This window comes from Dermacentor andersoni, chromosome 10 (assembly GCF_023375885.2).
Source record: "Dermacentor andersoni chromosome 10, qqDerAnde1_hic_scaffold, whole genome shotgun sequence".
NCBI classification, from domain to species: Eukaryota; Metazoa; Arthropoda; class Arachnida; order Ixodida; family Ixodidae; genus Dermacentor; species Dermacentor andersoni.
The window spans coordinates 45,284,238-45,398,503 of record NC_092823.1 but is presented as its reverse complement, the minus strand read 5'-3'; the positions used below and the strand labels follow the sequence as shown (position 1 = coordinate 45,398,503).

Below are 114,266 nucleotides of genomic sequence, written 5' to 3'. Positions count from 1 at the left end.
TTTGCGTTAAAAAAGATAGAACGCTGCTGCCTATGCCGAAACTCGTTGACCTTTGTTGCGAAAAATTGGGCGAAAAGGGGCCAATAAAGATAACCAAGAATTAGCGTTTTATAACTTCGCAAATTTGAAGCGACACAAGGCTTCGATCGCGAGCCGAAACGAGCCTATAGCCGATCGCGAAGCCAGTTCTGGCTGTGTTGCGGCCTTGCGCGGCTTCACGCCCCCATCCTTTTTCATCGTCGTTTGTGTGAGAAGTGCGGAATGCGCCATTTACTCGTGCTTTCGGTGTTTTGTGAGAGGAAACGCGAAACAAATGCGGCCGCGTTGCGGAAGTTGCTGGGTACAGGGAACATCTCGAGGTAAGTTAAGCCGTTGCTAGTTTCAAGCTTGAGTTTCACTTCTTGCAGGTTACAGTGCATCGTTTGTTTCCTTCATTACCTACGCCGTCACTGCATTTCAAATTAAATGTATCAAGCTCTAACAAGCGATTCTGATACGCTAATGGCTCTGGGAGTGTTCATTTAATGACGGAAATTACGTATGCGTTTACAGTGTAAGCACGAGTAAAAAGTCATCCCATCACGGCGATCGCAAGGCAAGATCTCAAGCGATCACACCGCAACACAGCAATCGATACACAAATAAACAGTGGTGTCAGAACCCGCGCAGATGCTGGGTCAGTTAGATATTGCCGTCCCGGAATTCATTTGTGGCTGCTGCGACATGCTGATTGTATTTCCGGCGCTTGTTGCATGTCATTACCGACATACGGGATAATGTCCACCTTTCGTAGAGTTATATGCGCTCAAAATCTTGCATGGAATAAAACAACGCGTATTCCTCTATTTTGTATATTCAGTCTCTTGTGAATAAGTCAATAAATAAACGTTCGTATCAAATGAAAGCATGACAGCATGTTGTTCGTGTGATTGCACAGAGCGCGTAAACAAATGTTTGAGTACATAAGCTGTGTGGCACATTGGGCGTGTGCATTGAGACTGTCTACTTAACACATTACTTTATACCACATTTCTCCTATGAAGAAATATAAGATTGAAGGGCTCCAGATTACTTCCCACGCATTTGAAACTTGCTAAGCTCGGCGAACGAAGTTACAATAACACAAATGACAGCTACAAATAATTGCTTACCAATCAAAACTTTAGCGTACCTTGAATAGTTTTACGGTAGCGCGATTAAAAAAAACTGGACAAAAGACGACGCACAGCGCTAACTTTCAGCATTGCTTATTATCGAGAACCAGGTCATACCTATACACTCAGCCATCATGAGTCACAGCTACGTGAACAGTAATACATTCAAAGCGAAAAAAAAAAATTAATAGACCTGCCGTGGTTGCTCAGTGGCTATGGTGTTGGGCTGCTGAGCACGAGGTCGCGGTATCGAATTCCGGCCACGGCGGCCGCATTTCGATGGGGGCGAAGTGCGAAAACATCCGTGTACTTAGATTTAGGTGCACGTTAAAGAACCACAGGTGGTCGAAATTTCCGGAGTCCTCCACCACGGCATGCCTCATAATCAGAAAGTGGTTTTGGCACGTTAAACCCCATAATTTAATTTACCCGCCGTGGTTGCTCAGTGGCTATGGTGTTAGGCTGCTGAGCACGAGGTCGCGGGATTGAATCCCGGCCAAGGCGGCCGCGTTTCGATGGGGGCGAAATGCGAAAACACCCGTGTACTTAGATTTAGGTGCACGTTAAAGAACCCCAGGTGGTCGAAATTTCCGGAGTCCTCCACTACGGCGTGCCTCATAATCAGAAAGTGGTTTTGGCACGTAAAACCCCATAATTTAATTTTTTAATAATTAAATTTTTTTAAAATTTATAAGTGCTATCTCAAGACGTGAACAAAAATTTCAAATCTTTATCAGAGAGAGCCAATGACGGCTTACTGATACAGGATTCACCCAGGGTAGCAATCTGCTTAGCAAGCTGAGCAGGTGCACGTGGTCACGAGCAAGTTCTTGTAGATTACTTCTGACATAATCACCGATGGTGACATTCTAGTTCTTCCATCAGCCTGTTGCATGCGGAAAGGAATTGCACTAACGTCAAACCTTGTTCGCTTTACCAACGGAACGACTGTTTTGGCTGTACTAAACGCTTCCAATGAGCCAATTTTGCTTTCTAAAGGCGCTGTTATCACGGCCATGGACACTCAGCCTGTCTCTGTGATTACCTTGAGTACTGATGTTCCACAACCACCTACAGCTGTAAATTCTATCTCTTCTTCTACTCTCACTGGTACAATTGGCAACTAACTCCCCTACAGAGGAGCGTTCGCCTCTTACGATACAGACTTCTGCGATGGCCCATCACACGCAAACAGAACAAACAGAGGGAACTTCCATTGTGCGCCGTCGATCATATCACGTCTATTCTGCGGAATGCCAGATCATAGATACGCACGTTGCTGACCTGCGTAAACGAAACATATAATCCAGCCCTCTGCAAGCCTTTGGTCGTCACCTGTCGTTTTGGTGCGTAGGAAAGACGGATCAGTGGAATTTTGCGTTGACTACCATGCACCGAAAAAGAAATTATGGCAGAACCTATCTCAGTATGACTCTCGACAGTAATGCGATTACCATTCAAGCGGTGTAGCGACACACCGTACTGCTGAAGTCACATTTATTTGAAATCTTTAGCGGTCGTCATTCTGAGACTTCCATTGGTTGGGCTGTATGTGACGTACACTGTCCGCGGTATCGGCTAACTTTGCTGTGGTACTCGCTTGCTATGATCACCAATGAGCATGACGACGACGCAGTGATGACGACGGAATCAAGGAATCCTTCCTTGATTCCTTCCATTCCGTGACTTCATTCACGAGCTCAATTGGTCGTGAACTGAAGCAGAGATTCCCAAGAATATAACTCGTAACCACATAAATGCAACTTCATCCTATTCACGTCTGCTAAACGGTTGCTTTCTCTTTCACCCGCCATGGTGGCTTACCGGCTATGGTGTTGCGATGCTAAACACGAGATCGAGAGATCAAATCCCGACCGCGGCGGCCGAATTTCATTGAGGGTGAAATGCAAAAAAAAAAAAAAACGGCCATGTCTTGTGCATAGGGGCCACGTTAAAGATCCCCAGGTGGTCAAAATTTCCGGAGTCCCCCACTGCGGCATGCCTTATAATCTAATAGTGGTTTTCGCACGTAAAACCTCAGAAATATCGCTTCCTCTTTCGTAACTTTTAATTTTGTATTTGGTTTCTCTTTTCATACATAAATATTTCATACTTATATATTTTCCTCTATGTACTGCTTCATTGTATTTAGGTTTGTTTAGACCTTACATTTCTGGCGATGTCCTGCATTCGAACTTCGGCTAGCTGGTCCCCGCCAGCCCTGTGCTGTACTTCGGCCTCGTTTAGAGTGCAGCTGTTAGGCTTCCGTTCATACGGCTAGCGTCGGCGTCGGCATAACCGAGAGAATGAGCACAGCGGTGGATCAAAGACGCGAGGAGGAAGCGGAGGAGGGGGTATGGCCACCTGCAGGAGCGTCTACATCAGCAGACGTTTCGTGTGTTGCGACACCACGTACCCGAGCACATGAGGGTTGGACCGTCCCACGCCTAACCATGTGTGGCTTTGTCGCGTCCGGGCAAGAAGAATCCTGGAGGTTGATGCCGGGTGTTCGGAGCTTTAAAGCGCCCCGCCGGAGGCGAAACACCTCTTTGGCCTCTGCTTCACATGGACGGCTCCCACGGACTGACCCACCCAGGGGAAATCGTTCGTTGCGCTTTCCAGTTCTCTCCAATCTTCGTGTTTCTCTCTTACTTTCAATGTTTCATGTCTTCTACTCACTTCTATTTACTTCCGATCTTCAAGAAAGCAGGAGTTAACCTTCTGCGTCATAACGACCTTTGGATATACGTATGTCGTTATGGCGGGAACGTACAGCTGGCGTTTATAGAGCTTGGTTGTGCAGGTCCTACAGCGCCACCTAGGCGTTGGGCTCCATGGTTGGTGGCTGGCGTTCCTGCCGAAAGATTAATTTTCATGGCTTGTTCTTTCCTCGCACTTTAACGGCGATAAGGGGGCGCACCGAAGGCGTATTCAAATTTTTTTGGCCAGCAAACTGAAAAATTTCCCCGATTCCACGTAATTCATTGTGAGAAACACAAAAAGGCGATGAGGATTATCTCACCTTTTCTAGTCTAATTATGTCTTACGGAAGCATTTGGCGCAGGGTAAAAAGCATCAAAGATAGCTAGCGGCGATCTCCTGTTGGAACTCTGTCACAAGAACCAACATGGCAACCTGCATAATGTAGTATCATTTGGGGGCATCCAAGTGAAATTTAGCCCGCACCGCACGATGGACACCACCCGTGTTGTTTCCCATGATGAGCTGATGGAAATCTCAGAAAATGAGGTATTAGAAAGCTGGAGCGAGCAAAACGTAATGTTAAAAGAATTATGCTACGGCGCGACGAAAAAGCAATCAGAACAAAGCATCTAATAATTACCTTTGGTTGAAGTGTGCCTACTGAAACTATTAAGGCAGTGTACTTGAAGTTCCAGGTCAGATCATATATCCCGAACCCTCTACGATGCTAGAAATGCCAGTGTTTTGGCCACAGTTCTCAGAACTGCCAAGGCCACCAAACGTGCGCGAAATGGTGTGCAAACATATTATTTCGCTGAATCATGTGAAAACCGCCTGCATGGTGTGAACTGGGATTAGGAGCGCGCCGCCTACTCGCGGTTGTGCCTATCATAAAAAAAAATAAAAATAAATAGTGTCAATCAATAAAAAAGAAAATAATTAAGATGAAGCTTTAGCTCGGGCCCGACTGCGACACGGCCCATTCAAGTACATGTAAAACGCAAAAACGCTTTTATGTGATAACCCCTGGACCGCTTTTAACGAAATTTGTTGCATTTAAGACAAAAAGTTAAATTCTAGTGACTGCTAGAAGCCAAATTTCGATTTAGGACCTGAATTTTCTTTAAAAAATTTTCGAAATATCGAAGGTTTGAAAATAATAGAAGTACGAAGTTTACGAATTAACAGCTCTGCATCAAGAACAGATATCGCGGTTTTGTAGACGGGGTCCGTTAGATCGTTGAAAGCGCACGAATTCAATTTGTCAATTTGTATATTACGTGAATTTGTTACGTTGTTTACAAGCGTTCTGCAAAAGCCGTATTTCTATATTACAAATCTTTTTTAGATTCCTCTGTAACATATCAATTTTGTCCGCTTTAGATGTACTATTGTATGCAATTCACAGAATTCTGGCATCGTTTTTTTGTTGCTTAGTTAGACAATTGTAAACTTGATAGTTTCGTTTTCTGAAAATTGTCAATTTTGCCAATTTTTAATAAAAATTGACTGCCTAAATAAAAAATTCCGAACCAACAGTCACTAGATATTACGTTTTTCTTTTAAATGTAACAAACCTCGTCAAATTTGTCGCAGTGGTTGTCGAGAAAAACGAATTCTCCTTTTACATGTATTTAGATAGGAGCACCTGAGCTAAAGCTTCCCCTTAAGTCAAAGAGGCTCGCAGGCGGGTGGCATACCTGCCAGAACAGCTTTGTCGCTGCCAGGGGGCAGCGACACAACGCTTTCCGACGACTGTGCGGCACACATGCAGTAAGCCACCCATGACGTCACCCGCCCCCGTGGCGGCTGCAGCTAGCGCTGCTCCGCCGCCCCAGCTGAAGGGGCCATCGACCTCGGGGCTTGTCGCCTGAAAGGTCTCGTCCAACGTATCGAGGCCTTCCCTTCAAAGAGAGCGCTCGGAAGAGCGCGTGTCCAGCGCCTCGCCAAAGGCGGTGGACACAACGACCAGCCAGATGGCGCCGCCAGCACCTAAGGAGCGGCGAGATTCTCGCGATCGCTCCAAGAAAAGACAAACCTCGCGTCATGGCGCCTGGAAAGGGCCCGTGAGCTAACCTTCGTCCCTTAAGCACACAGCACACGACACTTTTCTAATAATGGAGACACAAATACTACAATGGAATGTCAGAACACTTCTTCAAAGTCTCGACGATATTACAGAATTCCTAAACAAACATAATCCAAAGCTGCTCTGTGCTCAAGACATGCATCAGAAACCTACAAACGCTAACTTCGTAATTACACGATCTTCCGAAAAAACCGTGATGAGGGTAACGCCTCCGGCGGTGTAGCAATAGTTAAAGATTAAATTATGGGGTATTACGTGCCAAAAACACTTTATGAGGCACGCCGTAGTGAAGGACTCCGGAAATTTCGACCACATGCGGTTCGTTAACGTGCGCCTAAATCTAAGTACACGGGTGTTTTCGCATTTTGCCCCCCACCGAAATGCGGCCGCCGTGGCAGGGATTCAATCCCGCGACCTCGTGCTCAGCAGCCCAACACTATAGCCACTGAGCAACCACGGCGGGTGTAGCAATGGTTGCCGACAAGTCTGTAGCTTGTAGACGCGTCACCCTTCAGATGACCCTTGAGGCAGTGCCAGTTCGGGCCATTCTTTTTACTAAATTGATCACTGTAAATTTCATTTATGTACCCCCAACAATGATCTCGAAAAAAACTGACATTTGTAACCTCACTGACCAGCTTCCTGAGCCTTACATTCTCGTGGGAGATTTTAACGCCCACAACACCATGTGGGGAGACTCCTGTTGTGACACGAGAGGATTACTCATAGAAAATTTTCTTTTGACATCTGGTGCATGCCTTTTTAATAAGAAGGAGCCCACCTATTACAATTTCCAACATAACTCATACTCATAGATAAATCTAGTGATTGGCTGTGCCTTCGTTTCGCCTAACCTGGAATGGAATGTCATTAGCAATCGTTTTGTAAGTGACCACTTCCCTGTAACTTTAAACTTGATAAGACAGCGTGACCCTCCCCGTATTCCTCGATGGAAATAAGCATCTGCTGACTGGGAGAATCTTAAAGAAGCAAATTATTTATGAGAAAATTTTATTAATGATTTTGCATAGGCGGCTTTTATACTCAAAGCAGCAGAATGCATCCCACAGACAAATGGTAACTCATGCAAAACACGGGTCCCTTGGTGGAATGATGACTGTAGACAGGCCCGTAAGAAGCAAAATAAAGCATGGGACATTCTCCGTTGATATCCTGATGCGGAGAAGCTAATTGCATTCAAGCACGTAAAATCGCAGGGAAATTGGACGCGAATGAAAGCAAGAAGGGCGTGCTTTGAGAGGTTTCCCTCCGGAATTAATCCATACACACAGGAAGGTAAATTTTGGGACGGTCTGAGAAGGCTGAATGGGCAGCAAATCCATCCGTTGCCCTAGGTCAATGAACAAGGGAACAGTGGAAAGGTCCAGGCCGACGCTGTTGGTGAGGACTTTGAGTGGGTTTCCAGCTCGGTGCAATATTCGTTGTCTTTTCTGAATGCAAACAAACAGAGGAACGGAAGCCACTCAGCCTTAAATGTAGCGCAAGCAGGCGTTTCAACTGGCTTTCTGCACTGGTGAGCTGAAAGCTTCCCTAAATGCATGCGAAAACTCTCCTCCAGGTACTGGCGTGTTTATGTACGCAATGATTAAACGCCTTCACAGAGACACACACATTACGCTACTCGCACTCTTTAATACTGTTTGGACCAGCTGGGCATCTTCCGTCTTCATAGAAAAAAAGCTATTGTCATCCCTTTGTTGAAACACGGTAAAGATCCCGCCTCAGTAGCAACCTATCGTCCGATAGCACTAACAATTTGCCTTTGGAAGTTGTTGAAAAAGGGATAAATAGTCGCTTTCTACGTTACCCGGAATCAAGCAAAATGCTTGATCCGTACCAATGCGGATTTAGAAAAGGTCGGTCGACAACGGATCATCTCGTGCGTGTTGAGGCCAATATTTGTGATGCTTTTGTCGAGAAACTGTTCTTACCCACTTTTCTTGGCATGTAAATGGCTTACGACACCACGTGGCGCTATGGAATTTTCTTAGATCGGCCACGAATTAGTATCAGGGGGAACATGCTGAATGTTATTGAGAGTTACCTCTCTAAACTTTCTTTCCATGTAAAAATAGGCAACACACTCTCTCGTTCATTTGCGCAGGAAACGGGTACGCCAGGGTGGCGTCCTCAGCTGTAAGCTTCTTACTTTGAAGATGAACACGCTCCGCTGTTCACTACGTCGAGCCATTTTCTGTTCTGTTTACGCAGATGACGCACAGATAGGTTTTATAGCCGCTAGTCTTGCAGTCTGTGGGAGGCAAATCCAGGTTAAGCTAAAGAAAGTATCCAAATGGGCAGACGAAAATGGGTTTAAGATCAACCCACACGAAAGCTCGTGTCATGTTTTCCAGAAAAAGAAGGCTGCACCCTCATCCCGCTATCGAACTGCAAGGACAGCGCATTCCTGCGAACAAACAACATAAATTTTTAGGTGTCATACTCGATTCAAAATTAGGTTTCATCCCCACATCAGATACTTCAAGGCCAAGTGCCTGAAAACAATTATTAATTGAAAATTCTCTCCCGCACCAGCTGGGCTAGTCACAGAAAATGCTTATTGAATCTCTACAAGAGTATTGTACGATCGCGTCTATACTATGGGGCTGTGGTGTATCGATCTGCTACACCACGTGCCCTAAAAATGCTTGGCGCTGTTCATAATTTAGGCATACGCCTGGGCACAGGAGATTTCAGAACTAGACCGGTACAAAGTCTCTATGTGGAATCCTATGTGTGGTTAATCTGTCTGCAAAGGTTGTTGACCAGCTTCAGGTATTTCCTGAAATAACACTCTAGCCGTGAACATCCTTGTAATAAAACCGTAAAGATTATGACTTGTGCCACACTTTTCCGCAATTGTCAAAAGGTGAGAGAATCTTCCTCACTGCGCGTCAAGAACCTCAGCGAAGCAATGGCTATGCCACTTCTTGAAAACCCTCTAATGAATCCAGCCAAGCCAGTACCACCATTGCTATAGCAGCTGATAGATTGTGACAAGTCTTTTGTAGAAGTTACGAAGAACACCCCGGAAATACACATAAAGTCGCACTTCGTATAACTTCCGTCAAAATACTCGTGCCCAGAATTCTACACTGATACTTGAAAGTCGCATGCTGGCGTCTCTTATGCTGCAGTCCGTCCATCCTTCTCGGAATGTGGCTGTTTGCGCTCCGAAACAAGTATTTTTACGACGGAGACCTACACACTCTCGTCGGTTGCTCATCACATGAAAGAAATATACCTACACAAAGGAAGGATATTTCCTTTACTTTGCTTCTTAAACAAACGAAGTACTTACGCACTTCGACTGTTTATAATGCCCGTATACAGCCACATTTATTTATTTATTTGCCCTTAGAGCCGAAGCATTACAGAGGGGAGTGGCTATACAATGAAGTATAGTATACAATAATATAACAAAGCATAGTAAGGCATGGTAACTCCTAATTATAGAATGTTAGCTAAAGCAGATTTAAATCGGGCGTTATAACTGGAAACAATGTCGGAAGGAAGGCGATTCCAATCTTGTGAAGTGTGAGGTAAAAAAGAGTAAAGAAAGGTTTTAGTATGGACGTGGCTCGATACCAACCATAAAACGACGGTTAACACGGTCCGACATATGAAGCGGCTGAAGAAGGAATTCGTCACAGAGAGTTGGGTGATAGTAGAGCCTATGAAAAAATTTCAAACAAAAATTTTTTCCGCGGGATGCTAATGACGGAAGAGAGATAAGCGATTTCATGGAAGATATACTGACAGTGCGGTTATGACAGGCACACATGAAGCGAGTAGAACGATTCTGTACCATTTGTAGTGAAGTCACCAAATAGTTAGCGCTTGGATCCTAGACTGGAGTGGCGACTTCTTATTTAGATCCAATTAGTGTTTTAAATAACAAGCGCCTTAAAGACGAAAAAGCTGGTGAAAAGTTATGGCGTAAGTAACCTAGTACGCAATTAGCGTTGTTATCTTCTCAACATGCAAAGACCAACATAGAATAGATGTGATATGAACACCTATTCATATGAGGAAACCGCCGCTAAGGGAGAGTTGTTCAGGTGTCTTGTCTCATGTCTTATCTTGTCTACCGAGTACCTAATCGCTACATTGCCAGTTCAGTAACACTAGCTTGACGCTATTTGGTCATACTTGGCGCTTGTGCCATAAAACAACAAATTAATTTTCATCATCAGAGCCTGAAAGTAGCGCGAAAGGAAAAGCGTAGCACGGCGACGATGGTTATGAGATGGCGCCAGAGTAGCGCGCATTTGTCTACGGCGTCACCCGTTTGTCACCCACGCGCTACCTCTCGCGATCTCCAGATTGGCGAGGCAGTCACACTACACTTCGCTCTTTTTGCAACGTGCCGCACGAGATAGATTGTCCGTGGCAGCCAATATATCGCGAAACGAGAACACGTGTATAGTTGCGCTCAAATTTCGCATTATGGTGCATCGTAATCATCGGTGAACTATTTCGTGCAAATGTCTCTGCAACTGTTAGGCTCGGTGGCTGAGCGGGCGCCAGGTCCCATAGGTTTCAGGTTATTGTATAACTGTAAATGTCTGATCACTGGCAATGTTTATTTTCCACTTGTTACTGGTGGTCAAGCTTAAGTCAGATGCGAATAACACCTTCGGTCTGGCCATCCGCTAACCTTGTGAACGAACTGCAAGAATGAGGAAGTTATTGAGACTCGATCCATTATTCCAGTGGACAATGCCGTCATAGAAGACATCATTTACGATACTGTCATTGGCATACCGAACGCAGAACTTCTAGTACTCGTGAAACCAGCAATTGATACTAGAGTAACTGTTCACGACAGGCGGCTTGGTAACATAAGCTGTGTGCGAATATTGTTCAAAGACGCACTATCCTAGGTAAAAGATTGCCACTTCCGCCACCACGTTTCCCAGTTTATTCCAAAACCCTGCAATGTTATACCTATTAGAAGATCAGTCATGTTAAGGGCGTTTGCACGAAGTCTGCAGTGTGTCCCCAGTGCACCGAGTACAAACCAGAAGACAGCTGTCGTGCAACATTTTGCAGCGCCTCAACTGTCAAGAATCCCCAAGCGCCTCTTCCAAAGAGTGCCCTCAGATTAGGAAAGTTTTCTGTTCAAAACAAAGGCCTGGGACAATTCAACTAACCTATAGGCCATTGAAACTGTCCTACGAAGACAACGTCGCCATCGACGGTCATTACGATTGACTACGACAGTATAAAATATTATTTTCTTTTTCAACATCGCCACTTGCAGATTGAAGCGCAGCGGGTGCCGATGGTAGATGGAAGGAAGATCTGTTAATTACTGTGTGCAAAATGGCTCTCAGCATCAGCGCTCGCATTCTATAAAAGAGCCGCAGTGTGAGCTGCCATTGTACAGCAAGCTGCTCTTTCATAAGAGCTGCCAAATGCAGATCGGCAGAATATATGAGTACTGGCACTCCATAATGAATGCCATTGGCATATTCTTGAACAACATACATAAAATGACAGCCTGAAGGGCGCTAAAGCACTGTACACGTCAGGTCCAGTGTTAGCAACCATCAAGTAGGACCATGGCTCAACAGCAACTCTTCTTCCGGGAGGTTCTAGTGCTTATTCGCTGTGACCTCACTCGGATTCTTGGACCTATGCAGCCTCATGGTGATAATCGACAGATACGCCTAAAAGCATGCAAGAGGATGTTACTATTGCGGGCACCCAGTTATCTCCATCAAATTTAATCGATAGCGACAGAATACGAAGCATCATGTCGTCATCTCCTGATCCATGGGTCGGTATCTAGGACATTGACGTATATCACACTCTAGAAGATCGGAGATGAACACAAAAGGCCGAAGTTTAGTGTCATTGGCCTGTTAAAAAAAAAATCGGTTTTGAAAGGACAGCGGTCGACGTTTTTACTTGGTTCAATATACGGCAACTGCTGTGGCTTGATTTTTGAATCACAAGATTTACCTAGACGTGCTGGATTGCTCACGGAAGGGACCATATCCACACTTATGTCTATAGATCAAAACAGTTAAGTATGAAAGTTCATGTGGTACTATTAGGCGAGCTGAATGCCGAAACATTCTAGCCGGTCTTGGAAGACTTGAGTAAAGAAAAATTTAGTAACTTAGGAGAAACAATTCAGACCACGTGCTTCATTCTGCGTGAGGTTACTAACTCAGTGCGAGTCTTTAAACCTCTGGCCTTACGCTTACTGCGAAACTTTTGACGCCACCTCCCTGGCGCCTCATTCAGTTCCAATATCGACATAAATATGTACGTGAGGCTAATAATAAAGCGCAATTATCATCGCCGGCTCTCAAATAGATTGCCCTGCTTCTCTTATATGAAAAAAATAAACCAGCCAGTACAGGCACATACTTACCGATAGCTCAGTTTGCCATCATCAATCGCACACTTTCGATTACATATTCATTGCCTTGTTCAGCTTCATTCACTGCGTTTCTCTTATTTCTGAGAGGCATAGAAATAGCAGAATTTAGCGCGACAGTGTTAAAGGCCCCATGTCGCAGAAAATCTGGCGTCGGCGTCGGCGTCTAGCGTCAGACGTTGCATCGACAAAAAGGGTATCAAACCAAAGTCTGAACTACACATACCACTCTTCTGCCACTAAAGTTGCTTGTACCTTGTCTTTCATTCTTTAAAAAGTTATTCCTCGGAATTTAAAAAGAATGGCAGCCCACAAACAAATGCCATAAAAAAAACACCGACAGCGCATGTCTTTTATGTTAGCTCTTTGCACACTGAAATGTCTTCATGTGCGAAACAATAACAGAAGATTGACCCACGCAAGAGGCCGCGTTTCTACCAGAAAGCTTGCCATCGTGCATAGCGTTCGCCGCTAGCGTTTTCCGTTAGATGTTGCCGTTACATCAGCTGCAGTTGCCAGGAAGCATGAAAATCAGTCAGGGGTCTTTGAATGCTGTCGCGTGCCACTCTTAAAGGCGAAGCGTAAGCGTTATTAAAATTTTTGTAGCCTGAGCTACAGTGGCCGAAGTTGAGCAGTTTCGCGTGGCTCCTGGAGAGCCGTGCTGCGCATGCGCGAGGAGCAGTGACGTCACACGGCACACAGCTGGCGCGCAGGAGCCGCCGCTGCCGCGCGCGCCTCGCCGGTCTGCGCATTCCAGTGGAGTGACGTCATAGACGCGGCAGACGCACTGGCGCCAGCGCGTGCCCAGTTGTGCGCCTCCGTTGCGCAGTAGCCAAGTCACGCTGCGCCGGAGCCGCTTGGTGCCAGTCGTGTTGACGCTACCAGAAGCTCGGGAGTCTGTATCTATGTCAGGAATGGTATTGCTGCCAGTGAACTGCCAAACGCAGCGGTGCCAAAGGGTAAAGCATGTGCCGCTCAGCTCGACGAAAGTGGTGTGGTCATCGAAGCCTACGTGTCGCCGAACAATTCAGTTGAAGACACTATAGACGTAGTGGCTACGTCTATACCTAGTTGTGCGGCAAGTGAGCTGTGTGTGGTGGCTGGTGACTTCAATCGTGCTCCAGACTCTCTTGGTGCCTTTGAAGGACACGTTTAACCTGGACTTAGCCAGTGTTCCAACTGTACAGACGACCGAATGGGGAACCACCATTGATCTTGTGTATCAGAGACACACAATCAATTCCAAATACTACGTAGGGGCCATAGAGACGGCAGCGTGTTACTACACTGACTACCGAGCCGTCTTTGTGGCAATAGAGACGCAACCAAACGTTGAGAAAAAATATACATGTGTCACAAAATGCGTATACCGTGTGTGTGTCATTGAAGCAGCAGTAAGTATAATAATCAAGCTAATCCTAGACAACCAGGAAAGCTACGAATAACCAGCTGAACCTTAGCTCACGCTACGTATAGCCTGGCCTAGCCGAGCGAAGCCACTGCTAATTTATTCTTCGACTCAAAGCCGGCCCTGTAGTGCTAATGTTGAACTTTCCGTCACGACGTACTCGAATAATTGTCTTTTGACAGTGAAATGACTGTTCACAAACCGGAGGACAAGAGTCGCTTTTTAGGTAGCTACCAATTTAGTGCGGCGTATTCGGCAATAAACGTGCTAACGAAGCTCTTCGATTAGCGCTCAGAGAAAACCATTGGTTATAAATCCTGGTCTCATGGGCAGGCGTTGCAAGAAAACTTCTTGTATATGCGCTCCCGTGCATGCTATCTGATCTTAATGGGCATAACGTCAGGCATATCCTATAAAGTTCTCTGGATGTTTAGCTTAGGCGCTCGGTTAAACATACTGCCCCGAAGAAACGCGATCCCAAGCAGACCAGAGAGAAGAAATCATCCAGAGACAGAAGTAGATAGTGAATTTCATTCTAATTCTTGTTGTTCTCTGTGCTGATACTCAGGACTTAATGAAAATGTATTTTAATTTGTCAATAAAAAATATGAAGTGATCATGCGATGAAATTAGGTTGATATGTCGTATCTCATGCAAATATGTAATATGTACATATATATTTAAGGGAGAAAGTACAGGAGATGGAATGAAGGTCAACGTGATAACGACGGCGGGTATATTGCAGTTCCAAACACTTGAGATCCTATAGACACTATGCCTGATGAGTAGAGAGCAAATTATTGGCGACTGTCTAATTGTTTCCGCTCGTCAAAGCCCCATTCTTGGCGTATGCGCTTGCATGATGGGTTAAGAAGTGGTTTAGAACTCACTTTCTTGTGCTTGTAAATACTCTTTCCGCTGTCGTGTATATGGCTGTTGGGCACCAGGGGCCTCGAAATTCTTGTTAGGGGTTCTATTTTGTTTGGCAAGCACATTCGTTTACTTATTTCCGGGAGATCCGGCAGCATTAGAAGATGCTGTTGATAATGGCAACGCAGCTAGCGATTAGACTCAGGAAATAAGTGCTGGCCTGTTCAACGTTGGTTGAGCTTTTGAGAGCCTCTTACCCTCTCCCTAATCATGGTTAACAGCGCCATAGAAAAACATCACGAGAAGTATCCTTCGGCAGTGGATACGCAACTTCGTGTTACACTGTAGATGGAGATCAAATTATGGGGTTTTCCGTGCCAAAACCACGCTTTGACTATGAGGCACGCCGTAGTGGGGGTATACGGAATAATTTGGACCACCTGGAGTTCTTGAACTTGCACCTAAATCTAAGTACACGGGTGAGGATTCAAGAGAGAAAGGCGCAGAGTTTTGAAAATAGGTAGGCCAGACTTCAGCTCGCAGAGACTGCTGACTGCACAGTACGCTGCGGGTGTGTTAGGAATTGTGAACTGTGGATACGCGGTCCCGTTTTCCGACGCCTCCTCCTTTTGGTTGCACAGACATACCAGCTCCATGGCGGGCCATCTAAACGGTGCAATAGATGAGCCAATAAACTCTGTCCCTTCACCCCCTTTTGATTCAAATAAATGTATGTAAGGGTATACACACTCCTGTGCTCCAACGTGTGATAAAAGAAGAAACACTCTGCGAAGAATAAAGTGACAGCGATAGAATCATTTTTACAACTTTTTACCTAAGTAACTCTAAACTAGATAATAACAAAGCATTTTAGAGGGCATATCTTAAGCGCCCGTTCCTGCTGCGAGCTTCGGCGTAGGCGTCCCTCGTAACCGAGCGAACGAGCACAGCGAAGGATGAGAGTGAACGCGGAGCACAGCGGGGGATGAAAGACGGCGATAGGGAATAGCGCGAGAGGAGGAAAGTGGAGGAGGAGGGCGCAGCGGAACCATGACGCGGAAATGGAGGAGGAGGGTACGGCGAAAGCGCGAGAAGAAAAGTAGTGTCGCGCAAGACGGGCTCTGGGGTGACGATGGCTACGAGATGGCGCCAGAGTAGCGTGTGTCGTCTGTTCACCGGTGACGCCCTCGATATCATATATGGAAACAAAGCACTGCATGAACGGAGATCTGTCTGCGGCGGCTGCTGTGAATCACGCCCACATGTCGCCCACGCACTGCCTCTCGCGATTAGTGAGGCAGTCGCGCCACACTTCGCTCCCGTTGCAACGTGCCGCAAGAGACAGATTGTCAGTGCCAGCCCATATATTGCGAAATGAAAACAAGTGTAGAGTGGCGCTCAAAGTTTGCATTATCGAGTACCGTAATCGTTAGTGAATTGTTACAAGATAACTCATAACCTTTCGTTCCTCATTCATACACGTCAATATTTGCACCCCTAATGACAGGGACAATGTAAATTTTTCTTCATGAACTTTCCGACGACTCGAATGGTGACATGTTCACGTGCAGAGTGACTGCGGGTCTTCAAGTCTACTATTGGTCTGTAACCATTGTTCGGTGCACCTTGTTCTTTGCAGAACCCAAAGAAAGAAGTCTGTTGGTGTGAGGACCAAATCGGGCTACTAGTCGAATCCCACTTATCCAAAAACTTTTCCTACAGAAATTGACGGACATTTAGGGACCAGTGAGGTGGTGCCCCATGCTGCTGGGACAGGGCGTCAAGTTGCATGTGTTCCAATTGTGGCACAAGATACTCTTGTAACATGTCTAGGTGAACATCGCTGTTGACGGTAGACTCGCTGAAAAAAAACGGACCATTGATGAAATTGTGTATACGTCCCCACCACACGTTGACCTTGGGACTATCTCTTTCCATTTCACGTGTAACGTGAGGACGCTCTGATTTCCATACACGGAGGTTCTGATGATTCAGTTTGCCGGATACAATAAAGGTTGACTCATCGCAAAAAACAAGTCTTTTCCAAAAAGTCATTGCTCGTGTCATTCTTGACTAGCATATATACTGCAAACTGTTCGCACTGTCCGTAGGACTTTGTGCATGAAGCAGCTTCGCCTTGAGGGCATAAGGACGTAACCTTTTATGCGATTCTTTGTGCACTATTAATCGTGTCATTTCCAACTCTCTGGCCACCGTTCACACTGATGTTGTTGGACTCCTTGCAAACGCCTGCCGTGCATTGTCTACATCGGCGTCTGAAACAGATTGATCACCCGCCGCCTCTTTATGGAGAGCACTACCTGTTTCAATTAAAGACGTATGCCAAGCCCGAATAGCTGGTCAGGGCGGTGCTTACCTTCCACACTGTGTCCAAAAGTTTTGTTGCAGTTGGCAATCGGACATAAGTCTTTGATCCCGGCTACAGATTGAGGTTTCTCCTTTGGCGTCCACATTTTTCGTCACACCCGCGCAGCTTGGAAAATAAAAATAAAGTTTATCAGTTATCTTGCGGAATGTAGAAAACTGTTTCTGAATGTTGAAAAGATAATTTATGCACGCACTATGCTAAAAACGCTTATTAAGTAAGAATTAACATGTACCGCACACGAGTCGCAACACAGCTACCACGGTATAACACAAAGCTTAGTCTATCCCTTAAGTGTGGTAGCAGTTGTCTGAAAAGTTCGTGTAAAGGTTCAGTTTGTCTCAGAAAAGAAACATGCACTTTCTTTCGCTCGTACAAATTTGGGAGGTTTCTAAACACGTAATAATCTCATAGGGACCGAAGCCGTAGTATATAGCGAAGTACAAACACACTCTATTATTCTATGTTGATGTTGAGCATTTGTTTCCACTCTACAGGCTTATTCTCAATGACAAGAGACACTGTTTGAACCCGAAGACCTAGAGACGGTAGTCATGTGGTACTGCAATAACTTTTACAACAATTCCTAAACGCACGCTATTCATCACTGATTTACTTACCATAACATTTCTTGGCTTCAGTTCATTAGGTACGAATTTCAGCTTCTTTATTGTCTGTTTAGCATATTTTTTTTCGCTGTTGGTCCACTTGATGTGCCATTGTAAGGAGGAAAGCTTAAATAATAAACATACGATTCCTGCCCATTGTGTGAGAACAAATCTATTCAGCGTGTTGGCTGCAGGATGTAAAATGATAAAAAGGGTCTATCGTGCGCATAGCAAAACGATGTAAAGCAATGGCTTGTACGATATGGTCAACAAAACATGAGCGAACACTTTATCAGTTTTCCTGCTATAAGAATGGGTTACGCACGTAGTACACATAAAATAGGTTGTGGTTTGTGAAAATTTATAGCTCCTATTTCAGCCTCTGCCATTACCTGAAATGACGCTTGAGTTATGGTTTTAGGCGAATAAAATCACATTTTAGTTTCTAAAAACCTGTACTCAAGTCCACGTGTTAAGAGGCTTGGAAGAATGCCAGCATAATATGCACAGGAAACAAGACGTTAGCGAACTGAATATTATAGACATTTCAGGAAAATGGCATGGATGCATTTCTTATTGAATTATGTGGCGACACCCGAATAAGCGGCTCTTGGTTGAGAAAGGCCGGTCAATCGCGACCTATCGACCCCAAATGTAGCAGCGTATCGGGACTCGCCGGTGAAGAGATACATACTGTGTCGACGACAGGTACTTTGCCAACCGTTTGTTATTTCAAAGTTGACTGTAAGTTACGCTAATTGATACGCTACGAAATCGTAAGTTTATGCATCCGAGTTTCCTGCCAGACAGCTTGAGTGAAAGGGCTACACCTGCTGCTACTGCCGCCTATGTCTGTTCTTCATCAGACGTAAAGGTCTGAAACTTTTTGTGTTATGCGCTCTATGTTGATTATTCAAATTGTTGAGGCCTCTCATATTTTGAATTCCGGTGACAAGTGCATTAGCACACCTTCTTTGAACTCGAATGAAATCACCGTTCTGGAAGAATAGGAACAGTGTCAGTGGTTTTGGACGCTGTGCTTTGCTTTTTAATCATTGTTTTACGGTGACGTCGTTAGCCTCTCGGTGGTCGGCATTTTTCGTTTCCGTCCGTGAACAAAAATTATCATCATCAGTAATGGTTCGTACCCCCGTACGCAATGTTTTTAGCCCCGTAAGGCAAAAGCAAGCACTCAGCAAAACGAAGCGAACAGTGCACACATTCATTAAAATCACCGATACAACACACAGAACATCATACATTTCAATAAAGATGAAGCTCAAAACAAGCACCCGAACCATGAATAAAGCATTGCATATTCCCCTCAGCAGTTTCCGTGGCAGTCTTGCACCATCTTAGCTAGACATCCACTTTCGCAGGACCGGGGTAGCGTTAAGGGCCCCATGTCACAGAAAATCCTGTGTCGGCGTCCAGCGTCGGACATCGTTTCGGCAAAAGGTTTAGGATCCACCCATACCCAGGCTCTCCATGTGGCACAAGGAAGTTTCTTAATTGTATCTCTCAAGCTAAAATAAGTAGAAAAATTGTAAGGCATGACTTGCACACAACCTACAGGCATGGTAGCTCTCGGAATGCAATCTGAATATACGAGAAAACTTAATTCTGTTACGCGAGAAATCAAACAAACCCCTTTTCCAGCGTTTATACAATTCATATACCGGCGACGGCGTCCGCCATTTGCGTGCGCCGGCGAGCGAATATCTCGGAGTCCACGGAGCAGCGCGCCCACTTCTTTGAAACATATCGAGATGGCGCTCGCCTCCGCCGCATCGCGGCCAGCGCAAGAGGCCGTGTTTCTGCCAGAAAGCCCGCTTTCGTGCATAGCGTTCGCCGTGAGTGTTTGCCGGTAAACATTACGGTTACATACGCTGCAGTTGCCGGGAAGCGTGCGAAACAGTCAGGGATCTTTGAATGCTGGTGCGTTCCACTCTTAAAGGCGATGCTTAAGCGTCCTCCAATCTTTTTTCGCAGCACGCCTTGCTTCCTGTTGATCATGTGACAAGGATTGTTTTTGTTGTTTGATTTCGCTTTGCTTCGTATTCACCCCGAGTTTTAATTTTGATGCAGCGTAAGCTTTTGAATTAACGTTGCTCAAAGTCTTTTTTAGTTGATGCGTCAGCGCGCGAACATCTTTTACCTTACGTTTGCGCAAATTTCTGGAGGCTAGTTTCGCCCAGCGCATTATCGGTTGTCTTTTATTGCATACGTAATGCTAGTCCGAACCGTTCTGCCATGGCGCATGGCTATGATGAGTTTGTTTCGGGTTCCTTTTGGTCCACCGGCTTGATCAACTGGCTGTTTTATCAGGAACGTTACACGCGATGTATGTCGTGTGCTTGTATTTAAATGTCGCCTTTCTCCAATAAACCTTACTTGGAAGTTAGCACCTGTACTGTGTCCTCCTGTTGACCTCGTTTTCTTGTGCAACTTTTTGTGATCCTCTTCGCTTCGAGCCAACTCGTTCAAAAGAATACAAAAGAATGTTTTACTTAGCGCAAACAGAAGTCTAAGGTATTCCTGATTCTATTTGCGATTACCTTAGTAAATACTTTGTAGGCAACGGACAGTAAGCTGATCGGTCTATAATTTTTCAAGTCTTTGGCGTCCCCTTTCTTATGGATTAGGATTATGTTAGCGTTCTTCCAAGATTCCGGTACGTTCGAGGTCATGAGGCATTGTGTATATAGGGCGGCCAACCTTTCTAGGACAGTGTTCCCACCATCCTTCAACAAATCTGCTGTTACCTGATCCTCCCCAGCTGCCTTCCCCCTTTGCATAGCTCCCAAGGCGTTCTTTACCTCTTCCGGTGTTGCTTGTGGGATTTCAAGTTCCTCTAGACTATTCTCTCTCACCTTATCGTCGTGCGTGTTACTCGTACTCTTTAAATCTCTATAAAACTCTTCAGCCACTTGAACTATCTCATCCATATTAGTAACGATATTGCTGGCTTTGTCTCTTAACGCATACATCTGATTCTTTCCTATTCCTAGTATCTTCACTGCTTTTAGGCTTCCTTCGTTCCTGAGAGCATGTTCAATTCTATCCATATTGTACTGCCTTATGTCAGCTGTCTTACGCTTGTTGATTAAATTGGAAAGTTCTGCCAGTTCTATTCTAGCTGTAGGGTTAGAGGCTTTCATACATTGGCGTTTCTTGATCAGATCTTTCGTCTCCTGCGATAGCTTACTGGTATCCTGTCTAACGGAGTTGCCACCGACTTCTATTGCAGGCTCCTTAATGATGCCCATAAGATTGTCGTTCATTGCTTCAACACTAAGGTCCTCTTCCTGTGTTAAAGCCGAATACCTGTTCTGTGGCTTGATCCGGAATTCCTCTATTTTACCTCTTACCGCTAACTCATTGATCGGCTTCTTATGTACCAGTTTCTTCCGCTCCCTCCTCAAGTCTAGGCTAATTCGAGTTCTTACCATCATATGGTCACTGCAGCGCACCTTGCCGAGCACGTCCACAACTCGTATGATACCAGGGTTAGCGCATTGCATAAAGTCTATTTCATTTGTAGTCTCTCATTCGGGCTCCTCCACGTCCACTTTCCCCTATCCCGCTTGCGGTCGAAGGTATTCATTTTCCGCATCTTATTCTGTTCTGCAAAGTCTGCTAATAACTCTCCCCTGCTATTCCTAGTGCCTATGCCATATTCCCCCACTGCCCTGTCTCCAGCCTGCTTCTTTCATACCTTGGCATTGAAGTCGCCCATCAGTACAGTGCCTTTTGTTTTGACCTTACCCATCGCCGATTCCGCGTGTTCATAGAAGCTCTCGACATTCTCGTCATCATGACTAGATGTAGGGGCGTACAGCTGCACGACCTTCAATTTGTACCTCCTATTAAAGTTCACAACAAGACGTGCCACTCTCTCGTTAATGCTATAGAATTCCTGTACGTTACCAGCTATATTCTTATTAATCAGGAATCCGACTCCTAGTTCTCGCCTGTCCGCTAAGCTCTGGTAGCACAGGACGTGCCCGCTTTTTAGCACTTATATGCTTCATTTGTCCTACTAACTTCACTGAGCCCTATTATATCGTATTTGCTGCCCTCTAATTCCTCCAATAGCACTGCTAGACTCGCCTCACTAGATGACGTTCTAGCGTTAAACGTTGCCAGGTTCAGATTCCGATGGCGGCCTGTCCTCATCCAGGGATTCTTAGCACCCTCTGCTGCGTTGCAGGTCTGACCGCCACCGTGGTCAGTTGCTTCGCAGCTGTTGGGGACTGAGGACCTGGTTTGATTGTTGTGTTCATATGGGAGGTTGTGGCCAAGTACTGCACCAGGGTGGCCAATCCTGCTCTGGTGAGGGAGCGCGTTACCGGTTTTGGTCACCGGTCACCTCAAGTCTAGGCTAATTCGAGTTCTTCCCAATCCAGGTCTCTGGAAACAGGCCTGGAGTTTGCGAACTCCAGGCCTGTTTGTGCACTTTCATCAACACGCGGATGTTATTTTTTTAATCCGGTGGAAAATTGCGCGGCACCGGGATTCGAACCCCAGTCCTCTTGCACGCGAGGCGGATGCTGTGCCTCTACGCCACCACTGCAGCTACAGTTGCACTATCGACAGTTGACAGTCACACTATCGGAGTGAAAATGAAGAAAATGATAAAAATAAAATGCACGCTCTGGCCCTATTCTTTTCCGTTCACGTCTTCCTCCACACTCAGGTGCTCTCGATTCCGAATTTAAAAATTTTTGCCTCTCGTTCTGCTTGTGTGTCCGACCCCAGTTGCATATAATCATTCTGGCGGATTGTCCAGGAATGATTACACATTTAGTGGTACACACCCAGTGGAACATGCACTATGACTGAAAGGGTATATTCGGGTGCACACACCCGGTGGATCAAGATATCAAGATGAAGTTTGCCAATCGCAATAATTAAACGAGTGACACTGTGTTAGATGGCGTCAAGAGAAGAAATAAACACCGAAGGAGGCGCCAGATTGGCGATACCTAGTCTAGTTTTGATAACTCTAATGCTTTGCAAAGAGCTAGTTTTCACGAGGCTGTGCTAAATAAAGATTTGAGGGCAAATAGCCAAGCAAGCAGTTTGCACTGCAACCACGTGATTAACAGGCTCACGCCATGGTTAGTCATCAGAAATGTGCGCACCTGAATATTTGTATATATGTATGCTGAGCGAAGACAGCGGCTGACCATTACAAGAGTGTTAAAATGGGTTGTTATGAAAGCAGTTGCGACAAATCCTGGGTATTTAACGTCCAAATACATTCAGCGGTCGCTGTACGAGTAATACTGCCAATTAATTTGCACTGATTGAAATGACAGTGGCTGTCGATCAGTTATTACATAATGATGTATTAACATTAGCTGGGCAAAACGCCTTAATTAAGTTTGTAAAGATGCTCGGTTTCGCTTCCGTGTTCTACACAACATGACAGCTGCTCGTTAAATACTTTAGGGTATACTTTAGAGTACTTTAGAGTATGTGATAATAAAGTAGGCAGATCGTTCAATTCTTCCTGAAAGCGTTTGCGATAGTCCGAAGCGGGTTTTGCAGGAACTTAACTGCAGTGGAAAGCATATTCAGAAGGGCATCAAGGTGCCCCTATGTTGCATATATCTTACCTTGACAGGGTTAGATCTGAACAGTGCAGATTTGCGATAATGCAGGTTATCCAGTGCTCAGAAGGCAATCAAAGAACATATACTGACTGAAACACGCTTAAAATGCCAGAAATTTGGCCGTTTTACTTTTACTTTCATTATTTGTTCACATCAAAGAGAAACATAAGAACGAGAAGTTTGTTGCAATATGTGAGTTTTGTAAATCCTGTTCACGCACTTCAAAAAAGTGATTCTGTGCGAAATTGCGAGATTGCAGCCAGGCGCTTTGACATCTGTTTTTTTGTCGTAATACATGTCATGACGGCTGCTTAAGGGCTTAAATGGACACTTCATTGTCGGGTAGGCTGTGGCCAGAACACTGGTACAAACCTGTATGTTATCTTTGCAGAAAGTTGATTTTATAAAGATCGCTTTTAAGCTGCAAAGGGATTATTTCTCCACGCTTGTACTGCCTTTCCGTGTTAATATTTCCTATTGGATTCTTTACGTTAGCCATTTACGTTAGCCATTCCGTTAGCCGTAGAACAATTGTACAAATGTTATGGTTTATCTGGAGGGGCTAGGCTGCTGAGTGTGAGTACAACTCTTTTTCTGCCTGTGTATTATTGTATGAAGCAACCAATTCAGTAAAAACATGCTCCGGGAATCTACTCAAAAGCTACAAGATCTAGCTACACACATTCGTACGGCTTTTTAATGGTGGAGGTGTCAGACCAGTGAGTAAAGATGTGCCGGCGGGCCAGAAAGGAAGGAGGAGTTATTTTCATGATCCATGAGCCCCTGTCCGTTCCGTATCCGGTGCACCCTTCTATTCCTTTAGCATTAGGAGTGACAAAGTGGAAAAAGCGTATGTGTGTGAAGTGTGGAAAGCCCGTAACGTGGTAGCGAAGAAGTGGCACTGTGTATGGTGTCATAGTGTGTGGGTGATTCTTATTTTGTGCATTATGCCCGAAGAAAGCCTGAGGCGCAACGTAATAAAACGCATGGAGACTACTGGGAAAGCGACAAGACAGCACGACGACCTTCGAGCGCTTAGACAAGAACAGCGAAGGGCGGCTTGTGAAAATTCAAAGTAGGCAGTAACGGTGGCACATTGATTTTGAATTCAAACGGATTTGCGCAGCAGGGTGCGATGACCGTGATTTAGGTGAACTACGTCGTTAGTCATATTTACCTCGATAGTGTGTGACATCTTACCTGGCATTTCGAAAGATCGTTCTAGTGGTTAAGATGAATGTGAGAGACATCTACTGCGGTATGTAGAAATTGACGTTGAGCGCTATCTTAAAGGCCACCGTGGGAGGCACTAGCTTTGTATCAGACAAGTATTTCCCATGCTGACATGGAATAGGCAGAGGTCCTGTGAGTTGAGAAAATGCAGGAGGTCACTGTAAGCAGTGTTAGTTTGATTTCTACAATGAGCGCACTCGTAGTTGCTGCCCGCTTTAACGGCAACAGGGACCGCAAAAGGTCTGGCATGCAGTTGTCACAGGAAAACCTGCGAAGACAGCTATGGAATTGGACGTGAAGATTATCAATACTATTTGATATGAAAACACGTATACAGAATCGATGCAGGGGAAGTAGGAAGTAGGCTGGCCACTGCCACCGAGAGGGGCACAACGCCTGGCTACTGAGGGGAGCCGACTGAGGGGAGCCGGATGGTGCATCGAGTTGCGTTCATAGATTTTTTTTTTTGCAGCCAAACACACTGTGCGTTTCTCGAGGCCTAACCCTGCACACGTGGGCCGGGCACGGGTTGTGATACCAGAACAGCACGAGGGTGCGAACGTCTCTCGAGTGCCCGCTTTACTCGTTTGGCGAGGAAACGAGAAGTGCGCCGTGTGGCATTTGTAAATACAAGCGGACCACGTCAGAGAATGGTTGTATGCGAAACTCGAACCGGGAGGTCCCAATCTTATGACGTCTGTTCTTTTTTGCATAGAATGTCATGACGGATGACTATGGGCTAAAAAACAGTACAGTACCGAAAGGGCGGCAGGTGTAATGTCATTAGAAGTCTTCACTTTCTTCGCAGAAAGTACATATAAAAATACAGTTTTTCACGCTTCGAATTGATCATCTCATCTCGTTCCCTGCCGCTGCTGCTGTGTTAGCATTTTCGAATGGAATATTTTAGGTTAGCGAGTATTATACATCTGTTGTTGGTTATTCGAAGCTTCCAGACCGCTGAATGTGAGTGCTGCTTTTCTATAGTTATTCAGGCTGTCTACAGTACTGAATTTACCGGAAAATTGCTGCAGTTTGTGTAGCTCGGAGAAAATTAACCAAAGGACAATTTTCTCTCAATTCTCACTGAGCGTTTTACCGGAAATTGTACTCAAGATTACAATATTTCGCCCGGTTTCTTAGTCCTTTGAAGAACCGCGATCGTGCGATGTACAAACCAAGCTAAGCTAGTCAATTGCTTCGCTTTTGTATGCATGCATACTCATATGTTGAACCGGGAACGAGTTTGGCTGGTTGAGGAGAGAAAGGCAGATTTTAAGAACTGCTACATAATATGTTTAATTTGGACATTTTCCTGGAACATGGCTGTTCCTTCTAGAAAACGACTGCGTGATGCCATTGCGGTAACGTTGCAGCAATACGTTGTAGGCACTGCAGCCTGCCTTGTAGGTACTCCGTGTTCAAGATTTGCAAGCACCAACTTTTATTTAGGGTTAATATGTCCACACTCCACTTACTGTAATGAGTAAAAAAATATCGGTACATAATGGTAAGCAATGCCGGCAGCCGCTGTAAGTGCACATGCATCTGCCTACTTTCTTGAATTTGGAAGAAAGTAAACACCTCGAGACAGGCTGTATTCTCCCGTTTATTTATCAAATATTTTTTTGGTGTATAGCTGTATGAAAGGTCAACAAATTACCGTGGAGCGTTTTCTTGCAGGCAGGCTCTTTTTCTCTTTCTCGATGAATCCTTATGGCAATTTAAGGTGCTCAGACCCACGGAATAGTGTCACGTGGTAGTGACGGCGAAGAAAGCAGGAGAACTGGGAATGACGTTACTAGCATTTTATTGGGCGAGCTCGTGCCCTCAAAAAGTGGCTACGCTCAAAGAAAGGTGACAGCGGCGAACACAGTCGGGGATCGTCGAATATCTGATCAGCGGGTGAAGCGCGTCGGCTTCTATACAACAGTCATCGAAGGTTCCACAGTAATCGCTGATGCCCGCGCGTCTTTCAGAATGTTCTACACCATTCACGTCGCGCATACATGAAATCAGATTACACAAGGTTCGGTCACAAGAGACAGCGGATAGAACCATCGATAACATTCCAGAAACTTCCGATACATGCAGGTGCGTCCTGCGCTGTGTGATAACATGTGTTAGGCGTAGTCACTCGATAAAGATATACACGTGTCAACATACTCTTAAATTTGTCGTACATAATGTGCACTGGAGAAGTAGGTTAGATTTAAAATATTAAGCAATAGCTTAGCTCAGGAATCCCGAAACCTATTGGCCAGAGGGCCGAACGAGCGACCAGTGTGGGTGTTGTGGGCCAGGCACTAAATATTAAAAAAAAATATTGTAAATACATAAATTGCTGTACCGAGCGTAGACTAAAACATTTCAATTACTGAACGAAAGAAGTGTTTCTGAAACTAATTTTTATTTTAATTTCATGCGTTGACATTCGGTGATAACGTCCAGAAAAGGAGCGAAATAAACATGTCCGAGATAAAATTTCGCTTTTATGGCGAAATATGTGATTGTGTCGATTTCAGAGAGAGAGAGAGAGAGCAAGGAGAGGAAAGGCAGGGAGGTGAACCAGACGAGCACCCGGTTTGCTACCCTACACTGGGGGTGCGGAAAAGGGCAATGTAAATAGGGAAAAAAGGAGAGTAAGTAAGCACTGAGGGAGCGTTGGAGGATGCACAGGGACGCTATAAACGGTCTCTTAAGCCGATGCACTTCAAGTATTGTACTAGTGCACAAATCGCTTTTCGTGCCAGTATCTGGTATGACCACGGTCCGAGAATCTTTAACTTGGAGAATGGTCTTGAGTCCAGTCGGTTGAAAGTTGCCCGCAGAGAGAGGCGTTGTACATAGTAGCGAGGACAGGTACACAATAGGTGCTCGATGGTTCCCCCGCACTCACAGGAGTCACATACCGGGCTTTCGCCCATTACCATACGATAGAAGTAGGCGTTCGTGAACGCCACTACCAACCACAAGCAGCACAGCAAGGTTGTTTTGCCGCGGGAAAGGCTAGATGGCAGTTGTAGCCGAAGCGTGGGGTCCAGTTTATGTAATCGGTAATTGAAGGCACTTGAACTCCAGAGATCTTGTGACTTTTTGCGTGCAAGTAGGCGAAGTTCCCTGGCAGTGTCCGACCTCGCCAAAGGTGTTGGACGCGTTTGTGTGTCTTCGTGGGCAGACCGGGCAGCCTTGTCAGCAAGGTTGTTGCCGACGATGCCACAGTGAGCTGGAATCCATTGAAAGATAATGTTGTGACCTCTTTTCAAAGCATGATGGTGCACTTCCCTGATGTCAGATATCATTTACTCGCAAGTTCTGTGATGTAATGCAGACTTGATACTGTGAAGAGCTGCCGTAGAGTCACAAAATATGACCCATTTCTCTGTCGGCTCTTCGGTGACGTACGTCATAGCGGTACAGAGCAGCAAGCTCTGCCGACGTAGATGTAGTCATGTGTGAGAATTTGAATCTAACTGTAACCTGCTTAGCTAGAACGACGAATGCAGCGGTTGCGCTGGTAGGTGAGGTCGGACCAACGGCACATTTACAGGCTGTTTCAGCGAACATTTTCAAAAAATTTTAAAGGTTGCCCGTGGCAGATAGCTAAGTTCTAGTTTATGAGCCGCTCTACTTGAAGCGGTCGAAACTATTGCACAAAAAATTGAAATGCAAAATCAACTAATTAACAATAATTCGCTAATTCATTTTTAAGCTAATTATCTTATGACCCATACTGCAATTTACAAATTATAGCAGTTGACTTCGTAAGGCGAATCCACTCGGAACGAATTCTCAGGACGACACCAGTTTCGAGATTTAAATTCCCAAACTTTGCGGAGAAATGCATTGGCTTTCCAGTTGTCTGCTTCAGTGCATGAAATGACGTTTTGTTAACAAATTAACTGGAACACCAATGCATTCCTCCACAAAGTTGGGGAATTTATAGGTAAAAACTGGTATCATATCGAAAATTTGTTCCAAGTGGATCCGCCTTGCGAACTCCACGGCTACAATTTGTAAATTGCAATATGCGCCATATTATAATTTGTTAAAATCTTAATAATTGAATCTTTATAAATTAGTCGATTTTCCATCCCAATTTATTGTGCAAGTATTGTTCGCCGCTTCAAGTAGACCAGCTCATGAACTGGAATTGTTATACCGGCCACAGGCAACTTTTAAAGGTCTTTGAAGGTGTCCGCTGAAACACCCTGTATGTATGCGGTCAGGATACGTCTGGTGCAGTAATAGGACCGTCAGTTGCTTCAGAGCTGGCGATGGATGATTAGCCTTCTTTGTAATTCCAGGAATAGCAAAATTCACTTGAGGCTGTCGCAGGCACCACTGGGGAGATAAAGGCTTCTCCGCCGGTGTATAAGATGATGGTATGCACTCTTGATGAGCGCTAATCACTCTTGAAAAGGTCGCATGAGGTCGCTCGGCTGGTAGGGAGGCTAAATGATGGTCGGAGATCCTTGACAGAGGGCGAATGTACACTCTGAGAGAGTCGACAGCTACGTGTGTCTAGATCATATGGTCTCCCACGATTGCAATTGTTGCTGTTGTTGAGTTGCACTGAGGCAGCCCTAAACACGTGCGTAGGGCCTGACTTTGTATGCTCTCCAAAGCGCGAATGTTTGTCTTGCACGTATTGGAAAAAACTGGCAGACTGTGACGTAGGAGTCTGAGAAACAGTACACTGTACAGCTGCATCATAGAATGGACTTAGGTCCCCCAGTTTTTCCCGCATAGAACATTGAAGATCTGAGTAATGGCATCTAACTTCTTCTTCAGATAGACGCAGTGAGGACTCCACGAGAGGTTGTGGTCAATGATGACACCCCGAAAGCGATGCGTCTTAACATAAGACGCAGCTTGACCATTGATTGAAACAGGATACGATGGCATTTGTTTGCGCGTAAAGCCAACCAATGCGCACTTTTTAGTTGACACAATGAGGCCTTGTTGTCGGAGATAAGACGCTGTCATGGTTACCACCCACTGAAGCCTGGCTCGTACTTGAGGGCGCTTCACCTCAGAGGGCCAGATGCAAATGTCGTCGGCGTATATCGAGACATGAAGTGTCCGCGGTAAGTACTCCGCTAGTCCTACCAGGACGAGGTTGAACAATATGGGGCTCAACACTCCAAACTGTGGCACACCATGACAGATGTAATGTTCTGAAGTTGGGCCGTCTTCGATGTGCAAGAAAAAGTACCTCTCAGTCAAATAGTCTCGAGTCCATTAGTACATACGGCCACCAACTCCCACAGCCTCAAGTGAGTTCAGTATGGCCTCATGGGCGACGTTGTCGTATGCTCCTTTGATATCTAGAAAAAGTGCCACTGATAGGCGCTTCAGGCTCTTTTTGATTTTGGATGCAGGTTACGATGTCAATGACGTTGTCGAAGGACGAGCGACCTCGACGAAAGGCCGTCATGGCGTCCAGATAGACGTTGAATCGCTCTAGGCACCATTCGAAACTAGTAAGAATCATTTTTTCGATCACTTTGCCAACGCAGCTCGAAAGCGTAATCGGAAGATGTGATGATAGATCAAGCGGACACTTTCCAGATTTCAGAATGGGGATCAAGCGGCTCGAATTTCCATTGTTTAGGAACGGCGCCGTTGTACCATGACTCATGTAGTAGTTGAGCAGCTCACCACGTGCGTCATGTCTAATGTGGCATAGGGCAGCGTACGTGATGCCATCTGGTCCTGTTGGTGAAGAACGCCTGCAGGTCGCCATCGCAGCGTCGAGCTCTTCAAGTGAAAATAGCACGTTCATTTAAGGTACACTTGCCTCAGGGATGTCATTCACTGCTGCGTCAGTATTGAAGACCACGGACCCAGCAACCCGTGCACAGATATCGTCAGCCACTCCGAGTTCCGAGCGGAGTTGGTAGAGGGCCAGAGCAGCAAAGGGCTTCTTTTGATGCGGAGATGAGTGAAGACCCCTAACCGTTCTCCATATGTGCGAGAGCGATTTCGGGGGATCAAGCGTCTGACAGAAAGTTTTCCATCGCTTGTCTTCCAATTTGACCAGAAGACGCTGGACTGTCTTTGGTATGCGTTGTGAAGCCTCCAGATCCAAGATGGACTTCGTGCGCCGATAGCTTCTCTCCGGCTGTCGGCAGGCACACAGCCTCTCCAGGTAAATTTCCAAGTCTGTTCGCCTTACTGACCTTTTAAGCTAGCAGATGGATGTTTTCAATGGCTCTGCGATTGCATATTCGATAGTGTGTGAAAGCCCTTCCCGACATGCGTCATCTATACCCTTCTTAAACCTTGACCAATCAACTGTACGCAAGACAGTAGAGGAGCGTTGCTCAACTCCTCTAATCTTTACGTATTTCAGAATATGGTCGCTTTCATATTTTCTATGTCCGTAAACCATTGGACGCTCGAGGCAAAGCTCCGTGACACCAAAGCTAAGTCCAAGCAGCTACTATAGGGTGTGCCTCGCAGAAATGTAGGGTTGCCATCATTCACACAGCACATATCATGGTCCGCAGTGAAGGAGGCAAGACTCCTGCCTCTGGAGTCAATTTCAGTGCTTCCCCGTAGCTGGTGGTGCGCGTTAAAGTCACCTGTGATAACCCAGGGGCCATCGATCATTAGTGAGCCTATGGAGGGCCGTCGAGTTACAGCCTTTGGCATGAATGAGCAGACCTAGAATCTTGACCGAGTCCACCCTTGGTATGGGATGCCCATTTTCTGCTTGAATTTTTATCGGCAGAGTTTCCAGAGACGCAAGGTTTCTGACCCCTTATCTGGACTAGCGGTATAACAGTAGCTCTGATTTAGCGGGGGAGAGTTCAAGGCGGGTATTTGAAAGAAAGTCTTCGGTTGCCTCCAACGCGTTTTGTAATGAGTGTTCGAGCATGGCTAGCGATCCACCCGGCGCCCAGATCGTGTTATCGTCCGCATAAATGGCGCGATCCACGTTTGGGATTGCAGCGAGGCGAGTGGAGACTTTGTGCATGGCTATATTGAATAAGGGTTGGGACAGGACCGAGCCCTGCGGGGTGCCGCAGGTACCTAGTTCGCAGGGCCCTCCCATGACCGTGCCTAGTCGGAGGTGTGCCTTGCGATCCGCGAGGAAAGATATGGTGTAACCACAAAACCGCTTTAGGAGGGAAAATATCCGTCAGGACGTGTTTGTGCGCGACCCTGTCGAAGGCCTTGGAGAGCTCCAGTGCGAGGATCCCTCTCACGTCGCGAGTAGTGTTATCAAAGATTGCTCTCTTAAACAAAAGCATAGCGCCCTGTGTGGACAACGCCTGTCTAAATACGATTAGATTGTGTCTAAACAGCTCCTTGTTGTCAATATGTTCAGTGATCCTGTTACGTATCGCGTACTGCGCAACCTTGGCGATGCATGATGTGAGGGAAATAGGCCGCAGATTATTTATATGTGGGGTTTTTCCTGGTTTCGGTCTGAGTACCACTTTTGGGGTACGCCAGTCTATCGGGACCTGTCCAGTTTGCCATGCCTCCTTGATTTCGGCCATGACTACCTCCATTGCCCTATCGTCTAGGTTCCTGAGGAGTTTGTTCGTGGTTCCATCAGGTCCCGGGGCTGATCTGCCATTTAGATTGTAGAGAATGTGTCTGATCTCGGACACGGTGAAAGGTTCGTCTAGATCAGGTGCCGAGAGTCCCATGCAGTTTACACGCTCTACAGGGTGATCCGCGTCTTTGGCGAGGGGGAGATAAGTATGTGCTAAGTTGCTGGCTGATTCCCTGTCGGTGATACCGATTGCGGTTTGCTTCTTTATGAGCCTATCCGTTGCAAGGCTAAGGGTGTCCTTAGACTGTTTATTGTTGAGGAGACTTTTCAATAAGCTCCATTTGCTACTGTTCGCATACGCCCGTTTGTTTCGGTACACGTCGCATCCCATTGCGGCTGGGCGAGCTAGATCGAATAGGTTTCAACCTCCTTGTTAAGAAGCGCGATTTCCGATCTGAGTCTACGTTTAAGCTTTTGGTTCTTCCACCTGGCTGAGAGGGCGTGTTTGGCCTCCAGAAAGTGAGCGAGTCTCGAGTCCATTTAAGGGATTTCAAGATCCGTAATGATTTCTTTGGTTGGTCCTTTAACTGCCATATTCAGATTCTCTAGCAGATCTGCATACGTCTCGTCTGGCGGGACTGTTTCATTTCTGATTTTTCGAAAAATGTCCCAGTCCACGTATTCATATCTCGCGTGTGGTCTGGGTTTGACATGCAACATAATTTAAAGTATGTAATGGTCACTGCCTCGCCCCTCCTGGAGGTTGTCCCACGTGCCTTCGATACCTTGGAGGAAGGTGAGATCGGGGGTCGTATCTCGACTGACCAAATTACCGGATCTGGTGGGGAGCCTTCGGTCTGTGACGAGTATTAAGCCGAGCTCTGCAGCGTCGAAGGTCAAGTTCGTCCCTTTTGCACTTTCGTAACCGTACCCACATACCGTATCGGGTGCGTTAAAGTCACCCGCAACAACGAATGGAGCACTTCTCGCCGCCCTAGACTCGGTGCCTAGTAATGTTTTGAAGTCTCTTTTCCTGTCCGATCGTGCGCTGTATGCGTTGAGAATGAAAATTTTGAATTGATTGTTCTGTTGGGTACGATCTCCATTAACTGGGCCTCGAGGCCCGCTCTGTACGCGCGGACCTCGTGCGCAACGAACGAGATTTTCTTTCTGATTAGGGTAGCGATACCCCTGGCCTTTTCTCTCCTGTATGCTACTGTGTGGTACCCCGAAAGGGAGATTTCTGCTGTACATAGCGTTTCCTGTAGCAATATAAGTTGCCGCTTGTCCGCAATAGACCTGAGAAGCTGTCCCAATGGGGCCTTGCACCTCTGGAAGCTTGCGCAGTTCCACTGCCAGATTTTCAGATTGTTGCTATTCGCGTTCGCCATTTTGCCTACTTAGAATCATCAATTAACCCTTTAGCCCCACCTTCGGGATTCGGGTTTGCCTGGTTCTGCACTGTCGACACCGTAAGCCTGCCTTTGGCTTGGGCCTTGGGTCTCTCTAGTTGAGTTAATCTCGTCTCAATCCCGGAGAGCATTTACATCATGCGCCCTAGGGTCTTTTTTATGGCAGCTAGCTCACCTCTGCTTTTTTTGGGGGAGGAGGATAGGCGGCGGTGACTGTGGCTTCGCTTGGCTCAGCCATCTCGTTCTCCTCTTCTGTCTCGCTTACCGGTTCTGGGTTGGGAGCTTTACGCTTGGATTTGCCAGCAAACGGGCCTAGAGCTTTAATTTTATCTAAAGCTCTGCAAGTTCGCGCCTGAGCTGTTGATTTTCCGCCTCAAGTGATTGGATTCGGGAATCATTCACTTGCCCTGACTGTGCCTCACCACGTGCTCTATTGGCCCTTGTAGTCTTCTTTCCCATCGACAGCGGAGACCTTAACATTCTCGGCCCACGTGGCCCGCTTCGCGGGCTGGGAGCGACACCGGGATCTCGATCTGGAGGCTTTTCCCTGAGCTGGTTCGCCTCCTGGAGCGAGAGCTCCCTCTCGATTGCGAGCGGGCTTGCAGGGTGAAGCCACCATATGCTGCAGGAAGTGTCACCGAGCTTTGTGCGTAGGAGATACTCATGTCACCGCCCCTGGCCGTCTGTGCTTTTCGCACCATTTGTCCTCGCCTTCGACGCCGACGCCTTACGATATATGGGATCTGGTAGCGTTGTTTGCATGTCCTATCCCCAGTGATACGGGGGCCGCCGAATGCTTCATATTTGGATGTGCATTGGTGTTCTTCCTCTTGCGACTGTGAAGACTTAATTTTCCCTACAGCCGCGGCACCTATTCTTTTCCTCTTCGCTACTGGGGCACACGTCGGCTCGGTGACCCACGTGGCCACAAGCGTAGCATACATCCACCTGCCGTTTGTACAGAAAGCATGGAACGAGGGCGGTTCCACAGATGACCGTGCTGCGCACTCGCATGCCGTCGAAGAGTATAACGACTTGTGTGTTTTTGATTCTTCTGACTTCTAATGCCGTAGGGTTTCTTGGGTTCAGAATCATCCTCTTAAGGACCCGTCCGTCAAATGAAGGGTCGATGTTTCTTATTACACCCCAAAGGCGCCGAGTTTAGTATGTATCTTGCTGATTCTTGCATATGCCCTCGCGTTTTGACCGTGAGGGGCAGAGATAATCAAAATGTTCTGCATCTTGCTTGGGCACATAGTGTCCTCGCTAGTCCGCTGTTCCGTCAAGGCAGCCGCCATGGCCAGGGCTTGGGCGAGGAGTATGATATTCGTTTTGGAAACGTTGAGGCCTCTTTTAGGGTGCACTATGATCATGATTTGGTCCTTGGCTAATTTCGGTAGCCTCGAGGCTGCCGTTACCTGCTTCATGAAACTTTTGGCCGGCGAGTTGGCCTTGCGACTGCCAGCCGGCATATTCATGGCGACACGTTGCCCACCATATGACGGCGCACTCGCTGGTTGTTTTCGTTTGCGGCCGAGGTATCCTTGCTGCATCTATTGCTGCACCCCGCTTCATCGAGCTCCTCCGGGGTGATTTCCATGTTATCGACGACTATGGTGCCGGCCATGGTTTCTGTTGGCCAGTATTTCGCTTAGAATGCCGGTCGTCCGCGCCGGCGAGGGGGTTAGGCACCATATGCTTCTTCTCGCGCTGTCGCGCCGTAAGTAGGCGTAGCTCGTTAGGGTTGGCGCTCTCGCGGCATGGTCGGAGATTCAAGGTGTCACAAAATAAATAACCTTGAAGGGAAACAGTGCCATTTTGGTTCAGGTAGTTGATCCCTTCCGTGAATTTGTTCACGAGCTCAATTGGCCATGAACATGAAGCAGAGATTACGAAGATTATCACTCCTAACCACATAAATACCAGTTCAGTCTATTCACGTCTGCTAAACGGTTGCTTTCTCTTTCACCTGCAGTGGTGGCTTAGCGGCTATCATGTTGCGCTGCTAAGCACAAGCTCGAGGGATCGAATCCAGATCGCGGGGGCCGAATTTCGTTGGGGGTGAAATTCAAGAACGCCTGTGTCTTGTGCATCAGGAGTACGTTAAAGATCCCCAGGTGGTTAAAATTTCTGGCGTCCCCCACTGCGGCGTGCGTCATCACATAATCGTGGTTTTGGAGCGTAAAGCCCCAGAATTATTCATTTCTCTTTCGCAACATTTAATTGTGTATTTTCGTTTTTCTTTTCATTCATAAGTATTACATACTTATATTTTTTTCCTCCACGTACTGCTCCACTGTATTTATGTTGGTTCACACCTTACAATTGCGGGGAAGTCCTGGATTCGAATCTCAGCTACCTCATCCCCACCAGCCCTGTGCTGTACTTCGGCCTCATTTAGAGCGCAGCAGTTAAGCTCCCGTTCCTGCGGGGAGCGTCGGCGTCGGCATGACCGAGAGAATGAGCACAGTGGTACATCAAAGACGCGAGGAGGAAATCGGAGAAGGTGGGTATGGCTACGTGAGCGGACGTTTGGTATGTTAGGTGTGCTGGGACACCACGTACCCGAGAACATATTTGAAAAGATGTTTTTACACCTTGGCAATTTCTTTATTATTGTCGTGAGAGCGTCCACCACACGCCATACCAGCGCTCTCGTAGCGGGTAAGGGCGGCGGGATCGGCGACTCTATTATGTCAGCGCGCTAGGTGATTTCCGATTCGAATGTCATCTGCTGCGCTGTTCGCATCAGTATACACGCTGCTACAAGGCCGTTAACACGCCATGGGGTCGACAGCCAGCCCGATATTACTTAAAAAAAGATGAAAAGGTTTTGCATCTAACTAGATGTGATTGAAAGCTGATTCAGTCAAAAAAAAAAATTAGAAACGTGAACTCAGGCGCCTTTGTAGTCTGTTGCTATCAAGTTCCTAGTATGTAGTGACATTTCATTACAGGCTAAAATGGGAAGTGCGGTGCAGAACACGTTTATAAAGACTCTGCATTCAAGTTGTAAAGCTAGATTCGTGCAGCACTTGCTTTGCCGCTTCTTGGTTGAAATCCTTCAATGGAATTTTTTGCTTTAACGATTGTTTCGTGCTCTCAGCTGTTGATCCAAATATGCCAGGCTGTTGTGTGTGAGTACGGCTTTTTCTTAGTTCGTGGGCGCTGCTAAAATATTGTAAAAAGTTTACGAGTGGCGTTACATGCTAACCCTAAAAAACCTAACAGAAATGACACATTTAATTGTCTGAAATTCTAATAGGCTTGAACGTAATTCAACGCAGTTTCTTCCCCTACTACAACTGTCCTAATTCCTTATCCCCGAGAACAAACATGAACGTGAGTTGGGTCGAGCGATGTTAAGCATATGCATAATAGTGCTTTGTCTTGTACTTGCGAAGTATTAGGTTTTAAATCGATAAATACACTGTGGGTAAATTGAAGCGCAGCTATTCTGAAATGTAACATGAAATATCTTAATTTCTAAAGTGGCTCCCTCGCTGAGAGCTTCATGTTCCACCAATAGAGAAGGTGCGATTGCATGTGAAGTTATAGTATATGGGGAGGCCGGCTGCATGGCTGAGACGCTGTGCCGACATCACGGACACCTAGGCCTGGCTCATGCGCTGGTGCCATGCGCTGCTAGCCTGGAGCCGGAGCCCAGGAGCGGCGGCCAGAAAGCAGCCAAGTTGGTCTGGGGCTTCGCGCTAGTAAAGGTTGTCGCTTGAATGACTCTTGCAGCCTGCGGTCCTCTCTGTGAGCCTCAGCTGGCCATCGGCTCTGAAGACACGGCGTTGGGCCCACAAGTATTAACTGTGATGTGCCTAAAACATCTGAACACTCTTGTATTACAATACTTCTTTCTTGGTGGCTTGCATAGAGCGGGTTTTACTTAGTAAGTTTCGAGTTTCCCCATCAGTGCCACGAAACAAGCTTGCATATATAATGCTGAATAATGTGTACCCGCTAGTGTGAGTGAAAATTGTATGATTTTGGCATTTTATTTATTTATTTATACAATACCGCAGGCCCAAATGAGGGCCCAAAGCAGGAGGGGCAGAATACATAAATATTTACATATGTACCTACACATACACACGCACACATGAAAAAGAGATACAAAAGCAATGCAACATTTGTAAATATCAGAAGAAAATATCAGAATAAAACTAAAATGAAAGCGATCGACTAATAAAATTAAGAGAAGGTACACTGAAGGAAGACAACCCGACAAACATTAGAACAGTAGCACACGCATTTATTAGCACTTGCAACCACTATCGAGAGAGGAAAAAAAATACCAGAAATTGAACGAGCGACCATTGCAAAATACTGAAAACAACAGAACAAGAAGGTCAACAAAGTATCAAGCAAAATTTACGCGTAAAAAAAAAGAAAAAGGAAACAGTAAGAAGGCTTGCCGACATGGCAATACCCCTAGTATTAAAGACACATGCGTTCAATAGAATCGGTGTTTATCAATTGTGATAATGGCAGGCTGTTCCAATCTGTTACAGTGCGCGGGAAGAAGGAAAACTTAGAGGTTAGTTCGGGTATTATAAGGTGTTAAGGAATCAGCGTGAAGATGCCGTGTTCGGCGCGCTGTAAGTGGTTTAACATAAGCCTGTGGGTCGAGAGACAAACAGTTGTTTTTAAGCAAGAAAAGAAACTTCAGTCGTTGTATTTTCCTGCGTAGTTGTAGCGTTTGAATATTATGTTGATTCATTAGGCTAGTAGGAGAGTCACTCAGTCGATATTTAGAAAAAATAAACCTGACAGCTTTGCTTTCAACCATCTCTAAAGCGTTAAGGTTAATTTTCTTATAGGGATCCCACACAATGCATGGATATTCTAGTTTCGGTCGGATGAGTGAGGTGTAAGCCAGTAATCTAGTACCAGAGGGAGCGTGCTTTAGTTTGTGCCTGAGGAGACAAAGCTTCCTGAAAGACGAGTTACATACGTTAGAATTGTGGCTATTCCAGCTGAGGTCACTGGTTATTGTGATTCCAAGGTATTTATACTGACTGACTTTGGTCAGTGGTTCAGAATTGAGGTTATAGACAAACGACATTTTTTTTTGTTATGGACATGTAAACAGTCTTTTCTCTGTTCAATTCCATGCCACACCGACTGCACCAGGAAAGAATGCTTTGAAGGTCAGAGTTAAGCATTAATTGATCTTCGTGGCAAGTAACCTCGTTAAACAACACACAATCGTCAGCGAATATAACTTGAACAGGATGAGAAATTTCGTTAGTGATGTCGTTTATATATATTAGAAATAGTAAGGGTCCTAGCACGCTACCTTGAGGTACTCCAGACGCTACTGAAAGTTCGTTAGAAGAGTAATTATCAATTGAAACAAACTGCTTGAGATTAGAAAGATAGGCCGCCACCAAGTTAATAATATAGGCCGGGAGGTCTATCGACTGTAGTTTTTCTATACGTTTATTGTGAGGAACAAGGTCAAACGCTTTCTTAAAGTCTGAAAACATTACGTCAATTTGGCTTGACTTGTCAAGAGCACTTGCAAAGTTGTGAATAATTGTGGTTAATTGTGTTACAGTAGAGAAACCCTTCCGTAAACCATGCTGATGAGGGGACAGTACGTTGTTGTCACTTGGGAATTTGGTTATTTCATTAACTATAATATGTTCGATTAACTTGCAACATGATGAAGTTAATGATATCGGACGATAACTAGTTACTAGGGTTTTGTCACCTTTTTTCGGTATGGGAAAGACACGTGCAGTTAGCCGGTCTGTAGGAAGATTAGTCGAAGGTAACGAGGAACGGAAGATAACAACAAGAAAAGGGGCTATAACTTCATTATACCTGCGCCGAAAAGCGCTCGGTATGTTGTCTGGTCTTGGAAATGATTTAGCTTGCGAAACAATATCAGAGGTCGAGTTACATGACATGCGGTTAGGGTTTATAACATCATCGAAATTTGAAAAAAAAACACTCTGAAAATAATTATTGAAGTGCTCCGCAATACGTTGTTTTTCGACAATGGTATGGCCCTCGTGAACAATTTGGTCAATTGGTTTGGTTTTTGCGCTTACAAAAGCCCAAAATTTTTGGGGTGCCGTTTGAATAAAATTTGGCAATGTATGGCGAAAACACCAGCGCTTAGCTTGCCGTACTTCTTGGTTGAGATTATTTTGGATTTCTTGAATTGAAACACGTGAGGCACATCGTCGTCTCAAGCGCTTAACTTTTCTTCTATGGTGCAAGATGTTTCTCGTTATCCAGGGAGTAGCCTTGGAAGTTTTTTTAGTTTTATTAGGAATAAAGTTGCTAAGGCAGTGAGTGATAATTTCTTTAATTTTATCCCAAAGCACAGTAGCATTGTTACTGTGAAAGTAATCAAGGCATTGTTCAAGATAATCCAAGATACTTTCGTCTCTGGCACGAGAAAAATCTTTAACAGTGGTTGTTTTAATTTTTTTGGTTTTAAGCACTTCCAAAGAACAAGAAAAATATACCAGACTATGATCAGAAATTCCAGGCTCAACCGAAACAAAAAAGTTTTCTAATGAACGACTTACAAAAACGAGGTAAAGTGTGGTTGCTGACGTACCATAGGTGCGCGTTGGCTGTCTCACAACCTGTTGTAGATTGTGAGACAGAATGATGTCATGCAAGTAACCTAAGTGTGAATTTATCCCGGTGCAGAGAAACCCGTTCTCCCAATCAATATCTGGTAGGTTAAAGTCGCCTATAAGTAGTGTTTTATCGCTTGTAAATGAAACCATGTGCTCAAAAAGATCACGAAAGAATTCTGGGGGTAAATGAAGATATCAACGTCAATAGTGTTTGAGAGCCCATTTAAAGAATTGCTGTAATATAATATGTGTAAGAGACTCGGACATATAATCCTGAAGTGGTCGGGTAGTAGGCAATTTCTTTTCCTTTTTGTCTATGAATAATAATTTACTGGCTTCTGCGGCTCTCAGAGTGCCGCATATTCTGCCACAGGAACATATAAGCGAATATACTATTAGCGAACATTATAATAACGTAATATAATTGGCGACGGTACAGCATGTTAGACAACACATTACTAAAGATTACAGCAATATTATTACTAGGCTTTAGAAGTAACAATATTTTGACGGATTTCACCTTTTATCGTGCAAAAATCTTGAGTGTGGGACTTGCGAATATATGGTGAATGCTTTACCATATATTCCATATACCATATATAGTCGTAAAAGTTGAATGAACATTTATTTTGGAATGATGTAATGATGACACACGCAGCCATACGGAATTACATGGCTCCAGTGCCTACTGATGCTTTGGGCGCTGTATTAAATTGGTTTTCACCTCTTTCAGTACCAAAATACCGAGATGTTGTCTATCCCGAATTGTTCGATGGGCGAGATGAATACACAAAAGTTCTAAAAATCAACGACGAAATAACTTTAAACCTGGAGCCAAGCTCGATCCTCCATGACAATTTCTTCGTTCGGACATATCGTGATGGGTTTTCGGAGCACCGATACGTAAGAAACATTTTTTTCACCTATGGAAAGCACCAAATTCGTAGCAATGGCTCCGGTCACAAATTAAGGCTATTTTGCGAGAAGAGCAGCAACGTGTATGATGCCCACGATCCCTTGCACCACGGCAAACTGTGTTGTTCCAACGGATGCTTGCTAAATCCTTTGTGTATTTGAAAAACGTGCTATAATACTGAACTTCAAACACAGGAAATTTCAGTTTTACCATATGAATAAAGACGAATATCACATAGCTGTTTTCAAATGCACTTTCATTTCTCTTAATTTATCATTTATGTAATTCAATTATTAGGTGCAAGCAATTTTTCCTATGTCTTCCTTGATGTCATTGTTTGTGGGCTTTTTTTTCCTTCGAAAAAGAGACGTTTAGAGCTACTAAAACAGTACTCAGTAGATCCAGGCGCATCGCGAAGACGGGAGTCAATATACGCGAACATCATTCTCCTTAGCCGGGTCTCAACTGTCAAAGTTTTAGTTTACTTGTAAATGTAAATTTTTGTGGGAAAGAAACGCCCATTTTGGGAAGCCTTGCAAATAGTACATGATGGCCTGGTTGTCTGGCGTACATTGTAGGGCGCCGCCTCGTGGACGCCTCGCGCACTATAGGTTCGCTATCCTTATCAATGTCGGAGCATGCGTGCCACTGCATGTGCCTCCGTGGTGGTGGTTGTTGTGTAGCCGGCTGGCGGCAGCTCATGGTATACGAGTAAAACGTGTTATTTTATTATGTCTGACATGTCCTGTTTCACGCTACAGACCGGAAACAGCAAGGTGTCCCCGCATTACCTAACGGTAAACCTTCGGTGGGAACAATAGCAGTGACAAATATGTCTATGACTACATTCGCGACACCAGGTGTGATTACTATGTAAAAAAATCTTGCGGCGAGAAAAGTTGGTAGTTTCGCCGATCGAGCGGAACGTGACGGGATGTCAACCTGGCTTCGTTGGTTTCGCAGCCAAGCGCAACTGCTCCCCCCTGGACCTCTGGCAATAATCCACGAGCAGGTTACGCATATGCCATCGACGGACGGACAACTCGACGACACCAAGGATGGCGGCAAGAATGCACCTCGGGATTCCGTATACTTGTTATCACAGTAGAACAGCTTATAATACTATCTATGCCGATAAATGCAAAGCAAGTAATAGCCGCTCGTGGCTGATAGTCTATCTCAATGCACAAATTTCTATGAATAGACCAAGCCACCTTCCCTTAAAATAATATCCGGTAGTGTCCGCTGGTATTTGCACCGGACGCTGATGTGCGTGGTACACGCTTCTGAGCCTGCATTTGTGCGGTCATGTGCTCGTGGCGCACCGTCAGGACCATATTAACAGTGCTGAGCGCCCTGTTACCAAAAACAAGGGGGCCCGTCGCCCCCGCATTAGCCTCTCGTCATCGTTGGAACTTGACCCTTTCTAGAATTTGCTACAAGGAACACATGCCGTGCTTATACAAAGAATCTCCGGAGTGTTTATGAACACCGCCTGGGCGCCTAATTTCTCGCAGAGCACGCGGAAGGATTGTCAACCGAATTTATCTATACCAAGAGACGAAGAGACATAGACAGCATTAAGATTTGTCGGGCTAATTGGTTCATACTGAAAGAAGGACGAATGCTTTTCATAACATTCTCGAATAAACAGTCATACATATTTTCCTTTATACACAGGTCGTTCACTTTTAAACAGGTAATACATTTATATTTTTACAGGCGATATCCGCTTTTATAAGAGAAGGAAACAAATTCATATTGCACACGCCTTTTCTGCTATTAAATTGCGGAATAGATTCGCATTCTTACAAAAAGTTTCCACTTCAACACAGTGTAGTAAATTGATGTATTTCGCAGAAATTCAACCTTGAAAAGGGGCTTGTATAGGTATTTACATGTTTTCTTTTTTATTCATCCTTTAAAGAAAGGTATGTACGTTTCTACAAGCGTTTTCGTCCCTTTTGCTGGCACATTTTGTTGATGAGATCTTCAACATTGACCCTACTAAGAATCTCCATCTCCACGCTCAACAGCGACAAATCGCGGACGCGGCTGTCAGTAATCGTTGATCGAAGCCTATTCTTGATCAATTACAGCTTGCTGAATGATCGTTCACCAGTGAAATTTGTGACCATCAAGCACAAAAAAAATTCTAACAGCAACATGAACATCTGAGAATGAACTTTCAAGCTTTTCACGAATTAAAAGTTTTAGCATGTCTGCCACAGGAGAACAGCCTTCGTTGCTCGCAAATGAAGTAAACTGTTGAAGCACATCGGGAAATGTGCAAGCCAGATTGCAAGGATAAACGAAGCCCATTGCCTGCAGGTGCCTATGCGCTGGGGAAAAGCAGTTCAAATCTGTAATAACCGCACACTGCGAGCAGACATCGGTGTAAACGCTCAAGCGAGCTTTGAGAGCGTGCAGGAGTTTGTCAATCAAGACAATGGGGGTTTCACAGCGGAACTTAGCTGAAGGACCTAGTTGCTATGGCGTGCTCGTGCCTTCAGTGCTGTCGTATCGTGTCGATTGTAGTCGTTTTCTCTGAGTGCTTGCTTTGCATAAAGCATTGTCCGACGCTTCGTTCGCTAGCTTTTCGATTACATCAAACCTCTCTCTTAAGCCTAATTCATAATCACACAACCATTTGATCAGGTTTCCGGCAGCATTAAATGAACATGTTGGGCTCCGAGTGCCTTGCTGGTGGCATACTCTATCCCAAAACTCGACCATCAGCGAGGTTTGCAACCGCGTCATTGCTTTCAGCAAAGTATTTGCCTCGTGCTTCGTTTATGCTCGTTCATCATGATCTTCGGATAGTTCCACCAAGGCGGCTTTGATTTCTTTAGAACCTGCCACAAGACCCCTCGCTGCATATGCTCGCGCTGGCCACTGCATGTCTGGGACTTGCTTTGGGATTACAGCTGTCAGGCGTTTTCTTTAAGCGAGCCTCGAGTACAGCCCAGCGATGAATAGACGCAGCAAAGAAAACGTATATACGCTGTACAAGCCCGAAAAAACTAACGGCTTGCCCACAAGAATCTACAACATGCGCCCCCACCAGGGTACAAGAGCGAGCAGCGCAGGGAAGAAATTTTGCTTGCGGATCAATTTTTTTTTTTCAAATAAGCCTGCATGCTGGAGTATTTGCCAGCCAAATTGCTCGCGCTGTTGTATGACTGGATACGGCAGTCTTGGAACTTAACTCCAAGATGTTTTAAGAAGTCGAGCCTTGACTTTGCGATGTCTTCCCCTGTGTGACAGGTTATGAGTAAAAACCCGGGAAAATGTTCTTCAGGCTCATCGTTAGTGACGTAGCGAATGACCACGGTAAGTTGATCCTTGTGACGAGAATCAGGTGGGGAATCAACCGAAAGAGGGACGTGCTTGGCAGTTGCAATCTCGCAATTGATTTTTTTTTCACACTTCAGTTCCGAGAGCTTCTACAACCTCGTACACAATGGTTGAGGAGAGGTAGGATGTGTTGCTACATCCAGCGTTCCCAAAGTTCTTTATATGGGCAGCAAGCAAATGATCAAACTTGGCGATCCATTCAAGACACACAAGGAAGTTGCCATTTTGGGGAGATCCAATTAAATCATTAGATCCCCTGAGTGAAAGCCCCTGTTCTGCCAGAAACATTACAACAGCAACTACGCGCTGAAGAACATTTCTCCAGTAAGTTGCCCGTCCCGAGTAGTGCTCTTCAAGGGATAGAGTGATTCAAATTCTGAGAGAACGTCGCTTGCACAGGTCAAGCACGTATTGTCTCTGACGCTCACTTTCCTCGAGTGTCTTTAACTTCGCATATGCCTTGTTCCATCAACTGAACCCATCTGGCTCCGAAAATTGCTCCTTTCCTACCGACATTAGAGTACAAAGAAAGCAATACACGGATCCTTTGGAGGGACTGCATAGCAGTCATTCGCGCAAGACAACTTCGCCGTTGGTGCTGTGAGCATAGAACATTTCTTGCTTGATGTGGCAGTTGTAGCCCTTCGGTGTCGCGTCTGTTGGCTGAAAATACCTCTTCGAATGAGAGTAATCACTTTGCATGTTTCTAGCAATTTCACACACGTCCTAGGTTTGTGCCACCCAAAAGTTGACAGTGGCGGCGCGCAGGGGAAACCAGTCAGCGGGATCCACAGGCGTGCACGGACACTCACCAAGCAACGGCTGGTCTGTCTCGGTCGGGCTGCTCGTCCCTGGAGAAACAGGATTCATCGTAGTGTGCGATGAAGTCGGTTCTTAGAACGTCCTCGTTGAGGCTGTTGACTTTAAAGTCATTGACGAGAGTGCCTCGCTTGCGTCTGCTTCATCAGTCTCGCTGAGCGCACGGTCCGCTTGGTCACCTTCACTGGCCTCACTGGTCGACGGATTACTCACCGGGCTCTTGTCGCTGGCAGAATAGCTGGAAAGCTTAGGCATTTTTTCTGAAGTGTCGCTATAGTACTTTTTTTTTCGCTGTTGCCAAATGGCGGTTTTGAGCGCCAGAGAGGTCCTTTCTTCTTTGCATGGTGCAGTCACAGAGCCTGAAAGCCGAGTTTGCGAAGCTATAAATAAGTTATGCCAAGTAGGTCTTTATAGAATGGCTTTTTATTAAGCGTAGCAATGAAGAATAATCTCAAAAGAAATGTATGAGTTACACTACGGTAATTTAACAAGAGAATGAAAAACTGCCAAGGAATGCTGATATTGGCGTTAAAATCGCCAATGCGAGTTCATCGCATGGTCCTGGTTTCTGCGGCTTCCTGTCTACCAACTACTCGCTCGACATGGTCCGGATCTGTGTACAATATGAAGGAAGTGCCCAGAATAAGACGATACAAAGAGAATTCAGATTCTAATAAGGTCTCTAGGTCTCATGCTGCTCTCATTAAGATGCGCCCTCACGCGTCCTCACTCAAGTTAATTACAGCGACGCTTGCTCAGTCCAATGAAACAAGACCGACAGTCTAAAGGCGGCAAAAATAGAGCAGAATATGTCGAAGCTTAAGCGAAACCTGCCGCTGTGAATAAGGTAGCTAGAAAAGCTCGTACTTATTAATTACATCTGATGTTTATGCATAAAACTAATGATGACGGACGCAACACAATAGCAAACGCGCGCACTCATTCATTGAGTAAATATATATTCGTAATAAATGTATTCAAATGCTAATCCACCACTGAATATTATTTTAATGTTCCCAAGGGTTTTGCAGGGAAGGGGGTTGTACCTCCATCTTCACGAAATAACAAAAATAGAAGCTCTGCAACTGTCACAGCAAATGTGCACACTACTTTTAAGCTACCTTAAGAGGAAGCTTTAGCTCGGGTGCTCCTATCTAAATACATGTAAACGGAAAGTTCGTTTTTCTCGGCAACCACGGTGCTAAACCTGACGAAGGTTGTTGCATTTAAAAGAGAAACCTAAAATCTAGTGACTGTTGGATTAGAATTTTTGATTTATGTTGTCAGTTTGTTTAATAAATGACAAAAATCGCAAATTTTCAAAAAAAAAAGAAAAACGAGACTATCGAGTTTATAGCTTCGTATATTAGCAATGAAAAATTATATCACAATTCTGCGAATTGCATCTCATAGTGCATCAAAAGTGGACAAAATATATATGCTACAGATGAATTAAAAGAATTTTAGTAATGTGTAAATAGAGCTTTTGCAAAACACTTGTACACCAATGTAACAAATTCATGTAATATATAAATTGACACATATGATTTGCCCGATTTGAATGATATAATGGATGCCGTTTACAGAACTGAAAAATTTTAAAACAAAATTAAGTCCTTAATCGAAATTACGCTTCCAACAATAACTAGAATTTAACTTTGTTTTTCAATTGCAACACATTTCATTAAAATCGGCCAGGGGTTATTTCAGGCAATCGTATTTGCGTTTTACATGTATTTGAATAGACCGCGTCGGAGTTGGGCCCGAGCTAAAGCTTCCTCTTAAAGCGCCCGTGTCAATTACTGGACATAAAATATAATGCATGCGCTTAGAGTTGTTTCCAATACCCATAACAGATGTAATTTTTGAACCGCTTACCTTTACGGCCAGCAGAGGATCCGATTGTCCTGTAGTAACTAGAGAACGATGAGTACAAAGAACAGGGAAAAGTTAAGAACATGAAGGTTTTACTTCTCGCGCAGACACACGAGATTTAGTCGCTAGAAGCTGAGCCTTCTGTAACGTTTGGCGTGTTGCTATTTTATTCTCCTGTGTTGCTACTAGAGGTGTGCGCCGAGACGTCGGCTCAGGGCTGACGACTGTTTTCGCTGCGCCGCCACCACCGATGTTTCTTGTCGGCGAGATCGGCGCGCCATTTAAACAAATATAAACATTTCTTTTTTAAGTCAATCCAGCTTCGTTCGACATGTTGTGTTGCCTTGTTTAATTCTTTTGCCTGTCTCAAGCACAGAATCATGTCGAGCAGGGGAGAAATGAAGCAGCACAATACAAACAAAAGTAACCCTGCTCTCGACGCGTCTGCGGATGCGTGTCGTTACGAGTCAGCGCAACGTGGTATTCTGAAACTTCTCCTTGATAAACCGTATTATGGCGCAGCGAGAAGAAACAGCGACCTCGGCACGTCGGAATCACGGCTTGAGGGTCGTGGGCACTGTAGTTGCGGGTAGAATCGGCGATGTGTCTGATAGCGGCGTCAGCGCGAGAGCAGAAACTTGTAGCAAGATAGAAATTTCTGGCCCCGACGTGTTTAAAATTCCTGTTGAACCCGCCATGGTTGCTCAGTGACTATGGTGTTGGGCTGCTGAGCACGAGGTCGCGGGATCGAATCCCGGCCATGGCGGCCGCATTTCGATGGGGGCGAAATGCGAAAACACCCTTGTACTTAGATTTAGGTGCACGTTAAAGAGCCCCAGGTGGTCGAAATTTCCGGAGTCCTCTATTACTGCGTGCCTCATAATCAGAAAGTGGTTTTGGCACGTAGAACCCCATAATTTTTTTTAAGATTCCGGTTAGACGTTTTCGCATTATTCTGGCCGTTGCATTCGAAGGAGTTTTTGTAGAGTTTTGCATGTAAAAAAATATTTTTGCATGTGTACTGGAGGGTGCTGTCTCTTTGTAGCATTCATATAAAAAAATTGAATGCAACTGACACCGATAGCTGCAATGAACTATAGAACAGTTTCGACGTGCAGGTTACCAAAGACCTGTATTTTTTCCCCGGAAATCATTGTGCTTCAAAGCAATGCCTGCATTTCTACTAATCCGCACTTCGTTCATTCAACATGGCGATGACGAGTTAACAAATAGAGCAAATTTGTTTTCATGTGCATCATAACATGACTCAGCTGAAAAAGAAAGTTTTCCCCTGCTGCAGAAAAAAAGTATTTTGATTCTTTTTTCTTCAGGGAAAAGGGCGTTATAAGGGAAGTTACATAACCAAAGGGTGATTAATATTCAGAACAAGTGATTTCACTTATTGTCCAGTCGGGAAGGTGCATTATAACATCTGTTGATTGGTTGACAGCTTAAGAGCTGAACCCAGCAAACGTTGGTCATAGAAGAGATCTGTTTGTTTTGTTTTTACGTAAAGCATATTGTAGCAATCTTGTTCAGAACAAGTGTAAGCAACGTTAACATATCTACAGAGTGTCACGGGCGTCGGTGCTGGCTTAGCAGTTCTGGACGAATTCACTGACTCTTTGTTCAATGGAAAAATTTCTTACATAAACTGAAGCATTGCAAAAAAGAAAACGATTACTACTACGATGCAACAGCAAGGCTTTGGATATTCGTGAAGAAAGGAAAATGTAAACACACTCTACATAGATGCTTTTAGATATGTGCCCTTTGTTTAAACATATCGCCTGAACACTGACAAAATATTTTGTATTTATCTCACTTTGAACGCCTCTATATTTGGTCCTCTCAGCCCGTAGTATGAAACGGCCTGAATTTCAACCAGTTTTGCAAAGAAGGGTGCAGCGAAATGGCTTTTTATATTTGTGGTTTCGGTTGTCACGCCGCCAGCGTGAACCGCCGCCAGCGTGAACCGCCGCCAGCGAAAAATGGCCGTTCGCCACCGTCGCCGACTAGAAACGACCACCACGCCGCCGCCAATCGAAACTGACATCGCGTACAACTCTAGTGGCTACGGACAGTGCAAGAGCTGGACCCATTGCGCTGCTGTTTCTTTTGCCGCCGTATTCAAGAACGAGCCTTAAACTTAAACCTGACGAAAATTTCACTTGTGATAGTATACTAAAAGTATAAGTTCGGGATGAGTTTCAGAAACTGCAATTAATGCGCACTTACGAAAGTGCCACTTCTCTGGTTAAGCGACGCGCATGGGGACGAGGCTAACAAAGTTTTCCTTCTTCTTTTTTTAGATAAAGCACTTATTAAAAGATCGTAACATTAACCTAAAGCTCTGCGTAAATGCTTACGGAATTTACAGGGTAACGTTGCGCAATAAGCTAAATAAATATTGGAAACGATTGTCGGCTTATCGTTTTTCGTCTGGCCACAACTAGCGCCCGTCAAACTGCTCTGTGGAAATTTCGCCATCTACACTTGTTTGTTGGTTGTGCCCTTCGTGTGTGGCTGGGGCTCAAGAAAACGCGTGTACTTTTTATTTGCAATGATTAGTGAGCGCTTTCTTGTTAATTACGCCTGGTTATGAATGACTTCGTTGTGTTAGTTATATTGATGTGTGCGCGTTCGGGTGCCTCGCATGCCGTCAAATCAGGACGTCGGAAAATTCTGGTCACCCTCAATTACGTATGAAACCCTGTGCTACAGTTTTCTTAATCGGTACAAGTTCTAAAAATAAGTTGTTATTTTCAGTACGACGTCGAAAGGTTGCACAAAAATTTCTATCATGACGAAAGGCGCCTTGCTGCAGTGATTATTTCCGACGAAGACGGGACAATCAATGTGGTAAGAACATAAGTTGCCTTTCTAGCGCGAATTGAAACGGTTATAAAAGAGCCGTATTATGACCACACATAGCACAAGACCGAGATGTGTGCAAAATCACAATAATTGTATGGTGCAATTGATTATTATGGAAAGAAAATAAATTGTCACACCCGTTGCTAGTTTAGAGTATTACGAAATGCCGATAAGTTCAGCATGCCTGACTCAATGTTGATTCGGATAGACATAGCACCACGGCTGTAATTATTGACACGCGTACTCGCTTATCCTTTTTTTTTTTTCGGTCAGCGCTCTTTCACGTGCTAGCAACTGCTAAAGTTATCGCTCGGCGCAAGGTGCGCTTGCATGTATCAGAAAGTTCTTGATTGGTGTCGCCGATTCTATCAACTGATAATGTTGTTGCCGAGCCCTGTGCAACCGTATTGCATGCTCGACGCGAATAATGTCAGGAGTTCTGAGCAATCGACCACGCTGTATTATTCGACGAGTCGTATAAATAGCTCTAAACCTGGAAATGACGACCTACGAGCGTACTCGCCACTATCGTTCGTGCCGAGGGCCGAATGTGTTGCGGGGGACACAGGTGAGCCCGATCGACCATTTTGTTAGTTTTGCGACTTGCTTTGGGCCATTGTGGTTATTTTACGCCACTGCAACGCGCGGTTATTGTCCCATCGCGACAAAACCGCACATTCAGAGTGTAAACTGAGCGGTAACCGGCAGTGTTCGAAACAGCGAACGTTCCTCTTGCATTTTTCCGGTCCTCTGATCCGGACTGAACCGCGGACGCCTGCCATATGAAGGATGCTCTAAATCTACCGCCATGGTCGTGTGCGGTGGTGGCCTACACCCCCACTGCTAGTATTCGTTGATGTGGAACATGCTCAAAAATGAAATGCGCAAGACAGTGTGTGGAAGGTCAGCCGGTGCCGCAGCTCAATGAAGAGCGCATCGCAGGATTAGTGCGACTGTTTTACATTCGGTTCCCGCTGGCTGCGAGTTGCTTTCCCCGCGTTTGTGTCTGTTCTCTATTAGGAATGTGAAGCTTATGGCCTTAAACACCATTCATAATACTCCATACATTTCCATTAAAGATTGCGAACTTGCCCTTTTCTTAAATTCTCCGCCCGCGGGCTTCATGGGGATTCGTGTAAAAAACCAAGCCGCTCAGTTGCCCTGATTATTATACCTCATGAGCGGGTAACGCTCGCAGCTACGCTCAATTAGGGGAAGCTTTAGCTCGGAACAAACTGCTATGTCGCCATCAAAATTCGTGTAAAACGCACAAATGCTCTTGAGACAACTGCTGAATCGATTTCAATAAAGTTTGCTCAATGGGAGAGAAATGAGCTATGTTACAGTGACTCTAGCAAGCAGCCTTGTTATGTAGTGTCTGCCATTAAAAGAAATTCCCGAAATTGGCAAGTGCAAGAAAATTGAGATACGAAGTTCACAAATCCGTAGATCTGTGCCTACGAAAAATAGATATCGCGGTTCTGTTAACTGCACCGGTTGAAGCATCTAAATTGCTAAATTTGATATTAGGTTTGCAGCTTCCGTAAAATGGTTAACATGTTTAAGAGAGATTTACAAAGGTCCTACTCACAAATTAGTTGTATATTTAAAAGCTATGTAGAACACATCGAATTTGTCCGGTTTAGATTTATTATGAGGCGAAGCTTATAGAAGTGTAATTCCATTTATTGCTGAAATAAAGAGGTTTAAATATGATAGCTTTGTTTACTGAAATCCCTCATTTTTGAAGACTTTGTTCCAAGCAAGCAAATGGCTTCAATAATAAAAAAAAAACGTGCTTCTTGCAGCCACTGTTCTTACTTTTCAATTAGCATTTAACTGCTCCTTTAGATACAAGACACTTCTTCACTATCGGTGCAGTTGCTGCGGAGATAAACGACTTCTGTGTTACCATGTATTTAGATAGTGCAGAACCCGAGCTAAATCTTCCTCTTAAGAATAGCGGCGTGCGACGCAGATTGTACGGGAGCCCCTTGGGAAAGGGATGACTCTAAGGAAGCAGGCAGAGCACAATATTCCACCTACACGGTGATGCGAATGCGACACCTGTAACGCAACTAGTCTTTAGGCGAGCATGCTTGCTGACATAGAGGATAGACACCGTCCAAGACCAATAGGTACCGCAGTCTGGCGCATCTTATTAGACGGAAAGCTCGAAAACGTAGGTTTTCCTTCCTAGAGCGACAGTGTTCCGAACACGTAGGCAGTAATATCAAACTATGAATACAAACAACTTTATAAAGAATAATTTTTTGCGTGAAACTGAGCTAGAACGTTATAATTCTACCAGCACAAGGCGAAGATAAGGCAAAATGGCGACAATAACGATAAATCACGAGATAATTTTATGTTAGGTACAAAAGAAAGAAAACGGGGAAGAAAATGGCATGGCTAAATTGAGACTGTTACGTTTAATTTCTTTAAGTAATTGCCTTTCCAGTTTTGGTTGAATTTTTCGATTTGATTAATTTTACTCAGCGAAACATTTTCTTGTTTGATTCCGTACAACCTTTACTCACTTCAGTTTAAGTTATTCTAGATATACTTCCTTATTTCCTATACCTGTGCTTCCCAATTTTTGATACTACTGCTACTACTTCTACTACTACTACTATGCTGCTACTAAAACGCAGTAATAGTATAGTGTCGATGGCACGTCGCTGTTCTGCATTTTTATAAATGTTACCTTGAGTATTGTGTTGCATATGAACCGGAGATATAGGCCAGAAATTCTGCGTTAGTATACTTATCAGAGTATTGTTGAACAAGATATTGCGGCTTATTTCAGGAATTCCCAACATATATTTTTTTTGCCACTGAGGAAGTATGATGCTCCTAGCAATGAAAAGCCAGCGTTGCAACGTTTTGCAAATACTAACTCACTGAACAGCCATCGACTACAAAGAAAGCCCAACGGCCGCGGATGTCAGTATTCAGTGCGTCGGTTATTGAATGACAGCGATTCAAAGTATACGTGTCAGATAGGTGCCATTTAAATATGAAAGATTCTTGGGATACCATTTCGCACTTTTACTCCCATTCACTACCATATCCAAGCCCGTGAACCAGCCAACGGGAGTAAAAAATTTCCGATGTGAAATAAAATTAGTTGCAGCATCGCTTTTTTAAGAAAACACGCAGCACGCGTGAATTTTAGGGAGAATGGGTGTTATGAAGTCATTAGCAGTGATTAATACTGCTCTTCAATTCAATACGGAATGCTGTATATGGGGAGCTAAGTGTCGCTTTTTGCTGGCGGCAACAAATGTTTCTAATGCTTCATGAATAATGCTTTGAAATTGAATTTTTTCACGCAGGAAGGAGTTATTGGGCCTAACCTGAAAATAAAACCCACTGAAAGCTTTGAGCGCTCTGAACATGGACGTCGGGCACATATCATTGAAGCTATTGAAGACGGCGATCCTGTTCGTGTTTATGGTATGCCTAACTGACCGCAAAAATTTCTTTAGTTTCTGAAAATGTGGGCACTACTACAACCACTGAGTTAAGCACTGCTTGGTGGGAAAGACGGGGGGACAGATGCATTGCCGCAGCATAAGCAAATGCTCGATTTATTTGAGTTTTCTAACATATGCTACTCATATATTTTCTTTCAAGTAAGATCCACGATAAGGCCACAAGTGCTTGAAATGACGTCTTTTATTAAGAACGAGGCATATCTTCTTCTACTGAACTGTGAAAGAACATAGGGCATCCAAGAATTATTTACGCCTGCCCCTAACAGCTAAATGAACTACAATGTGCGCTGCCTTACAGACTGAGTCGGGCTGGAACTGCACAGTTCATACAGAGGATAACTGACAATAATTCTAGTTACCTGTAGCCTTCGATATGTGGCTATACTTCTTTCGCTTCCCCGCAGGCGCGTCTGCGTCAGCAGGCGTTTGGTGGGTTGCGACACCACGGACCCGAGCACACGAGGGTTGGCCCCTCCCGCGTGTAGCCGTGCGCGGCTTAGCCGTGTCTGGGGAAAGGGGGATCCTGGGGGTTGAGCCGATGCTGGGTGTCTGGACCTTTAAGGCCCCCCGGCGGAGGCAACACACCTCCTTGGCCTCTGCTTCACATAGACGGCACCCCCGGACTGACCCATCCGGGGGAAATCGGTAGTTGCCTTTTTCCTGTCTCTCTCTCCCTCCAGCCTTCGTCTTTCTCTCACTTTTCATCTTTCCTGTCTTCTCCTTCCTTCCGTTTACTTCCAAATTTTCCAGGCAGCAAGGGTTAACCTTGTGTGATTAGCCAACCTAGGTTATTTCATATTTGGTTATAGTGATGACGTACAGCTGGCGTTTACAGGACCTGTTCTTACAGTCCCTGTAGCGTCCTCTTGTAGGACTCCATGGTGGGTGGCTGGCGTTATTACCGAAAATTCAATTCCTTTATGGCAACATCCTTCCCTCCGCTTCGTGATCGCCCTCAGGAAAGAGGGCGCACCGATGGAGTTTTCCAGTTCCTTGGACGTCAAAGACCAAACTTCCCACGTTACCATGTCATCCACTCAGAAAAATCCGATAAACAAGTACGAAACATTTCCCCTTTTCTAGTTTCCAGGTCCTTAACTGATGTCCTTGGCCCAGGCTACAAGGTATCAAGGCTGGCAAGTGGTGATCTCCTGTTAGAGCTCCATGATCAGAAACAGTACGAAAAGTTGCCTAGTCTAGTATCATTTGCAGACGTTCCACTGACAGTAACCCCACACCGCACTCTCAACACCACCCGCGGCGTTGTCTCGGATGACGATTTGCTCCAGCTGACAGAGGCTGAGCTCCTGGAGGGCTTCAGTGATCAGAATGTTGTCAATGTGAGAAGAATTAGGATGAGAAGAGATGGAAAAGAAATTCAAACAAAACACCTAATACTCACATTTGGTTCAAGTATTCTGCCCGAGTCTGTAGAGGCGGTGTACATCAAGCTCCGTGTCAGACCATATGTGCCGAATCCCCTAAGATGTTTCAAATGCCAGCGTTTCGGCCACAGTTCGCAGAGCTGCCGGGGCCGCCAAACATGTGCGAAATGTAATGCCCTTGAACACGCCACTGAAGCTTGTAATAACTCTTTTCACTGTGTAAACTGTGACGGGGATCACGCCGCGTACTCGCGGCCGTGCCCCTCCTGGAAGAAGGAAAAAGAAATTCTAACGATAAAAGTAAAAGAGAATATACCGTTTAAAGAGGCACGAAGGCGGGTAGCATACCTGCCAAAGAAAAGCTATGCCGACGTGGCGCGTCAGGGGGCAGCGCCACAACGGCCTCCGGCAACTGTCCGACCCACAAATAGTGAGTCGGCAGTCACGCCATCTGCCCCCACGGTGGTCGCAGCTAGCGCTGCTCCACCAACCGAGCAGAAGGGACTACCAACCCCGAAGGTGGGCGCAGCCGAGACTGCCCCAACCTCCCCGGCCCCTTCCAGCGCTGGCAACAGCCGGCGCACCAGATCCCTCAGGGAGCCCCATCGACCTCCGGGCTGGTGGGCGCAGGGGTCCTGCCCTCCAAGGCGGGGCTCTCTCGGGAAACATCTCGCTCGCAAGAGCACGTGTCCAGCGCCTCACAAGAGGCGATGGACACTACACCTATTCTCAAGGCGCACCAAGCGCCTAAGGAGTGGCGAGGCTCCCTCGAACGCTCCAGAAAGGGTAGAACCCCCGTTACAGGGCCTCGAAAGAGCTCTGTAACCTAAGGCATCACCCCCGTTTTCCGTAAACACAGCACCAATTTTTTCTTTAATATGGGTACACAAATCATTCAATGGAATGTCAGAGGTCTTCTTAGGAATCTCGATGATCTACAAGAACTCATCCACCAACACAATCCAAAAGTGCTGTGTTTACAAGAAACACACTTAAAACCAAAACACACAAGTTTTCTTCGACAACACATTACTTTTCGCAAAGACCGCGATGATGCTGTCGCATCATCGGGTGGTGTTGCCATTGTAATTCAAAAAAGCATAGCGTGTCAACGTTTGCAGCTACGAACGGCCCTCGAAGCAGTGGCGGTTCGAGTTGTCCTGCTCAACAAACTCATCACTATTTGTTCACTTTACATACCCCCACATTACAAACTAAACAAACCTGAATTTCAGTCCTTCATAGATGAATTGCCAGAACCTTATGTTGTTCTTGGCGATTTCAATGCACACAACACCTTGTGGGGAGATTCTCGTATCGATGCGCTAGGTCGTCTCGTTGAACAGTTCCTTTTTTCTTCTGGAGCGTGCCTTCTAAATAAGAAAGAACCCACATATTACTCTCTTGCAAACAGAACCCTTTCATCAATAGATCTTAGTATAGTTTCCGCGTGTATACTGCCCGAACTCGAATGGGAAGTTACGAGCAATCCTTACGGGAGCGATCACTTCCCCGTACTGCTAAGAACATCCAAAGAAAATGAATTTTCTCCACAAGCCCCTAGGTGGAAAAAAAATACAGCCGACTGGGAGAAATTTGGAACACTATCTAGCATCTCATGGGCTGATATGTCTTCTCTAGAAATTGATGCCGCTGTGGAGTATTTTACAGCGTTCATAATAGATGCCGCATCCAAATGCATATCTGAAGGAAGCGGCTTGGCATGCAGACGGCGTGTCCCGTGGTGGAACGACGAATGTAGGATTGCTCGTAAGAAACAGAACAAAGCGTGGGGGCTGCCACGCGCTTCCCCCACTGCAGAGAATCTTATCAACTTTAAGAAAGTAAAATCTCAAGGCAGGAGAACCCGCAGGCAGGCCAGAAGAGAAAGTTGGCAGAACTTTTTATCGAGTATTAACTCGTTTACAGATGAGGCCAAAGTCTGGAACAGGGTAAATAGAATTGGAGGTCGACCAACGTACTCACTCCCTCTGGTAAATACACAGGGCAATACACTGCAAGATCAGGCAGACTCACTTGGGGAGCACTTTGAGAGCGTGTCAAGTCCAACAAATTATTCAGAATCCTTTCCCAAACACAAACAAATAGAAGAATCTAAGCCACTCATAAAGAAATGGCGAAAGAATGAACCATACAACTGTCCATTTAGTATTGCGGAGTTCAGAGCTGCCTTGCGATCATGCAAGAGCTCAGCACCGGGTTCTGACAGAATCATGTATGAAATGATCAAAAACCTACACAATGACACCCAAGTTACACTACTCACAATTTTCAACACTATTTGGGCTGCGGGATACTTTCCAACTGCATGGAAAGAAGCAATTGTGGTCCCTGTTTTGAAGCAGGGGAAAGACCCATCCATGGCGGCAAGCTATCGCCCAATAGCTCTTACAAGCTGCCTGTGTAAGGTTTTTGAAAAAATGATAAATCGGCGACTCATGCATTTCCTTGAACAAAACAAAATGCTTGATCCCTATCAGTGTGGCTTCCGAGAAGGGCGCCGCACAACCGACCATCTTGTACGTATTGAAGGACATATTCGTGACGCGTTTGTACACAAACAGTTTTTCTTATCGATATTCCTCGATATGGAGAAGGCGTACGATACGACCTGGCGCTACGGAATCTTGAGAGATTTGTCAGAAATGGGCATTCATGGTAATATGCTAAACGTAATAAAAAGCTACTTGTCCAATCGTACCTTCCGGGTGAAAGTAGGCAATGTGCTGTCACGCTCTTTTATACAAGAAACCGGTGTACCCCAGGGTGGCGTGCACAGTTGCACACTCTTTATTGTTAGGATGACAACACTTCGTGCTTCCTTACCACCGGCCATTTTATATTCCGTCTATGTGGACGACATTCAAATAGGTTTCAAATACTGTAACCTCGCAGTGTGCAAGAGACAGGTACAGCATGGTTTGAACAAGGTGTCAGGGTGGGCAGAGAAAAATGGATTCAAAATTAATCCTCATAAGAGTTCTTGTGTTTTGTTTACAAGGAAGAGAGGCCTGGTTCCGGATCCCTGCTTAGAAATGTGTGGACAACAGATACCTGTAAACAAAGAGCACAAATTTCTAGGTGTTATACTCGGCAATAGGCTCACTTTCGTCCCACACATTAAACATCTTAAAGAAAAGTGTCTAAAAACAATGAACATAATGAAACTTCTATCCCAGACTACGTGGGGTAGTGACCGGAAGTGCCTAATGAATCTCTATAAGAGCCTCATCCGGTCACGATTAGATTATGGTGCCGTAGTATACAACTCTGCCGCCCCGAGCGCGCTAAAGATGCTAGACCCTGTTCACCATCTGGGTATCCGTTTAGCCACAGGAGCTTTCAGAACGAGTCCCGTACAAAGTTTATATGCAGAATCAAATGAGTGGTCACTTCATATCCAGCAAACATACATCAGCCAAACATATTTTTTTGAAAGTCCACTCTAATCCTGAACATCCCTGTTTTAACACCATTAATGATATGGCATGTGCTACACTGTTTCGTAATCGTCCTTCCGTAAGACAGCCTTTCTCGCTGCGTGTGAGGGAGCTTAGTCACGAAATGCGTGTTCCACTCCTCGAACTTCGCCTAATGCATCCAGCCAAGCTGCTACCTCCTTGGGAGTGGCAGCTCATACAATGCGATATATCTTTCATGCAAGTTACGAAACGCGCTTCAGACATTGAAATCCAAATGCATTTCCTGGAACTCCAGCACAAACACTCCTGCACGGAGTTCTACACAGACGCATCGAAGTCACACGACGGTGTGTCCTACGCAGCCGTCGGGCCATCCTTCTCGAAAACCGATGTACTGCATGCGGAAACTAGTATCTTTACGGCTGAGGCCTACGCACTATTGTCGGCTGTGAAGCGTATCAGGAAATCAAAACTCCAGAAAGCAGTCATATATACGGATTCCCTTAGTGTTGTGAAGGCCTTGATGGCATTCTCTAACCACAAAAATCCGGTAATTAACGAACTCTATTCTGCTCTGTGTAAAGCGTATATAGGTAATCAGCATGTCATCATATGGTGGGTGCCAGGTCATAGGGGCCTCGAAGGTAACGTTGTGGCGGACCAGATGGCCACGTCAGTTGCATCACATTCTGCTAATCACACCGCTGCAGTTCCTGTCACAGACCTGAAGCCCTTCTTACGGAGGAAACTACGGAACCAGTGGCAACGCCTATGGGACGCGGAAACAAATAATAAGCTCCACGTGATAAAGCCACAGTTAGGATTCTGGCCTTCCGTAACAAAATCACGCCGGACAGATGTCCTATGCTGTCGTCTAAGAATAGGACACACATTTGGCACACATAACTTTTTACTCACCGGAAACGAGCCTCCAACCTGCGGTAGATGCGGGGAGAGGCTCACCGTCCTCCACGTCCTTCTGGAGTGTCGGAAAGCCGAATATGAAAGAAAGAAACATTTTCCCATAGCATACCGGTAGCAGATCCCCCTTCATCCAGTAATGTTACTCGGCCCAGAACCGCTATTTGGCACCAACGCAGTCCTAAGTTATCTGAAAGATGTTGTGTTTCATGTTTTTAGCCCCACATGTTCGTAGCGTCTCCTCTCTTCAGAGGATGGCGCTGTGATAATTATTTTGAATAGCACATGCCTCTAGGCCCTTGTGGTTCAAGGGCTCTGGCGAGGCAGTAGTGCTCCAAGTAATTTTACCATCTTATATATTTTATATTTTGCGTCATCCTTCTACGATGGATTTTAATGTTCATAGTACTCGTCATTAATCATCGCCATAATTTTATAGCACATAGATTTTACGCACTTTACAGCGACTATTTTTAGGCCACTTTACAGCCAAGACACATCTTCGTCACAGAACTCATGATTCCACCGCGAAATCACTAACACTGTCTTGGCGCTCTTTGGCCATATCTGGCCCTTGCGCCACTAAACCACATACATTCATTCATTCATTCTTTCGCTTCGCCAGTGCATTGTTGTAGAGTCCAGCGTTATTTCTTCGGCTTTTTGTTGTATGTTCAAGAAAGACACAAGTGTTGAAGCTTCGGCAGCTGCAGTCTCCATTGATCTGGCGTAGATACACAGTGTCAGAAATGTTTCAGAAACGAATCGGCAGCAGACAGTGAGTAAGCAGCCTTTCACTCAAATGCTGCTTGTTATTTTCCTTAGCCATTTATACTGTGTGCATAGCGTCGCAGGACAAGGTGCTTGCGTAATTTAGAAAGCAGAATTATCTGCTGCAGCGTAACTGGGAGTATCTATTTATATCCGCAATGACTGACATAGCCTTTCTTTTCAATACCAGGCAAACTTCGGGAACAGGAAGTTACAGTCCATGAACGTGCCTCCAGTGGAAAAACTGGTTTTGATCCATGTAAGTGAGGCAACAGCAAACTCTGAGTTGTCGTGTACATAGTCTGCATATAACTTTCCAGCAAAGTACGCCGTGGAAATTATTTTTCCCGAAATATTTTTTGTATGTGACTCATGGTTTCGAAGCGGATTTCGTACCAATGAGAGCATGATAGGGTATTTGATGGTCACCCTTAAAGTCGTGAGTAAGCTTTCATATAAATTTATGCCTTGCAATTTTGCTCCATGACAGAACGAGAACCTTTTTTTGTCATCAGGTGAATTTACGGTACCGCCCGCTTCGCTCCCCTAGAATTCAGCTTGTGTTACGAGGAATTGAGTTGAGCCACGTAAGTATATAATAATTGATCTTTGCAAAAAGCATGCAACCTGCATCGAAATCTCATATTCCTGCTGCATGTGAAAATGCGCCGTTGTCAAGTGATTTTCAATTGTTTTCATTTGTCTGTGTCAATTGGTTTTCATCGCTTGACTAACTGCGCAGGTTCGCGGGGCTGTCTGAACTTGATAGCTAGGCACATACCAAGTGTGAAAAAATGGGGAAAAAACATGCCGATATCCAGCGAATATCCTGAAATCTATGAGAAGCGAATCCTTTGTGAAGTCGCTAATGAAATGCTAGAACTTTGCCTATGTCATTTCGGGGTCCTTGGCATGAGGGAAACTGTACGTACGTTCATGTGCTCTCTCGCACACGGGGTAAGCAATGTGACAATACGGTGATCATCTCAAAGAGCTCGACGGTATTGGCACGATCGAAGTGTACGTGCCACTTGCATAAAGGTTATAGCATCGGACCACTGCGCCGGGGGATCGAGGATGGATCTCACCATCGCGCACATCCTTAATTCTCTTATTTTAAGTGTGAGCTTTAAGGCAAGACAGCAGCAGATAGCTGTGGTAGGGAAAGTCCAGAGGGGTTCCCAAAGAAAGCTTTGATTCGAAAGGTAAAATCATGTACATCTTGAAGGGGCAGCGCAAGACGACGAAGACAGAATGCAGGAACACATGGGACTTCTTCGTTGTCTTCCGCTGCCCCTTCAAGGTGTTCAACCCGTATCAACTCGCCCAGATGTCGATGCTTCGACAGTAAAATCATGTACAGGCGCCGACAAAAGTGGTATACTCCACGCAGCGGGAGCCGGAGCAACGGCAAACTGCATCGCAACGCCATCTACAGGCAGGATCTGGGATCGAGACCGCCAATGGGTGCCCTTTATTATCTGCAGGCATGTCGATCCCAGATGCCGCCTGTAGATGGCGTCGCGATGCAGTGTGCCGCTGCTCCGGCTCCCGCTGCGTGGAGTATACCACTTTTGTCGGCGCCTGTACATCTACATACGTTGGCGTTAGTATAGTCAAGTAGGATTAGAATCGTAGAGCAGCATCAAGTGGGCACGTTTTTTTTTTGTCCTATTGCCTGAATACTTGCCCCGCATGCTGCACCGCTTTTTTTCATAATAAAAGTGTCCTCCGAAAGTTTTCGTATCACTTATCATGGCCGCCTGTGCTTCGCTCCTTAATCGCATGGAAAGAACGCGGCAGTGGCGCAGAGGAACGTTACTACATTTTAGTTACGTTGGTGCGGCACATCTGTTTGACTTCCGTAGCAAGATTTCCATTCGAAACTCGGCTCTCATCTTAGGCAACTCTTTCTGCGTACCTTAATTTCCGTTCGGCTTATTGCTTCCACATTTGAGTTAAACACCAATTCCCTTATGCGTTTTGTGGGTTCGTTTTCTGTAATGTTTATATTACATCCCTAACATATTTCTTCATCGATATGCCGAGTGGATGGCAAAGTTCCTAATCCTCCTTTTTAACAAATCATTATCCACCTGCACCCTTCCTACGGAATGGAAAACTGCCAAAATAACAACAATACACAAATCAGGAAATAAATCTGATCCTTCAAACGACAGACCCATATCATTAACCAGTACAGTATGCAAGTTATTAGAACATAATATTTTAAAACACGTAAATGCTTATCTAGAAGTAAATGATATCTTAACCCCTTGCAAGCACGGCTTTCGTAAAGGCCTTTCTACTATTACGCAATCAATTGAATTAACACATGACATATCCAAGAGCATTGATAAGCAGAAACAAATAGACCTCATATTTTTAGACGTTTCGAAGGCATTTGACCGCGTGTCACACACTAAACTTCTTGCAAAACTAGAACTAACTTTGGGAAGCGGCCCTATGCTTGATTGGATTAAAAACTATCTTAGTAATCGCAGACAATTTGTTGAAATTAACAACGAGAGGTCCGTGACAACTAACGTTACATCAGGAGTACCCCAAGGAAGTGTCTTAGCCCCAGTATTATTCTTAATCATTATTAATGACTTACCAGCATATGCTTCACAGAATATCAAACTTTTTGCAGATGACTGCGTTCTATTCCAGGAAATTAACTGCCTTGATGACCATAGAACTTTAAATAACGCCATAACAGCAGTTTCCCAGTGGTGCAAGGATTGGCAGATGAATATAAATCTAAAAAAAGTCTGTTCTATTATCTATAACCAGAAAAAAACATACATCAGCCTTCGAGTACACCCTTAAAAACATTCCTCTTGCATCTGTTCATGAGCATAAGTATCTTGGTGTGACACTAACATCTGACTTCAGGTGGGATTCTCACGTTAACAATATCACATCAACCGCAATAACATTCATTAACAGACGCCTTAAACTAGCACCATCTGAAACAAAGTTACTCGCGTATAAAACACTTATAAGACCGGTTCTAGAGTACGCCAACACCGTTTGGTTCCCGTTTACTACCAAGCTGATTAAAAAACTTGAAGGGGTACCACGAAAAGCGCTGAGATACATATATAATAAACACTCCATCACAGACTCACCAACAGCATTACTGAAACGGGCAGAACTTCTAACCATGCATAACAGAGCTAAGCTTGCTAGACTAAAAATTATGTATCAGATAATACACAATCAACTTAAACTGCCTATTATGAAATACATATCAACGTGCTCGAACAGATTAACTCGTCATAAATACACACACACATTAAGCGAATTTTCATTCAGCACTGATATTTTCAAATACTCATTTTTTCCAAGGGCGACACGCGAATGGAATAATCTGAACACAAGTATCACTGACAGCTCATCCTTAGATACGTTTTGTACCCTGATTGCGGATCAACTATACGCATTGCAGCAATAATTCTTCACATTATTTAAGTAGTTCCTTGTTGCGTTGTTATTTTAACGGTGTTTGTGCTTGACTATAATTACGGCACTGATGCAATACATTTCTTTTCTTGTTGGCATTTTTGTAACCTTGATTGTTGCGTGACTGTTATTACCTTAATACTGACCCTGTAACTGGTTTCTGTAACTGCAATTATTGTTGTCATAACCTCTCCGTTCTATTTATTCTCTTGTATAATCACGTAATCAAATTGTTATATGCCCAAGTTTTCTATTGTATAAGATTTATTAAGTAACACCTGATAACATGTTCCTATGTATCACATACAGCCCTTCCTGTTACAATCCCTGATGGGATTCACAGTATCAATAAATGAAATGAAATGATTCTAACCACCTGTTGCGGCAGTTACGGCTGTATAATAAATGTTTTTTTTTTTAGTTTTATATCTGAAAAAAAAATAGGCAGGTATTTTTTCGAAGTCTAATTTTCCGTTAAAAGTAAGAGATGGCTTAGGGGATCAAATAATTAGAATAGTTTCTGACGTATTTTGGAGCTTTACTCTTTCTTTGATTCGCCAGTAATTTTATTCAAACCGAGACCGCGTTGGTTTAGCTGCTGACCGTTATTTAGCGGCAATTATTGTCGACCTTCAGGCGCTACTTTTTTGTGCATTTGCTGGGAACGTGCTTTTAAAATCTCGTTAAGCGCGTGTAATACGGGACATGCTGCACTATTCTGCACTGCGGATGGGATCAACGATCAGGAGGAATATGGCACTCGTACATTGGCTTAGTGAATATGGCGTTCTGCTGCTGTGCACGAGGTCGCGGGTTGGATTTCCTGTCGCGGCGGCAGCTTTTTGATGTGGGCGAAATGGAGGTACGTTTGTGTACCAAGCTTTTCCAACAAAAAGAAGTGCCAGGTGCTGCTAATTAATCTGGAGTACTACGTTAACCGTAGTACTCCAGACCTGTAACCGTTAACCTGTATACTGGGATTTTCCGTCACTCACTCACTCACTCACTCACTCACTCACTCACTCACTCACTCACTCACTCACTCACTCACTCACTCACTCACTCACTCACTCACTCACTCACTCACTCACTCACTCAATCAATCAATCAATCAATCAATCAATCAATCAATCAATCAATCAATCAATCAATCAATCAATCAATCAATCAATCAATCAATCAATCAATCAATCAATCAATCGATCGATCGATCGATCGATCAATCAATCATAAATAAATAAATAAAAGCTTAAAGAGTCGTGAAAAACACATTCATAGTTTTCAGTTTTATATGCAGAACGAAGGCACATCTTATAACGCCTATCGCCAACGAAGGTGAAGTCATAACATAAGCTAGAAAGTCTGTTTCTCCGATATAGATCAAAACCATTTCTACTTCTTTACGTTACGATGTTATATGACTCCACCAAACACCCTGAAAAACAATTTTTTTATTACAGTGGACCCAGGAACACAGGTACTACAAATACGTCGGAGGTGACGACATTGATGGATACGCGTCACTTCAAAATCTTGTTAAGTTTTTGAATGAGACCAAAGATAGATACAAAACGTTTGATTTGGTTTACTTTGTAACAGGGTAAGTGTTAAATCCTATTTCAATTGTGCATTTATTTAAAGTGATGGTTTCCTAGGGCCTCGATTTACAAGCAGATGACATATTAACAGCAATTTGCCAGAAAGTGTTGAAGTGTCTTTATGAAATTGGTAAAAATAGAAACGTTAAAATCACTTGGCGCAATATTGATGCCGGTACTTTGAATGTAGAAGCATAAGTCTCTGTTGGTTACGAAAGAAAGTGAGTCTCCCGATGGAGTGTTTTGCTTCTGAGTTTTTGGATTAGTTGTACAAACTGCAACCAAACACCGAAATGCCACCGGTAGTGTCAAAACGAACTAATATTCTGTAAAAATGTTTGGTGAAAATTGATGACAGTCTATAACGAAACTGAGCAACATTCTTTACTAGTAGACGCAGTAACATTTCCGCCTTTATTCCGCCATTATTTGAGCACTTGACGTGTTCGGTGTACAAATATGTGTCTATTTGTTTCGAAATTTAAAGAAAAATAAGTGACCTTGCTTGTAGATAGGTAACTGGTCTTAGGTTTCTCTGTGATGTGGCTAACTATATGGCTGCAGCCCAGTTTGCGTAGTTTACTTAGGACATATGCATTGAGCTTTTAAAGGCAGGTTTGGCCTTCGCCTAGCCTATGTTCTATAGCTTTCCTCTTTGCCTTATTATCTTAGCCACGAACAACCATCATAGTCTGGCTTCACCATGCTCCGGTTTGCTTTATTCACGTGGAAGTGCCATTCCATCCACTGTGAAACCCAACGTATATATAGAATCTACAGAATTATCTTTCTCGGTGTGATGCGGGTTGCTTGCACGTTAAAAAGGGCATTGCCTGCTTTTTATTTCTGCAGGAGCAACAGCTTCCACCACAGTCAGCTCCATGCTTCGCGCTCTACAAATGGAGCCCATTAGCACTACACTTTATTTTTCTCAGTCAAAGTGGAACTGTATTTTAACGGCATACGACATTCTCACAAAGGAAGAATTAACGGTTCAGCTACTCTCAAAAGTGGGCTTTCGGCCTGCCTTTGAATTTTAGTGCGTCAGCACGCTCAGACGCTTTAATAATGCAAGGCAACACGCCCCGCCAAATAGAACAGCCAGATCCCATATTGACCTGCAGCGTTCTCAGGAGCCGAGCCGGCAACAGTGGGCCAGTATTGAAGGCGAGCGAACTGTCGACACAAGCGATTGGTGAGCTTGACGCTCTTCCGGTGAAAAATATGCACTGCAAACATGGCGCTTCCAGTGGCCTCATGATGCTTTCATGTTACCAATTGCACGCATTAGAACATTCCTTGTCCACGGACACTACCCCGCCGTCAACTCTTTGCCTGTTGGGATTGATAGTGAAGCAACTTTAGTAGAGAAAGTCGGACGTGGAGACATTCACCTCTCATAAACACTTTACATTTTTGGAAATATTGCCATCGAAAGCACAAATTACTCGTGGGCTAGGTATGCTGTTCCAATAGTGCCATGTTGCTAAATAAATGTGAGTGCTGAAGGAACGACATTAAACGTGGTCTACGTAAGACGAATATGTCGGATGGTGATGCCAATGCATAAATGTTCAGTTATCAGCCAGCGCAACGGCCTAATCAAGTATTGGAAGCAATACCCATGTATTCTGGATATTAGTTATTTTTATCAACTTTAACAAGGCTGAAAATTGGGGAAGTAGGTTTTCGTTTCTTGTGAAAAGCAGCGAAATTGGCACTCTCTGCACTATGTGTTGATAGAGGTTTATGGCAGGGCCGCTGTTTGTTGTACTTGCTTTTTAAACGCAGGTTTTCAATAACATATGCATATACATTCCCGTGCTTCCAATAAAGCTTCAGTTGCGAGTCGCCGCTCGTCCTTGTGTTTCTTCTGTTGGCCCGTGTTCAAATTTATTTATTTAATTATTTAAATTACCTCGAGGGCTCGGTACACAGGGTTTTGCATGAGGGGTTGCGCTGCGTTTCACAATTAGGAAGTTTGCTTTGATAATGGGCACCGGTGCCTTTGCTACGAACGACAAAATACTCTCATATGAAAATTTTCATGATCACGGAAAACATGACTAAAGCCATTACGCCAGGGGAACGCTGGTCTAATTATGGAAGCGGCAAAACAATTATCGTCCGGGTGCGTGACCGTAGCAGCTCAAACCTTATGATGAAACTCTGGCCATTGTTTCCACATCCGGAGCCGTCATGCGCATAGTTTCAGTTTGCATAATATTGTTTTTCATAACAGCGCTCATGACATGGCGATGGATGATCGCGGTATCGCCACCTTCGCACTACGGACCTCATCGAGTGCATTTTACCTAGGAAGCAGAAGACTGACAATGATGCACGCGATCATTGTAGTTGGAACGCTGTATCATCTTTAATTACATACCTAATGAAGAAAAACTGTTTCTACTTACAGTCCCGGGTTTGACGTGGCTGGCTGCTGTATGGTGTACTGGTCGGTTGGTGTACAAAGGCGCTGGTTTGTGTGCTTGGTTGGTACCGGACATTGTGCGAACTGGCCGCTAATATAGCGCAAACACTTGTGGCCCGGGGAGGCGCTTACTGTACGTGAGAGCGGACGTGAGCTGGAAAACAAGCACGCCGTTGTCACCATGTCGTCGTCATCGTTCTTTCGTGGTCACTCCTTTAGTTGTGATCACTCATTCGCTGTCAGGACGTCATCATTGTTCCGCCGCCGCTACTCGGTCGTCGTCAACTGGTTGCCATTTTGTCGTCATCTCGTCATTGTCGCGCCGTCATCATTTCGTCTTGGTAATTCTGTTATCATCATTCCAGAGGTTATGCCGTCATCGTCACGTCGCCGTAATCACGCATATGTCATTACATCGTCATGATGCCTTAGTCATGCCATTCTCATCATGCGTTCATGGCCATACGGTCGTCGCGATGCCATCATATGGTAGTTCCGTCGTACTCATTCCATCTTCATCCCATTGTTGTGATATCGCCATCGTCGTTCCAGCATCTTCATCCCATTGTTGTCATGCCTTCGTCCTGACACTTTCGTCTTAACGTCACTGTCACATTTAAAGAATTGGCATTCCCATTCTCGTTGCCGTACCGTCATCGTCATTCTACCGCCGTCATTTCTTCTTCGTCATTAAATCGAAGTCATGCTATTGTCTTCGTCCCGTTCGCGTCATTTCAGCGTCGACATCCCATTGTCGTTATGCGGTCGTCAGCACAGCGTCGTATGCTCAATGTCGTTACGCCGTTGTCGTCATTCCAACGTTATCATGGCGTCGTCCTGTCATCAACACATACAGCCGTCGTCATGCCGATATAACGCTCTCATGGTTGTTTCATGGTCTTCCTTCTGTCGGCTCAAACCTCACAAATCAGCCTGATTTGGTGTCCGGATTTCGGTATAGTTTGTGAACGGTGTAGTGCGTAAACAGAAACAATGCATCGCATGAAAGTTTCCACCTTCAGTGTGGATAAACCGACCTTGCAAGAACTGACCAGTTATACAGGTTTAATTGTAACATCACACTGAGTTGCACAGTACTTAATTCGCCCTACTGAAGCTTCGCTTGACATAGATTACGATAGGTGCATTGTATCTGCAATTTTTTGTATGCATAATATTATATCAGCAACGTTAAACGAGGGACACAGTATATGCCTTTGTAGCGCTGGACACAGCGTTATGGTCTCTGCGTTGATTTATCACTGCATCTATTATAACTTTAGTTTTTCTCTGTGTGGGCACACTAAGTTCAAGAAGGAAAGGACACTTTACGCGCCTTTTACTGTTTAGACATTGTCATTTGAAAAAGTTTTTTTATATCATCCATTTGGAGGCTGTCAGCGACCGTGCACTCTTCCGATTCCGTGTCTGTCGAACAGGGAAGTCCTGTACGTCCTGACACTTTACCAACGCGCCCATACTAAAACCTGCTAGAACGCATGAAGCCTGTCCATCACATTAGTACCCTTGTGATTTTGTTTGGCCTGGTAGTCTAGTAGAACAATGAGAATGTATCGAAACTAAAATATAATCTTCAAGTTCTTTGGCCTGTTTAACATTTTTCATTCATACGAGCGACACGACCGGCGTCATGGCCAAATTGACTTTTGATAATCGCCCATCGCTAAACGCGAGACACTTCTGATGGCCCACTGTAGGCGGGCATTGTAAACAGAGTAGCGAAATGTGTCTCCTCGTAAGAAAATATAATGCCGCGCTTTCCTGCTCGCTCTCATCGTAGTATCGCTGCTGTGCGTAGCATGCTGAACTTTTGTGAACGAAATCACAACCACGGTAACCAAACTGCGCGTATCATGATCAGAATGAACCTATGTGAAATGTCATAATAATTGCTCAAGCGTCGGTTAGGCCAATCTGGCCAAATGTATGTTTGACGTAAAACAGAGCTAAACGAGTGGATGTATAAATTGCGATGAGGTAGGCCGGTCGTGAAGTCTGTAAATATGCTTGATGTTTTTTTTTTTGACGCGATTGTTAACGCGCTATTTTGATGCACCACATGCACTTTAATACACTTCCAGGTACACCTTTACAATTTCGATGCCATATACACTAACACCTCCTCACATCTTTTAATGCTATGAGCAATCTTAGCCTACCTAAACCGCTTGATTTCTATTTATTAGCTATCTATCTAGCGTCTTTAAGCCGCTTTCTCGCTAATAAAGAATTCACAACAATTTACCCGGCACTGGGCGGTTGCAAGATGGTACCGCTAGATGGCCCAACATGTCCCAAGGGAAGCGGGAGAGAGGGGCCCAATGCAATAGGCCAATCATGCAGGACGCCTTACCGTGGTGGCATTGCGTTGTGTCGCTACATTGCTTAAATGTTCATCGCATCGATGTCGACACTCCTGGTGAGATGACTGCTGACGGATTTTTTGTTTCGCTTACTCGCTAACACCCGCGCGGTAAACGCTGCATCTGCCTCCTACCACGTATCTACATGGATCAGTGAGCGTAGCGTTGCGTCCACAAAGGTAGCAGCAAACAAGTTGCGGGGCTTAATTGCAGGTTCTTGAGAACGGGAGCTGTGGCTCAACACCTTTTTATACTGTGCATGTGATGTGGGACTGTTCCGAGATGCGTGTCCAAACAACATCAAAGAATTTAAATACACTGAGCGAAAGAATTTAAACCAAGTCGACATGCACAGACGGAGAAAAAGAAGGTGATACTGCAGGCCACTCGCTCACGTTTCCTATGACAATAGCTTATGTCTTCATTGTCTCCAGTGCAACTTTCTCATGTTTTGTGACCTTGCGCTGTGGTTTTTTCCAAACGATATGCAGAAAAATAACATGTCCTTGGTGGGCAGCGAATGAAGTTGAACGCCTCCCTGTATTTACTGTACCGTCACTGTTTCGTGTATTTTCTTTTCCGCCAGGTACGACATGATTGTACTAGGCAGTAATAGAAGAGAGGAGAGTCTTGGGGGTGAGTATAATTATGCCGTCTTGCAAAAAGAAATTTCGATGATGCGCTTGCATAAGTGGATCACTTCTATTCACCAGCAAAATTCTCGAGAGCTCAAACACTCCTACATATTCTGCAGAAGCTCGAATGGGATGGAAAATTTCGCAATCGCGTCTTCTGAGGTCACTGCTACCGTACTGCACTAGATATACCCAAAAGAGGATGGCTCTCATAAAAAAGGATTATTTAATGGAAAACATGCAAGCAATACTTGCTTACCGTATCATAAAACTATCACCAAAACTGCAAATTTGTTTTGATGCGGCTGCTCTGGCGAAGTTGGTGATGAGCATTCACAAGCGCGAAAATAAATTCCGTGCTATTGGTGCACGTAAGGTGAACGGCACCGAGACTTAATGGAGCTGGCATGAGAAAGAAAGATCCCCGGGTTAATTGGAACTGCTGAGCAGGTTCCTTCGAAACACAAATATGCCGTAAATGACATGTTTCAGGCGCAGTTGCAGGACATTCTCGCGCTTGCGCCGAGAGCCAGGTTGGACGCCAGCGTTTGGCTACAAAATGCGATTATCTGAGGTAATCGTTTACTTCCACGATGATACAACCAAGAGAAACGCGCAAGTGAGGAGGAGCGCAGCGCACAGCAGACTGCGGCTGCATTGGCTAAGGCATATGACCGAGAGCCCCGCTACTCCAGGATCAAGGTTGCGGAGTGTTTCCGTTGGGAAACCCGTACGCATTCCGCATCTGCTCTTGTAGACAGTCGCATGCAGGATGGATAGATTTCTCACGTAGAGTGCAAAGCTCCGCTATAAAAAAATTGTTCCTTTTTGTAGGCTACGCATTTGTGGCGTCCGTCTGTAGTGACCACCGGATGCAACTTGGCGAAGACAAGGCACACACGTACAAAGGGATTCGCATCACAGCGCACGAAGTGGCGCACACGTAAGTGGCCTCACTCCCGTTGGAGCTTTATTATGATTTAATTTGGTGTGCCTACACCTTCCGTTTCATATAGGCTTATATCGCGCTAATCTGTCGGTAATTTTTAAAGATATTGAGGTAATATATAATTGAACTTTATACTTTTTACAAATGGCTCCAAATGAAACCATCGTTATTAGAAAAAAAGGCCTTCGTGAGGCATCATTTAATTTTTTTCAGACACTGGAAAGTGTATAGCTTTGTTTATGGAGTGGCTTATCGAGAGAAATTGCCAAATTGTTTTGTGAGTACAGGAGATAGGACACCATAAATCGTTGCGTTGTCATGCTGCCAGGAGGCGATTTCCACTGCCAATATAGACACTACTCCTTTCTCTTGACTAGCACCCGTAAGCGAAATTCCTCCCGTTCCGTCTTCCGTACTTAAGCCGAGGGATCAGGCCACGTTTACGTGAGGAACCCTTACTCCATTTATTGTTTGCTTTTTCTTTTTGCACGTGGTGCCTTACAATGGGTGTATTGTCCGTTATACTTTTGGGTGAGTGGCAGAAGTCATGTGCGCGAAATGGTGACGCTACAGCGAGTGTTTATTATCTAGAGGCATGTCTGCGTGTGACCTTAACTATGGCTGAAAGCGGGCCTCCTTCGATTGGGAGGGCACGCTGAGTTTCGCTTGTAAGTTCCGCTGTTCTCACGTTGTTGCTTTGCAGACACAATTGCCACGCCAAGATCTGCGCTCTATGCTTGTCTTTCGGCAATCCCCAAACATTATGAGGGGCCCTTTAAGCTTTCCTAGCCTCGTGTTACGACTTCGCGACATGCTGGATTTCATATAAATCCAAACGGGACGCTTAAGCTACATAAATCATGACTTTGACGTCGAGTGCAGTCATTTAGCGTGAACATGTCAGGGTGCACATGTTAACATGTGAACAAACACCGCTTTACACATGGTGCCTTCTAAGAATTGTGAACAATACATGAACTCTTGCGGCTGCATCCATTCCAGTACATAAATTGAAATTATGATTTCTGCGATACCAACTGTTTTATAGACTGCGATAGGATGCGAGATGGTTCACCTGCCTAGTCTGATTTTTTCAGTCCGAAAACATACTCATGTACAAGCACTGTTGTGTGCTAAATGCTTGTTTCAGCTTTATTTAAACGCCTCTACATATGTTGCCCGGGGTAGAAAATTGTGTATTTTGAATATTATTGCCTCACAAGCAAGAATTTCTAGCTGCAATTGGAATATTTTATTTACCCAACGAAAAACCTGGCTAGAAGACATTGAAGGACTTCCGGTGCAGAATTTGTTGAGAGTAGATGTACGTCGAGGCGCTCCCGACTGAGAAAGCTTTCTTTTGCTAAGTCCTGCTGCGACTACTTCCGTGAGCTTTCCGTCATCCTGAACCAAATGGTCATTGATCACTTACGGCAAGCCCGAGACCACTATGGCTTTCCGGGGCGGCGCACGACCGTTGGCCTACTAAAACATTCCGAATCTATCTTTAACTTCAAACTACAATTAAGGGTATTACCTTGCTTGTGCGCCAACTGCCGTGCCATTCCTGCAGGTGGACCTTTGATGACACATCAACCTCGATGACCCAATGCACGTTAATTCCGTCCCATGGCTACCTGGTATGAACGAACGAACATCGTCGACAGACAGGAGGGAGATGACGCAACTGTACACTCAACTACGACTACGTCGAGCGACTGCAGGCCCTTTGGGCATTATGTCTAGCTACACCCTAAAACGAAAAGGGAAGGGGTCCACTGTGCGAACGCAAGCTAGGTAGCAACCGTCAAAGCTTCAACAGACATTGGAGTAGTCGGAATGCCTAAATTCAACACGGGCCGTGCTGAAAATCTGCCTGAAGGAACGTAAGCACATAACGATGTTCCTGAGCAACCCACTCGCACGGATGATTGCGTGGCATAGCACCAAGCAAGGATCACGTTGAGCACTTAACATATTGCCAAACGTACATAGTAACACGATCAGTGTGACCACCTATGATAGACAACATGAGCAGAACTTGTGCAAACACCTAAAAAGAGAGACTAAAGCTGGTGCAGCGCGGCAGGGACTGTTTATCACCGGTGGACCAAAAATAAGACGCGGTGTATCATCTATTGAGTGGAAGCCAACTACAGGCCACATATGCTCAAGGAAGTTCTGAAATATCGAATATACTAGCGACGAGACCGATGGGGAAAAAGGCACTGTATTAATCACGCTCGGCACCTCGACATCAGCGAGGGCGATCCTCTATCAAGTAGTTCTAAGCGCGTATATGCCTATACAAAGTGCGAACGCTCTTATGCAGCCACTGCCACACTGCAGGTCAAAGCAGGACGTCTGTCCCAAGCAACGAATGTGCGGCAAGTGGGGTAAGCAGCAGCACAAACGTGGCCCTTGAAATTTTTCAGCGAGAAAAAGACTGCACTACAATTATTGTAATGAGGCTGGACATGAACCACCAGGCGTGACCTGCCCAGGCCGCGAATCATTCGAGGAGAAGGCGAAAGCGAAGACAGACAATGGATGATGTCGCACTCAATCTGGACGCTGGCGGTCACTGATTCGCTCCGAGTCCGACACCTGGAAACCGATGTTGATCAGCTTTCTTTCCAGTGTACCGTGGAAGAAGCTATCTCCGTCGGTAGCACTTTGTTTGCGAAATATGACAAGCCGAACGAGGAGGTATGCGGACACTGCATGCCTCAGAAAAGCGAAAGTTGATGGCCGCAGCACATTCGATGGTACGCACGTGACAGCACAGATGACTGCTAAGGCGCACGGAAGAAACGCTACGACAGCGTGCGCAGCAGGAGAAATAGATGACAAGAGGTCTACAAGCCTACCCCGCAATATACAAATTCCAGAATGAAATCATCCACAAGAAGCAACGAGTAGAAAATGTAATAACTTAAGTTCTTACAAACAGCCGCCTAACAAGATAACCCCGGGGCAACAGGCAATCAGCGTCACCCCAAGCGAACCATCACAGCAGCATCATAATCCGAATCGGCCATCTGAGGATGATACCGGGACGCAGTATCTTCACGCACAACAATAACGTGGCAGGTTGCTATGGCAAAGGCAGAACGAATCGCCAAATATACAAGTGAAGGAAATAACCAATGTTTTTCAGAAAATGATCCCCGAGACTCTCAGGCAACTGTCAACAAGTGATTCAGGGAACGCGACAATTCGGTGTCACCGCACAGCTTTTCTATTTCCCATGTAAATTATGACGACGGTCTAGTGTGATGGTGTATAATCATCGAGCCGCAAGGCAGAACGCCAGTCGACACACTTATAAAGTGATCTTATGAGAGCGCTGTCTAAGTCCTTCAATGAAAATCAATCAGTATTGGTTTGTGTGCCACCGAACACGCCGCAGTTTCCATGTCAGTGGGCCTCTTGGCTCTTCTGCAAGGAACTCGAGGCGCCAACACCGTAATCGGGCGGCTACTGAGGCTATTTCGGCCCTCATTCCTAAACAAGGAGCACAGTAACAAAGCCCCTTTAGTACCACTAGCGGTGGCACAAATAGCCACCTTGAAAGCACGTTATGGTAACATTAACACCTATGGCATGTTATGGTGTCAGCTGCTATGAGCTGACGAAGGGTAAAAACACCAAACTTCAATGTTTGCACAGGGAGGCCTTACGCGTGATCATCGGAGTGACCTAACGTACCCACATCCACGAGGATCAACTGTACCGGCGTGTGAACCTCTCAACCTTCGAAGTAACTACAAACGCTAGAAACCAGGGCCATATCAATGCGATGAATGAAAGAATGGCAATAACTTCGGCTTTACGACAGGCAATAGTTACAGGCAAATCCGTTCAGGCAGAATAAGGCTCAGGGCGGCGCACAGCAATGGGTTGTTGTTCACATTGACATGACAAGAAGAGAAACGTCACAGGTCGCAGTGCTCGCGGCGGTGCGAACCTGGGATGGACACGTAGTTGTGAACGTATATTCACACGCCTTTGACTAGCTCGAACTATAGGCAGTGAAGATGGCGCTAAACAGATGTGAATCATGTTTACTTTTAGGCGACATATTGTATGCGTGTATTGTCGCAATGGACTCTCTGGAGATACCATGCTCCGCACCAAAAATAACCAGGACTGCGCACTCCATCAAGCATGCATTGTGTAATGCAAATTCACCCCCACCCAATTTAAAGCAGCAATAAATAAAATGAAATAAAACGCTTCTTAAGAGGGTCACAGAAGAAGCGTAGGTTTGGGTGCAGGGCCACGTGGGCGAGTGAGCTAACGCATTCCTGCTGTTCTGATGCAGTCCAACTGAGTATGTCTATCCTTTGCCGAGAAATCTATATCGTGGGATGGATCAGGCATCTGTTGCTTGGCGCAAGAAATAACAAAAGACGATCCCAGAAAACATCTCTCAAGAGGTGCACAAGTGCTCGTTCAGAAAGCCCGAAGCAGCTTTGCGCTCACTGAAGTTGTGCTCAAGAAGTCGTGAACTTACATGCCAACGTTGAAGCGCCGATCACTTGAGGCTCAAAACAATGCAAGTCAGTCACAATCTCCCAGAATGGAGTACTCAACAGGCCAAAATGAAGACCCCCCCCTCCCCCCGCCCTTGCCTTCCCTATTGTTCGCCACATGTACTGAGACTCTCCAGACCTCAAGATGCTTGTAAACGCGATTGTGGCACTGCAAACACTCTAGAAAAGCGAATCTTTCTACCTGCGGCAGTGCCCAGGGCTGTCCTACAGTTAGAAACTGGCCTGGCCGGCCAAATCTTGGCTTTCATAAGCGGGGTGAGGCCTACAGTCGTCACGTGGTGGTTAAGTCCTTCGAAGCGTGTCGTCTTTGGTGGCGGCGGTGGTAAGATTTTAGCCTGCAAATCTCCGTGCCCGCACACCTTCGTACACCACTGATCCATCCCTTCTAAAAGAAAACTCAACTTCACTGATTTATTTAAGGAAACGAAGGCGAAAAGCGGGTAGTATTTGACTAGCTGACTGGTTGTTCCAAGTGGACATGGAAAGACATGTCAGGATCTTATAAAACATAGCCGGGGCAGCACAAGGTCGAAAACGCTTTTCACGTGGTAGGTGTTCAACAGGCTGAAGGTAGAAATCTGCTTATGAGTAGGCTTTGCACATAAATAAGCTGAGGCCAGCGGGGGTTTGATGAATCTTTCTACCTTCATTATATGTTTACCCTTCGAGAATAATACACTTCCGACTTTTGTGAAAGGTGCACATCACGCAAGGGCTGCCGACGAAACTCCTGCAGAATTCATAGGCTCTGAAACCGGATGCTACTTTGCCAAAGACATGGGAACCTCGTATTTTCAAGCAATTCAGGGAAAGTAGTAGAAAATGAATGCTGCGGCGGGGCTAGTGAAGTGAGCATCCTGAACGCTTAAATTGTACAACCGCGAAGTGTTCAGTGTTACTAAATTCACCTGTCGCGTTTGGGAAAATTGTCTGGAAAGTTCCGTCAATAAGCAAAACAATCTATCAATTTCCGAATCAATAATTCATTTTTCAGCAGCAGTAGGGGTTCCGCCTCACGAGAAGCGCTTGAAAACAACCTGAAAGTGACTGGGTGCTCCCGTGCATATGTCTGGATTCAGGCCAGATGTGTACAAATGTATGCTAAGGCATATTGGGTAAATATCTTAAGAATAGGTAGCCCGTTTCATGTTTTTCCCAGGAGAATTAATAAGACTTAGGTCTATTGTAGAGGCTGCAAGAAACTATAAAATTCTCGCTAACTGCAAATCAATTGATAAAGACGCACTAATGGTTGTGTATTAATTAAGCTTTGAAACAATAGATTTCTGAATGCCTGAAAAACTTAACGCAAATGTTCAAAGTTCAAATTTGGGGATAGCTCGAAATACATAAACAACGATGACATGAAATACACATATACACAAAATAGCACCATAACTTCCCCAGTGTGCAACGTTCACAAGCGCAGAGTGTATGACTTGTGACTGGAAAAGCTAAGTGTGGAAGGGGGAACAACGTATGGGCTACTGGAGAATATTCTGTATCATTTATTTGCTCAGGAAAACATATCCTCAACTATTTTCGCATGAACATATTTGGCAGACACATACGTGGTGATGGGCATGAATAATTCGTTAAGCGTGGGAATGTGGTAATTTAGAATAACTGTAATTCGCATTCATTACTGCATCACAAGCTAACAAATGAGATGACAAGGACAAAAAGCTGCTATGTAGCAGCTTGACAAAGGTTCTTGGCCCCTATCCCTGGCATTGAAACACACGCATGCAGATGCATTGCATAAATGCGCAGTTATTTTGTGTGCATGCCTCATATTATACAAAGAAAATACATTAAAAAATATAACGGCGAGAGAGCATACAAAATGCATATGATCAAACATAGCGATGGCACATATGAATTACAAAATACTTAAATTTTTTCGAACAGCGTCACCTCATGCACGGACACAAATATAAAACATTGCAATAATTCTAGACTTTACCCATTCCTCAGCACAAGAAAATACAAAGAAAAATTACATTTATAAGAGAGTTTCGCATGATGATATCCCGAAAGAAAATTTACGAATAGTGTACATTTACCTATAATAAAGATACACCAATATCTTAGTATGCAAAACAAAACATATATTACCTTCATAATGAGTGTTACCTTATATGTAAATAAAATGTGCTGTAGTAAAGCTAAAACAAGGTTGTTTCAGAGATACAAAAAATGGTAAAGCCACACAAGTGCATACAATAAAACACTCACAAATGCATGTGCAAACGAACCTATGTTTGTAAAAGTCGAAATAAAAAAATTGAAAAAATTCCGGCAGCTGTTTATGATATACTTTTATGGAACACGTTGAGCATGCTTGATGGTTTAAAGTACAGTGTTTATATATTGTTCTGGTGTATTTTAGAATTTGTCTCTCTATTAGTGCCACCTCTTGCAATTTTGTTTAGCAAGCTTGGTACACGAAATTATGGTCTGCTGAATCTATATTTGGCACGTGAGAAAGGTAACAGCCGCGTTTGTTTTTCTCTGATGTCATATGAAACCAGTCTGGGCACTGTAAGGTTACGTGAGTGCAAAAAGACTACGCATGTTGCATCGGAGATATGCTTGAAATATTATAGCAAGGTTGACAAGTGGTACACAGCTCTTGCATACAGGCATCGTACTTGGCAATAGCTATATGGTGAACCGCCTTCTTAGGGAGCAGAGTCAACATTAGTAAGCTTGCTTTCGTAGTAGTACCCACAGTAGGTGGCATTATGGTAAGTAAGCGGAAAATAGGGTGTTAAAATGTGGTTGAAATTAGGTAGTACGATATACCCCTGTCTAAACAGAGCACCCCGCAAGCTTTAGCTAGACAGGTGGCAAGAAGCTTTGCATGGCCATTCCAGGTCAATGATTAATTAAAGACAACTCTCAAAGTTTTAAGTTTCCATTCTAGTTCTGTACTTTCAGAAACAAACTAGTTTTTGTTCTTCAATGATATGTCTCTCTGGCGGGGTGAAAAGAATAGGTTTAGCGTTTGCAGTATTCAGTTTTGCAGAGCTGCTCCATTCGCCCTAGTGGTTTATTGCAGATGGCCGAAAGGCTGTTTATCTCGCGTGATTTAAAGAAGACTCATGTCATCTGCGCATACTTTAAGGTAGGCATCTTTAGAAATATTGTTTATATCAATGATGTTAAGAATAAACACTATCGGCCTAAGTTACGTATATTATATGCGATTAGATCACAATGAAACATTTGAAAAAACAATATTTTCATCATTAAATTTATATAAAATTTTCCGCATCTAATTATTTTCTTTGAAAAATTGCAGGTTGGGGTGCTCACACGACGGTACGTCTGCGCCAGGTGTTGCGAAAACATTTGTACCTAACTCTTTAGGATGTCCATGGGAGGACGGCTACATTATGAGCTATATGGAAGAAGACAGCAGAAGTATGAAGTTCTCTTCTTGCTGCAAGTACGATATGGCCCAGATGTCATGGTATGTGGCCCCATAGGATATTACGCAAATGGGATAAAATGGAATTGCGCTCGACTATATATGAGCGCCAAAACCTCTTTGTCGTTGCCGACTTATTGACTCACTGGCCTACTGCAACCAATGCGTCGTCTGTTAATGCAGCGTTTTCTTTAATAGCTGGATGCGCTGTAGGAAGATGATGGACGCAAAGTAATCATGAATTAGTGTCTATTGCATATATACGGTATCATTGAAGGTTACTGTCTCGGAGATTGACCACAAATTGGTCAATCGCGAAACCTGTCAATTGTGCTAGCTGCAAGAAGAAGGGAAATTTGTGTTTGGAAAAAAAAATGTACGCCCTTTGATTCCTGGACAGTCTCCTCACCACAAGTATGATCCTGCGAAGCACCGCGAGTACGTCCTATAAAAGTTTGTCAACTGTGCTAGTCGTCCATTTTTTTCACGTCAACTATGACGTTGGCGTAGCTGTTGATGTCCACAGAAACGCCATTTCCTTCTCGTGCAAGTGGAAAAATTGTTTTCCATATTTACCAATCCAATACTCTCGCTGATCAGGGTAGCAGGAGCCAATGGCGGCTGAGAGAGTTCAGATTTATTGAATTAGTGGTTCATGTTGTACTGGGTCTATAGTAAACAGAATAAAGCATTGCGCATTTCACATGAAGAAAATTACCTTAACCGGATTCACCTCAACAGGAATTTACTGTTCTCAAAATAAAGTGCACGAAATAGATTTCAAGTACAAATTTCTACATTTGTACTGACGGCCACTATGAACTCCGCGCTGCGTGCTATAAAATCTGCGCGTGCAATTATAATGAAGAGACATTATCTACTTCTCATGGCAAACATTTTTTGTTGCAGGGCATATGAGGGCTGGTGTTTGCATACGAACGATTCCAAGGTAATGCCCCTGAACTGGAAGAACCGTGCCAGACTACCTGGGGAATTTTTGAACAGAGATGTGCAATGCCGTCTTACGTACCCTGACCTCTACAGAACTCACTATATGAGAGTGCGTGTGCATCTGTATTTAAAAAAAAAACTTTTTCTTGGCAAATAGACGTGGAAGTAGCTACCGTTAATGGCTGCCTTCATTTTCTCTTTGCAGAGCATGGGGTCTAGGAACTGCTTGGTTTATTGCTTTGTACCGGGGGACCAGTATGGAGGAGCTGATCATCGCTGGCCTATGTACCTTATAGACGGCAGCCCTTGCGGACACCAGAACAAAAGTGTACGAACAAAACCTGTGATCACTGTTTTCGGATTGAAAGTTTCATAGTGAAGTTGGCGAACTTTTTTTAAGCAAAGTTCTTACGATTTCTGCTGTTAGTAGGGATCACATGCGCATTTTGAAAACCCACTTTATCTTGTAATTCCTACTGAGGCTTTTGTTAATAATGCAACAGCTTCATAATGAAATTCACATTGAACAAACATAAATGGAATGGAAAGGAAGCGATATGTGCATTGGTGTATGCGATACTTGTTTTGCCATGTGCGTGTTTTGCGTCGTCAGAAAGCAGTCAGGCAAGCCAGTAGCCACAATGACGAAGCCGAGTTGCATATATATATTTTTTGCTGTAGCTGTAAAATAGTTTAGTCTGCAGTATGTGGTATGTGCTGTGCTTTTCTTTGCTGTACATGGAAGGGTGTTGCCGTGCCCGACCTGTGACACGGCATCGGGTTCTCCAAAAAAATCTTTTTCTTCATCCTGAATTAAACATTTTATTTCTTTAGGGCATTTACTATTCAAATTCCACTCCTAGGTTTCCACTGGGGTAAACCCTCGCAGGAGTGTCTGCGTCAGCAAGCGTTTGGTGTGTTGAGACACCACGTACTGATGCACGTACCCGAGTAGCCGGCTTAACCGCGTCTTGAAAAGGAGGATCGTAGGGGTTCAGCAGAAGCCAGGTGTTCGTACCTTTTAGGCCCCCCGGCGGGGGCAACACACCTCATTGGCCTCTGCTTCACGTAGACGGCACTTCCAGACAGACCCACCCGGGGGAAATCGGCAGTCGCCTTTTCCTGTCCACCTCTCCAACCTTCTCATATCGCTCTTACTTTTATATCTTTCCGGTCTACTATTCCCTTCTCCTCCCTTCTGACTTTTCAGGTGTCAAATGTTAACATTGTGTATTATATCCAATCTTGCCTATATTAGGTTATAGCGGCGATGCATAGCTGGCGCCTGCAGGTTACCTTCCCGCCTTTTATCGCCCCCTTGTTGGGCTCCACGTTTGGGTGAGGGAACAAACGCGAGTTAATGATATCTTAGTTGAAATCAAGAAAAAGAAATGGGCATGGGCAGGACACGTAATGAGGAGGGAAGATAACCGATGGTCATTAAGAGTTACGGAATGGATTCCAAGGGAAGGAAAGCGAAGCAGAGGGCGGCACAAAGTTAGGTGGGTGGATGAGATTAAGAAGTTTGCAGGGACAACATGGCCACAATTAGTACATGACCGGGGTAATTGGAGAAGTATGGGAGAGGCCTTTGCCCTGCAGTGGGCATAACCAGGATGATGATGATGATGATGATGTTGGGCTCCGCGGTGGACGGCTACCATCACTGACGAACAAAGCTAGACTGTTATGACAAATGCTCCCCCCCTTCCTTATCACCCTCAGAAAAGAGGGCACACCGATGCAACTTTTGACTTCCTAAGCCGAAGCAATGACCCATTTCCCCGATTCCACGTCATATACAGTGATCGCCTTTCACAACCAGCCGAAATAATCGTACCTTTTCTTGTGGCAAAGTGTCTAACGGAGAAGCTTGGACCTGGCTACAAAGTAACAAAAATATGAGCGGTTACTTGCCCTTGCAACTGTGCCACAAAAACCAACTTGACAAACTGAGCAGCCTTCTGACATTCGGTGATATTCCACAGGCTATCACCGAGCATAAGTCAATGAGCACCGTCTGTGGCGTAGTCTCAGAGGACGACTTCGTCAACCTTAGTGGAACAGAACTAATTGAGGGCTGGAAAGAGCACAGGGTTATTGATGCTTAAAGAAATAAGATACTCCGTGGCGACTAAGAAATACCGACAAAGCGCCTTATCCTTAATCTAGGAACTAGCAGACTACCAGAGAATGTAGAAACCGGTTACACAAACATTCCTATCAGAGCATGCACACCGAATCCATGGCGCTGCTATGGATCTCGGAGCTCTCGAGGACGGCACTTGTGCAAAATGCGGCGATCATGATCACGCTGCAGATGACTGTGACAAGCCAACCCACTGTGTAAATTGCGATTCTGGGCACACTTCTTACTAACGTTCTTGCCCTGCATGGCAAAAGGAAAAAGCGATAACACTGAAATAAAAAGAAAACGCTTTGTTTAAGGAAGCACGAAATCGCTTCTCAATTGTGCAGCACACTACTTAAGCGGACGTGGCACACAAGGGGGCAGTGTCACAATGGTCTATGGTGACCGCTCGGACCTCCCACGTGGGGCCGGTGGCTCCGCCTGCCGTCTTCATGGCGGATGCGGCAGCTGCCGCTCTGCAACCATCGAAGGGCCGGCAGCCTAGTGACTGAATGACCCTAAAGGCCTCTCTTCGCGAGGGGATTATTAATACACACGTCTATTCCCGTCTAGTGTGCTGATCCACTGCCTCCCAGGAGGTGATGGATACAACCCTAGCCCCTTTCAGACAGCTGGTGTCGAAGGACTGGCGCTGCTTTGCTCAGTGTGCCGTGAAGGAACAACCCAGGATGACAGGTGCCGGGAATGAAAATGCCACTTAACTGCGAGAATCCTGGTATAGCGCGTACTCTTGCATTATTATTATTATTAATATGTTATAATGGCGGCGCAGATACTCCAGTGGAATGCTACAGGTCTCATGCGTAACCGAGATGACATTAGAGAATTAATAAAAATTCCATCCTAAAGTACTCTGTATTAAGGAAACACATTTAAAATCAGTACACAATAATTTATTAAACCAATGTGCTATATACGGTAAAGACCGCGGTGACGACCTAGTCTCATCAGGCGGCGTTGCAATCGTCGGAGTAACTACTATAGCACGCGCACAGTTGACTCCACTTGATGCAGTCGTCATTCGTGTTACCATAAAAAAATTAGTAAACATTTTCTAGATATATATCCCTTCTAACTTTAGACTCAATAGGATAGCGTTGCAATATTTAGTAGACTGGTTCCCACAGCCATTTATTTTGCTCGGTGGTCTTAATGCACACATCTCGATTTGGGGAGAGTTGCGGTGTGACACGAGGGCCGCATGGTAGAGCAGTTCCTCTTGAGCACGGGTACATGCCGATACAATAAAATTTAACTGACGTTTTACAATGTAACGCACAGTAGTTAATCTCCTATAGACCTAGCCATCTGCTCTGCCTCACTTCTACCGCGCCTGGGATGGAGTATAATTAAAAGTCTATGTGGCATTCATGCCCTTCCCATCTGACATAAAACATCAGAACAACATAATTATTTAACACAGATCCCTCGAAGGAAACGAATCCGCGTCAATCGAAGTCATAACTTTGGCATAACACGGACAAGAAAGACGACAGGACGTGCGCTATGTATCAGTTCATAGCTGATAGATAGTTGATAGATAGCACACGCCCTGTCCTCGTTCTTGTCCGTGTCAATCCAGCGCTATGCTTTCATTTGAGGCAACGAACCAACTAGCTCAAAAATGTGCACTCCTAGAATGTGCGGCCTAGGAAAAATTTCAACAAATGACACGCACGACTCGAAAGGATCTCAATGGTTGTAACATCAACAGTGCGGTCACCTTATTTACCGCTTTTGTAATTGGTATCGCATTCGAGTGCATACCACAAAAAATTGGGCCTCCTAAAAGTGGCGTGTACCTTGGTGGAATAAAGATTGTGGGGTTGCTCGTAAAAAGAGAATATAGAGCTTGCGGCTTGCTATGAAGGTCCCCAACCGCAGAAAATCTTTTAAATTTTACGCGCGTGAAGTCGCAAGGCAGGCAAACGCGACGTAGTGTTAACAAAGAGAGTTGGGAAAATACATCACCAGTATAAACTCTTACACGCAGGAATAGTATGGAATAGTATGGAATAGGCTGCGAATACGAATAGTATAGAATAATTATGGAATAGGCTACGAATATTATCAGGTCAGAAACCATACGAATTGCCATTAGTGGATGATCAAGGCGATGGCCTTGAAGACCAGGTTAACGCATCCGGTAAATTATTCAGAGGCATTCCTAAAACATAAAGCAATGGCAGAAAATACGGCGCTGAGCCGTAAACATAGCCGCCGTGAACCCTATAACTAACCTACCATTTAGCACTACCGAGCTCAAAGCTTCCTTGAGCAACCGTATGGACTCTGCCCCAGGTCCTGATAGAGGGATGCACACAATGATTAAACATCTTCATCCTGACACACAAATAGCACAATTGTGCCTGTTCAATACCATCTGAGCAAGAGGGTGCATTACAATTTCATGGAAAGGAGCTATTGTAGTACCTATCTTGAGATACGGAAAAAATCCGTCCTTAGTTTCAAGTTACCCGCCCATAGCACTAACGAACTGCCTCTTCAAGTTATTTGAGAAGATTATTAATCGTCGGCTATTACGTTTTTCATCAAACTACTTGCTTGACCCATATCGATGTAGTTGTAACGAAGGCCGTTCTACAATCGTTCACCTCGCTTGCATAAAGGCATGCATCCTCTACGCTTTCGTCCAGAAGCAATTTTTTCTGGCCGTGTTGCTTTACATCGAAAAAGCATATGAAACGACCTGGCACTACAGAATTTTGAGAGACCTCTCGGAAGTGGGAATTTGTGGTAATATACCTAACATGATCGAAAGTTACCTTTCGAAACCTACATTCCGTGCTAGAGTTGGCGATGTCTTGTGCAGGCGATTTATTCAGAAAACTGGTGTACCACAGGGTGCCGTACTTAGTCGCACCCTCTCTATAGTAAAAATGATTTCTCTACGTGCATACATTCCATGAAGTGTTTTATTCTACTTACGTTGAGGACGTGAAGACGGGATTCAGGTCCTGTAACCTCGCAGGCTGTGAGCGACAGATTCAGCTTGGCCTCAATAAAGTGCCAAAATGAGCATTTGCGAATGGATTCCACTGAAATCCTCTTAAAAGCTCCTGCGCCCTATTTCCAAGAAAGAGAGGCCTACTTGCGGCTCCTGATATAGAGCTGCATGGACAGGTATTGCCTATGAACAACGAACAAACATTTTTACGCATCATTTTAGACTCTAAACTAAGCTTCATTCCACACACAAAATACCTCAAGAATAAATGTCAAAATAATGAATATATATAAAATTCTATCTCAAACCACATAGGGCAGTGAGAATTGCCTCATGAATCTATACAAAGCCTTATATGCATACGCTTAAACTGTGGGGCTACTGCGTATCAGTCTGCCACTCCTAGAGTCCTAGAGATACTGGACCCTGTTCACCATCTAGGTAACTGCCTGGCGTCCCGTGCCTTTAGGACATAGCCTAAAGAAAACCTCTACAGTGAATCAAATGAGTGCTCGCTCCATCTGCAGAGATACTCCAGTTTCTTGTATTATCAGAAAGTGCACTCAAACAATGAGCACCCCTCCTATTCAGCTGTGAATGATATGACTAGCGCCACCCTTTTTCACAACCTACCTGCAGTAAGAGAGCCCTTCTCACTCCGTTTAAAAAAAAGTCAGTGAGGAAGTGGGTATTTGAGTTCTTGAAACTCTGCTAATGGCGCCAGCGAAGCTGTTACCGCCATGGCAATGGCAACTTGTTGGTCGTGACATATAATTTATATCTGCAACAAAACACGCTCCAGATGTGGACATACCTATGCATTGTTGAGAGCTTCAGTCGATGTACGCCTGCCCCAAGTTTTACGCAGACGCATCAAAGTCGCGGGCTCTTACGCGTCTGTGGGCCCATCATTTTCGGAATCGGACGTTCTATACCATAAAACGAGCATCTTCATGGCAGAGACCTATGCAGTACTATCGGCTACTAAACATATTAAGAACCCAAAGCTACCAAAGACCATTACATTCATAGATTCTTTAAGTGTGGTCAAAACTTTATAATCGCTACGCAAACATAAAAATCCTGTAATCATGACCTGTATTCATTTCTTTTCAATACGTATGCATCTAACCAACGGGTTTTAATATGTTGGGAACCTGGACACAGGTATATAGAGGGCAACTAGCTTGTAGATAAAGTGCTCTTAGAGAATTGGCCATACTTAAATTCACGACAGCACGATGTTCGCTTTTGCGGGTTTAGAATAGGACACACATATGGTACACATTTGTATCTTTTGACCGGCGCTGAACCTCCTCTCTGTGGCACATGTGGGGAAAGGCTAACCGTACTACACGTCTTGCTGGTGTGCATGGAATCAGAAGCAACGACGGCACTTTCCTTTGGTACACAAACAACATGTCCTCTGACATCCGACATTGTTTCTTGGCCCAGGGCCTTTGTTTGAAGCCAAGGCGCAATGCTTAACTTTTTAAATGATATTTTGCTGCATGTTATTAGCCTAAGAGATGCGTAGTTCTCCTTATATCTAGAGGGTATTTGTGCGGGCGTGCTGTTCTACAGAGCACGCTCCTCCAGGCCCTTGTGCCCAAGGGTCTCAGTGAGGCGGCAGGGCTGCTGGAGTCGGCGAAATTTTTTCTGTTATTTAATTTTAAAATATTTTGTAGTCATCATTCCCGTCTCTCGATCTTGAAATTATTTTAATAAATATGTATTTTACGTATTTTACGTAGAACATTTTAGGCCTCCATACAGCCTCAATACACCTCAAACCTGTCATTCACCGCGTCATTGACTTCCCCACACCATTTCTTGGTGCTCTTGGGCCATCCCGGGCCTTCACGCTTTAAAATCCCGTACATCATCATCATCATCATCATCATTATTTTACGAAACATTGGATATCCTGCAGATTACCTCTTTCACGAAAAAAGAAAAACAAAGGGACAGAACGCTCTGTGCCTAAAACATTACGAATAAGTCCTTGAACACGTATTCACAAAAATGAAATGTGAACGCTGGCCAGCATTTGATATGGCAAAAAAATGTGGGACTTACTTGTCCCACTGTCCACCTAGGCCATTGCGATATGGTGCCGTCACCCGCTTCTGCCGTCTAATCAGTGTCTGTGAAAAGAGCAGAATCCGCCTGTGTAGACAAGTGCACTACAGAAGCAGCATATGTATCTTTTACACGTTTACAATGGGCCCACTCGACACCCTTTGTGCCAGCATCGTCTTTCATTGCAGAACTCACAGCGGCTCTCGCAAACAAGATGCTTCTGGGAAAGCACGCAAGGTTACGCGTTTCTCATTAAAAAAAAAAAAAAAAAAACGCTGTGCTGTGTGCGTGAGCCTCGTGATAGGGTGCCTTGCAATGACATTGGTCTAAAAGGAAAATTTCAGTTATGGGGTTTACCGTCCCGAAATTGCACAGTGAGGTATGCAGCTCGCCGCGTGGGTGGCGCAAGATTCATTTTGATCAGCCGGGGCTCTTGGACGTGCACCCAAAACATGGTGCGCGAGCGTGTTTGCATTCTGCCCCCGTCGCAATGCGGCTGTTGCTACCGGGATCAAACATGGGATTTCATGTGTCTCTGCGCCTTAGGCACGGAGATACCATGTTGGGCGTGTATTTTTTTTCCTGTTATGCTTCATGCTCAAATTGTTTCTTAGCGGTGCTCCCATTTTTTCCTTCAGATATGTATAAATGGAGACTGCGTCCCAGACAGAAGAAGGAAACGTCGACCGAGAACTTAACAGGAGGAAAAATAAAAAAAAGATATATCTACTATATAACATTGCTTTTCGTCACATGCCATTACTAATGTGGCAGGTAATAAAATTATGATGAAAGTCTGTTCTACTCACACGCTCATCAAATTGAAGGAAAAAGCTGGATTATTGTACACCTAACGTTTATGATTCAGAATCACCACTCATTGTGCGTCATGCATTTTTGTCACGACTTTTGCCAAAGTTTGTGGTACGCAGAAATTTGCATCATCACATCATTTAATTTCGGCTGTAGTAACGTGCAAAACTTTCTTCTCATTTGTCTCAATCTTTCATGTTTATATTGTTCAGGAAAATTGGCTGAGCTTCAACTGTGAATAAATATTTAATTATCGAATGAGTAAATAAATAATATTTTTTATATTGATTTATCGTACCCTCAGGGCCTTTCAAGGTGTTACAGAGGGGCGTGGGTTATGGCGCTGATCACATATTTTAAAACGCAACATACAAATAAAATGAGGAGGGCATGTAAACATACATAAATTTAGAGGAGTAGAATGAGTAGAAATAAAAACTGAGAAAAACATGACACATATGAGTACATAAAACTGCTACTAGTAAATAATGTTGGCTAAGGCGACGAGACTTATTAGGCAGTAGGTCTCACTGAGAGAGGAAATGCATGCATAAAGGTTGTTCCACTCTATTGGTGTCCGAGGTTGGAATAAGCCGCGCAACCAGCAACTTCATTCCAAAAATCATTATTTAAAGCAAGCACCAAGAATGGTCAGTATGTGCCTTAAAATGTGTTGAATAGTCTTCGAATAACAAAGAAAGGAAAGGCGTCGTATTACACGGTACACTACACACAATTAGGCATGTGTATGATACTACAACGGTGAACTCATGTACTTATTATTGTAAGGCTCGTTACGGCGCAACACAAGACTCGGGCAAAAGGAAGGTATATAACGACTACGGTTCATGGGGCTCAGTGCCATCTATGTGAAGCGAAAACACTTCAAGCGGAACAAAAATATCGTGAAGCCGTGTCCTTTAACAAAGATAGGTGACACCCATTTACCTGTTGAAGGCACGAATTTTTTTTTCGCACACCATTGGAACTATTTTTTTCAAATGCCCCGGATTTCGTTCCAGTTTCTAGCGGTCAAAACGATTAAGAGCTCAAGTCGCACCCATGCACAGAATATCGTTTCTTTGTATGTCGTTCACATTGTCGGACAATAAGCCCGTTGGCCAGCGCAGCCGCTAGAAGGCAGCTAAACAATTACCTAGTTGTCATATTCACTACTTTTCACTGAACACGTAGGGAAATGATGAAACACAGCTCAGAAATGCCGCGCCACCACAATTCAGGCAAAAGTAGGCAAACAAAAGAACACAACGTGTGAGGGGGCGGGGGGCGTGTAGTAGCAGGTGAACTTTGCAAGTGCATCTTTCTGCATCCTTCAAGAGTGCATTGCATCGCGCTTTGCGCCTCCTTCTTAAGCGGGAGCTGAAAAACAGGTACTTATTGTTCGCGATAAAGTAAAAGATGGTTGTCCTTTATTTTCTTGCTACACGTATGTAAGATTGATTCAAAATTTTATTTTTGTTGAACGATTGTTGTTCAACGAAATCAAACTGTGTCCTGTTTGAATTGAAAAACGGTTTTCTTTGCTCAGTGTTTGTTCTTTCCTCGCATAGTCACACTTCAATCGTTACTCCCATAATTCCCATGGCTGTGGCAATTGGTTCTGGATCGCTTTTCGTCCAAAGCTTTGCGAGACATTTGGCGTCCGACGTTGGAAAGTATCCCGGCAGGAATTGCTCATACGTGTAGCTCATCCTTTCTGTGCAAACGTCCTAAGTGAAGCACAATGGAGCCAAAATTTAGTCGTCACAAGTACAGCAGACGAGCATTATGCGCTCTAGCTAGAAGACGTAACAAATATTCAGTTAGAACTCACAAACGCTCAAGAGCACACCATACATCACGCCAGTACTCGGGATGGTATGTGGAGTAGTTTATGGGGTCACCTCGGCCATGTCAAAGGCAAGGCTTAAGGAATCACTGGAAGTCAATGATAGGCGCGAAATACTTCAAGCAAGAATATTCGGAAAGTCACCGTCCACAATGATTACATTTCAGGGACTGCATGTGCCCTTTTGTGTCTAGGTGGCCAGCTCGTTCACCAGATGCAAGTCCCATCATAACTAAATGCAATATCGCAAAGCCTGTAGCTGAGATCGAACATCTCCAGGACGTCTATCCCAGCCCAGACCGAAGTGTGTGTAATACATGTGGCGGGAAAAAAATCCCAGCGTGGATCACCAATGCTGACTGAAATGCAAGCTTGGTGGTGTTCTTGATAAAACGGCAAGCAAATATTGTAGGAAAAGCTCAAGCCTCCTTTATAGATAAGGATCGAAGTCGATCGATGCGGACATACTACAGCAACCACAAATCACTAAGTACGTCAGTGACTATGAGATTGGCCGAGCACCGGGGCGAGACCACGATCCAGATCTCGGTCCCATGAAGGAGGAAGACTGCGATCCGGATCGGCACTGAGAGGGGCCAACAACAAATGTGGCAGTGGAAACAGCAGCCAACTGTACACAGCTGAACCAGCTGGGTGGAACCAGCTGACGGCACCAGGAGTCCGGCACAACTGTCAGTAAGAAGATACGGTGGTGCCTCTCCGAGAAAGCCTCTCCGAGTTCAAGAGAAATCTAGAGAAGCTAGAAAAGCAAGCACAAGCCAAACAATGAGCGTTGAAAAAGAGGCTGGACATGTTTATTAAGCAAGTGTAACAACACAAAAAAAAAGACACCACCACCACCGCCATCACCCTCTATGCCGACATGCTGAACGTGGGTGCGCTTCAAGACCTGGAGAAAAGAATGGAAGCGATGGAATCAAGACTATAAGGACAAATGGTAACCAGTATGCAAAAAAGGGAGGCACTCTCCGGCAACGAATCTCTGTGCTGGAAAGAAAACGCGAACAGGTGAGAAAGAACCCGAATTACGCGGTGACGGAAGCACACATGCAAGAAGACAAGGGTATCCAAGATGGCGGAGACAGAGAAAGAAAAAAAAATCTTAAGCACAGAAACAACTCGAGATTTTGCCATGGAACAGTCCTTGCGTGTTACATTTTACAGCGAAGCTGTTAAGGGCTAGTTGCCCCAGGATCGTGTCCACGTGTCAACACAAAAATCAAGCCTTCTCCTCTGGCGTCCGCGTCAGACGCCATCTGCGTTCGTGCCGTCGAGTACGCGCCGTGAGTGGCACGGCGCTACCAGAATAAAACGTCACTACATTGGCCGATCCGGAAGGTAGTGCAATGCCGCGCCGACCCGCGGCGGAGGTGAAGCAGGCACTAAGCACTCCCCATAGGTGGGCAGAGCCCAAAGTTAATGCGATGGCTGGCCGAACCGCGTCGGAGGAGGAGTTCGCCATTAAGGGGCCCACATACACATTTTTGCTGGCCATTCTTCTTCACATAGTGGAACGGCACTGAGTTTTTTGTTTTGGTCGTTGTTTATTAGCCAAGCAAGCTGTGCGCGTACACACCCGTTTTCACTTCCCCTGTTCCTGCACGAGCATATTGTTATTTACCTTTTCCTCGCCCAAACGTTTTCAGTACTGCATCCTAGATAATGAAGCGGTGCTATCATCAAACTTGTTGTTCACCACGAGCCAACGTATCGTTCATGCTGCTGCCCTGGTCATAGCTCACACACAAAAGGGGTGACGCAGATCAAGGATACTGACCATGCGGTCAAATTACACCAAGACGGACTGCCGCTACGTGAAGGACAAAAGAGAGCCATGGCGAGCCTTCAGTTGCCACTGGTCCGTGACACCAGTGATAAGTGGAAACCATATCTGAAAAGGCCAGACGCATATTTTGAAGGCAATGCCATTACCGACGGGAACACGCAACGAGCACTGCTTTCAGCTGCTCTTAGCATGCAAATAGTTAAAGTGCTAGCTCGTCCATTTGCGCCAAAGACACCCAATTGCATCACGTATTCCGAAGAAGTCGCAGCTTTAAAAACCTACTACGACCCCAAGCATCACGAGTCAGGAGAGAGTTACAAGTTCTTTACGCGTAGCGAACAGGAAGTGGAGTCAATGCAAGAGTTTCTAGTCGACATACGGCGCATAGCAGACAACTGCAACTTTGGCAGCGCGTTACATCAAATTTTGAGGGATGTGATTCCTCGCGGCGTGCTAATCTACGCAAGCAATACTAAAGAAGGGTTAACGCTAGACGACACCGAAAGCAGGGCCATTTCAGCACAAGCGGTGGACGACGCTAAAGATATCAGCATAGAACCGCCAGCGGTACTCAAAGTGCAAGCCCGTCGTCGATCATTTCAAGATAACGATAACAAAGCGCAGCAAAGGCTAGTGGATGATGCGGAAGCACGAACCATGACGGTAACGTACTACGCACGATTCTCGCCGAATACGTCCACGGTGCTCTCGCCGTTGTGCCGGCTAACGGAAAAAGATCGTGTTGCGAGGGGCGGCCACCGCAGCAGCTGTTTTCATTGTGGGCTGCTCGGTCACTTAGCTAGGCAGTGCTGCGCCATGATAGCGGCTGCAGAAGTTACAAAGTGGACAGCGAGCATAAGAGCATTTGTGCAAACCGCGTTGACAAATGACGATAGCAACGAAGCCAGCGGGGAACACGTCTGGATGCTAACTTTACGAAGGAAAAATGACTTGGAACCCCTGATACGACGCACGTTTTGTGGGAGAAATTCGGAACTGCCCATGGAAATCAACACGGGATCGCCGATATGGGCCATATCGCGACAAGTTAATGACAGACACTGCTCACAGTGGCCGCGTTTGAAGGCGCCACGAATGTTGTCGTGTTACGCAGGAAAATTGTCCATGCTGTGTGAACTAGAACTGTCGGTGCGGTGCAAAAGTGTCCGTCGCGTGCACGCTAACTGTGCTTGACTGTACAGGACGAAGTCTGTGTAGTCGCGACCTGATAACTGCGCTCGGAAAAAGGGGCGTTTCAATTGAACAGCTGAATGCGCCGGATTTTCCATCCGGTACTAGGCCAACCAAGTACATGGCGAACAGGCTGCTCGTCAGTTACAGGGATGTCTTCCCGGCAGACCTGGGTCTCATCAAAGCTCCTCCCGCAAGCTTGACGCTCGAGGAGACGGCACCACCAAAATTCTGTAAGGCTACATCCCTTCCTCAAGCACTCCGCGATAAAATCTTACGCGAAATTGATTGGTTGGTGGCACTTAGACTCTTATCACGAGTACAACATGCAGAGTGGGCTATGCCTGTCGTAGTGGTATTAACGAAGGAGAGTACTTAGTAATATGCGCAGATGTTTAGGTCACCATCAACCCGGCATATGATATGGAGCATTGTCCACTTCCGGTAATTGAGGAGATGTTTGCTGGCCTAAATAGGGGTGAAAGCTTCAGCACGTAGTATTGAAAGACGCGTACAATCAGGTACCACTCGAGGGAGTGTCACGCAAGTTGTGTGCTATTAACACCCATCGTGGTATGTTTTTTTTTATTATAGCCCTGCGTTTGGTATGGCGTCTGCGCCGGCTATTTTTCAAGGAAAGATGGATGCCGTGCACAGCGGGCTACCTGGCCTGCAAACCTACATTATTGACGTGCTAGGGGCAGATCCTAACAGTGGCAGCGGAGAGCCCTTGAGGAAGTTTTTCAACGGTTTCGAGACTATGGTGTTAAGATTAAAACAGACAAATGAACGTTTCAACAACCTTAAGTCACGCGTCTTGGGCATCGCATAGATCGTGAAGAATTGCGCCGCACTGAGAAAAACGTAGATGCTATCGTGCAAGCGCCACGCCCACGAAATTTCAGAGATGTGTTCGTTCTGAGCTATGCTCACGTACTACGCACAATTCTTGCCAAACGTGTCGACATTGCTGTCTCTATTGTCCGGCTAACGGAAAAAGGAGCATGTTGAGAGTGTTTGCCACCGCAGCAGACTGCTTTCGAAAAAGCTAAGCAAAACTTTAAGAACGTGCAACTTTTTATCCACTTCGACCCTAACAAGGAGCTTAAGCTAGAACGTGACACGTCTCCGTATGGTGTGGGAGCGGTTCGGTTTCACTGGGAGGGAAACGAGCACAGACCAATTGGATTCAGCTCCAGGACGCCAACGAAGGCGGAACAAAACTACTCACAGCTGGACCGAGAGACGTTGGCACTTATTTTTGGCGTATCTCGTTTCTGTGATTACTTTCTTTGTTGATATTTTAACCTGGTTACCAACCATCAACCCCTGCTGTGACTACTGAGGCGCGATCGCTAGACGCCCACAATGGCGGCTTCTCGAATTCAATGGTGGGCATTGTTCCAGCGAGGCTACAAGTACAAGCTGCAGTACGTGCCTGGAAAACAACTGCTGACAGCAGATGACCTCAGTAGATAGTCAGTAGAGGAGACTGGTCCAACGTCCTAAAGTGAACGCCCGGAATTCGTCTTCTCGTTGGAGGCCCTTGAAGGAGACATCGTAACGACCCGCGAATTACATGAGCTAACTACAGAGGACCAGGTGTTAGTCCGCGTAACGCGCTATACAGGGTTCCTCAGCTAACTTTAGCCAAAATTTAAAAATATGCAAATGCCACGTAGCTGGACAAAACCAAGGTAATGTTGTTTTTCGTTGCTTGGAGACACTCAATATTTTTTTCATTCCAACTAATTAGATAATTAGCCTTAAATAATCAATGGCCTTCTCAAATCTTATAATTAGATAAAAAGTGTCTATGAGAAAGTTGTTGAGGGACCTAAAAAACTCCTGATATAGTTTTCTGTAGCTCAATACGTGCTACATAAAAGCGAAGGAGTACATTTACCTAGGTCGATTACTCAGAGGGGACCCTGAGTACGTGAAGGAAATTTACAGAATAAAACTGGGTTGGGAGCGCATTCGGCAGACATTGCCAGATCCAGACTGGAAGCTTACCGCTATCATTAAAAAGAGAGGTGCACAATCAACGCATTCTACTGATGCCTACATATGGGCAGAAACTTGAGAGTGACAAAGAAGCTTAAAAACAAGTTAAGCACCAGGCTAAGAGAGATGTAACGAAAAATGTTAGGCGTAACGTTAATAGACAGGAAGAGAGCGGTGTAGATACGACAGCAAACAGGGATAGCCGTTATTCTAATTGACATTATGAGAAAGAAATGGCGCTGGGCTCATGTAATGCGTAGGTTATATAACCCGTGTACCATTAGGATTACAGAATGGGTGCCAAGAGAAGGCAAGCGCAGTCGATGGCGGCAGAAGACTAGGTGGGGTGATGGGATTAAGAAATTCGCAGGCGCTGGTTGGAATCGGTTGGCGCACGGCAGGGGTAATTTGAGAGGCCTTCGTCCCCGGTGGACTTGAAATAATCTGATGATGGTGATGGTGATAACAGTTTGTTCGAGTGTCAAAGAAGCCCGCGAGTACACGAAAAGTGCCTCGAGCGGCCAGTCGTGTGGGAATTCACAGTAATTCTAGATACCGAAACAGACAGGACAACCGTTGGGGGATGCCACAGTTACGTTCCTGTACGTGTGGCACCCACCTCAAAATGATTCTCGATGCTAATAAGTTTAGCATTAAAACAATATAGCGACACAATGTATTGCCTCCGTCGAAACGAGTAAGGTAGGAGGTGCGTACGGCAGTGGCATCGCACTTTCACGCTTCCCTAAGAACACTCGGTGCCATCTCGCACCGCCGTCGTGAAGCCGGCGCGTGGCATCCTAAATGCATGGTGCACCGGTGCGCCCGAATGCTAAGCAAAGCGGCCATTGAGGAACCGGGCTCCGCTCTCGCGCTTCTTTCTGAACATGCTGCGCCATCTGGTGGCACTGACGAGAAGTCCGCACGTGGCTTCCGAGACGAGAAATGCAGCGTGCTAGTGTCCGCGAACGCTGAGACGTGTTCGATCGCTTGCCGCGCACTCAGTGGCATGCATATCACAACTAGCCAAGTTGGCGAGAGGTTCTCTGAAGAGCGGCACATAGCCAGTGCATTTATCGCGCAGCTCTATAAAGCGTTGGCGACAAAGGCGTTCATTGGAACGAGGCACTTATCCAGTGCATTTCTAGCGCCACCTACTAATGTGTCTTTGACGAACCCTTGTGACTTGGGTTCCATTCCGCTGAGCAGTGGAGAAACTTTTTGGTCAGTGTACAGTGGCACATTCCCAGTGGCGCATACGTAATTAGCAAAGTTAGCGTTAGAGATATTCATTGAGGAGCGACACACACATACTGGCCCATACCCTGTGACCCAGGTTGGCATCAAAGTGGTTGATTGAAGACCTGCACAAAGCATGTGGCACATATGCAGTGCTCCAAGTTGGTATCAAATATGTTCTTCGAGCAGCGATCGACCCACTCCTGTGTCTATAGCTACCCATGCCGGTGCGAAAGAGGTTCGGTGAAGCATGGAACGTATGTACACGTCGGCAAATGCTCAGGGACCCAAGTTGGTCTGATGGCTGGTTTCGGACCCTAGTCCCTGAGAATGGCAGTGCGGGGCACCTCACATTCGACCATGAACTGCATAGAGACCCAACTAGGGGCAAAAACGGTTAGATTCCAGCAAACATTGATATATACAAACACAGGTGCCAACTTTAATAGTTGACCCCTGGAGAGTGCGTGTAGTATCCTAAGAAATGTATCGCATTAAAGAGCTTAAACACTAGCCCAGCAGTATATGTCACATTGACACTCTTTTCTTCTTTCGAAACGCCATAAACTTCCTCTTATCAGGACTGAGGCTTTTTCAGCTACATGCTCTTGGCACTGCATGCTTGGTGCGTAATACTAGACGAAGTGAAATCAGTCAATCGTGCACGAAAGGTAAGCGACAGTTGCAGGAAAATGAGGTCTAGATTAGGTTTCAGTGACCAAGGCGTTGCTGACTGTAACGGGGTCAATAGAGAAGGTTGGAATAAAATGAAATAGATGCGGCTATTTCTAATTTCTGATATTTATAAGGAATAAAATAAAACAAATGTTATTTACAAGGTTAGAAACATGCACTTTCCCTTTCCCTTACTTGTTCTCGTGTTTTTGGCTCGTTTTAACTCACGGAGTGGAACGTCACGGATAAATTCCCTGGATATACTTGCATGCCTTGCTAAATAGAAACATCTTTATGCCCCGCGTCAACTCTTTCTTGACGCTAGTATGGTACGCCATGCTTTTCTTAACTCTCGTGTGCAGAGCGGTAAAGTACGCAGCAACTTTGGCTCGTGCACTTCCATTTTTTAGACTGCGATACATAAAGCGGAGATAAAAGGCTGAGAAATCCTGGCATGAATATCTCCGGAATGTCATCGATGGTAATGACATTAGATTTTAAGCACGTAACGACACTCCGCATTGAAAACCACGAAACGCGTCAAATGTGAGGCGTGTTCTGCAGCGGCGCACCTTTCTCATGCTTCCCTCTGCATGGGCTGCACCATGCTGTGCCGCCACCGTGAAGCCTGCGTGTGCCACGTTTCTGAATATATTGTCGATGGAATCACACGTGCCAAGAGAATGTATTTACGATATAATACAAGGCTGTCAAAGCCGTATGGCCGGTCAGCAGCTCGCGCAGCATCTTCTATTTCTTCTTCGCGTGGCCAAACACTGCTCCAGTGTAAGCTCGTTTGGGCAAATACGCCTCGTAACAATACATTCAGACGATATCGTCTGACTACGTATGAGGCGGATTTCATTCTGCTCAGCATCGGAGAATTTTTAAAGAATTTACGTTTTCATTGCAGAGCAACACATATGAATTGCGGGGAATACAGTGCCCACATTAACGTCAAAGAGGTTCATGTTTCGAAAAGTAACAGCGCTACACAGCTATGTTTATGCGTCCCCATTCGCATAAACAGGCACGTGAATTTTATGTCCGGACTTTGGAATAATTTGAGTTTAGAATAGTCTCACGTTATTGCACCCGTGAGCTTCAACACCAACACGATACCGCCGTAATTTCGTCGTCGTTATTTTATTGCTTTTGTGCCACTCTGATCATTACTCCATTGCCACGTCGTCGTCATCCATCTGCTGTGATTACGTTGCCATATCGTCGTCATCACAGCGCCTTCACAGAGCCAGCGTCGTCATCCGGTCGTCCCCAACCGTCCTTATTCCATCGCGTTCATATAATCGTAGTCATTTCTTCGTCGTCATACAATCGCCGTCATGCCTTCGTTATTGTTGCACCGCCGACATTTCCTCGTAGTCATTGCAATATGTCGTGATCCCTAAGTCGTTACGTCTTTCTCATCACGCCATTGTGTTCATTCCGTCGTCGCGATCCCAGCTTCATCGTCCCGTTGTCGTCATGCCATCGTTGCCATGCACTAATTATCATCCTAGCATCTTCATATCAGAGTCGTCTCGCCGACCTTATCGTACAATTGTCCTCATTTTTTCCATCGTCATCCCACTGCCGCCATGACGTCGTTTTTAAAAGGTCGTCGACATACAATCGTCATGTCATTGTGGTCATGCCGTCGTCATCACACCATTATCATAATTTTAGCATCATCGTCACTCCAGCACCGCCACCCCATTGCCGTCACTCCATGATGAACATGCGCTTGTCGTCACTGTGTCGTCGCCATACAGCCACCGTCACGCCGTTTAGGTCGCACCATTGTTGCCATTTTGCTGTAGTGGTTTAATGTCGTCATGTCAATGTCATCCTGTAGCTCTCGCCATTCTATTGTCGTCATTGCATCGGCGCCTGACAGATATCATCAAGCCTTCTTGGTCGTTCGCTCATCGTCATTCCGGCGCTGTGATTCGTCCGTCCTCGTGCGTGGGATGCGTGTGATCGAACGTGCGATGTTTATCTTGAGCAAGGTGGTTCCTAGTCAAAATGTGCTCAACTGGGTCGTGTGATATATATTTAGATGTGGTTGGTAAACATGAACAGCGCTCTTCGGAAACATGAACGGAAGCTTCTCTCAAACCAATTGCCGTGGCACGTGGGGTCCGTATATTTTGTTAAGCGAATAGCTTTCTTTGCCTTTTTCGTTTGTTTGGGCCGTTGGCAGTGGTCGGCGGCAAGTGGTCAGAGGTTAATGTCGGGGGTCGAACATACGATACAAGGGCCCTGAGGTAAAGGGCGTTCGCTCTCTCGCAACCAAGTTGCGAAAATGAGAGGATAGAGGGAAGTTGAGTGGACTGTAGCGCGAGGGTTCCCGCGCCACCAGTTCCCGCGGAATTTTGGCATAAATGCGTTACATTTATAACTGAGGCAATACCAATCACTGAACTGGGCGACGGCAGTCGGACTATCGCTTTGGCTTCAATATTGTTGAAGGAGAGGGAGAAATAACATTGATGATAATAGATCTGTATAATTTGCATAATGGAGCAGCCAGACCATGTTTAGTTAAGGTTGATTTCCTCTTTCCCTGTGCATTTTATCGCGATAGCAATTATATAGACACTTCAGGCACATTTCTGCCATCGCCGTGAGGTTCCGTATAAAGCCCATGGGCAATACAATCGTCGCCGTGCGCCGTAGGCTGTATGTGTGAGTGAAAGCGAGCGAGGGAGAACCGGCGAACGCGACTCAATCTCGCGTGCACGAGCAAGGAAGGTGGAAGCACGCCCTCTCCTGTCGCGTGCAAGGCACGCGGATGAGGCGAACAAGGGGGTGGGGGGAACGTTCTTCTCTGGCTGCTGCTGCTTACAGCATGGCCGTGCGGACGCCGTATCTTGGGAGCGATCTGCGACGTGGTGAAGGTACGCGTCCGCGCGAGCCTCACCTACAAAGTGATTTGCGATACTTGCAGACTGCGCGGAGTGCCGGTACCTTCGTGGGATCTGTGCTTTCGACGTTTCGTTCGCGTTGAAGCGAGAGACACACGATTGCTTCTGCTGTCGCAATTCCTCGCTCCAGCATTTTGACAGCGAATTTCTACGCTCATCGAGTGAGATGTGTTCATGCTTACATGCGCGCGCGTGACACCATGGTTTTTAATTAAGTTAAAGCACGTTGGTAGGCTAGTTGGTTTGTATTCATGATAGAATGTGTAAGTGCGACTGAACGACGACTTAGAAAGAGACAGACACGCAGAGACAGTGTGTCCGTTTCTTTCTACGTCCTAGTTCAGTCACACTTAAATATTCTATCATTGTTAATTTAGTTAGTAAGCAAATGTTTAGAACTTTATGCGGCCGATAAAACTATCATGCTTACTTCGCATTGCTATCTACTACCTTGCTATCGCAAGTGGTGCTTCGCCTTTCAGGCGAAACGGCGACATTTTTATTAGTCCCGTCTACTCACCACTGGCAGCGATAACAGGAGCTACAATTTGCGCCAGTGAATGGCGATAGTAAAAAGGTACAAGAAAATCTGTACACAACTACCCACTTATTATGAGTTTTGAATGCGAAAGTATTATTGTCCGATTGAACGCCGCCGAGTGCTTCTTGGAGATATGAACTCCTCAAAGGCAAGCGAGCGCGTTGAGACGCGGTTTAGGCCAATGAATAAGACATTAGTCTTCTAACCGTGGGTTTGTAGGTACAAAAGTCCCTACCACCAGCGTTCTTGCTTCATAGTTTATTCCGTTTTTTTTTACGCACTAATTTCTCTCGTGCGATTACAGAGGCGAAGTTTGAATGAAGGCCAGAGCTTGAGCGGACAAGGAACGCGCGGATGACACAAGCTTCCGAGAGCCAGAACGAGGGTGGCGTGTCGTTGCAGCTAATGGGAATTTAGGTGCCGTTTCTCTGCTACAGGCGCTGGCTTTTTCGCTCAATGGGCCGTTTGATGTTTTCGTATCAATAAAAAAGAAGCGATTAATAACATCATCCTTAAACCTTTGTGATTGAAACAGTACAGTAAATTATATATGGTGCTATGGCGCTGTTCTGTGCCATAGTGTGTTCGTATCATCGTTTTCCCGCGCCTTGTGCTTGGAGAGCGTGAGGCACAAGGCAATAAGAAGGAGAAAAAACCCAGGGAGACGATAGACACCACGCCTGGCAAGATACTACAAAGACGTTCAAGTGCCTAGGTAGGAACAGCAAAGGTCATTCTGTTCAAATGCAAAGTAGGTTGGAACAGTGACGCGCTTGTTTCGCATTTCAGGCGGATTAACGTAGAATGGAGGTAGGACTAGGTTTGTGCCCGTTATGTTATTAAGAATATTTCACGCGGGAGTGACTAACATTTAGAGGAACACTTATATATAAGGTTCTGGTGACGAAAATGAAGCTGAGGGAGCTCTGCTGACGCTTTTTGGAATTGACGTTGAAGGCAATATTAAAGGCCATCGCGACATCGACAATCTTTCTTGTAGCCAAATATTCCCCGCGTAGGCACAAAGACGGAGGTAAGGTCAGATGAGAAAATACACAAGGTCCAGCACAGCGAACATTTGATTTCACTGATGAGTCGACTTATAGTCAATGCCAGCTTTAAGCGCAAGAGACACCGCGATAGGTCCGCCAGCACAGTTGTCAGAGAAGAAAGAGCGAGGACAGCTATACTGCTCAATGCGAGCATTTTTATTATTAGTATGATTACAATTGGTTTGATTGGAAATTACACATGTACAATAGCCAGAGAGATATATAGGGAGGAGGCAGGCTTGGAAGTACCACCGAGAGCTGCACAATATCCGCCTACTCCTTAAAAAGCAAAGTATAGAAACAGAAGTTGAAGATAAGAAGAAAGGAAGTGAAGATTAAAGAAAGAACACGATCAAGGGACAACAGAGCCTGAAGTAATGCAACGGCAAGAAAGAAAAAAAAAGGAAAGCGCGCCAGTACAAACATAAAGAAATAGGAAAAAGTACACGACGTTGCTAGAACTACAAAGGAATCTAAAAATAATAAAATGCCAAGAACCCGATCCTAACGTCACCCTCAATGGAACGCCCATTCCAAAAGTGGAAACCCTACGAGTTCTAGGGCTACACATACACAAAGACGGGTCCGGGGCGGCCACCCTCCCGCGACTACAGCGAACGCTATCACAGCTCACGCATCTCGTCAGGAGAGTTGCAAGCCATAGAAGCGGACTTAAAGAACAAGACACTCTACGCGTGATGCAAGCACTCCTCACTAGTCGAATAACATACGGCACGCCCTACCTCGCGCTGAAGAATGTAGAGGTAGAAAAAATTAACGTTCAAATACGGAAAGCCATCAAAATCGCCCTGGGCCTACCATTTACGGCTTCGACTACAAGACTGCTCAAGATGGGCGTACACAACACCTGGCAAGAACTAGCTGAAGCTCACAAAGCCAGTCAATTAGAACGACTGAAGCTCACGCCCACCGGAAGATCAGTGCTGCAACGGCTGAGCTACGGTGAAACCTTTATAGCCACCACAGACCAAAAAGAAAGAATTCCTTCAAACCTCCGCGAATCCCTGTCCATAGCCCCAATTCCACGCAACATGCACCCCACGTACCACAAGGAAAGAAGACAAGCCCGAGTGGATGCTCTACGGCGAAGACACAGGCAAGATCCGGACGCCAGATACACCGACGCAGCCAAATACCCGCAAAGAAACGCTTACGCCCTGAGCGTCGTAGATTCTCAGGGCAGAGAGCTAGCGTCTGCCACAGTCCGTGCTCAAAACCCCGAGACTGCAGAAGAGACGGCGATCGCCCTAGCAACTACCACGTGCATGGACGCAGCTGTCATCTTCTCCGATTCTCAAGCAGCCGTCAGGAACTACGCTAAGGGTCGCGTATCGACAGAAGCACTGAAGATCTTGAAGCACCGCAGTACGCCGATCCCCTACACCTGCGTGACATGGGTTCCTGGGCACGAGGGGCTGGAGGGGAACGAAGCGGCACATGCCGCGGCCCGAGGCCACACCTGCCGGGCCAACCCTTCCTACTCTCGAGACGCCCGGTCTGAGTCAGCGGAGGCAGAGACCGTACCCATCACGTACTCAGGGATCCTTCAACATCACAGGCTGGAACGCAGGGTGTACCCACCACCTCACCCAAAGCTCAACAAAGAAGAAAGCACTATACTCAGAAGACTGCAAAGTAATACTTACATCCACGGAATCATCATGCATAGACTACCCAACGCTACAAGGATACCACTGTCCAATGTGCGGCGTACCGGACACCTTAGCGCACCTGATCATCGAATGTCCGTGGCATCTAGACAAAGACGCATTGCCTTCACCGAGAGACTGTTACAACGCCAGACAAAGCGAAGACCTCATAGAAACGTGGGAGGCCAAGCTCGTCTCCGAGGACCTGGAACAACAACGACGCCTCGTCGCCAGGGCCAAGGAGGCAGCGAAGGCCAGAGGGTTCCTGGAATAAGGAAACCTCCCACCGAGAGTAGAACCGGGGCTTACTCCGGTACACTGTTTCCAAAATAAAAGTTTATTCCTCCTCCTCCAAGAAAGCTTTCTTTCTAGGAAAGAAAGAAAGGCTCTAGATGTGGGAAGCCGAGACTATTCCTTGTCGCAAAGAAAGCAGGGTCCGACGGGCCTGGTGTCGTTGACCAGCACAACCACTCAGATGCAATCATCGAGGGCCGCACAAATGAGGCCAGGTAGATTTTAGTCCTTTAGGTAGAGACGTGGGCGGCGCTAGGAAAGTAGGATGCTCTTTCAGATAACGTGGTCTGGTACCACAAAATGTGATATAACGTTAGGGTTCTTGTGAAATCGGAGGTCCATGCGGCCAACGAAGGTTCTATTGGTGGTACCGTGCCAGGTGCTGGGAGAAAGAAGGGTTCCCGGCCACGTTGAAGAGAATGAAAAAAAAAGGAATATATGCAAAAAAGGCACTTGACCAAGCTTTAAAACACGGCTCCAACTATCGGAGCACACTGTAGTAGCGCCTTTGCATGTCCGAGCGTCTCTTTCCCCACAGCCGTCCGGATCCGCTTTTTATGCCCTTACCTCTTTCCCTCGTTGAGGTAATTCACTGGACAATCACAACGCCGACTGGTTCACCACCTTCATCGCCCGTCACCGGTCGTCAGCGGGCTCCTCGAGCGGCGAGGGTGTAGCTTAAAAGGACGTCTTGTTGGCCGAGTTGGTCACAATTCATCTTGGGTACTAGGCGCGAAAACACACACGACACTCTGTCCCGTCTCCTTCCTTGTGTCGTGTGTGTTTTCGCGCCTAGTACCCAAGACGATGGTGTAGAATTGAATAGAAAGATGAGGCGCAACTGAACGTCGGGGGAGGAATGTGAGTTAGCACCGTGGGTCAGGCGGTTGACGTGTCATTGTCGCTTCCCTTTTTCGTCGAAGAGGCCTGTACGGCGGCGACGACGATGACGACGACGAAGGGGGGGGAGTGATACCTGCTCCACTGGAGGTCGCGGTAGCAGCAGAAGATCGTGCTTGCCGAAAAAAAAGAGAAGAATAACTATATAAATTAAAGAACGAAGCGAATGGGTGAACGAAAAGAGAGGTTTACAACCAAGTAACAAAAGAAGGGACGGGGGGGGGGGGACTAAGCGAGTCTATGAAAAATAGCTAAGTGCTATTGTCTATATTTTGAAATTTAGCATAGCGATTATAAAATTCAAACTTCAAATTTCGAAGTATAGGCAATTACACTTAGTTATTTCTCATTGAGTTGCTTAGTCCTCCCCCCCCCCCCCCCTTTTTATTAGGTTGTCGATATTACTCCGACCTTCTTTTTATTTCACTCATTCTTTTCCTTATTTTATTTATATTTATTCTTCTTTTTCTTCCGCGAGCACCATTTCCTGCCCCTACTTTTTTTCTCGCTGAAGTGCAGCTTGGGGGGGGGGGGGGGGGGGCTTCTCGTGACCTGACACTATATAACTCACTCAGCAGGGCACGTATGAAGGACCATACATAATATACATATTTCTTGGTGACAACACTCACAGAGGCCTTCATGTAATCAGCCCAGATTGAAATTCCATATGCTGCTGAAGTTTACGCAGTTCCAAGCATCATTGCCCCACCGGAGAATCTTGACCTTAGCTCGTTGGTTAATCTTGAAAGTGTATTTAAGCAGTGCGATGGGACGTGGACGAAAAACACACAAACGAGGACTAGCGCGAAGTCGTACTCGGTCACGGATTCTCCTTACAGGATTTCCTTTCCGAAACTAAGTCCGAAGTCAGCTCTAGTCATGTTGTGTGCGTTTTTTCGTCCTCTTCCCACCGCACTGCTTGAATATTCTACACAGGATTCGGCTGGGCTTGGCTTGCACCAACCGCTATGCCCACTTCACGGGCCGGTGGAATAACTCTGACTGAGCACTGGGAGATGCCTGAAACGCTGCGACACGCATTGTGTGATAGCCCACCATATTTGCCGGGAGACGGATGCTGAACAATTTGCTAGCGATAGTCGGCAGGAAACATTGTCAGAGGGCGCTACTGTCGGCTTGTGGCCTGACACTGCAACTGCAAGGCAGACAATGGAAGCACTGTTAAAATTCCCGCATGACACTGAACTAGACGAACCACTTCAGTAGAGCAAAGCAATGAACGGGGGCTAGTTGGTGGACGTTCATGATGTATTGCGCTTAGTGTTGTACTGACGGACGAAATAATGGACGAACACTAAGGAAAAAAAACTCGCACGTACGTGGCGCAAGCCACCAACTCATTTATTATTGCTAGAGAACACGCTATATAAGGTGATGTGGAGGGGGAGGGAATGGGGTGAAATATAAGATATGACAAGGTGACGACATGTCATGTTGCAGTGGGCCCGGACGACAGTGTTATCTTGCACTCGCTCACCCTGCCAAACTCGAACTCAGCTGCGGTGAGCACGATGGACGGAGTGCTTATGCACTTCTCTTTTTCTTTTGCTATCGCAAGTGCTTGCCATATTTCTCGCGCAGTTTTCGTGTTTGCTGTGCGAATGACTTTGGTGCTTTCTAGTTGCGGAGAGCCTTTGCATTGTTTGCAGTGCACAGCTAAGTAGCTAGGTGCTTAAGGGGCTGGCACGTGTATTTGTGCTCCCATAATTGAAAGTTTAGACAGCGTTCACTTTGCCCAATATACACTTTTCCGAAATCCAGTGGAGGTGGAAAACTCTGCAGGTGGCGCATTCCACGTACTTTTGAACGTGCTTAGTCTGACAGAATGTAGCACTTGATTTTTCTTCGGTTCCGGCGCTAACCCTTTTGCACATGCCTTTAAGTTTTTGCATAGCTGAGAACAGTACCTGTACGCCATGGCGTTGGGCTGTCTTTTTAATTCTACGTGACTGTCCATGCATGTAAGGCGACACGACGCGCTTTGTCAGTTTTTGCTTTTCCAGTGCTTTTTGTCCTTTTTTGTTTGCCCTGATTTCCGGCAACATGTTTTCACAAATTTGTACCACCATGCTTTCGGGGTACCCACTATATTCTTATCGACTTAGATGCAAATCAATCCTCTGCCCCACACCATGACGGTATAATTTTTCAACTGCTTGACTGATGTAAGCCTTGGCGAAGCCGGTTTTCCCGAGTTTTGAATGGCGAGAGTCATGTCGCAGGATTTCTTTCCCTCCTGTATTTTTGTAGCATGAGCCTTATATTTATGTCAAGGTACTGCAATCGCCATTCTAGACCTACATGCACTTTCTTGAACACACCAATAATAGTGTCTGCGGTCACTGGTTCGCGCAGATTTTGCTCCATGCACACCAAATAATCGTCAACATATCTAAAACAGGTAGTTATGTTAGTTTTGTCAAACAAGATGGCGAGTTTTCTGCCACTAGCACTCAAAAAGGGGTTGCTCCCTGAGTGAAGTAGTCCAATGCGGACGCGGCTTTTGTGGAAAGTGGATCGTTGGTAGTACCGTATTAAATGTTCGCGCGCCATCCCCATAAAATACACCCAGGTAATTTCATCGCTGTAGTAGTAAATGAGAGTCGCAACTAGGGCTTGACGCTGAATTTATGAGAGAGCAATAGCGTTTACTTGTTGAAAGCATATTGCAGCTCTAGCACTAGATGTAAAATGTTATGTTTAACATCTAACTTACGGTGTTCATGACTGAAACATTATTGGGATGCTTTACACGAAAAGGAAACCTCACAGATTTTTAAAAGTCGAAATAAGTCACGAAATGTATTCTAGAGGACGCGCCCAACTAGAATTCATTACAGTGGTGATTTGACGCATGTGCTTGATTCACCTTGTACGGGGACGATGACTATCTATTTGTGTTCGCGTTCGCGAACAAAAACACTGTTCAAACATTTACTGCGACTTGACGAGAGACATTTGCAGTAGGCTTATAACTCTACTTGAAGGCTCTGTATGGGTGGACTATACATAAAGAAGTACCTTCGCCTACATTCGTTACTGTTTACGATCATTTGTAAGTTATATATTGTGGGGCCGTATAATGTGTGATGAAATAAGCGCACGAGACCACCGCGTCCACTTCAGAGCACCATGGTGTCTACGACACAGAGCTTTAATGCAGTCAGGTTAACGTGATCTACTAAATCCTTCGTATCTTATCTATACGCAACCATTACTTAAGAAAGAAGCTTCCAGAGGCAGCCGTACATAGTCTTTTACCGCTCAAGCAGGGAATAATATCGCGGCATCTTGCTTTTTGAGTATTGAGAAGCAACGGCGTTTGTAAAGCAGCATGTGACAGGGCGAAACGTCTTCGCGTATTCTTCCCTAGAACATCACGTAGACGTCAGCGCTGGCCTCTCTGCTGTTGCATATGGATGTGAGTAGACAGGGAAAAGTTTCTCCATTACGCATTCGGATAACCATATATCTGATTAATAAAGCAAAAGTACTCTTGCGTTTGGCGAAAACGTTTCGAGATTTGGTGTAATGCACTGCATTCATAGTATTTATGGATTTCACGGAGCGCCAATGATTTAGTCATACGACATCTTGCTCTGAAATTACTAGCCAGTGAGCCATCTCAGCGGCTGTCGGTAGAATAATGTATTTGCTTTGCTGTCTTGCTTTGGTTTCCGTGTTTTTGTTCAATGAATTCTTTAATACCTATACAGGGTCAACGGACTCCTGAGGCTCATTTGTATTTTTTATTTCATTGATAAAAGACTGCCCTAACTCGGTAACTCCTAAGTACATATGTACAAGAACTGACAGTTGGGCAAGTTGGTACTGGCTTAACATATTGAAGGGGCAGCACATGTGATAAATGCCTATGCACATAGCTAAATACGTATGAGCGGATAAATATTTTTGTTCTGCATCCACTGTAACAAGTTTAACGAGGTCTGTTGACTTTAAAACATAATGTCAAAATCTAGTGACTGAAAGGGAAAAACTGGCATCCACCCGTATTGTACCGTGAAGCTACAAAGGAAACCGTACGGGTGTCTCAGAAAGAAAACCTCGCAGTTGAAGAAAAATTCTTTTTGGTCCAGGACTCGATCCCGGGACCAACACCTTTCTGGTGCCATCGCTCTACCATTCGAGCTAACCAGGAGGCTAGCCAATTTCAAAGGGAGGGCGAATTAATCGACAACTCGAGGCACTGGCACACTGAATATGGCAAATCAGTTCTACGGTATTCCGCAAGGTGGAGCAAAGTGCATGAAAGGGAAAAATTGGCATCTACTTCAATTTTAGCGTGAAGTTACAAACGAAACTCATACGGGTTTCTCGTTTCTAAGGCTTTTCTTTGTAGCTTGGTACCACAATTCGGGTGTATGCCAATTTTCCCCTTTGATTTATTTTCCTCCACTGTGCCCGATACCGCAGAACTGATTTGCCACATCTAGTGACTGTAGAAAGCGATTTCTTTGTTCAGGCAACGCATTCTGTTAGAAGTTCTCAATATTGAAATATATAAAAACAGCGTGAGTATGAAGGTTTTACATCTGAACTCACTCATAAATAACGCTATCACAGTTATGTAAACTGAATGAAATAAGACATCTAAAGCGGTCAAAATGCATTATACAAGCTTCTCAAATATTGTGCCGATTTGCGAGCAACTGAATTTCTCAAATTTAGTTGCCTAAGAGACGCACTTTACCGAATGGTAAAAAAAAAGTTTTAAAAAAGTTTGTTTTTCGGAGAAAATAAATTGTACTTCAGTTTGCGACAAGACACTATTTTGTTAATAGAACTCCACACAAAAGAAACTCCCCAGTCAAGTGTTCACGAGTCAACTATTACAGATGGCATGTTCATAGCCGACTCATATAATCCGCGCCAACATTTTCTGACCCTTTAATGTGCTCTGCCCTAAACGAATAATATTGTAATGCGAGGCTCCACCGCAACACTGCTGTTAAAGTCCTCCACTTTTAAGAAATACTCTAAGGGCTCGTGATGGGTTTGTACCATGAATGAGGTTCCATAGAGGAAGACGAATTTTCTCGATCGCCCAAACAACGCCAAACATTCCCGCTCGATTGCGGAGTATCACCTATCGCGAGGCTGAAGTTGACGGCTGGCATACAATACAGGGTGGAGGAAACGATCATGGAATAATGCCTATATAGGAGTCTGAGGCGTCTGAGCGGAACACAAATTCCTTTTCAAGGTCAGAGAAAAGACGGGGAATCCGGGAGATGGCAATTCAAGGCGATGAGCAAAACGTGAACAAGGTGAATGCAGGAGCCAACGTTTCGACAAGTGGACTTGTCTTCTTCAAGGCGACATATGCTTTCCTCGCCACAGTATATATAGGTGGGGTTCTTCTAAAGGGGAGGGGGTGTGAGGCGGGAGGGCGCGGAAACGAGGGAAAGTGTGTTAGCGTGTCGAATTAGTAAAGGAACGCTGTGTACAAGGTCAAAGCCAGGACCCCCCCTCCCCTCACCCTAGTCTGTGAACCCACGCGCGTTAGCCGGCGTGTCAAGGGCGTCTGACACGCCAGCTGACAAAAAAAAAAAAGAAAGAAAGAAAGAAAAAGAAAAATAAGGGAAGAAAAAGGAAAAGGGGGGGGGGATACGCCAAGAAATCAAACTAAGTGTTGTTGCCTATAGCTTGAGGTTTAGCATAGCGAATAGATTCTAAAGCTCCCTTTGAAACGTTTATGCCTATTGGTTGCAATGTCTTGAACTTATGGATAAGGTATGATTCTCTGTATTTTCTTTCTCGTTCAGAACGGAAATTTGACTGTAAGATGTAGAGTTTAAGTTCATCAAAGTTATGACCTGGTTGGTTGAAATGCTCGGCGACGGCTTTGGGAAGCTCTTTAGCTGTGTCCGCGCGATGTCCGTTTAATCTGACGTTCATTGATTGTCCTGTTTCACCGATATATTGTTTCTTACAGAAGGAACATTCAAGCATATAAATCACATCCGAACTTGTGCAAGTGAAGCAGGATTTGACTTCATGTGTATAATTATTTGCGGTGCTTTTAATTTTAATGTCACTTTGAAGGTGCCTGCAGGTTTTGCATCTAGGGCGACAACATGCTTTTATTACGGGGGAATGCTGCTGGCTGACTTTTGCGTGCACTAACATGTCTTTAAAGTTCTTGTTTCGGCGATAGGTAACCCTGGGTACATCCGGGAACGCTTTTCGCAGACGCTCGTTACTTGATAATATTGGGTGGTATTTTCTTAGGATGTTGTTTATGTTTGGGAGTGCATTAGAATATTTTGTTATAAAGGCCGGCGGTCTGTCAGATTCTAATGTGGGCTGTCTCTTCGCCAATTCCGACTGTCTCTCCAATCTTGACGCGGTATCATAAGCTCTATCGAGAGCAACTTGGGGATAGTTCCTTTCTGCTAGCGTTGATCTAAGGTCATTTAGGTGGTGGATATAATCGTGGTCTTCACTGCAGATTCTTCTTATACGTTTCGCTTGTCCGACAAAAATTCCTTGCTTGCAATGTCGTGGGTGATGACTGTTGTAGTCTAAATATTGCTGGCTATCTGTAGGCTTCCGGTAAAGTGTCGTTCTCAGTTTTCCGTTTTCTATGTAGACCGTCGTGTCCAGGAAGTTGACCTGACTAGGAGAGTGGTGAGGGGAGGGGGGGTCCTGGCTTTGACCTTGTACACAGCGTTCCTTTACTAATTCGACACGCTAACACACTTTCCCTCGTTTCCGCGCCCTTCCGCCTCACACCCCCTCCCCTTTAGAAGAACCCCACCTATATATACTGTGGCGAGGAAAGCATATGTCGCCTTGAAGAAGACAAGTCCACTTGTCGAAACGTTGGCTCCTGCATTCACCTTGTTCACGTTTTGCTTTTCAAGGTCAGGTGCTTTTAGAATTGGTCCAAAAGATAGTGCCTTCTTGAGCGATTAAAACGCTTATCTTTTCGTGTTCCATGTCGTTTTATTCTTCTCTATTTTCGTCATCTCGGTAATGGGCTGTGCCTTTTTGGCGTAAAGGGGTATTAGGTCACGGTAGTACCCAGCCAACCCTAAGAATAAGCGAAGTTGCGTCTTTGTCTCTGGCTTAGAAGCACCAGCAATTTTTATTATTGTGCTTTCGACTGGCCGGTTGTTACCGTCTCCCAATCGGTGACCCAACAAGGTGACTGTGGTCATAGCCACTCCACGTGTCTGCGGTTTGATCTTCAATCCTCCTTGTCGCACTCTGGAAAACACTTCTTTCAACGTTGCTAGATTCTTTTCCTATGTTGTGGTAGCGACGAACACGTCGTCTGTGTAATGAACCACGTTTGGTATTCCCCGAAGCAGCCTTCTCATCAGACGAGTAAACACCGTGGATGAGGTCTTGATGCCAAAAGACATATAGAGCAAATGTTAATGCCCTGATTGAGTTGAAAAAGCAGCCTTCCGCTGCGGCTCTTTTTCGAGTAATACCTGCCAATATCCTTTAGTTAAATCACACTTAGAGAACCATCTCTTCGTACCCACCCCGCAGGGGCGTCTGCGTGAGCAGGCGTTTGGTGTGTTGCGACACCACGTACCCGAGCACACGAGGGTTGGACCCTCCCGCGTGTAGCCGTGCGCGGCTTAGCCGTGTCTGGGGAAAGGGAGATCCTGGGGCTTGAGCCGATGCTGGGTGTTTGGACCTATAAAGGCCCCCCGGCGAAGGCAACACACCTCTTCGGCCTCGGCTTCCCATAGACGGCACCCCCGGACTGACCCACCCGGAGGAAATCGGTAGTTGCCTTTTCCTGTCTCTCTCTCTCCCTACAACCTTCGTCTTTTCCTTACTTTCCACCTTTCCTGTCTTCTTCTGGCTTCCTTTTCTTCCAATTTTTCCAGGCAGCAAGGGTTAACCTTGTGTGAATAGCCAACCTAGGTTATTTGATATTTGGTTATAGTGGTAACGTACAGCTGGCGTTTGCAGGCCCTGTTTTTCAAGCCCTGCAGCGTCCCCTTGTAGGACTCCACGGTGGGTGGCTGGCGTTACTGCCGAAATTTTACATATATTTATGGATAGCTCCTTTCCTCCACTCCGTGATCGCCCTCAAAAAAGAGGGCGCACCGATGAAGTTTTTCAGTTTTTCGGACGCCAAGTCCACAACTTCCCACGTTTCCATGTAGTTCACTCGGAAAAACCCGGCAAACCAGCGCGCACTATTTCACCGTTCCTTGTATCAAAGACTTTGACTGATGTTTTTGGAGCCGGTTATAAGGCGACCAGGATGGCAAGCAGTGATCTCCTCCTGGAGCTCCGCGATACGAAACAATACGAGAAACTGCCTAAGCTTGTGTCATTTGGGGATAACCAATTAACAGTAACCCCGCACCGTACTATGAACACCACCCACGGCGTTGTCTGGGACGATGATTTGCTGGAGCTCACTGAGGCTGATCTCTTGGAGGGCTTCAGTGAACAGAATGTTATAAATGTCAAAAGAATTAAGATGAGGCGAGAAAGAAAAGACATCCAAACGCAACACTTGATAATCACCTTCGGTTCAAGTGTCCTGCCCGAGTCAATCGAGGCAGGGTATATTAAGCTCCGTGTTAGGCCATACGTGCCAAACCCTCTGAGATGTTTCAAATGGCAACGTTTCGGCCACAGCTCGCAGAGCTGCCGAGACCGTCAAACCTGTGCGAAATGCAGTGCCCACGAACACACCTCTGAAGCTTGTGAGAACTCTCTCGACTGCGTGAACTGTGATGGGGAACACGCCGCGTACACGGGGTCCTGTCCATCATGGAAAAAAGAAAAAGAAATAGTTACAATCAAAGTTAAAGAAAACATATCTTTCAAAGAGGCACGCAGGCGGGTAGCGTAACTGTCAAAGAAAAGCTTTGCCGAAGTGGCGCGTCAGGGGGCAGCGTCACAACGGCCTCCGGCGGCTGTCCGACCCACAAACAGTGAGTCGGCAGTTACGCCATCTGACCCCGCGGCGGTTTCAGCTAGCGCTGCTCCATCAACCGAGGAAAAGGGACCATCGACCCTGAAGGTGGGCGCAGCCGAGGCTGCCTCAACTTGCCAGGTCACTTCCAGCGCAGGCAACGGCCGGCGCAGCCAAATCCCCCAGGGAGCCCCATCGACCTCCGGGCTGGTGGACGCAGGGGTCTTGCTCTCCAAGGCGGGACTCTCTCTGAAAACTTCTCGCTCGCAAGAGCACGTGTCCGGCGCCTCACAAGAGGCAATGGACACTACAACTATCCCCACGGCGCACCAAGCGCCTAAGGAGCGGCGAGGCTCCCTCGAACGCTCCAGAAAGGGCAAAACTCCGATTACAGGGCCTGGAAAGAGCTCTGTAATCTAATCTCTGAAATCTCTAATTAATACTTCTGTTTCTGTACACACAGCACCTATTGACTTCCAATATGGATACACAAATAATTCAATGGAATGTCAGAGGTCTTCTTAGAAACCTTGATGACGTGCAGGAACTCATCCACAAACACAATCCAAAAAAGCTGTGTCTACAAGGAACCCACTTAAAATCGAAACACACAAATTTCCTCCTACAGTATGTTACGTTTCGCAGAGACCGCGATGATGCTCTCGCATCATCGGGCGGTGTTGCCATTGTTATTCAGAAAGGCATAGCGTGTCAACGTTTGCAGCTACAAACGCCCCTTGAAGCAGTGGCGGTTCGTGCTGTTCTCCTCAACAAACTTATCACTGTCTGCTCGCTCTACATACCCCCCATTACAATTTAACTAAACATGAATTTCAGTCCTTCATAGATGAATTGCC

The 114,266-nt window shown here is 45.4% G+C and overlaps 1 protein-coding gene across 5 annotated transcripts; it reads left to right on the top strand.

The window, feature by feature from the left end:
• Positions 1-271: 271 nt before the first annotated feature.
• LOC126543110 (A disintegrin and metalloproteinase with thrombospondin motifs like) lies at positions 272-88,300 on the top strand. 5 transcript variants are annotated; one of them, XM_055062237.2, is made up of 13 exons: positions 49,539-49,693; positions 49,760-49,852; positions 53,206-53,326; positions 60,078-60,146; positions 60,208-60,326; positions 60,403-60,474; positions 64,816-64,955; positions 70,358-70,407; positions 71,241-71,349; positions 79,222-79,392; positions 80,260-80,410; positions 80,507-80,629; positions 88,142-88,300. In XM_055062237.2, the coding sequence occupies exons 1-13, from the start codon at positions 49,592-49,594 to the stop codon at positions 88,199-88,201; spliced, it is 1,380 nt and encodes a 459-aa protein (XP_054918212.1). In that variant the 5' UTR covers positions 49,539-49,591; the 3' UTR covers positions 88,202-88,300. The 5 variants fall into 5 exon arrangements, with proteins under 5 accessions (XP_054918216.1, XP_054918214.1, XP_054918212.1 ...); XM_055062238.2 differs by having other exon boundaries at positions 49,540-49,693; positions 64,816-64,832; XM_055062241.2 differs by lacking the exons at positions 49,539-49,693; positions 60,208-60,326; positions 60,403-60,474 and adding an exon at positions 272-359 and having other exon boundaries at positions 64,816-64,832.
• The last annotated feature ends 25,966 nt before the right edge of the window (positions 88,301-114,266 follow it).

What these genes read in the sequence shown, in the direction of transcription:
- LOC126543110 (XM_055062237.2), top strand. Translation starts at nt 49,592, where the DNA reads ATGAATGACTTCGTTGTGTTAGTTATATTGATGTGTGCGCGTTCGGGT. An exon ending in TTCTGGTCACCCTCAATTAC is followed by an intron (nt 49,694 to 49,759) that starts GTATGAAACCCT and finishes TGTTATTTTCAG; the next exon opens with TACGACGTCGAAAGGTTGCA. An exon ending in ACAGAACTCACTATATGAGA is followed by an intron (nt 80,411 to 80,506) that starts GTGCGTGTGCAT and finishes TTCTCTTTGCAG; the next exon opens with AGCATGGGGTCTAGGAACTG.